Raw genomic sequence first — 137,898 nt, forward strand, 5'->3', positions numbered from 1 at the left:
CTGCTGCTCACCCCTGGCTTGCATTTGTGAGAATTAGGCAACATTGCCACCACTGGGTGGAATAGCTCTCAAGCTGCAAGGTTTAGTGAACAGACAGAGCTGGGGTTTAGCTCCCTAGGGTACAGTCTGTCTGCAGTGACCCTACACTCCCCCCGGGGCCTCCTGTCCTGTTTCTCTCTTGCTTATCAGCACACTATTGCATCCTTGCGTCCTCCAGCACCCCATGCCTGCCTTAGGGCCTTTGCTCTTGCCAATCCCTCTGCTTTGAATTCCTCCTTCCCAAGAATGGTCTGGCTTGCTCCCTCATCTCCTTCAGATCTTCTCTGATGCCGCTATCTTATGAGGCCTTCTCTGATCTTCCTTTTTGAACTAGCACCCCCACATCAACATCCATATCCACCAACCCTGTATTACTTCTCTCCATTGTCCTTAAGGCCATTTGACACACACTATATATTTTACATGTCTCCGAGTGTAGAGTATCCAGGCCACTCACCCCCCGGCACAGGGCATTCAAGCTCAGCTGACAAAGCCAGGAAGGTGTCCCCATGGGAAGAGATAGACCCCATCCCTTTCCTTCCTGAGGTCCCTTTTCCTTGTCTTTGGTTCTACAAAGTCCTTTGCATCCATTTCTACTAAGTGTCCAAGCCCGATACCTCAATTTGTTGTTCACCATGTATTAACTGAGTAATTATCATGTGCAGGGACCATTCTAGGTGTTGGGGATTCAATTATGAACAACACAGACAAAATCCCTGCTTTCCAGGAGTTTCCATTGTATTCAGAGAGATAGCTGTCTACACTCCGAGGCAATTCCAAATTCCTTCGCGTTAGTCCACGATACTTATGAACTGCCTTCTCTATGCTGGGCACTGTGTGTCCATGGGTCTGAGCACCTTGTGTCCACAGGAGAATGAAGCCGACATGGCTCTGCCTTCTTGAGGCTCCCCCCAGGAGCAGACGGATGTGCTCAAACAGCACCAAGTGACAACAAATCACACTAGATGCTCCAGGGCAAGGACCTCGGGCTATGAAGGCAAGATACCAGGGAGATGGTGCCACTTTAGTTGAGATGGAAAAGGGAAATAGGGCTTAGCCAGGCAAAAAAGTTGGGAAGATCTGGGCTGCTGGAGGAGCAGGAGGTCCTGGGGGCTGAAGGGTCATGAGCAAGAGAGAGAGGGGCCGAGGAAGGGTGTGCTTTTCCCAGTAAGGTGAGCTCAGCATGATGCTAAGTTTCATCTGTGCTGATGGGACACAGCCCAGGAGTGTTTGGGGGCCCAGGAAAAAAAATCACAAACAGCTTTCAGTGATTTTTCTAGAGATTAAATCCCATTGAATTTCCCTGGCACTCCCTGCAGCCAGTCTCTGCCTTTGCAGTTTGGGTGGCCTGACAAGAACCAAGGTTTCTTTTGCCGACGTGCTCTGAGGTGCCGTGTGCGTGGGGGGACAGGTGCTCTGGTTAACCTGCCCCTCATTGTTCGACGTGGCAATTCCTCGTGGGCCCATGAGATCTTTTTCCTTCAGTTCCCACAGCAGTGAGCACAGAGCTGAGACCCCGTGTCCATTTGATGTGTCCACCTTCTGGCAGTGTCGCCAGAGCAAAACTCAGCCAGGCGGAAGGGGTTTCCCACGGGAGTGTTCCAAGCTGAGATAACCTGTGAGGGCTGCCGGCCTTAGCTCTTGCTTTGATGAAGTGAACGAAAAATGAGCCATGGGGAATAGTGTTCACCGGGCGCATCTCCCAGCCTAGAGTCAGAATCCCAAGGAGGTTAATAAGGGCTGGCCCCTTGGCAGGGCAGTCCTAGGGCCACGGGTTTGGGGCAACCTCCTTGGTGCCACATTGTAGGGGAATGTCTTCAGGTCTGTTCGGACTGCACAAAGTATTGGGTTTGTCCCCATACACAAGTCCCAGGAGGATCCTGGAGTGTGTGTGTGTGTGTGTGTGTGTCTGCACCTGAGCAAAGCATAGAGGCCTCCTTTATCTTCACCTAAGGCATGGGAAGGGAGGCTCCATCCGAGGGCAACCTGCAGAGGGAAGGTAACGGTTGATCATGATCATGCACTTGGTCTGCACAGCCAGCCAGCCAGCTCTCTGGACCCTGTTCCTGACCTTTGTGCCCAGTTTCAGGAGAAGAGAGAGTGAGGCTATAGGATGATGTCCTCCCTCCATTTTCTGTGTCATTGAATGTTAATGAAGGGAATAGCAACGTGAGTATTTCCCAAACACTGGACATCCCCGAAGTCCTTTCTTTGGGGGCATGGGCAGGCATCATATAACATTTTTAAGAACTGGGAACAGGGGCACCGGGGTGGCTCAGTTGGTTAAGCATCTGACTTCGGCTCAGGTCATGATCTCAGGGTCCTAGGATTGAGCCCCACTTCGGGGTCCTAGCTCAGCAGGGAGTCTGCTTCTCCCGCTCCCTCTGCTTGCTGCTCTGCCTACCTGTGCTCTCTCTCTTTAATAAATAAATAAAATCTCCTCTCCCTTTGCACCCCCATCCTCTCTGTCTCTCAAATGAATAAATAAAATCTTAAAAAATAATAAAAAGTGGGAACATTTATTTTTAAAATGCTGAGTCAGCATTTAAGTGAGGCGGCGGGGGGGGGGGGAACCTTCCTGAAACACACACTGGCAGGCAGCGGAGGTGGTGGCGCCCGCAGGACGGGGCCACCCAGGCTGGTTTGCTCTGAAATCAGTTTAATATTCTAAGTCAAATACCTTCTTCCCTCTTATTTTCTCCTCTCCTCCATCAAATAAAGCATTTCAGCCACAAAGAGAAATAAGCCTTGGATGTGTGAGTGTTTCAGATGCTCTGCATCGCCATTGCCTCACGTTGGCACGGATAAGCTGAGTGTGGGAGAGACAGCTCTGTGGTGTATGTGGCTGTAAATGAAGGAGAGAGGGCACCTCACTGGAGGTGGTTTGCCTTCAAATCCAGAGTTAGCTTAGTAAATTAGGGGTGATTTTAGACAAGTTGACCTTACAGCCCTTGGTCAACCATCAGAAACCACATCGTGTTCTGTGTGTCCTGGTCCCACAGAAAGGGAAGCTCTCTGATCCCCAGAGGGGCCACCTCAATTCTCTGGGCCCAGATATGCTGTGTGGTTGCCCATCTTCCTACCCATGGGGGTGCTTCTGGGATCCACAGCCGGGGGCGAACTTGGAAGTCTCTTGCTTGTAGGTGCGATTCCTGGAGCAGCAGAACCAGGTGCTGCAAACAAAGTGGGAGCTGCTGCAACAAGTAAACACCTCTACTCGGACCAATAACCTGGAGCCCGTCTTGGAGAACTACATCAGTGAGCTGCGGAGGCAGGTGGATTTTCTCAACGCTGAGCAAATGCGCCAGAACACAGACATCAAGAACATGCAGGATGTCGTGGAGGACTACAAGAGCAAGTGAGGCCCCGGGCAGGGCAAAGGGGTCGGGGAGAAGCACGGCAGGGAAACGCTTGAGGGGAAGACGTTCTGCTCCAGTGTTCACTGGGAGGGGTGCCCAGGGTCCCCCGGTGCAACCGCGGGGGGCACCGTCTTGCATGTGGCAGCTCTGCTAGGATGGTGGGGCCAGTCAGCTGTCAACTATAGTAGGTGGAGAAGGGCAGACTGTCCTCACGATGCTGGAGCCAGAGGAGCCAAGTTCCAGAGGGTTTTGCCACTTTCTAGCCGCTTGCAAGCCCGTCTTTCTAAGCCTTTAGTTTTCACCTTAGTAGAGTGGGGATGGCAGGCACCCTCCCTCCCTGTTGGGTTGCTTGACTGGCAGATCCGGGCTTTGAGACTTCGGGGTGCAGCAGGCTAGTCGGGCAGGCCTAGAATCGGACTAGAGTGTTTGCATTCTGGTAGGCTTCCGCGGGATGCTGATGCCGGTGGCCGGGGGACCGCACTTTGAGAACCGCTTGTTTAGATGACATCCCGCTTAATGAGTTTCCAGCCTGTGCCTGCAAATACTAAGCACTAGCTGTTGTTCATCGTAGGGGTGGGGATGGCAAGACTCGTCTAATTCCAGATCGGCTGCTCCTGAACCGTGCCGGCAGCTGAGCGGCTTCTCCCTCCACCGGCTAGGGGTACAGGGCGCTACTCTTGCCATCACTCTGTCGAACCAGAGAGTCAAGAGTGTGTGACTCGAGAAAGGGAAAGATGAAATTCTTTCAATCACCAGAAGGTGTTGGAGGGCGAAATTGTAGGTGACCTTTTTCTTCTCTAAAGCAATTTAGGCGGATGCCTGGCTGGCTCAGAGGTTGAGTGTCAGCCTCCAGCTCAGGGCGTGATCCCGGGGTCCTGGGATCGAGTCCCACATCGGGCTCCCCACAGGGAGCCTACTCCTCCCTCTGCCTGTGTCTCCACCTCTCTCTGTGTGTCTCTCAGAAATAAATAAATACAATCTTAAAAAAAATAAAGCAATTTAGTAGGGGCACCCGGGTGGCTTAGTTGGTTAAGCATCTGCCTTCGGCTCAGGTCAGGATCCCAGGTCCTGGGATGGAGCCCTGCGTGGGGCTCCCTGCCCAATGGGGAGCCTGCTTCTCCCTCTGCCTTTCCCCCTGCTCCTGCTCATTTTCTCTCTCTTAAATTAAAAACAAACAAACCAACAATTTAGTATAAGTGGCTATTTATGTTCTCAATTGTTAAAAATGAGTGCAACGAATTTACAAAGGTAAAACATCAAAAGAGAAATGGACCTTTTGGGAGTGTCCGATGTGGCTCTGCATTTTCCACGTTGGGTTGTTGTACCTCTATTGACCTGGGAGGCCAGCAGCTGGCTCCAGTGGCTGGTTTGTGGGAGTGGCAGGCCCTGGCAGGGGAGAGCCAAAGTCGGGGACATTCCAAGCCTCCTGCTGTGGGGAGAAATCCCAAGGAGCCAAGCTCAGCCTCTGCAGCCCACCTGTGCTTCTTACCTCCCCCCACAGGTACGAGGAAGAAATCAACCGGAGGGCCAACACTGAAAATGACTTTGTCGTCCTGAAGAAGGTGAAGGGTGGGGGTGGTCCCAGGGGGACTGTGGGGCCCAGGGGCTGAGCAGAGTGAGCAACTCCTGGGGGATGCTGTGTGACCAAGGGTGGACAGGTGGCCGCTGGCAGCAGCTTGTGGAGGGTGTGGGCCGAATGCTGGGCCCTTGCCCTGGAGGGGTTAAGGCTGAAAGCGACGTTGAATCTTGAGGCTTCCTTGCGTGCTTCTCTCTCCACAGTCCCGAATATGAAGTTCAATCAACTGATGCCTTTTGAGTGTCAATTATGTGCAGCCTTGGGGGCCCGAGGAGGGATGCGGGGTGCTGTGTGTCACTGATTGGGTTGAGGGGCTTGGTGTCACATTTCCTTCTGGCCAGGAAAGCCAGGATTTTTGCAGGTCCCTCACTTGAGTGAGATGAGGAAATAAACCCAGAGAGGCTTTGCCACTTGCCCAGGTCTCCCAGTGAGCTGGTGGCAGGCGATGCCTAGGCAGTAAATCAGACTGTTTCTGCTTGCTGTTCAGGACGTGGATGCTGCTTACATGAGCAAGGTAGACCTGGAGTCCAAGGTGAATGTTCTGTTCGGGGAGATCAATTTCCTGAAATATTTATTTGAGACGGTGAGTTCAGTCCTCGCGAGAAACATTTCTTTCCTCACGGGTCACAAGGGGTATGGGCGGCTGGAGGGGGAGGCCTGCAACCCAGCATGACCCACTAGGGACTCCGCTCCTCAGTCATCTCAACTCTGTGGGACTGGGGACAGCCTCCCCACCCCCGGTGCTCGGATTCCTGGGTGCGGGTGCTCGAGGTGGGAGGCAGAGAGAGTCCTGAGGGAGGAGAAGAGGGAGCAGCCCTTGATTCTACCTGGAAATGAGGTTAATCCCCGGGACATACAGGGATAAAACCGACCAGAATTCTTCATCAGTGCTGGGAAGGTCTGGGGCTATTGGGGAATCCTCTAGGACAGGACAGTGTGGATCCTAGAGAGAAGGAGGATGAGGCCTGCCGTGGTGAGGGATAATATGCTCCTACCACCCCTGGCCCTGCCCCACTGTCGTTCATGTCCACCCTGGGCCAGATGCTGTGCTAGGAGCTTTGCCACGTCTTGGTTTCCGTTCTGGAGTTGAGAGAGCTGAGAAACTCAGTCACTAGCTCGGTCACTCAGCTAGTCAGTGGTAGAGCTCAGGCTCGAGAGTAAGTGAGCGGCTGCACAAGGAGAGTCCTATCCTTGCCCTGAGAGCTCATGTATTTCTCAAGGAGCAAGTCTGCCTGTCAGAGGGCCCAACCCAAGACGGCGGCCAAGCCAAGTAAGGCCTGGAGAGAGGGCACAGGGGAGGCATAACGGGCAGGTGGTGCCTACAGGGGCTCTGAATTCATGCTCCTTTCTTCTCCCCAGAGACTGGGTCTGGGGGCCTTTACCTTTAGTTAAGGTACTTCTTGGGGTGCAACAACTATTCAAAGGACCCTCCCCAAGACTTGCATCTGGCCCAGGCTTCTGGCTTCCTCAGAGAGACTTGAGGGGACGGTAGGGGGAAACTGAGGCCCCAGGAGAAGAGTGGAGGGAGTCACCCTGTGGTCCACACCTTACAGGAACTGTCCCAGATGCAAACCCACATCAGCGACACCAATGTCATCTTGTCTATGGACAATAACCGCTTCCTGGACCTGGACAGCATCATCGATGCAGTGAGAACCCAGTATGAGCTGATCGCACAGAAGAGCAAGGACGAGGCCGAGGCACTGTACCAGACTAAGGTGAGCACCGCTGCTCCTCCACCTAGACTCGGTACCCCAGACCACACGCCCCCAGAACTTCCATCATCTTTCTCTTACTTTGGAAGATCTATCTATCAATCATCTATCACCTATCTAGCATCACTGTAGTTAAGGGTCAAAGGTCAGTCCCTACATCAGGAACGTCTAGCCTTGAGACGTGCTTTCTCAGCTCCACTCCTGGCTGGCCTCCGTCCCGCTGCCCTGCAGGCAGGCCTTCTGAGTGCGTGGATTTCCGCCTCCGACCGGGGAGGCAGATGGTCAACAGTGAAAGCATCAGAAGGCAGAGCTTCCCTTGAGCCCCCCCCCCCCCGTGCTTCCTCCAGAGCCCTGCCCATGGCTCCTACTGCCGGGCCCGTGTACATACAGAAATGACAGAGACAGGAGAATGGGAGTAATCACGGGGCATGCTGAGGGCCTCTGGGGAAACGAGGTCCTGGCTGCTAGGGAAACCATCCTGGAAAAGGGTGGAAGGGATGTGGTGTGGTGGCAAAAGTGAAGGGGTCCCGGTGTGGGTACGGCCAGGCGTAAGGCTTAGGTGACAGAACAGGCAGGTCGCAAAGGGCGGCCAGGAGCAGCTGCGTCTGTCTGGGATGCGGGTCTGGCCCAGAGGCTGGTGAGAGGAGGGAGGCTTGACCAGGACCATGTGTGTGTGTGTGTGTGTGTGTGTGGTGTCGCAGCTCAGATGAGGCGGGTTCGGTAGGGGAGCGAGGTGTATTCAGGTATCACAGCCCCAGTGGGGGCAGGGGGACCCCTGGGAACCGTCCCCGCGAGGGCCTGGCGGTGAGCAGCGGGCTGACGGCCACGCTGCCTGCGACCACAGTACCAGGAGCTGCAGGTGTCAGCGGGCAGGCACGGAGACGAGCTGAAGAACAGCAAGTTGGAGATCACGGAGCTCAACCGCACCATCCAGAGGCTGCAGGCAGAGATCAGCAGCGTGAGGAAGCAGGTGAGAAGGGCGCCCCGGCTGCGCCCACACGCCGCCCCACGGCCGGGGGATGGGGCTCCCGGACCTCAAGCCCGTCTCCGCGCAGATCGAGCAGATGCACGTGGCCATCTCGGACGCGGAGGAGAGAGGAGAGCAGGCCCTTCAGGATGCGCGGCAGAAGCTTGGGGACCTGGAGGACGCCCTGCACCAGGCCAAGGAGGAGCTGGCCCGGCTGCTGCGCGACTACCAGGCGCTGCTGGGGGCCAAGCTGTCGCTGGACGTGGAGATCGCCACCTACCGCAAGCTGCTGGAGGGCGAGGAGAGCAGGTGGGGGGCGCTCCGGGGGCCCAGCGCGGGCGGCAGCAGGAGCAGCGGGGCTACTCGGAGAGAAAACAATTTTCCTTTTCTGCGACGACTGGTGGCCCAGGCTGAGAATGTCCCTGTGCCCCAACCTAAGCCACGGCAGCCAGTGCCAAAAGGCTTCGGAAAAGTGCTTAAAACCCCGTGTCGCCCCACACTCCCTGACGGCTTGGCCTGTGCCCCCAGCTTTCCCTAAAGGTTGGAGGCAGTTTTCACTTCATGCGAGTATCTCTGCTCCTCGCGTCTCCAGGCTGTTAAGTGCCTTCCCTCTGCCTTTGCGGGTCTGGCTGATGCGTGTGCTTTGGTTTTACAGGATGTCAGGGGAGCTGCAGAGCCACGTGAGCATCTGTAAGTCGCAGGGTCCAGACCCTGGGTTGTGGGGGGCTGGCAGAGGCGGGGCCCGGGAGGCTTGGCCAGAGGGACCGCAGTCAGCATTTTAGGTTCCAGGCCTGCACGATGACCCCCAGTGAGCAAACCGACCACAAAAGCCCAGAGAAATGCACTGAAATCAATTATTATGATTTTAGCTCTTATTTATCTTAATTTTTATGAGACCTGCGAATCAGTAGCAGCTTAGAACTCGTAAGGGTTTATGGATCATGAAAACGGGTCCTGACATTACTTTGTCCTATGGAGACTGCTTGGAAAATGGGAATCCTTTCCTCCACAGTGTCTTTTTGCAAGTCCGATACGATGCTGCGGGGATGGTGAGGTGGTGGGAGGGATGGGGGGTGGGAGGAGGGGGTCTAAGGATGCAGGAGGCAGCGGGACTGAGGCCAATTGCAGGGGGCGCAGGTGGGGCCTTGCTCTCCTACCCAGGCTCGGGCTGCCCTCTCCCCCCAGCGGTGCACAGCAGCCAGACACCAGCCCTCTCTCCCAGCTGTGCACAGCAGCCAGACACCTGCCCTCTCCCCCAGCTGTGCACGGCAGCCAGACACCCGCCCTCTCCCCACAGCTGTGCACGGCAGCCAGACACCGCCCTCTCCCCGCAGCTGTGCATGGCAGCCAGACACCTGCCCTCTCTCCGCAGCTGTGCACAGCAGCCACACCACCTGCCCTCTCCCTCAGCTGTGCACAGCAGCCAGACACCTGCCCTCTCCCCCAGCTGTGCACGGCAGCCAGACACCTGCCCTCTCCCCCAGCTGTGCACGGCAGCCAGACACCTGCCCTCTCCCCGCAGCTGTGCACAGCAGCCAGACACCTGCCCTCTCCCCGCAGCTGTGCACAGCAGCCAGACACCCGCCCTCTCCCCGCAGCTGTGCACAGCAGCCAGACACCTGCCCTCTCCCCCAGCTGTGCACAGCAGCCAGACACCTGCCCTCTCCCCGCAGCTGTGCACAGCAGCCAGACACCTGCCCTCTCCCCCAGCTGTGCACAGCAGCCAGACACCGCCCTCTCCCCGCAGCTGTGCACAGCAGCCAGACACCCGCCCTCTCCCCGCAGCTGTGCACGGCAGCCAGACACCTGCCCTCTCTCCGCAGCTGTGCACAGCAGCCACACCACCTGCCCTCTCCCTCAGCTGTGCACAGCAGCCAGACACCTGCCCTCTCCCCGCAGCTGTGCACAGCAGCCAGACACCTGCCCTCTCCCCCAGCTGTGCACAGCAGCCAGACACCTGCCCTCTCCCCGCAGCTGTGCACAGCAGCCAGACACCTGCCCTCTCCCCCAGCTGTGCACAGCAGCCAGACACCCGCCCTCTCCCCGCAGCTGTGCACAGCAGCCAGACACCCGCCCTCTCCCCGCAGCTGTGCACGGCAGCCAGACACCTGCCCTCTCTCCGCAGCTGTGCACAGCAGCCACACCACCTGCCCTCTCCCTCAGCTGTGCACAGCAGCCAGACACCTGCCCTCTCCCCGCAGCTGTGCACAGCAGCCAGACGACTGTCAGCGGCAGTGGCAGTGGCGGCGGCGGCGGCGGCGGCGGCGGCGGCGGGGGCCGAGGCTCCGGAGGCTACGGGGGCGGCTCCGGAGGCGGTTCAGGCGGCGGCTCCCGCGGGGGCGGCGGAGGAGGTTACGCGGGCGGAGGGGGCTACGGAGGGAGCGGCCGGGGCAGCAGCAAGTACGGCGGCTCCTCCCGCGTGCAGATCGTCCAGACCTCCACCAACACCTCCCACAGGCGAATCCTGGAGTAGAGGGACCCCCCTCCTGTCCCCCCCCCGCGCCCTCCCTGAGCCCCCCTCCCCTTTCCCTCCTGGGTGTCCGCAGCTTTGCCCACACAGTCCAAGCTGGGGGCGGGGGAGCAGGTGCATAACCCCCACCAGCAGCTCTGTCTTCCCAGGGCGCAGGGTCACAGCCAGACCACTCCTCTGGGCCCGCTCCTGCCCCTGGGGACACCCCGGGGCCCAGTTTAGCGATGGAGAGAAAAGCCTGTAGAGTATCTAGAAAGCAGATGGCCGGGAGTAAATGTTAAGGACACCAGATTTCTCACCCCCAGGCTCCCTTTCTTGCACCTGGGCTGCCCTATGGACAACAATCCATCCCGTAGGGAACCAACAGTGAGGCCTTGGGCCCAGTAGCTTGGCGAGAGGAGCCCCTGTGCCGTGGACCCGTTCCTGCTGTTGGTCTGTTAGCCTCACACTTTCTTGCCAATGGATCCTATGGATTTGCTGTCCTCGTCAGACACCTCTAAGTCATGGTCGTGATTCTGATTCTCTGTCTTAAGAAGCATTGTCCTCTGGGTTAGCAGAGTATTTCAGAGTGTGAGCGGCCTTGTCCACCGGGAGGACTAATTATCCGTGAATAGAGGAGTCAGCGGGCAAGCCATCGAGTTCTGGTGTCTCCTGTGCCTCCTCCACTCTTTGGCAGCCTGGCCCTTCCTGGACTCTGCTCCATAATGGCCCTCCTGAGAATTGTCCAGGTGTCTGAGCTCGTGCAGCCCGGCACTGTCGTGTCCAGGTATCGATCGGGCCCTGAAGTGTTGGAGGATCAGGCGTGGGTCTCGGGAGGGCTCAATCCTCACCAGTCCGGAAGCTGCCTGTTATTTGTAAGGAAGCTTAGTGCCCTTTCCTGACTCCCTCTGCCTCGTGTTCTCAGTGACTGAGCACTTCCTGCAAGTCTGACCCTTTGTTTCGGGCCTCACACAAGGCGCTGGAGACGTGCTGGAGGGGACAGGAAGGGGAAGCCGTCTGCCAAGGAGCAGGCCTTGAGAGGGGGAAGGTGGCCTTGCTTCTAAGATGGAGAGTCCCCTTCGCTTGCTTGCTAAATCCTAACACAACCTCTAAGTCCATGATTCTCTTGGGGTACCGGATGGGCTCCACAGTGCTGTGACTTCATCATTTCCTGGTTGAAGGTTGTACCTTGAAAGGCTTGACATTTCTGGTGTTTCTACAATAAAATTTTCTGTGATCTCAGACTGCGGTGTGGTCAGATAAGTGATTTCCTCTTAAATTTCTGCAGGTCTCTGAAATTATTCACATCTGGGAAGTAAAGTTCATTATTTTTATTAATTTGTATGCATAAGCGACACCTGATCTTAAAGGACCTTGCAGACATAATCTTACTAGTGTTGAAAGTGGTGACCATTCCGAGGTCAGTTTACACATTTGTTCAGCAGACATTCAGTTAGCTCCTGCTGTGTGCCAGGCGGTGGCCTCGGCCCTGGGAATACCGTGTTGAATGAACATGTTTTTTTGAATCATAAGGTGCTCACAACACAAATGATAGATTATAGGGGAAGGGAACGTTTAGAGGGAGGACAAACCAGAGCGTGTGCTCCTGTGGACCTTCTAGCCTGAGGATGAAAGCAAGGCCTGCCCTGTGGACACAAGCAGACCTTCCACTGCAGGAGCAGTGGGATCTGCAGTGGGTGCCAAGGTCGGGGAAGGGAAGGTTGGCCCCAAAGCTTGGCCCTCCTAGAGGGCTGGGAAGTGGAACAGGACTGGGGAACAGAGTGGAAGTGGGTGTAGACGGGGGACTAGTCTGCCAGAGACTCAAAGATAAGAGAGAGTGAATGTGTGTGAGTGCGAGGGGACAGCCTCCCGGGAGAAATGAGCTGGGGAGACCAGAGACTGAGCCCATTCACCCAGCGGGGGTCCTGGGCCGGGGCATCTTGAATCCATGCCTCTGGGGGGAAGCATAGATGCGGAAACTCAAGAATGGAGCAAGAGACGCTACCATCTTAGTCTATGTGATATTTCTGAGTCTGCGTAAAGGAGTCACATAAAAGAGGTGACCTACTTTCTCCTTCCCCGAAGGAGTACAGATGGCAGCTGGATATGGGATTCCTTCAAATATGACTGCAGCCCATACTGATAAGACAGCGTGTTCCCACGCGAACCCTTACCTTCTTTCCGAGGAGTGTCTTCTCGCTCACCTGGGCAGCAGACTGGTGGGGGACTAGGCTGGCAAAGGGGAGGTGGGCAGAGGGGCTGCTGGACAGGAGGGAGGGAGGCCGTAGACAGACGCTATGTCACACTTGAAGGAAAAAAAAATGAAAGCACAGGGCAGGGATGGGAAGTGAGAAAACAGCAGTGGGTATAAACATGACTTAGTTCGACAGTGACAGCACATGAGCCGACAGCGGTTGGTGGCCTCTGGGGACGGGCGGGGGACCAGGAGGAGAGCAGTGTGCTGAATCCACTTCGGCTCTTCTGTAATCTGACCACTCCAAGGACGTTACTAAATAGAAGTCCAGGCAGAGGACGGTGGCCGGGACGGCGGTCGTGGGTAATCCAAAACCTGGCTGCAGGCGTACAGGGGAAGGTCCTGCAAGTCTTTGGGGGGGGGAGATGTGACTGTGGACTGCAAAGATTTGAAGAGCTTCCCCTGGCAAAGAGGGGTTGACCCATCTGAGCCAATGGCCCAGATGGGCAGGTGGGAACGGCAGCAGGTTTGGCTCAGTATAAGAAGCAACTTTTTATTAATCCTGAGACGGGAGAGGCGTGAGGAGTTGGCACATTTCCAGCAGAGGTTGGCTAACTATCTGGCAGGAGGTTGAGGGAGGGGGGAAGGATATGTGGGAATACGTGCATGGCAGCCATTCATCTCTTTGCTGCCCTAAGACTTCATGTGAAGAAGCGTGAGAAACAAGGCATTTTACTCTTTATTTTATATTTAGGAAAATTAAGGTCAGATGCCAGGGGAAGGATCAAGTCATGGAGAGGCCAAGGGCACAGGGGCCAAGGATCATAAAACGAATCCAAGCTTCCTTATACCATCAGACCCAGTCCAGGGCGTGGGTTTGATTATCCCTGGGTTCATGCATTTGCTTATGATGTTCTTCGGGGATCGAGGTTGGCTCTGGATACAGACATAGGGCAAGGTGGATTAGAGGTCATCTTGCCCATCCTTCTTCTTCTGGGCGGGAATTGGGATTGTCCCCCCAAAGCCCCAAAGCCCCAAAGGCTTTCTCTTCAGAAGCCTTGACCTTCTCAATCATGGAGGACCGGGGGGCGGGGGGACAGATGCAGGGAACCACGTGCCTGAATCCTAGAATATTGGAACCGAGATTCCACAAGGCAGGGACGTGACAAAGGTAGGGCAAGGGGAGAGGAGTTAGTCAGCCAAGGAGGGTCTGGGACTCCAGGGCCTGAGCAAGGGGGCTGGCGCCACAAGGTCCCGGAGGAGGCTTCCTGGTGTAACCAATACTCCTGTTAGAGACAGTGAGATGCCCCCCACTTCAGCGCACCCCAGTGACAACCAGGAGCAATTCCATAGGCCTCCAAACAGGTACGAAACGCATCCACCTGTAATATCTCGTGATTCCCACGGGCCCTGGGAGAGGCCTGGGGGGACACCTGTGGGCCTTCCAGGGGCAGAGCCACAGTGGGGCGGGGAGGAGGGAGCAGGGAGGAGGGCAGGAGGCAACTCCCAGGGAGCCTGCCAGCTGCTCTTCCCTCTGGGACGCTGGGGCAGGGCAGGGCACTCTGGGAATCTAAATTTATTTCCACCAGCTCCTCATCTACATAGATTTTCATCTAGGAACATGGTGACAGGAGGAGCAACCATCGGCTCAATAAAATTCTAACTCTGTCTGACCTGGGACAAGGTGTGTCTCTGGGCTGGGAAAGTCCTCGATATCAGGAAGCCTGTCAAGGAAGTTGCTTCACCCTCGGTTACTGGACCTCTGGCCCAGGACGCATCTTGCAAGCGTGAGCCGTGAGCTCCCATAGTCCCTCTTCAAGCCGGTGAAGCTCCCATCCTTTGGTTGGACCCGCGGCCCTGGTTTTATCGGCTTCCTGATCAGTCCAGGAGCCTGCGTCTTCTGGTTGGTCAACACTCTGTTGAGGGCTGAGCTGGGAACTTGGGATGCCGGGAGGTACTTGAGCATGGAGGACTGGTTCTGAATGTCCCAGGGCCCGGCCTGCAGGGCTTCGGGGGCTCCGAGGTCGCGTTCCGGCTCCCACACCTGTCCCAGCGTGCTCAGCCATGGGGATCTGTCCTCACCTGCAGAGCAGGTGTTCCCCAGTGGCAGTGATTCCCAGCTAGCCCAGCCCCCCTGGCTGCAGGTGCACTCAGCATCCCCTCCTGTGTGTGTGTGTGTGTGGGGGGAGCTTCCCTGTTCTAGATTCATGTCCCCTTCCACCCTCCACCCTAGGCTTTTGCCCTCATCGTGAGAACGTAAGCTGCCCTCCAAGGTCTTTTCAGTTTCCAGTGAAATAGGGCTTGTTCCCAAGCTTTCCCTGATTGTTGTGTCATCTTCTGGGTCCTTCCAAATGCAATGGTGGGAGAGAACCCTTCCCACTCCCTCTATCTAGCATCTGCTACACTTCAGTTTCCCTGTAGGGTGATGCAGTCCCTCTGAGGAAACTCTGGCTCAGAGAGAGTAAGGCTCCTACCCAGAGTCCCCCAGCCAGAAACTTGCAGTCTAGAGCGGGCGTCTGGATGACTCCGTGGCTCAGACAACCCACCCCCCTCCCTGGCTCTCTCCTTCCTGGCCTCTCTCCTGCTCCAGCACCGCTAGGCAGCCGCCGGGGCCTCCTTCCCTGCTGTCCTGCCCGGGCAGGCTGCCCACTTGGGCACTTCTCCCTCCTGCATAAAAAGCCTCGGCCCCTCCTCTGCTGGCTGCCGGCTTTCCACATCTCACCCCGCCTCCCCATTGTCTGTGACTCTCCTTATGCCCCCCAGGCTTCAGCTTTCCCCACTCCCCTGAAATTTCCTTCTCCCACGTCCCTGGTGGAGTCCCGCAGGGCTGGGTGGCTTGTCATTGCACGTCTCTCTCCAACTTCTTTCTCAGTCCCATCCCGCACACGCAACTCAAAACATCACCACGCCTGCCCCTGCCCTTGGCGACAGCCTGCCTGTGGCAGCTTCATCCCAGTGATCAGTTCTGGGGTGTGCGCGTGGCTCCCTGGGTTTGGAGGTGCACTCTGGCATCCAGTACCGATGGGGGTGCTCTTCAGGTGCAGGGGACTACGTGGGGGAGTGGGGAAAGTGGGGGTGCTAGGAGGGCACCCGAAGACACAGAGGACTTAGTTTTGCTTTCAAAGGGCTCACAGAGCAGTTGAGGGACTAGCAAACACACACACACACACACACACACACACACACACGTGGATTAGCACTTGAAACTGGCAGCAATTGAGTTAAGGAGAAGAAATCAATGGAGCAGCCAAGGGGTTTTAATCAAGGAAAGCTCCCCGGAAGAGTGGGCCTGTGCACTCCCTGGTGGAGCAGGGGAGATGCGGGCATTTGCTGTCAAGGCCTGAGGGGCCAAATCCGGGTTCAGGCCCAGACGCCCAGGAATTGAGATCATGGGCAAAGCACTGGAGTGGAATGGTCACGGCACGAGGCAGGGTGAGTGGCGAGTGGACGGCAGGAAAGCTGTAGGTCATGGGGCCAGGCCCACGACAAGAGGAGGCCTTTGGGCGGGAGGCAGGCGTGTTCTCACGGTTTGACAGCCTTGGCTTGCCAGTTCCCAGCCGGGGGCACATCTTTTACCCGCCAGGGGACTGTGTTGGTTGTCTTTTCTTTAAAACGGGGCTGATTCTAGTCACCGCCGTGTGGACTTTGGGTGACGTTTAGATGAGATGCTGCTCCTAGCACGTAGTGGGGGGATGGGGGGCTGTGGGTGTGAATGCCTCTCTCCTCTTTTTTTTCTTTTTTTTTAATATAAATTTATTTTTTATTGGTGTTCAATTTGCCAACATATAGAATAAAACCCAGTGCTCATCCTCTCTCCTCTTTCAGGCTCCCTTTATTTTACAAATGCAGCGTCCTCAGGGAAGCCAGAAGGAGGGTGTGTGGCCCATGCCCTTGTCCCACATTTGCTTTTTTTTTTTTTTAATAAATTTATTTTTTATTGGAGTTCGATTTGCCAACATATAACACCCAGTGCTCATCCCATCAGGTGCCCCCCTCAGTGCCTGTCACCAAGTCACCCCCACCCCCCGCCCTCCTCCCCTTCCACCACCCCTAGTTCGTTTCCCAGAGTTAGGAGTCTCTCATGTTCTGTCTCCCTTTCTGATATTTCCCACTCATTTGCTTTTTTAATATCACCACGTACTACTACTACGGTCCTGGGGACATTGCAAGAAGGGATGAGCCTGAACGGCGGGCAACATCTCAGCTTCGGGCCCCGCTGGGTGCCGGCCGAGCACTGGGAACAGAATTTGATTCAGAAACTGGAAGGTTCCCAGGAACGGATTGCCTGACTTGGATGGATTTTTCGACTTCCTTGGGTCTGCCTTCTTCCTCGTGTGATCAGTGGATTGCATGGTGTGGTCTCTGAGTCCCGCAGATGGGAATATCCTGTGCTCATCTGACACTCACATCTAGAGCCAGTTCCGCTTGCCTGTCCTTGAGCCTCCTCGCAGGCTTAGAAGGAAGAACCGTTGAGCTGAAACCAGGAAACTCGGGTTCGAGTCCCAGATGTGTGTTTTCCTGACTGGAGTGTCTAAGCAAGTCCCCTCGTCTCCCCGAGCCTCAGTTTTCCACTTTGTAAAACGGGTCGAAACTGTGTGACTGCTTAGTTCTTGGGGCTCCCGTGGGGACAGTGTCCGTGTCCGTGCTCAGTCAGGCGAATCAGGCGAAGGGCACAAACGCCAGCTGATGGCGATTTTTGTGCCTTCTCGTGTCTTGTCTTCCCTGTGACTCCCCCTCTTCGCGGTAGCAGCTGCAGTAAGCCTTGCAGCTCTGGAAGTTGTCTCTCAGCTGTCTGACTGTCCATGTCTTGGCTTTTTCTGTCAGTTTCTCAGTTTGGGGATGGGGAAGGCACACGGGTCTCCGAGAGATCTGAGGTTGGCTGGCAGAGGTAAGAGAACAAACACACACCTGTACGTACACACACACACACACATGTGCACACCCCTCCAAACTGCTAGAAGGAATCAACTGTGCAGAGTGACATGTCTCATGAGGGAGTGTGCTGAACTACAAGAATTTTGATCGCCTGTCAAAGATGGTTAGGCAACAGTCATTACCATGCCAAGACCATCCCAGGTCCCATCATTCCTACTTAGGAACAAGATCTGGATTACTCATTCCCCGTATCAATGGCCGGTTTAGCAGCCCAAGGAGGTTAGCGATAGGAGTTAGGACAGAGTCCCAGACAATAGTGTCACGAAGATGAAGGGCGAGAAGGGGATCAGGAGAGAGGTCAGGGGCACTTTCTGGAGGAGAGTGTGTGCAAAAACCGTGGGAAAAGAGGAGGGATGAGGCTCAGCGGTGACGCCGGGCTGGGGAGGGCTGACACGCAGCTCTGCGGCTTTAGAAGCACGGGACGCCCAGCCCGCAGGGGCTCGCAGGCTCCCCTTCCCCCGTGTGTCTTGTATCCCACGGCCGAGACCTCCCCACAAGCCTGTGATTTAGGACTCAGAGCTGCACAGAGCCAGCTGAACTAGCACTGGCTTTCCACCGAGTCTTCGATTCTATGTTCATGTGCAAGTGTGGGGAGCAGGCCGGGCTTCTACGGAGTCTTGGAACCGAGGACTATGTGGGTTTCAGGTGCTTCCAGATCTCAACACCACTTCTGTGGATTAAGATTGATCAAGGAGGCCCCCCCAACCCCCACCCCGGGAGAGCCCCTGGGGATTCCTGGCCAGTCGCCATGCAGTTCGGCGACTCTTGCACCTGGGGGGAAGCAAAATCTCCCCACTGAACTCTGTGCCCGTAACCTCCCCTTCTTTGAGTGAGTTGAGGCACTTTGCAAGTGCTTGCATGTGCCCGGGACCAAGGATCCATGGGGTCAGAACGGGCCTGGGCCTTCGGAGCTCTCTGCAGGGGAAGCTGCCTGAGTGCCTGGCTTTACATGCAGTGGCCAGCACACCCCAAGTCATTGCCATGATGTCATACAACATGCTGGTTAGCATCCTGGACACTGTCACTCAGCATCCTCAGTTCAACTCCCCACCATGCGCCTTACTATCTTTGTGAACTTGAGCTTAGATACCTCAGTTTCCCTGTTTTAAAAATGGGCAGCATATGGATGTTGGGTGGCTCAGCGGTTGAGCGTCTGCCTTGGGCTCAGGGCATGACCCTGGAGTCCTGGGATTGAGTCCCACGTCGGGCTCCCTGCGTGGAGCCTGCTTCTCTCTCTGCCTCTCTCTCTCTCTCTCCCTGTGTCTCTCATGAATAAATAAATAAAATCTTTTAAAAACATGGGCGGCATAATAGCATCTGTCTCAGAGTTGCTGTGAAAATGAGATAGACACATACACAGCTGCAGAACAGGGCCTGGTACCGAGCCAGTTTTTCACACATCTTAGCTGTTATGCCTGTTCCTATTGCAAACTACTATTACTATTGTCGGGAAAGTTTTAATCTCTCGGATCAGGCTTTCCAGGCTTGCACCATTGTCCTCCCTTCCCAATCTGTTTCTCCACATCATCTGGTGTCAGGCCTGAAGCCCCAGTGAAGCCTCACCTCCACTCCTTTGCTTTACAAAATGTATGGACTAGGTTCGACCTGTTACCTCCCAGCTCTAGGCTTTTCCCACTGGCATTTGCATGCCTTCCATTGAACTAGTTTCCTTTTGCTGGTGTCTCTGTCTCCCGCCCCTGCCTGTCTTTGAGGAGAAGGAACCACTAGCAAACTGAGAAAAGAACATGTCTTTCCCTCTGGCCCTTCCAGAGCACCTGTCAATCCACCATGTTCTCCACCAGTGTTTCTTCCTATAATATTAACGCACACCCTTGTCAAGGTTACATGCAGTAAAAAAAAAAAAAAAAAGTTCTTTTAATTTTTCACTTATTAAAGCTCTTACTCTGGGTCAGGAGATAGGACTTGGTGAGCTCTGGGCTCTAGGGAGCAGTCTCAGAAATGGGCTGGAGAATTCCTCCTCCGATTTGAGCGTGGAGAATGGTCCCTGCCAGGGCCTGAGGGGACAGTAGCAGCTTACTAAGGCAAGGCAAGAATAGGAACACACATATCTCTGTGACAGGAGATTATGAAATCCTACCAAGAAGCACCAGGTGGCAGATGCAGGGTCCTATTTTCCCAAAGTCACAAGCAGTTGAAGAGAGATTTCTGTCTGATAAAATGATTACCACACGAGCGATCTTGCACGCACAGCAATTTTGAGAGCTATCCTGGCAGCTAGGTGTGTAGTGTTTATCGTATTGTTGAGGCTCGTAAAAATCTTGTATGGCTGCCGGCAAGCCAAACCCTTGACAGGCTCTGCGTCCCGCTGACTCGAGGACCAAGCCCAAGAGAGCTCTCTGTATATAAGGGACAGTCTCTGTGCTTGGGGTAGAGGAGTGCGAGCTCCTTTCCTTTCCCGACTTTGCTCCAACTCTCTCCAAGGCAGCATGAGTCGACACTTTAGTTCCAGGTCTGGGTTCCGGAGCGGAGGGGGCTTCAGCTCTGGCTCTGCCGGGCTGGTCAGCTTCCAGCGCAGGACCACTAGCAGCTCTGTGCGCCACAGTGGAGGAGGTGGCGGGAGATTTTCAGGAGGAAGATGCGGAGGCGGTGGCGGAGGGGGTGCTGGTGGCGGTGGGTTTGGAAGTCGAAGTCTTGTCAACCTTGGTGGCAGTAAAAGCATCTCCATAAGTGTGGCCGGAGGAGGAGGGGGACGTGGTGGTTTTGGTGGTGGCTATGGTGGCGGTGGCTTTGGGGGTGGTGGTTTTGGTGGTGGCTCTGGAGGTTTTGGCCTTGGAGGTGGTTTTGGTGGAGGTGGTTTTGGTGGAGGCGGCTTTGGTGGAGGCGGCTTTGGTGGAGGTGGTTTTGGCGGAGGTAGTTTTGGGCCTGTCTGCCCCCCTGGTGGCATACAGGAAGTCACCATCAACCAGAGCCTTCTCCAACCCCTCAATGTGGAGATTGACCCTGAGATCCAAAAAGTGAAGACTCGAGAAAGGGAGCAAATCAAGTCACTCAACAACCAATTCGCCTCCTTCATTGACAAGGTGAGTTTATCTGCTCAGTGTGCCGGGAGGGCTGCTCTTGGTCCATTTGAGATTGCTTAGGTTTCAGCCTCGAGTTTCTACTTGGGTATTTTGTGGAGTTGTCTTTTGGGAGTTGTGTTAGAAGTATTCTTGTGAATGATTTTATTGACTAAACTCTCTTGAACAAAGAGTCTGTCTGTGGTCTACGTAAGCGTGGGTCAATGTGTTATCCTCTTCAAGTGTTTTTGCATTCAGCTCTTGGGACTTACATGTGGTGAACCAAGGCAATAGAAATGGGGCTAACCTAGCTTTCTAGGGTGCGAACGAGAGCTCTGGAAAGGTCTTCCTAACCATAAAAAGGGAGCCGAGGGTGAGCAGAGTGCACTGTGATGTTGTAGCAGAAAGGATGTAGTGAGTCAGCACCAAACATCTTTTGCTTTCAGGAGAGGAGCTCTGCTCTCTGAAAATTTTACAGTGGTACCAGGTTTTTTATACTTATATTCTGAGTATCTGCTCTGTAAAGACATGCAAACCATTTCTTAGTTTTTGCTTAATCCTCAATAATGTCAACTCAAAGTTATCCACAATAGATTTTAAATTCAATTTTGGATTTCCTCAGCATACTCCTGAGTGTGTGCATGCTCAGGGAATGCATACGACTGTTAATGGTAATCTACCTAAAAAAAATTTGAAAGGCAAATCTCTTAAGTATCATGTATCTATTTCAAGTGTAATTGCAGTGATTTTGTATAGGGCTTTGCTGTTTGGTATTTGTTTAGTTACTCCCTTTGAAATTTCCAGCTGCAACAGTACTATCATTACTCTTCTCAGGGAAATGAAAGCTTCTGTGAATTAACAGTGAGTTAAATTTTGTTATTGAAAAGTGATGCTAACTTGTCTTCTTCTTATTTCTCTACCACGGCCAGGAAAACAGGACTTGAAAGAACAAGTTCTTTTCCCAATGAGCATGGGTCTTACCGGGTGGTAGTCTATGGCACTCAGTGGCCAGCGTTCTCCGTCTCTGCACCAGTAGTTAATGGGGGCTTGTGTTCTCAGGTGCGGTTCCTGGAGCAGCAGAACCAGGTGCTGCAAACAAAATGGGAGCTGCTGCAGCAGGTAGACACCTCCACTCGGACCCACAGTTTAGAGCCCTACTTTGAAAACTACATCAGCAATCTTAGAAGGAGAGTGGACCAACTGAAGAGTGACCAGTCTCGGATGGATTCAGAATTGAAGAACATGCAAGACCTGGTGGAAGATTACCGGAACAAGTAAGGAGGACTGGCCAGGCAATCCTTGACTTTTGTTCTAAAATATTTCCAGAAACTGGCAGGCTAAGACTATAAGTCTTAAGCTAAGACAGTAGCTAGCTAGTACTATCTTTTCTTAGGCTAGAGGTCAATCAATTTGGCATTTTCAGAATTCTCCCTCTTCTCAAAAACTAGAAATAGCTTAGCAGTTTTATTGCTTGGAAGGAAGGGGTGGCCAGGCTGTCTTAGACTAGTAACAGGAGGCAATGACAGGTAATGCCAATCTCAGTCTGGGACACTGAACTTCAGGTCTCACCTTCTCTTAATACCCAAATCCTTCTGATTTCCTTGCAGGTATGAGGATGAGATAAACAAGCGGACAAATGCAGAAAATGAATTTGTGACCATCAAGAAGGTGAGCAAATCTGTAGGGGGGACTTCACATCTGAAATAAAGAATGGAAGAAGGTCTCCAATTACTAAGGAGAAGGAAGTCATGATGTGGAGAATCCGGTGGGGGGCCTGATGAACAGCCGAACAGAGCTTTCCCCCTACATTATCATAGACCTGGGTTTATCCAAGCCCTCTGCTTCTCCAGTTCTCTCAGCCCTTCGTGGAGGAGGTGAGGAGACAAATTCTCAGCAACTCAGGCGAGCTGTCCTGTGATTGCGATTCTAAGGGATGGGGCAGTCTAGAGCTTGTGATCCACTTGGGGTAGGAAGGTGTGGAGGAGACTCCAAACACCTTGTTCTACTTGGAGAAACCCCTTATAGCTGGTGAGAGGAACTTGCCCTGGGAAGAACGTGACTTTATGATGTCCATTGTTCCTCTAGGATGTGGATGCTGCTTTTATGAACAAGGTGGACCTTCAGGCCAAGGTTGACAACTTGCAGCAGGAAATTGACTTCCTCACAACACTCTACCAGGCAGTAAGTCTTCTGCTTGCAACCACATTTGCCCAAAAGGACAGCCTTTGAGCCTGCACCCATCCCTACCCAGAAAAACAAAGATACATCTTCCATCTCCTGACTCCTCCTGCTGTCTAAGTTTTGTTTTGTTTTAACACCGTAAGAGTTGCTGACCTATTGTGTGTTGCAGGAACTGTCCCAGATGCAGACTCAGATCAGCGAAACCAATGTCATCCTGTCCATGGACAACAACCGCAGCCTGGACCTGGACAGCATCATCTCTGAGGTCAAAGCCCAGTATGAGGAGATCGCCCAGAAGAGCAAGGCTGAAGCCGAGGCGCTGTACCAGACCAAGGTGAATGAGTTGAATGTCTAGCCAGTTTTCCTGAAATGTCTGGTCTTGCTGTCCAGTGTTTTCTCTTCTATTTGTATGTGTGAGCCATGGTGTGCTGCCATATGTAATTGACTTGATCCACCATCTTTAGTATGAAGAGCTCCAGATAACCGCTGGTAAACATGGGGACAATCTGAAAAGTACAAAGATGGAGATTTCAGAGCTGAATCGGGTGGCCCAGAGACTTCGATCCGAAATTGATAGTGTCAAGAAGCAGGTACTTGTTCTCCCCTTCTACTGCTCAGCTAGCTACATGGCATTGGAGAGGGAGGCTCAGGTAACTGGAGGACACCTTCCTAATGTTGAATCTGGCAAACCCCTCCAAGTCTTGGGTGATTATTCTGGTTTCCACAATTCAGCTGCCATGCTGGGTTCTCTTCGGGGAAACTTGTGAAAATGACCTAGCTGAGAAATGGATGTGATGATCATGAGTGATCAAGGCTATGATGCAAAGACGTGGTAAGGGAGAGGAAAGGCAGCCAGGAGGTTTCAGGGTAGGCATTTAGAAGAATGTCAGGTCTGTAAAGGGTGGAGAACCCTCAAGTCAGGGCCGGGAGAGGCTGCTGCATTCCCTTTAAGGCTTTTAAAGAAAGTCAATGCAATGATGTGCTATCCAGAGGCATGAGCTTGTGATTCTATTGGACTCACTGGGGTAGACAGAAGACTCTGAGATAAGAAGGCCAGGGTGGGATTAGGTGATAGGAGAATGTGTAATGTGTGAGCTTCTTCTCTCTCAGATCTCTGCGCTACAGCAGTCCATCAGTGATGCTGAGCAGCGTGGTGAGAATGCCCTCAAAGACGCCCAGAGCAAGCTGGCCGAGCTGGAAGATGCCCTGCAGAAGGCCAAGGAGGACATGGCCCGCCTGCTGCGTGACTACCAGGAGCTGATGAACACCAAACTGGCCCTGGATATGGAGATTGCCACCTACAGAACCCTTCTGGAAGGAGAGGAAAGCAGGTGAGGACAGAACCCTGGGCGGTTTGGCCACTTCTCTCGGTGCTTCCAGCTGACAAGCATGTAACTGAGGGGCAGCCACTTGTCCTGGGTGTGGGGAAAGTACATAGAGCAGGAGGAAAGACTCCATTTCACTTTGGGACCCTACTTAGTTTGGAGGGCTACAGCGTCTTTACCAAGTGCTTTGAGAAGCAGTAATTTATTCTCCATCTGGGCTGGCTCAGATGTCACCTGGCCTAGAAGTCAATGGCCCTGTTGAGTTAAACTGCACCCCTGCAAGACTCTTGTCTGCTTTCTATGGAGATTTCTCCCTGTTTGCGTCCCCTCTGAGAAGATGGCAGAGGTTTGGGAGGCCCAGTGGACTGGATCAAGTGGGTAGAAGGAGCCCCAAATCTGAGGTGGCTGAGGGGCTTTGTGCTGCTGGAGAGTCAGGAGGGATTTGCTTTTCTTCCTCCTACAGGATGTCTGGAGAGTGTGCCCCGAACGTGAGCGTGTGTAAGTACAAGCCGCTTTCTCAGGGCCGCGTGCAGGTTTTGCTGGGTTGGAAAGGGAGTTGGGTTGACAATAACTGACTGTCCCCTTGCAGCTGTGAACACCAGCCACACCACCATCAGTGGAGGCGGTGGCCGAGGAGGCGGCGGTTTCGGCTCCGGAGGTGGCGGCGGTGGCTACGGTGGTGGCAGTTATGGCTCTGGAGGTGGCAGCTACGGCTCCGGAGGTGGCGGCGGTGGCAGCTACGGCTCGGGAGGTGGCGGCGGCGGCGGCTACGGCTCCAGTAGCAGCAGTGGGGGCCACAGAGGCGGCTCTGGAGGGGGCAGCCGGTCCGGCGGGAGCTCCGGGGGCCGGGGATCCAGCTCTGGGGGCATCAAGACCTCTAGTGGCAGTTCCAGCGTGAAGTTTGTTTCCACCAGCTATTCCAGAGCAGTCAGATAAAGAGGTGTCCCCTATCCTGTTAGCTCTCCCTCTCCATCACTTCCAAATATGCTTGGCAAGACCAAGGTCAGTTGCCCCAAGCCTCACTGGAGAAAAGAGCTATCACCCGAGTTCCCTAGCTCTTTCCTTTCTTCTCTGCTTCCCCAAGAAGTTTTTAGATCAGTGGCAATCTCAGTCTCTCTGGCTACGACCCTGCTTTGTGCTTTGCCTGAGAAACAGTTCACCAATCATGGCTACACACACTACATTTCAAAGCACCTCCTTAAGTCAGCTCGATGAGGGCTGTTTAGAACCACAGCTTCTTTGCTGTGTGCATGGAGTACATGCTCTGGACACTCCCTCGTATCCAGTTTCTTGGAGCAAGCTCTGTGTTGCTTTGGTTTTGTACAGAAGGTGTGAGCAAGTTGATTGTCTTTTGTGGAGAGATCTTAAACTTCTGCTTCCTTGTATTGCTGCAATAAACCGCATTTGAAATTATCTCTAAGTCTCAATCTCCTTTGTTCACAGCCCTGTCTGTCCTGCATGGGTGCTTTGTGGGAGGGAAAGAAGACCTCAGAGCCACATGGCATATGGAGGAGTTGGTACACATGAAGGGCAAGATGGGGAGGCTGGTTAGGCATCATTCGACTTTAAGCATTTGACAAATGAATGGATAAAGAAGATGTGGTTTATGTACACAATGGAATATTACTCAGTCATTAGAAATGACAAATACCCACCATTTGCTTCGACATGGATGGAACTGGAGGGTATGATGCTGAGTGAAATAAGTCAATTGGAGAAGGACAAACATTATATGGTCTCATTCATTTGGGGAATATAAATAATAGTGAAAGGGAATGGAGGGGAAGGGAGTAGAAATGGGTAGGAAATATCAGAAAGGGAGACAGAACATGAAAGACTCCTAACTCTGGGAAACAAACTAGGGGTGATGGAAGGGGAGGAGGGCAAGAGGTGGGGGTGAATGGGTGACCGGCACTGAGGGGGGCACTTGACGGGATGAGCACTGGGTGTTATTCTGTATGTTGGCAAATTGAACACCAATAAAAAATAAATTTATTATTAAAAAAATTAAGCATTTGACAGTTAAATACAACACGCTTTTTCCTAAAGTGTGCAGACACCATGAAGAAATGGAGAGACTTGAATATTCATCTGAGAAACTTTTATTCATCTGAGAAGTCTTTCTTGGAAAGGGCAGAGGGCAAGCAGTTTGGGAAGGAGGAGTTTGGCATTGAGACGAGAGGAAAGTAGGCCATGGAAAAGTAATTGTGTGCAAGAATCAGTGATGGGAGGGGTCTGGGTAACACAGAGTCAGCAGCTGCTACGGCCAGAATGCAGACTTTGGCTGGGGAGCTCAAGAACCCCCAGTGAACAGCTAGATATCCATTTCTCCTCTTTCAGGCTCCTACCCAGAGCTCTGTTTAATCTAAAAAGTTCAGTCATGCGACTATAGCTCATACTTGTGAAGTAGTACAACAGGAAAATAAAGTGATCAAAAGCATGGGCAACTGGACTTAGATATGCTTGGGTTTGGATCTTACCACCACCATTTACTAGCTCTGTGGTAATGTGCAAGTTACAGACCCCTCTGTAGCTTAGTTTTATTATCTCTAAGATGGGGACGATGATGCCTTCCTTGTGGGAAATGTTGTAAGCACTGAATGAGATGATGAATGATTTAGCACATGGTAAGCACCTGGTAAGTGCCATTTTTGATAATGATGCGGCTGTTGCTGCTGATCTGGCTATGGTAACATTGCTTGTTGGCCTCTAGATCAGTAGCTACTTGATCTAAAGACCAATGAACATCAGCTTCCAGGGCGGTCTGTGACCATGAAAAAGTCAACTTTCCTAAAGATCCATTTTCTTAACATCCGATTGGGAAAAGTCTTCCTAGCTCCAGTGTCAACCCAAACTGAGAAGAATAAAGAAAGTATAGATCAACAAGAGTGTTATGTAAAGTTGACAATTTGGTCAACTGTGTCTCTCCTCTCAAACCCTGTCTGGACTGATGTGAAAGTCAGAGAAGCCTTATGGTGGGTAAAAAGAACAAACTTCAATTCAGAGAAACTGGGTTTAAGCCACCACAATATTTAAGAAACTGGGTTTAATCCATAGCCCACTGGATGTGTGGGTCCTTGGACAAATCACTTGGCCATTCTGAGTTTCACTTGTCTTGTAGGTGAAATGGGGGTGAGACTGTTTGCTTCTGGACATCAAAAGGATAAAATACACAACGTGAAATGTTTTGTGAACTGTGAATGTGTTATACAGAAGTAGTTAAATGAAATTAAAAGGCAATGACGAAGAAGTAGAAGTAGACAGCTGGCTGTCAAGGCCACCAAGGAAGGAAGTGCCTTTGCATGGTCACTGTGGCCCAGTGACAGCTCTGTAGTGACATATAATTGATTTTGTTAATGCACCCAATTTGAATCTTCTCCTGGGGACTAATATTTGTGAAGCAAACACGCAAGTGATGGATGTGTAAACCATAGTGCCCATGTATTAGTTTGTGACCTATTTAGTGTCTGAAATACCAGAGTTACCCACCCTGTTATTAAAATATCAAGGAAACTGAGTTAGTCAGAACAGGTGGCTTGGTTCTTGTCACTTTAGAACAACGGGAGTTGAGTGGCCTTGGAGGAGATGGTTTGTTTTCCTCCATGGGAGAGAAGACTTCTGGGGCCACCAGATATAACACCTGGGATACTACTGAGTGAATGGACCCATGAGAATGTTCTAGTACTCTGGCACACACTTTCTAACTCCTTTCTTACGTTACAACTTTCTTTAGTTACATTTTACATGGAAGATACTCTTGTTCATCTTGTTTGGACTTGGGTTTTCTTGGTAAGGTCAGATATGAAACAGAGACCCTACAATTTACAGTGAAACTTATCAATACCTGTCAGGTCACAGGACTAAATGAAAACCACGTGTAGGTCAGTACACAATGAAGAATTGAATAATATGAAGTGCCAAAGTGCATTAGTACTGGAGAGATAGCAGAGGAAAAATCTGGGATTCCATTCAGTTCAGCAAACAGTTCCTGCACACATACTATGTGTCAGGGACAAGGCCACACACCTGGGGATACTATGATGAATGACACATGGCTCTTGCTATCAAAGAGCTCAGAGGCTTGGGTAATGGGGTGTATGCGAATGTGCAGTTACAATGAACCCAACCCATGTGATGATAAAAACACATATAAGGTATAGAAATGGTACATATGAAGGGTGCATGGCAGGGTTTTAGAGGATAAACAAGAGTTTGTTGGGCAAACCAGGCAGGCAAAGACATGACGGCAGAGAAGGATACTCCAGACAGAAGAAATAATATGGGTAAAGACATGGAAGAATGAAATTACATGGAGTGTGTGATCATCTGGAGGAGCATGAAGTTAGTGACAAGAGGTAAGGGTGAAGGCTTTGTCGGATCCACTCAGAAAGGACCTTCCTTGTAGGCATCAAAGGAGTCCGGACTCTAGTCTGTGGGTCAGAAGTTCTCAGATGGGGTTTTGGACCTATGGACTTATTGCAACCTACTATATACTGGGACGATGGGAGAGAGGGAGACGAAGGGGTTGTTTTACTGCTGGTGGAATAAGAGTTGAGCACGGACCATAGTTTGTCTTGTACTTAAGTATTCTGTGAGGAATCTGGTTGGCTTGTGGGAGATCTGCTCATGGAAATGCCATTTTTTCCAGGGACTTAGGGTCTGAAATAGTTATTATAGGTGAGAAGGAGCCAGTGAAGGGATTTAATAGGAGCCTTGTATGGTCAGATGGATATTTTAAAGGAATCACTCAGGCCAGATTGGAGGGGACCATACTGGAGTAGGAAGACTTGACAGGGAATGATTGCAAGGCCTAGGACAAAAGATGATAAAGTTTTATACCTTAACTTCAGGTCCTTAGAGGTGGGTGGGTGGCCAGAAATGAGGGTGAGGATTTGCATTCCACTGGTAGTTAGGATTCAGATCATTAGGACTTGGTGATGGATTGGGGATGGGTGGCGCAAAGGGAAGGGTTGAGGATGGCTCCACATTTCTGGCTTGGGTAATGACAGATAATGTAGCAAGAGGTCTAGTGCAGGAAAATGATGAGTTAGTCCTTTTGAGGTGCCTCCACTCTATCCATGTAATCACTGGAGCTAGAGGCGTAAACTGAACTTCAATGAAATCTGAAAGTTGAACTACGAGATAATTCAGGAAGAAGGGGTGGAGGGAAACTTGCTGAGAACATGGAGTAGGAAAGTAAAACAGATATGGGAGGCGCTTGCTCAAAAGGAGAAAATGTAAAGGCCATGAGAACAGACATAATTCTTCAGGGGCTCTCCAGCCAAGACAGTGGGGTGCCCCAGATCTAGTGATGACCTCTCAAAATCTTACACTCCCATATTTCATCCTTGGGTACATCCAGTGTGGATTTATTGCTTGGTGCTTATACAAGTAATAATATTCATAAGGATGGAAATCTACAAGTAAAACCCAATGATAAAAATTCCCTTAACCCCCACCACTGAGTCCTTTCGTTGTGGCCACCGTAGTTTCTTGGGCACCCTTCCAAAGGTGTGTGCATATGCATATGCAAACAAAAATATACCTATATATTTATCCTCTTATCTCAGAGATCCTGCCACCCTGGCTTCACCCTGACTCCCCACCAGACTTGACTGTCTCCTTTGGGATTTGAACTGCATGTTCTTCAGCAGATAAGCATTTTGGAATCTGGCTGTGGCTTCTGCCTGTGACACAGCTTTTGAGCCAAGTTCAGCCTTTTGCCCTTACCCTGCCTGCATACAGCTCCTCTCCCTGGCTCTCCATCCATGTGTCTCACTCCTAATGTTTCAGCCAGAGGGACAGGATCCTTCCCTTGGCCCCTGGAGCTCCCTTTGGGCCACTCTTCTTCTTTGAATGGTCACAGTGTCACAGCCATCAGTTCAGTGACCAGTCTTCCAAAGTTCTAAACTGGCCAAAGTTTCTTCCCATAACTGTGTGGCTTGAACACAGCCACATCCCCAGTAGAGTTCTGAGACTCATCTAACTCTGAAGAAGAATGGTCTCTCTACCTTCTCCCCTCCCCACACACCAAGTGCCTCTTCCCCTACGATTCCAGGCCTCAGACAACCGTCTAGTGCTCGTGGGAAAACAGCAGAATCCAGGAACTCTGCCTGCAAATTCTCAGGTCCTAGTTCAGTTTAGCTCAATTCTATCTCCATTCTCTCCCTTGAGGGAGGGTCTTCACTAGTCTCAGGGGCTGTTCACTAACCCTTGGGAGAGAAAATTCAAAATATGATCTTCATCCAGAGCGTATGGCTTTATATGGAATTTTAGGAACCACAGCCTCCCCGGACAGTCTTTATCAGAATGGGGACCTTCTATTGGTGCCTTGGAGGGGCTATGAAGAAATCTCATTCAACTACTCTGTTCTATCAAAAACATGCACAGAAATTTTTAAGAGAGGCTTTATGGGCATTGATAAAAGTATACTTTGAAAAGGAATATTCTTTCTTTAGGTCACTTATTCTAAAGATATCAGTCTCACTGCTTTCAGTTTTATAACAAAAATTAAAATAGCACCCCTTTACTGTCAGGAAAAGAGAAGCATAGATGGTAAACTTTGCTATTACATATAATTAAAAGAAATCAGCACAGTGCCCTCACTGCAATATAAAGGAGACAGAAAAAGGAAAAAAACTAGTGATCGTATCATCTATATTTCACTTTAAATTCTCAGACAGGACTCTATTAGAAAACATAATGAGGGATCCCTGGGTGGCGCAGCGGTTTGGCGCCTGCCTTTGGCCCAGGGCGCGATCCTGGAGACCCGGGATCGAATCCCACATCGGGCTCCCGGTGCATGGAGCCTGCTTCTCCCTCTGCCTGTGTCTCTGCCTCTCTCTCTCTCTCTCTGTGACTATCATAAATAAATAAAAAATTAAAAAAAAAACATAATGAAGCATTAGATGTTTGTGCTGACAGTTGGAATCGCCATGTGTCCATCCAGCTACATATACAGGCTTATGCAGGTCTGCCACACTGGCAAGCTAGATAAATACTATGAGCAGCGTTGCCATTGACCAACACAATTTTCTGAAAAGGTGAAAATTCCTGTAAGCTTTCTAATGAAAAGAAAATACAGTTTTCTCTTGATTTACACAGCTGTTGCATTCCTCAAAAACCCAGTTGTTGAGACCAGAAAGCTGAGTAAAACCACTTAGTGTGTGTATGGGATTTGGAGTCCAGTTCTGGGCTGAGTCATTATAAATGGTGGGGCATTCAAAAATTATTCAGGAGGTCTAGCATAATCTCACTGAGGGTCACTAGCAGCCCCCCAAATCACTGTGACAAGCTTAAAAAACAACTCCATAGATTGCCAAAAGATTTCTAGGGCAATACTGTTGCTTTTTTTTTTCCTTTCTCTTTCTTTTTCTTTCTTTCTTTTTCTTTCTTTCTTTCTTTCTTTCTTTCTTTCTTTCTTTCTTTCTTTTCTTTCTTTCTTTCTTTCTTTCTTTCTTTCTTTCTTTCTTTCTTTCTTTCTTTCTTTCTTTCTCTTTCTTTCTTTCTTTCTTTCTTTCTTTCTTTCTTTCTTTCTTTCTTCTTTCTTTCTTTCTTCTTTCTTTTTCTCTCTCTCTCTTTCTTTTTTTTTGGTGTAAAATGGTTTTATTAAATCATGGGGGACAGGACCTGTGGGAAGAAAGAGCTGCTGTCAGTACTGTTGCTTTAGGACACTTTGTGGCTGGGCCATTTTAGAGCATCCAGGGGAGAATATAGGTACATAATTCCAACTGTACTCTGTGTGTGTGTGTGTGCGCACATGTATGCATGTGTGCATGCTCCTGGAGGGGGAGAAGTTGTGGAAAAGCTGTATCTCCATCTCAAACATGGACCCCTGATTTGTGTGACTGTTCCCACTAGTTTCTCTTTCATTTGCAATTAAAGAAACTAACTCCATTAAAAAAAAAAAAAAGGAAACATAGAGGAGAATCAAGAACAGACTCCTGAGACCATTCTTCCTAAGGACGGAAAAGAAAGAGAAATCAGTAGAGCGTACAGGAGCAGCCATGGAGGATGGGAGAAATGATGGAGTATGATGTCCTGGCAACCGAGAGGGAAGGAGCACAGTCCAAGAAATAGCCAGGAAGAGAAGTCAAGTGTGAGCAGAAGGTTCTTGGAGGAGCTACACATTGAGAAGAGCCTGAGATATAGCTAGGATTCAGGCAGGTGGAAGGGATGAAGTGGGCACCACCAGCCCCTTCCCTTGAGAAGAGGACGTGGCTAATAGGCTAGCTACAGTGGGAGGCCAGAGAAGTGGTCTACAGAATTGCTGGAGCTGCAGTTTGCTGGTGTCTTGTGCCAGATGAAAGGGAGGGTAAAGATGCCCACAAGACATTTGGGTGGCGCCAGCAATTTTTGGTGATTGTTGGAAGAATGGATACTCAAGCTGTCCTGGGATGCTCTGTGTCACTGTGTTGTCCCTCCCATATCTGCTGGAGGGAATGTGGCACTCCCTGCCATCCATTATCAGAAAAATGGAGCAGTCTTAGTCAACTTATGACCTTCCCAGATCACTTTGGGTTATTCCCACCCCTCCCTCACGCCCACGCCCAGTTTCCAATCTGTCAATAGGCTCTATTAGCTCTGTCTAAGCAGTATAGAGTGTCCTCTGCTGGTACAAAGGCTTCTTTACACAGTGATGGGACCTGTATTGGTCCCCACAGGGCAGTCAATCATTCCCAGGGGCAGTGAAGGTGAATATCATGTAATTTGAGTATTTCAGAAAGTCTTGGGAGTAATAAAAAGACTTTTTTTTCTCGGTTCTGTTCTGCTATTCATCAAGACATAAGGAATCAGCTAAATCCTTCTTGATACAGAGAGTCTCTGGGAGTGGGGAAAAGGTCTCCCCTCGGGTATGGAGCTCAATTCTGAGTATTCAGAGTGTTTGAGTGACCCCTTGAAAAGTTAGTGTGAACTCAGGGGCAAGAACTAGGGCAAAGGAAGGACTTGAAAGGAGACCAAAGATGACCGAGTGTGGGCATGATGGTCACTTTCACTGAGGATGGACCACACCAGTGTTGTAAGGAAGAGGGTGAGGCTTGTTCTTGCTTGGCAGTGACAAAAGTTCTCTGAAGAAGACCTCTCACCCCTGTCCAGCTGTCTGATGGTGGTAAATTAATCTCCATCAGAGATACATGAGTAGATTGGTCTTTCCCAAGGCCGGGGTCCTTTAGGAGAGAGTCAACAGTCAATGGAACCACTTCCAACCTTAAGACTTCCTTCTTCCTTCCCCCATAATCTTCCCCAATCTTCCATATTCTTCTCCCCCAAGTCTCAGACTCAACTTCCAGAATATTTCATCTCATTATTTAAGAAAGTAGAAAAGTGTGATCTTGGTTTACACTGATTGGATAGGTAATTTGGAGACCATTTTTGCTTGTTCAGTTGAGAAAATGCCAGAAGTCAATCCTTGAGCGTGGGTTGTTCATGGCCAGATGTGCATGAGGCAAGGACTGAGGTGAGGCCATCTTGCTCCTCCTCTAGCTACATGTGAGTGTCCTTAATTAACCTCAGCTATTTGGAAGATGAGAAGGGGTGTAGGGAGGGGCAGGTTTCTGGCTTAGCTTTCTGGATCCAACAGTCTATACATTTTTATTCTCCTCATTCCTATCTGCACCCAACAGGGGAGTTGATTGGTCCCTTTTATTACCAGTCTTCAATTTCTCCTGTTGTCAGCACAGTTGATTCCCTTTTGTGCTACACCTGATAGAACTAGAAGAACATTCCGGGCAAGCGGAAAACAGAGTGTGCTACCTCGGTGTCCCTGAAGAAAGCTTGAGATGCACCTGCGGTTGAAACCATTCCCGATCAACATTCGCAGACTAACATCTGAGAGCCTTCACTCACAGTGTGCTCGCTGCTAGGGTGTGCTCAGGGCTGGAGAAACTCCTCCAGGCTCCAGGGGAAGCGCCCAGTTTTGGCTGCCGTCTCCTCAGTAATCCTCTCCTTTGGCCTGATAATGCATAAACAAGGTTTCCATGGTGAGGACATCGGCATTTGAGGCAAGGCAGTGTGGTAGGAGTCTCATGCCACCTCACTGGCACTTGTCACCTGCCATGTGCCACCACAGGAAGGACTGCACCTGGCAGGACCAGGACAAGAAATGCAGTCCATCCTATGGCCGGACAATCACCAGCCTGTGGTTATTGAAGGTCTGATGGAGCGAGGACTGGACGACCTTGGCCCTGGATCCAACCTATTAGCCTCTTCCTGGACCATCCACAGAGGTGTGGACAGGAAGGCGCACGTGGTTGGATGCCTTCACAGCCTTGGGGCAAGTGTCGCAATGAAAGATTTAACAGCCTGGAAAGGACACAACTCCTGTTTACTTCCTATTTTCCATCCTTGTGGGTAATTGAGCGTTGATTGTGGTATCTATCAAGCCCTCACAGCTGGTTTACTGGTTGGAAGTTCCTTGCTGTCAGGGGTAGGTGGTTCAGTGGCAGGGCTGCTGGGCTGGGCTCTTCTTCTGTCAAGCAAACTTGACAAGTCACCGAACTCCCTTTCGTCTTGCAGATGAAGGCATCAGTTGGAGCGGTCTCTAACATGTTTCGGAACTGTTAATCCAGATACTAGAACGAGCAGGGAGCCTTTCAGAGGGTCAGGGCACTCTCCCCAGATCTCTGCGTGGGGAGCAGGCATTAGGCAAAAAGGGGGTGAGCAGACGTGGAGCTCACGGGGTGGGGGAGCCCGAAGACGTTGGGACAAGTCCTAAGCCTGCCACGTTACTCACCTGGAGACCTCAGGCAAATCTCTTACTACCTTAGAGGCTCAGTTTGCTCGTGTGTGAAGTGGGCATAGTAGCACCTGCCCTACTTACTTCAGAAGGAGATTGTGAAAGGGAAGCGACATCTGTGAGGGCAGAACTGTTACAGGGAGGGCACATCACAGCCACTGTCCTTCTTCCTGGAGAAAGCCCTTGAGTGTGGGGTGGGGACGGTGGGCAGCCACATAGCTAGGGCCCCTGGAAAAGGCTGCTTCCTTGGGGATCAAGATGCATTCCTCTTCCTCATTCTTCCTCATGGCTTCATTCTTGTGGGTTTTGGAACATTCAGGAGTCTTCCTTTTAAAATAAATATTTTGGGACACCTGAGTAGCTCAGTGGTTGAGCATCTGCCTTTGGCTCAGGGCGTGATCCCAGGGTCCTGGGATCGAGTCCCACATCAGGATCCCCGCATGGAGCCTGCTTCTCCCTCTGCCTGTGTCTCTGCCTCTCTCTCTCTGTCTCTCGTGAATGAATACATAAAAATCTTAAAAAAAATAAAATAAATATTTGTCCATGGGGCAGTTCATATCCTAGAACCATTATCATTCATAGTGGCTGGTTCATACCCGACAGCCAGCAGGGACCTGCCTGGGAAAGGGACGGGAGCTGCAGGCAGCAGGGGACTGGGGTGGGCTCGAGAGCCTCCGGCAGAGGTGCAAGGTAGGGTGGGTGGCAACATGCAGCCAAGGAGGTGGTGTTATTTTTATTTTATTTATTTATTTATATTTATTTATTTATTTTATTTTATCGCAACGTTGACATTTCTAGACATTGTCTGCAACTGCTGTGGACAATGGGAAAGCAGACACATGTGCTTCCTGCTGGACACTGCGCTAAGTGCCACATGCCTTGTTTCATTTATTTTCCTATCAACGCTCTGAAGTGAAGAGCAGCATCATGCCCACTTTACAGATGAGGAAATCGAGGCCTCAAAAGCGTAGGTCACCCTTTTAAAGTCATGGAGCTGGTAAGTAGTGGGGCTGGGAGTCACTGCAGGCGTGTGACACACCTCCCTGTCTGTAACCACATGCGACACGGCCTTTGTGTATTACAAGGCGCTCTGTGAGGGTCATTTGTCATCATAGCTTGGTCCCCCCTGAACCCAGAAGCCTTCAGAATCTTTTCTGTTGGGAGACTGTGGTCATTTTTTTTCCCTGGAGACAGAGGGTGAGGAGAAGACCGAAGGGACAAGAAGAGCCCCCAAGGGCCCAGGTCTGGAAGCCTGTTTCTACCACCCAGGGAGAGCAGGGCAGCTTGGCCTTGACTCAGTCTCAGCTCCCTCTCAAGCCGTTTCCCTGCCAAGAGCCCCACAAAGGCTGATAAGGAGCTTGCCTTCCTTGTCCTTTTTTTTTTTTTTTAAGATTTTATTTATTATCAGAGAGAGAGAGAGAGAGAGAAAGAGAGAGAGTGGGTGTGCAGGGGGTGGCTACAGAGGGAGAGGGAGAAGCAGGCTCAATCCCAGGACATTGGGATCATGACTTGAGCCCGAGGCAGATGCTTACCCGACAGACTGAGTCATCCAGGTGTCCCCCTCCCAGTCCTCCGAAGGGCCCTGGTCTGCCCAGGTTGAGGGGAGGCTGCTTTCCCCAACGCCAGGCAGAGAGCCCAGTGCTGTTGCTAAAACCCCAGTGAGGACTCTCCTGCCTCATGGGCAGCACGACCTAAACCCCTCCCCTGCCCTGCCCTGCCCGGCGTTACTCCTCCCAGCTCTCAGGAGAGGCTGGTGGAGATGCTCCCCCTGGCAGGTGGTGGTCTCGGTTTTAGAGCACAGGGAAAGCCTACTTTTCCAGGACTATCTGAGCAAGCTGAGAGCTGGACTACGATGTGCTCCAGGTTGCTTCTGGGAAGCAGTTTGCTTCTAGGGAAGCCAGGACAGCAGCCCCACACCGGGGTGTGTGTGTGTGTGGTGGGGGTGGGGGGAGTGGGGCTGTATGTAGGAACTTTAAGCAGGAGCAAGGGTTAGGAAGGTTCAGTGTAGTCCCGAGGGTCAAGCTAAGCCCAATGTCCCAGCTGCTTTTCTAGGGAAAGAGGGAAGTGGAAAATATGGGAGGAGGGCGGCTGGTGAGTAAGAGATCAAACCCCAAGGGTGTGGGAGCTATTAAAATACTGTGTAGACAGCCTGGCACTTCTTTCAACAGCATTGAGATTAGTAGCAGGACAGGCTCCTCACTCCCTGCTTTCTTGCAGCCCCGCTCGGCGCCTCCCAGGGGAATTCAGCCTTCATGTCAGGGCCACCCCAGTGTCTGTCCCTGGACAGCCCTCCAGTCCCCAGGACGCTCTCTAGCTCCGAGCTTCCCCACAGGTGCTGGGACCCATCCCGCCAGGGCGTTCGGTGGCTCCCATCCAGTGCAGGTGGCACTTCCCCATGTGTATGCTTGATTGACTCTTCATTTCCCACCGCCCCCGAGCACTGCTCCTGGAGCACCGCGGAGACAGCGCCTCTGTGCCCAAAGAGAGCAGCTCGAGGGCCTCTGACAGTTGTCCTCAGCGAGACCCTTGGTCCTTCCCTGCTGTGTCCTGCACTAACACAGCACAGGGGCTCTGAGCTGAACCTCACCCTCTGTGGAGGACGGAGAAGGATGCTGAGATGCGTCCTGAGACACACCCACCTTCTGGGAGGTGGGAGGAGACCACCGCGCTTTCTCACCCTGCATCTGATGATCTATCATGCTGCTGCTCCCCCACACCCACGTCCCCTCCCCCCTTGCTCCTTGCCCAGCATCTCCATCCCGTTGAATGTGAACAGAAGCCCTGATCATCCTGACCCGGCAAAGGCCTCGCCCCGCGGCCCCACGTGCAGCTGGGGAGCAGTGGCCTGAGAGGGACGAGTCAGTCAGCACATTGGAGGCAACATCGTGGGCCAAATCCAGTTCTGGGAGTCAAGGCCTGGGGTAAGTGGCAAGAGACACAAGGAGGTGAGACCAATTCAGGACAGCGGTGCGTCAGCATATTTGGGTCACGGGCCCCGGAGAGACTCTGAAAGAGCTTACTCTGTCTCCCTCAGTGAAGCCGCACAGCCCCGTACAGGTGTTTTGTAAGAACACAGTTTTGCAAGAACTGCCCAGAGCCCAGCCACAGTCTCTACGGACAACTCCACAGACTCACGTTCAAGAACCCAGCTTGGGAGTTCGTGGGCTGAGACTGGCGAACATAGCTTGACCGCTTGAGAGGGGGGTGCAATAAGCAAGTAAGTGGTACAAGGCACAGGTGCCCCCGCGGGAGGGAGCTCGGTGCTGATGGGGGCATGCCTGGGGTCAATCAGAAAAGCTTCCTAGCAAAGGGGGATTTGGAGCAGGTTCTCCCTGGAGGAGGTGGGGGTGTCGGGGCAGCCCTTGGGACGGTGGCTGTTGCAATCCAGTGGCCCGCTAGTGTCTGGAGACACCCTGGGAATCCCTGTGATGAACAACAGCAAATGTCCTGTGCACAAGACCTGTGTCCTTATAGCAAGCACTTCCTGCCTCGGTTTCCTTGTCTCATACCATGTCCTGACCAATAGAAGGAGGAATGGGAAGCGTCCCCCTAGTACAAGTGCTGTGCAGATGGGAGACATTTAGGTCCTGCCAAGGAGGCCAAACAGGGTAGACACGCCACCCCCGTCCTTTCCATGGGTCAGTGTCTCCGGCTGCCGTGTCTACTACTCCCGAGGAAGTCCTGCCTGGTGACTCCTGCCCTCCTTTCTGCTTTCTATGGATGGGAGGACTCGTGCCTGGTGAGCGTTCACATGGTGCAAAGCAACAGAAAATTCATGAACTTGCCCAGACAACCCTACCACAACAGCCCCATCATAAAATTCTGTCATTTTCAGCTTTATTTCTTACCAGAGAAGCCCTATTTCTGCTTAATGGTGAACGGCATGGAGCTAAACCTACAAGGAGAAGTACAGACCTCATCCTGGGCCCCTGGGGACTCCCGTTGGCTCCATGGCTATGGTGAAGGGTCTCCAGAGGTCGGGCCTTGACCAGAGGGTGTGGCTGCCTGGGGTCCTCCCTGAGAGGTGGGGCCCAGGGAACTGTCAGCGTATTGTCCTCTGGTGTCTGGGCCCCGGCGGGGGAGGGAGGTGGGGGTCCATACAGATTCTCCACCCTCACCTCCGCCTCCAAGGATCTTCGTTGAGCCGTCCCGGGACTTTTCCCTCTCTGGCTCTTGCTCCGCGTGGGAGAGCTACAGCACTGACCGTGCACGCCCAGGCCAGTCGGTACCTACACAAATGCCGGAAACGGCACCTGTCCTTCCACCCAGGGGAGGAGAGGGAGCCTGGAGACGTCACGTCCCCAGGGCTCCGAGGCTCAGACAGACGGACTTTCCTTAAAGGTTTTCTGACTGGCTAACGTGGGGTCCCAGAAGACGAGGCAAAGTACTTTGGTGCTCCCAGGGGTGCTGGTGCGCTCCGACACCCAGGACGGGGAGTGGAGGGAGGAGCCGCAGGCCTAGGCCTTAGCTGCTGTGCTCGGGGCCTGGAGGTGGTGAAAGGCTGCTTCAAAGACACAGCTTTACTACCGGCTGCGGCTGCCGGCGTCCTTGGAAAACCCAGATATGAGCTCCGGAGCCGGGCAGGGGAAGGGCGGTGCGGGCCCCGTGCCTGCAGGGGCGCCCGGCGAGGCTCTCCTTGCTCGGCTTCCCGTCCTCCTGCCCTTCCTCCCCCTTCCCTCCGACCTTCCTTCTTTGCGAGGAGCTGACCCACGAGGCGGAGGGGGGGGGGCAGGCCCCTGGTTCTCCAGGCTGCCCTGGGCCTTCCCCCCTCGCGGCCTCAGGGGTGCTGGCTGCCTCGAGCTGGGGGGACCCTTCGGGCCGTTTCTACGCGTCCATCCTGCCGATGAGAAAACCAAGGCTCCGAGGGGTTGAGGGCCGCCCGAGGTTCGAGAGCCAGGGCCAGGGTGTGGCCGCTGAGCCACCCAGGCCCCCTCCCACCCCCACTCCGTGTCCAATGCTGCCCCGCTGTCCTGGTTCCCACCCCTCGAGAGGGTGACGGCCGGCACCGCGCAGCCACTTTGTGGCACAGGGACTCGACCTTCACGACTCCACAGGCTCTTCCCAGTTTGTCACACAGCTTCCCTTATAAAGTGCTGCTGAAGGGAAACAAATCTGCAGCTGCGCCCGCCGACAGGCTCCGAGGGTGCCCGCGGCCCCCACAGCTGCAGTCGGCGTCAGCCACGCAGCACAGCCAGAAACAGCGACTGCCTTCGTCCTGCTGGACGTTTACTGTCTAATTAGCAACGATTTTGTTTGCTTTTTTTCCCTTTTTTTTTTTTTTAAGGTTTAAAAGGTTCTTAAAGAAGAGTTTGGGGACTCCTGGGGGGCTCAGCGCTTAAGCGCCTGCCTTCGGCCCAGGTGGTGACCCCGGGATCCTGGGATCAAGTGCCACATCAGGGTCCCTGCATGGAGCCTGCTTCTCCCTCTGCCTGTGTCTCTGCCTCTCTCTCTACCTGTGTCTCTCATTAATAAATAAATAAAATCTTTTAAAAAAGGAGTTTGAAAGACCCATGGTTTCTGATGTGAAAAAAAAAAAAAAAAACTGGCCGGAGAATTTTGAACAGCTCTCTTTTTTCTTTTTCTTCTTTTTTTATTATGTTTTTTTATTTTTTCTCTTTTTTCTTAATAAAAATTCCTGCAGCAAGCAGGTCATCCAGAAGCAAGCCCCTTGGCCATTCTTTCCAAATGAGGCATCCCAGGGTTTTTGTCCCTACACTGAGGAGCAGGAATCTGTTGAAATAGAGAATCTTACAATAAGAGGTGATTTGTTTGGTCTTCCACAATTCCATTTGTTTTCATGATTTTCTCTCTCCCTTTTTTTTTTTCTTTTAGGGGGTGGGAGATGCTTCTTCACCTGCTGCCTCCTACCATTATCCTCAGCCAGCCCAGCACAGGAAGCCTTGAAAGAAAAAAAAAAAAAAGAGGTCCCATGGGGAGCAGCTTCAGTGATGGGGAAGGGTGAGGCGGGCTGAGGGTGGGAAGACGGGTGAGGGCTGACCGCCTGGCACAGGGGCACCGCTCGAGAGAGGCCAGGTGTCCAGGGAGAGGCAGGGAGAGGGAATGCCTGCAGTGGAATACGGAACCAGCTGGGGGGCACCCAGAGAGTGAGGGGCAGGGGCGGAAGGTGGGAGCGTTAAATTTGGGGGAGTCCAGAGGAATCCCTGAACTGTGAGGGACACCTGATCCAGGATGGGATCGAGCATCTGACGGTTGTCTTTTCCTTCCATGCCGGGGTGGCGATATGGTCAAAGGCCAAGAGTAAGAGCACTGGTGCCGGCGCAGGAGGGGAACTTGGTCTGGGAAACAGGCAGGAACGAGGGCTGGGGCTGGGAATGGCAAGACTTTTCCGTGAAGATCCATTTCTTGGCTCTCTCTGTTGTGGGTGAAGATATGTTGCAGGTGGGAACCCACAGGCAGACGCGACGGAGCGGAGTCATTACCCAGACAGTGTGGAGCACCCAGGCACCCGCGCCGTGGGTTGTACGTGGTCCAGCTGAGTTCATTCAGCCGTGGGCTGACCCCGTGGAGAACGGAGCAGGGGTGGATGACTCCCACAGCCTGGCCCGGTCTCCGGGAATTAGAAAATTCTCCACTAGATAATGAGAACCACATGAGGCGTCCCTGGCCTGCCCTCTGTGTGCGCGGCACTACGCTGAAGGCTTCGTCTCTTGATTTCTGGAGCGCGTCACTGGTTCAATCAGCAGGCATCGCGGCCCTGCCGTGTCCTGGGCAGCGTCCCTGTCCTTATCCTTCTTCCATTTCTGGGGTCTGCGCTGTTTCCCAGCAGTGGGAACACTCCGATTTCCTGATAAGCCTGTTGGGAAGCACGTTCCAGAGACTCTGCATTGCAGAATGGTGGCGTCCACACGGTGGAGGGATGGGCACTTCGTGTTGTGGCTTCTCAGTTACAACCAGTTTGGCCAGGACAGCTTCAAACCAGTAGCCATGGAGTTCGTGGTTAAAAAAAAAAAAGGAAGGGGGAGCACCCGAGTAGCTCAGTAGCTGAGCGTCTGCCTTTGGCTCAGGTCATGATCCCGGAGTCCTGGGATCGAGTCCTGCATCGGGACCCCTGCATGGAGCCTGCTTCTCCCTCTGCCTGTGTCTTTGCCTCTCTCTGTGTCTGTCATGAATAAATAAATAAAATCTTAAAAAAAAAAAAGGATTCAGATTAAAAAAACAATAAAAAAGGACATATCAGGTAAGAAAGGAGGGGCTCAGGCCTGTGATAGATGATCCTGGGACTAGGGGCTGAGTGAGCTGGGTTAAGATCATCACTCACAATGAAGTGACCCCAGGGGAGATCCTGAGCAAGCACCTCCTGCAGGGAGCCTGGGAGTCCCCTGTCCCACCTGCCCTTGGCCCCTGGAGCCACGAGCTCTTTGGAGCAGCGTCTAGGCACTGACGGAGTGCGCCCGCTTAGCATTCAGTGCGGGGACAGGGCAAGACATGTGCTGCCTTTACAGGTCTCCGTTGCAGGCCGGCCTGTGGATGGCTTGTTTCCAGCCGGCGTGCTTCCTGAACTTCTTGATGTTCTTGGGCTCTGCGTGGCTCTTACCCCTAGAGCACCCTGGAGTCGGCAGCAGGGGCTGGGACAGGAGGGTTTGTTGTTTGTTTTGCTTTTGAAATCCAAACACTTAGTTTCAGCCGCTTTGTTCAGCAATGCGTCGAGTCCTTGGAAGGCGAGACTGACCTTGCTGGCCCGTGGAGGGGACCCCCTCCCCGGCAGGGGTGAGTCAGACACCTGGGACAGGGTCCCGGTGGGATCTTTGGGGAACAGGTGCAGGGCAGGCTGCGAAGACGCAAGCGCCGCTTGCGTCACCTTCCCGTGTCTGGGAGGGCTGCCAATTCCCAATCCCAAGCCCTAATCATGTGTTTTGGATCCCGGGCTTATTCTCTGAGCAACTGCTCTGGGCTGAGGGGCTGGAGGTTTGGGGTGAAGCTGAATGTGACCCTGGCTCGCGTCCAGAGCCAAGGCTCCTTGCTGCACAAGGAGGACTGTGACAGGCTGTGAGAGAGATACAAGGGAGTGTGGGCAGGGGGATTCATTCCTGCCAGAAGAGTCTGTGTTTCCCACTGGCTGAACAGTTCACTTCACACTGGGGGCTTGCCTTTCTGCTCCTCTGGCCAAGGTAGATGCTTTTGAAAGCTTGTGAGGGGAAGTGCTTGGGGGCCTGCACCTGCCAGCAGCTGGTTGAAAGAAGGAGTTTGTCCTACAGGATGATCCCTGTTCTGTTATCAGAGGCAGCAAAGTTTAAAACCCATTATACCAACGGGTCAATATCCTTATGGTATAGTGGGGATCCAGGGTAAGTGTCCCCGTTTTATAGGTGAAGACATTGAGCATCACAGTGGAAGTCAGCTGCAAAATCACCGCCAGAGGGGCAGCCTGGGGGGCCCGGTGGTTTAGCACCTGCCTTCAGCCCAGGGCCTGATCCTGGGGTCCCGGGATCGAGTCCCAGGTTGGGCTCTCTGCATGGAGCCTGCTTCTCCCTCTGCCTGTGTCTCTGTCTCTCTCTCCGTGTCACTCATGAATAAATAAATAAATACAATCTTAAAAAAAAAATAACCGCCGGAACTGAGTCTAGTGTTAATTCCCACTTCACTCCTTAAGAGAATGAGGAACATTTTCTCTGGACAAGCACGCTGAGATTATATAAAAGGTAAAGTCTAAGAGTTTGGAAATAAAATGTTATATATAATATCTAAGCACATGGAGATTATGGAAAAGGTAAAGTTAAAAATAATGGAAGTAAAACAGTCTATGACATCTTTTTTTTTTAGATTTTATTTTTTAAATTTTTATTTATTTATGATAGTCACACAGAGAGAGAGAGAGAGAGGCAGAGACACAGAAGGAGGGAGAAGCAGGCTCCATGCACCGGGAGCCCGACGTGGGATTCAATCCTGGGTCTCCAGGATCGCGCCCTGGGCCAAAGGCAGGCACCAAACTGCTGCGCCACCCAGGGATCCCCGGTCTACGACATCTAAGTTGTGTTAATTCCACCCTCCGCATTTCAAGAGAAGAGGAGGGCTCCCCTTCTTCCACTTGACTTTCAGAAGCTGGCAGATGGGTCCAGAAAGGGAGGGTGCCCAGTGGGGAGAACGGGAAGGAGACCTGGAGCAAACGCAGACTCCTAGAGCCGTGGCACGTGCACATTGGGTGCCTGGCACAGGCCTGGGGCAGAGTGGATGCTCCATCGACGTTTAGGCCTTTCCTTCACAGGGGGACAGAGCCGCTCCCGAAGCTGGCGTGGCCTGGGCATAGTCATGGTAGAGTAATGGACAATTAGGGCGTTGTTCAGATATCCACAGATAACGACGCGCTTGACTCTGGATTGAGGTTCTCTCCAAAGCTTTCAGCCTTAGGATTGATTTGCATGATCATGATTATATAAGCCAGAGTGGGAGGGGGGATCCAGGAGACACGTGGGGTTGCTTTCCTCAGCACTGTCTTACTGCAAAGCAAGTCGCACCAACAGCCGGCTCCCTGTTCGTTCTTCACCCTCTTCCCCACTCTGGCCATGTAGTTAGGGCACAGGGTTGGGAGACTGGGTGGAGGGTAGGTGGGAAGCAACACTTCTTGAGTGTCTGCTACTAACTGGGAGCTGTCGGAAGCATGCTCTGTTCTTACAATAGCCATCTTCTTCTTCTTGTTCACTTTTGGAAACGAGGAAATCCAGGCTCAAAAAAAAAAAAAAAAAAAAAAAACCAAAACCAAACCAAAACAAAACAAAAAACATTTTGAACTAATCCAGGGTCGTTTAACTAAAATACAATGAAACTGAGACTTAAACTGGAAACTTAAGTTTTCGATGTCATTTTATGCTCCCTCTGTCCTGGGCCCTGGTTCTATAACTCACGGGGCCTACGTGGAATGCGAGGTCTTAGCGCCAAACGGAGGAGGAGATACTTTTGCTTCACCCGAAAGAGTAGGGATACCGAACGTTTGTATCGTGTCACGGTTTTCAAAATGCTTGGTGTGGATTTCCCATTTTGTAGCCAGGAGTACAGAGTTTAATTCAACGTTTAATTCAACGTCACGGAGCCAGGAAATCACAAACTGGGACTCACGCCTAGACCCTTAAATCCCATTCCAGCGCTCCCGCGCCTGGCCACACAGACAGAGGGAGGACTGCCAAGTGGGTGCTCTGTGCATTTGGTGACTCGATGGGTTCTCTGATACTCGTCTGTCGCTGGTGGTCATCGAGGGGTCAGACTTCCCGGCTGCTTAGTAGAATCACCCAAGAATATGTGATTAATGACTGGCTAAATCAATATACACTTAGACATTGGGGTTCTAGAAAGCCTTTGATTACAACCTCTTGTTGGGTGCCCAGAGTCAGACCCAGGAATAGAGATGCTTTCCTTAAGCCCCTCATCCTCTGGGTTTTCATGTCAAAAAATGACAAGAGTTGAGGACTATGAGGATTTCTCGTTACAAGAAAGAAAATTCTCCTCTCCTCAGTGACTGGCTATCGTGTACTCCTGGTGTGGCACGGGAAGGAGTCAAGATACTTTGAAAAAATGACAACTCTTTGGGAGCATCCTAGGCCAACTTCTTCCTGTAAGAGTATGTATCCTTGCCCACGCTACATCTGCCCTCTGCAGGAGCCCTCGTGGACCCTCTTCCTGGAGCAGCGGGAGAAGCAAGGGCTCTAAAGCTGCCACCGAGGGGCCCCTGTAGTCTCCAGACCTGTCGTCTCTTTCATCAACCTCGCCGGGATGGCAAGCCTGCACAGGCCCGGTGCTAGCTGCCCTCCTTTGGGTTGGTCCAGAGCAGGGAACAGCATTCTGCAGAAGGTCTTTTTCTCAGATTGAGAAACCCACAGCCTGATCTCCTCTTTTGATGATTTCACAAAAATCGAATTGCATGACAGATGCCCAGATAAACAGGAGAGGTTTGCAGTCCAAGCAAGTTTTGGGATGCAGCTGATTAGTAGATTTTTAATGGCTATTAGCTTGATAATCACTAACCAGGCGTAGCTTCTAGGCAGACCAAACCCATGCCTACGTGTGCCCACGCCCATGCGCTCCAACACCTAGTTGGCAGGTATAAAAGGGGACCCTGACGGTCTCCCAACAGCAGAGCGCAGTCTCCAGCCTCAACTCATCTCGGAAACCTCAATTTTCCCCACTGGGCAAAGGCATCATGAGTTGTCAGATCTCATGTAAATCTCGAAGAGGAGGAGGAGGAGGAGGAGGATTCCGGAGCTTCAGCAGTGGCTCAGCCGTGGTCTCCGGTGGGAGCAGGAGATCAACCCGTAGCTTCTCCTGCTTGAGCCGCCACGGCGGTGGCGGAGGGGGCGCCGGCGGTGGCGGCTTTGGCAGTCGAAGTCTTGTTGGCCTCGGAGGCACCAAGAGCATCTCCATTAGTGTGGCTGGAGGAGGCGGAAGCTTTGGCTCTGGTGGTGGATTTGGTGGCAGAGGAGGTGGCTTTGGAGGTGGCAGCGGCTTCGGAGGAGGCAGCGGCTTCGGTGGAGGTGGCTTTGGAGGCGGTGGTTTTGGAGGAGGCAGCGGCTTTGGAGGCGGTGGTTTCGGTGGAGGCGGCTTTGGCGGAGGCCGCTTTGGAGGTGGTGGTGGCCTTGGAGGTTTTGGGGGTCCTGGTGGCTTTGGGCCCGGAGGATTCCCTGGTGGAGGCATCCATGAAGTCTCCATCAATGAGAGTCTCCTGCAGCCTCTCAACGTGAAAGTTGACCCAGAGATCCAGAACGTGAAGTCTCAGGAGCGGGAGCAGATCAAAACGCTCAACAACAAATTTGCTTCTTTCATTGACAAGGTGAGTCCCGAGAAGCTGGCTCCATCTGATGCTCAGGATGCCCTACTTCCAACTCACTGGAAAGCAAGTGGCACAGATTCGTTTCTTGTAGGAGCCCTTGGTGTAGTCAAACCAGCCTGGCTTATATCCCAAATGGGAAAGATGCTAGCTTTGAGGGCTGCGTCTTCTGAAACAGTCCAAAGTTAGGAGTTACGTATGCCTTTGGCTTTATAGTTTGAGCCCAGATAAGTAATATTTATGGAAAGCTCTGAAAATCATGGGAAAACTGATATAGACAAGTAATGGAGTAGTTCAGGCCTAGTGGCAGCAGGTGTTAGACGAAATTGGTAAGACATCTTCTGAGACAGTCTTTCCTTCCCTGGGAGTCACTATTCTCTTCAGTTCTGGGAAGCTGAACTTGCTTGGGAATGAATGAAATTCTTGCCTTCAAGAGAAGCATTCTCGGTTTTGTGACCCGTAAAATCTTTTATTGGTGTCATTTTTGAGCATTACGGAGTCTCAGCCTACTTCAAGGCCGATGAACGTGCCTAAGAAATTTATGAGGCTCTTAAAAATCAGACTGAGGAGCCCTGCCCTGCACTGCTCTCACGCTTGCACCTTTAGGAGCAGTGCCAGTGGACGCCTATTTTTGGTTTGCTCAAGACTTTGTGGGACTTTGGCCGGGAATCCAACTAGGATGGGAGAGGGAAATGGCCTGGAGTCTTGGGAGCAGCTGCAAACGAGATAGTAGGCGGTGAAGTAGAAAAAGAGTTCTCTGTGTGGAAAGTGCCAGATGTAACATTAGAAGTCTATAGAACTTTCCACGTGTGGAGGCAGGGAGCCCGAGCTGGATGCAGTATCCAGCTTGTGAGCACAAAGCCGCGTAGACTTCTTCATGCCCCGAAGCAGGATCAGAGCTGGCTCCGGCCGAGTGTGGCCGGCTGGTGGGAAGGGCAATCCAGAGCTCACGGGCTCGTCCCCTGGTCCCCGTAGGTGCGGTTCCTGGAGCAGCAGAACCAGGTGCTGCAGACCAAGTGGGAGCTGCTGCAGCAGCTAGATGTGAGCACCCGCACTACCAACCTGGAGCCCATCTTTCAAGCGTACATCGCCAAGCTGAAGAAATACGTGGACACGCTTTCTGCGGAACGAACATCGCAAGGTTCAGAGCTGAACAACATGCAGGATCTTGTCGAAGATTTTAAGAAGAAGTAGGTGGCAGAGTAGACGCCGGAAAGATATTGATCGTAGCCATCTGATCGTCCCCCCAGGAGGCCACTTGTGTCCCTGTCGCATTTGTGGTGATAATTTGTGTGGTGATTATTTATGAGGAAGACATCTCAGAGCCTTAGACATGGATGCTTTTTCACCTGCTTGAGACTTAGCTTTTAGAAAAATCTACCTATTTGGGACCTTGTAGTTACAATTTAGATAGCGAAGGAGTGTTTAATACTCTCAGAGAATGGGGAGTTTGGGGGTGAGTCCAGTAGGAAAAGGAAAAGAAAAAAGTGAACAAAGTAGAGCTAATCTAACAGCTGTGTCCCCGGGTCCCCACAGGTATGAGGATGAAATCAACAAGCGCACAGCTGCTGAGAATGATTTTGTGACACTTAAAAAGGTGAGCAGGAGGGTGTCAGGGCTGGGTGGGAAAGAGGGGGCTGCAGAAGCCCACCGGGCGCCAGCAGACAGGCTGGAGAACAGCTCTGAGTGGAAACAGCAGTCACCAGGGGAGGGGGGGGAGCATGTCCAACCAGCCGTATAGGCTGGTTCTGTTGAGAACGGAAGGGTCTCTGCAGTTCAAGCTTCTGGAGCTGGGCTGCAGATTTGCTAGAGCATTTTCATCAATAATCTCCTTAAGGCCTATATTGGGCCGTGCAAGACACAAACACAGGAAGCACTTTAGCGTTCTTCTGAAGAGCTGAGGAAGGGCTGGACCTCCCTTAGAAAGCCGGCTTGAAGATGCTGCTGGTTGTGCTGACAAGTTTGGGCTAGAAGGCTCGAAGTGTGGCTTCTTAGCCTGGTTCCTGCAGAAGCTTTGGTGTAAAATCCAGAGGAAATTCAGGAGAGGTGGGCTGGACGGACAGGATGGGAGAGTTGAGGAACTGCTAACAGCCACAGAGGCCATTGGGTCCCGCAGCGGGAACCACAGTGTCTCAAGCAGGAGGGAGGGAACGGTTGACAGAGCTCATCCCACCAGAGCTCTGCTGGTTTTGGGGGAATGTGAGCAGTGAACAAGGGCATGAGCCCCCTAGTCGAGGCGCATGGTGGACTCTGCGCCAAATGACGCCCAGGGACACATGGCTCACTGAGGTGCCTGAGCTGTTGGAGAGCAGCTAACAGGGACTGAGTGGAAGAGAGGGACAGGGAGAGGGTGGGGCCCTCACATGAGCAGTGCGTGGGTTTCGCTAGAAGCCCCTCACGTTTTCTGCAGGACGTGGACAATACCTACATGACCAAGGTGGAGCTGCAGGCCAAGACGGATGTGCTGACCCAGGAGCTTGAGTTCATTAAATTCCTTTTTGATGCGGTAAGGAGGCTGCTCCTGGGTAGACCCTTGCATCCCACCCTTCCAAACCAGTCTTTTCCCAGCTGGAGAAAAGGTGGGGCGAATGGGGCTTATGGACTGGCTGACTCCAACTTGCCACCATTCCAGGCCTCAAGGGCGTTTCTGCGGCGTAGGTCTTGGAGGAGAGGAACTTATCTCCTCTGATGTCACAAGAAGTGAGGCTCAGGAAACACGGAGACCACTTCCCTTCACTCCATTCCTCAAATGTCCAGCTCCCCTTAGGAAGAGACCGGTCCTTTTCCCCTTCCTATGTCTAATGTACGTCAGAGGTCAAAATGTAACAGACCTCCCCTCCATGCCCATGTGTGCAAATATCTTCTGGAACATTTGTCATCGGCAGGCTTCTTTCTGGGGGCATCAAACACATCAAAACTGCATAAATGGTGAGGGCTATACAGCAGGAGGCTCAGGAATAGACTCTCCTCTCATAATTCTCTAGACATCCTTGGCAGAGGCCTGGGATTGGTGGTTATGTCGCTTGCATCCCGCCCATTGTAGCCCACCCAGCTTGGTCTGAGAGTCTGCTTCCCTAACACTGGGGAGGGGGATGCTCCTCACGGCCTTTGGCTGTGGGCGGGAAAGCCAGGGCCAGACACCTCGTGTGTTGCAGGAACTGTCCCAGATGCAGACTCAGATCAGCGAAACCAATGTCACCCTGTCCATGGACAACAACCGCAGCCTGGACCTGGACAGCATCATCTCTGAGGTCAAAGCCCAGTATGAGGAGATCGCCCAGAAGAGCAAGGCTGAGGCCGAAGCTCTCTACCACAGCAAGGCAAGTAGGAGGAGAGCAGAGAGAGCCACAGCTCTGTCTCACAAGCTGGGGTTCACTTTGGCCAGAAAGTGTCCAGTGAGATGGCTGGTGCTTTTGTCTCATGGAAGTTGGGCCCATTCCCAAGCAAGAGTATCCGCAGCACCACAGCTGCCCTCGACTGAGAATGGTACTGAGTCCTTCTGGGGATGGGAGACAGTCCCCCACGTCTTGCGAAGGCAGCTTGGTTGGCTCCCCCTGTATTAGACTTTCCGTGGCTCAAGCCAGGCTTCCTCCAAGCTGTCACTGTCCTCCTCTTCCCGGGCAGTACGAAGAGCTCCAGGTGACTGCAGGGAAACACGGAGACAGCCTGAAGGAGGTCAAGATGGAGATCAGCGAGCTGAACCGCATGATCCAGAGGCTGCAAGGGGAGATAGCCCACGTGAAGAAGCAGGTGGGCGCACCCTGAGGGCTGCGCGGCTCCAGGGGTCGCCTGGGGCTTGGGTGGGTGGGACGTGGTGTACGGGAGTGTATGGGAGTGTGGGATAATGCCTCAGGCCCTGTGTTGTGAGGATAAAGGTCACTATGGGGAAAGCACGAGGGTCCAGTCAGACGCGACTGGAAGACCATGCCCCAGAGATGGCAGCGAGTCTTGGCATCATTGTTTGCGACTCACATTAACTCCAGAGGGACCCAACACTTCCAGGGCCAGGCTGGCTTCCCATACCCTGAACACATCTGCTCCCACAGAGGACTCCACTCGGAACCCCCCCAGGAACCTTTTCTCCTTCTCTCCCAGTGTAAGAGTGTGCAAGAAGCCATTGCAGAAGCTGAGCAGAAGGGAGAGCACGCAGTCAAAGATGCTCAGGGCAAGCTCTCGGACCTGGAGGAGGCTCTGCAACAGGCCAGGGAGGACCTGGCCCGGCTGCTGCGTGACTACCAGGAGCTCATGAACGTCAAGCTGGCCCTGGACGTGGAGATCGCCACCTACCGCAAGCTGCTGGAGGGCGAGGAGTGCAGGTGGGGGCCACTGGAAAGCATAAGGGTAACGTGGTCCGCCCTCCCCTGTCCCCTAGAACCAGGGCTGGAAGGAAGGCAGGGAAAGCTGGAGGTGAATCAGGGCCTTCTGACACCTGAAAGCTGGTATCACTCTGTGTCTTAGGCAGCCATTCTCGACCCAAAGCATTAGATTTATCAATATGGAATGACTACCAAGCCAGAGTAAATTAAATTAAATTAGGCAATAAGCTAATCTTTGTCTTTTCTGAAAGAGAAAATCAAATGTCGTGAAAACGGGCTAGTCCTAGAGAGCCTGAAACATTGGCTTACTGAACATTGGGTCTGTGGGGTACACAGCTTCTGTTCCATAGCTGAAACATTGGGTCTGTGGGATACACAGCTTCTGTTCCTTCCACCTTGTGACCCAGAACTAGGGGACCACGTGTTGGATCACGCTGACTGGCTGAGGGGTGACTGGCTGGCCCTTCACCTGCGGCAGGTGCCAGACCTGGTTCTTTGCAGATTTCCGGCCTGGCAAGCGGAATCATTTGCTAACCCTCCACAAGGGAACCTGTCCTCCCTCTGTTTGAAGGCCCTGTCTGAGCCCTTTGTGTGCGTTAGCGGCATCCTCGTGATTTCATCAGGCTGAAGCACCTGGAAGGGGCCAAGCTCCCCCAGGTCACCCACCAGCCAGCCAGTGAGACAGAGAAGGAGCTGCTTTGCTTCGGCTGTGGCTCCGTACCTGTCTTGGAGGCCAGGCCCCCGCCCCCCGGCCCGCAGGGAGAAGTGGCAAAGCCTTCAGATGGAGCAGAGGAGGTGGGGGCAGAGGGCTAGGATGGGAAGGCTGTACAGAGCTGCAATTCTTTCGGAGTTGAATGCTGACGGTGTGGCCTTGTTTCAAAATTTCTCGCATGGCTTGGATTTGGGATATCAGACTCCCTCACATAGATTGAAATACAAACGTGGGTTGCCGGTCAGAAGTGAATTTGCTTTTTGATCATTTTCATTTGAGCAAAAAATCGAGATGAATCGGGATGCTACACCATGTGGGAAAATGTGGGGCCTGCCCACGTCTGTGACCTGCCAGTGCAGAGTGAGTGGGCCCTGGAAGGCCCTGGTGGCCGATGGCAGAAGCGCATGTTTGCAGGCCGAAAGCTGTAGAACAACCCGCAGTCAGAGCCCAAGGGCTCAGCCGTGAGCTAGTCTTTCTCTCCCTGACAGGATGTCTGGAGACCTCAGCAGCAACGTGACTGTCTGTAAGTAGTGGGGTTATTCCGGTCCCGCGGGTGGTGTGTCGGGAGGATGCGGGCCAAGGCACCCAGGACTTCCATGGCGATGCCATCTCTCTCTGCAGCTGTGACCAGCAGCTCCATGTCCTCAAGCATGACATCCAGGGGCGGCTTTGGAGGCTATGGTTCTGGAGGTAGAGGATCCAGTTCTGGAGGAGGAGGATTCAGCTCTGGAAGTGGCAGTTACAGCTCTGGAGGCAGAGGATCGAGCTCCAGAGGTGGCGGTGGAGGAGGCTACGGCTCTGGCGGCGGCTCCAGGGGAGGCTCTGGCTCTGGAGGTGGCAGTGGAGGAAAATATAGCTCGGGAGGTGGCTCTAGAGGAGGTTCTGGCTCTGGGGGAGGATATGGCTCCAGCTCTGGAGGAGGCTATGGCTCTGGAGGTGGCTCTAGAGGAGGTTTCAGCTCCCAAAAGGGTGGTTCTGGCTCAGGCTCCAGTGTGACCTTCTCTTTTAGATAAGGATCAGTTCCACCCTTGACTCTTCTGCTTTAGAACGTAGAATCCTGTGTCTACTCATCCAAATCGACAGAAAATCAAACCTTGTCTTCCATCTCTGATGGTGTTTTGGAGGAAAGGGATTCCCACATACTGTGTCTGAAATATCTTCTCTCCAAACCAATTCGTTGGAGCCAGTCACACCCTCTGTGCCCCGGGGAAGCGTCTGCGCTGCCTAGGCTTGCACTTCCAGCCATGCCCCCTCTCCTGGCCCCTCCTGGCGTCACACATTTGGGGTCCCTTCTCCAGACGACTGTTCTGTTGAGGGCCCCATCCCAAAGCCTGCACCTTTCTGGTGGCCCTGCCCCGAGGGAAACACGTTTCTGTGTATATAGCCCACCTTTCTGACTCTGCATCTAAAGCGCTGTGGTCTTGGTGTCTGCACAATAAACTTCATTTGCAATTTATAACCTGTGATGTGTGTTTAATGTCAAGCCTTGGCAGAAATGGGTAGCCAGGAGCCGTCGAATCTGAGATACCAGAAAAGGGAGAGCTTGGGAAATGATAAAAGAGAAGCTTCCTGGAGCAGGGCCATGTTGCCCTGAGGAGAAGCCAAGGGTACTTTTTCTGGAAGTCTTTGAGAACAGAGACAGGAGGGGCTAGCCCTGGAGTCAGGGTGTGGGTGTGATTTGCTCAGAAAGTATTTGCCAGATCTGGGCACTGTGATAATGCCAGGAGGGTGACAGGGGGATTTGTGGAAAATTCTCTTTCCCAGAAAATCAAAGCCACCCTTGTTAAAAAGCTTTTCCCACAGATGTCCCTCCCCCCGCCCCCTCTTCCAACCCTCTTCTGTCACAGGCTCTGATCTGAGGTCCCTTCTCCTCAGGGCAGATCAGCTGATCCCCCCTGAGTTCCATCCAGGCTGCCCGTAGCTCTGAGCTTCCAAGATGGAATTCCCTTAGCTCAACCGAGGTTATGGACACTGTATCCTGGAAGCCCTAGATCCCAGCAGGAGTTCTCAACAAAGGCTGAAGGAGAAGATCTGGGAAAGTCTCTGGAGGACTATAAAGTGATCTCCAAAATAAAAAACCCCACTATTTTCACATTTCCATCAGAGAAGTTCCTTAACCCATTTAGCAGATAATGGATCCTTTTCTTCTCCCACATCCAGCAGCCCTCTGGGACCCCCTAGCCCTGGACATCCCAATCAGGACAGCCTTCCCCTGTGGTTGTGATAATTTCAGCCTCTTCCCCACAAAGGCCTGTCATGTCACTGGAGCTTCCTGGAGCTCAGGAAGGACTGGGCTCTTGGGGTTGGGATTAGACTGCCCAGAGTTGCCCAAATGGGAGTTGATAGATTTGGTTGGGTCAGGTCAAGCTATATGTATGTGGTGTTCAATGCAACAGATGTGGCTTGAAACAACTCAGAGAAGGGCACCCGGGTGGCTCAGTGCTTGAGCTTCTGCCTTTGGCTCAGGTCATGATCCTGGGATCCTGGGGTCGAGTCCCACCTTGGGCTTCCTGCATGGAGCCTGCTTCTCCCTCTGCCTATGTCTCTGCCTCTCTCTCTGTGTCTCTCATGAATAAATTAGAAAAAAACTAAAAAAAAAAAATGTCCTGTGGGATTCTTTTCCCTTTCATTTTACTTTAGCTTCAAAACCTTGGTGAGGCCTTAGTTGAGTCTGGGAGATTCTTCTGCATCACTAGAGGCTGTTGAGATGACTTTGAACAATTCAGAGGAGGCATTAATAAGAAGAGATGGTGTCACCTGATCCTAGACCTGTTGGCTCCAGGTTTGAGGGTGTGGGACAGAAAGAGCTCTGAAGGCTGTGGGCAGCAAGGTGACAGACCGTACATGAGACTGACCAGTCAAGGGTGCTGTGCTGCTCAGAGAAGGGCCCTGAGATGCCCCAGCCTTGGTTGGGTGGGATAGGTCTGCGGAGATGCCAAGGGGAGGGGTGCCAGCTTGGAAGGCGAAGTGTAAGGGGCTGGCTGTCTTAGAATGTATTTACTATGCAGGCATGAACGCGGCCTTAAACACGGTCTAGTATCCCAGGCATTTAGGGCTTGAAGGGAGCTTTAGCATCAGTCATTTTGAATCCCCAATTTAGGTAAGGAAACAGATAAGGTCCAAGGTGGACACAGAAACTGGGCCTCCACTCCCCAATTCACGTAGTGTTTAAAGGCCTCAGGAAGGGTGTGCTCTTCTGATAATGTTCTGAGGGGAAGGGAGGTAAGGAAGGTAAGGTGGCAGTTTTCATCCCCAGCTACCTTCATTGCTGGGACTATGGATGCTGTGAGTCTCCAACCCCTTCTGTGGTTCACACTCCTCACTTCTGCTCTACTTGGGATGAAGCCCTTTAATCCAGATCTACTCAGACACACGTTACTTTTGTGTTAGGTTCCAATAGCAAAATGAGCCTGTACATGAGCTCAGAGGGACACAGGCCTGAAGCCTGAAAGAAGACTGGCTCTAAGCAGGTCAAGGAATGAAGGGCCAGCTTTGGGGGATGGATTCTCCTTTGTTCCTAAGTGTCACAGGAGACTAGTCTAGAGTCTGGGTCAAACCCTTCCTATCTCTGCCTGTTCTTCCACCAAATCTGGTAACTAACTGACTTGTCAGGTCTTGGGCTTCAAAAGGGACATGGGCACAGGGAGAAGGGTTTTGCAAGCTCCATTTTCATAGGGAACTGGGCTAAGTATTTACATCCTGATGATGAGTAGAATATTTGGGACACCCTCCCTTCTGCGGTTCCCTCCCTTTTTCTCTGCCTGTGAGTCCTGGTATGACTTCAAATGAACTTCTCTCCTCCTCTTACCCCTTTACTGTCCTCTTTCTTCCCTGTCAACTCAAATAAGAGTCCTTGGACAGTTCACCCCTTCCAGAAAGCCTGTGTGAATGGGACACTTGTGGTCTTATTTGCTGTGAGGAGAGGAAGGCCTCTCACTAGGGGTTGGGAAACTTAAATCCTGCCCTCCACCTTAGGGGGCATTGCTGTGCAACATCAGACTAGTCCTCTCTCTTCCCGAGGAGATAGAAGGAGATTATCTCTACATAGTTCTCCAGCTCAGGTGATAAGAGCCCCATCTGTGCTGTTGCATTGGCCAGTTAGTGCTCATTGTAGGCCTCCCAGCCTAATGGAGGAAACAAGACTGGAGCTTAGAAGGAAGAGGTCGATTATATTCCCAGGTCCCAGAGGTGAGGTCACCGTGGGCCCTACAGGGTCCCAGGAGAAGGCACCAGTGTCAGTCAGGAGGCAGAAAGGAAGAGGCAAGGCAATGGGATTACAGCTTCCATAGGAGACACAAGTCAGGGCCGATTAAACAGTTTCGGAGAGGCTAGTTTGAGGGATTCCTGTGGCCTTTGGGACATAGTGGTGGTGTGCAGCTGGTACCTGGCCCTGGGATGATTTGGGGCAGAGGAAATATTGGCTTAGGCATGTGAGTGTTTGATAAGAAGGTGGTAGGGCACCTGCACCCCAATGTTCACAGTAGCGAAACTGGAAGGAGCTGAGATGTCCTTCAACAGATGAATGGTTAACGAAGATGTGTTGCATATATACAATGGAATATTACTCAGCCGTCAGAAAGGATGAGCCTACCATTCACATTGATGTGAGTGGAACTGGAAGGGGGGAGGACTGTGATAAGTGAAAGTCAATCTGAGAAAGACAATTATCATATGGCTTCACTCATACCAGGAATATAAGAAATAGTGCAAGGGACCATAACGGAAGGAGGGGAAACTGAATGGGGAAACATCAGTGAGGAAGACAAACCATGAGCAACTCTTAACTCTGGGAAACAAATTGAGGATTGCTGGAAGGGAGGTGGGTGAGGGCACGAGGTAACTGGGTGACGGGCATCAAGGAGGGCACATGGTGTGACGAGCACCGGCTGTAATACGCAACCGATGTGTTATTGAAGACTACATTTGAAACTAATGATGTACTACATGATGGCAAATTGAATTTTAATAAATAAATAAAAAAGAAGGTGGTAGGGGGTGTAGACTCAGGATTGGTTGGTTTGCATATGAAAGACTTGCTCTGGGCCAAGCTCAGGAGGACCAGGCTCTCCTCAGCCTACAGATGTCAAAACACAGAAAATATGACATGTGAGTAATACATCTTCTTTAATTTTTCTTAGCAATGTTTTATAGTTTTCAAGGTATGGATCTTATACGTATTTTGTTACACCTACCCCCAAGTATTTCCCGTTTTTTTACTATAGTAAATGACATGTAAACTTTTAAATTTATTATCTGTTAGTTGCTAGGATACAGAAATACGATAAAAAATATATTGACCCTGACCTTGCTAAATTCATATATTAGTTCCAGTGGCTATTTTGTAGATTCCTTAAGATTTTGTATGTATGCAGTGATGTTGTCTATGAATAAAGATGATTTTGTGTCCTCTTTTTCAGATTGGTATTATTTCTTTTTCTTGCTTCATTGCTATGGCTAGAACCTTCAGCACAACAGTGTAATGTTGACTAGAGCAGCAACGCGGACATTTTTACCTTGTTCCCAATCATACAGGGAAGGATTTATTTGTTCACTGTTATCTATAATATTAAATGTAGTTTTAAAAAATCTGGAATGAGGATTGAATTTTGTCAAGTGCCTTTTTGAAATGTATTCAGGTGATCATATAATTTTTCTTCTTTTTTCTTAATGTGGTGAATTACACGGATTGATCTTCAGACATTAAACCAATCTTGTATTCCTCGAATAAACCTCAGTTGGCCACGCTATATTAGCCTTTTTTATATACTACTGGATTCAGTTTGCTATTTTGCTGAGAATTTGTACAATGCTGTGGAGGAAAGGGGTGTCTAATTTTCACGATGTGATCTAAGGGCTAGCAGTGGCCCTGGGATAGGAGAGAGTGAAAGGGTGTGACAAGGGTTGACTCTTACTCTGTATTTTTTTTTTTTCTTACCCTGTATTTTATATCCTGTTCTGTTGTTTGGGTTTTTGCACAAAGCATACATTTCTTTCATAATTAAAAAAACAAACTAAGAAGATATATATTCCTCCAAATATCCATTGTATTGGAGCTTGAGAACATGGAGGTTTCTGTGCATGGTCTGAAGGGAGATGAAGCCAGTGACCCCATGAAAAGGGCTGGAGCAAGGATTGGGTTTCAGTTTGGGAGGTTCAGAGGAGGCTGCTCCAAGGTGCAGAGGGAGAGGCTGGGAGCAGAAGAGGGTTTGAGAATCTGCTGTAGACACTTTCTTTGCCGATTTTGACTGGAAACTTCCTGAGGACTGGGACAACAATTTCTCTGGCTCATGACCTTCCACAGAGATTGGTCCAGGGTCAAATGCACCTGGGGTACTCAAGAAAATTTTTAAGAAAATGATTTACAAAATAGTGACGACTTTCACCAGAATCCCAGCCTTGCTGAAGAAAGAAGAGGACAACACAGACAGGACTGTGCAAGCACGTCCTGCCTCTACCTGGGAAGTGCAGCCCCTCTGCCTCAGAACCCCTCTCTCCCCATGGGCCTAGGCTGGTCGAGTGGCCAAAGTGCACCACTTCCCAGCAGGGCTCCCAATCCATGCCACCACAGGTTTTACCCATTCAATATCTGATTCAATTCAACATTTACATATTGGGTTCTAGAATCAATCAGCATTGGTCAAATCCTGCCTCTACCTCTTCACTAGTTGCAGTATTTGGCAAAGCCCTTAATCTTTTGAACCTTAGTTTCTACTTCTAAAAACTGAAGATAATGGTGATACCTACCTCGTAGAGCTGCCATGAGGATTAAATGAGATTATCTTTGTAAAGCACGTCACACACGCTGGAGCACAGCAATTAGGCAGTACATGTTAGGGCTGCTGGTGCTATTGCTGCTGCAGAAAGATGTGGACTCCACACTTGTCCTTCTAAAATTCCAATGTGAAAATTAGTAGCTATTTCTGTTTTCTTGAATGGTTTATATAACAACCTAGTTGAGTAGCAAGGACAGATGTCATTTGCCCCATTTGTCACCCTATTTGAAAGATGACAAAACTGAGGCTGAAAAGCCCACAGACATGGAACTAGGAAGTAACGGAGCTGGAACGAAGAATCAAAGGTAGAGATCTTACATCCCATACCATTTCCACTATACCCCACTCTGTTTTCCTCCTTTGCCTGGGTTGGATTAGGGGTGTTTGTACAGTGGGTGGGGCCTCCCATTAGGCCTGGCTGAGCAGGGAGGGTACAGGATTATAGGGTGAGGGAAACATCTCAGCTTCTCAGCTTGGATCTGGAGTAGGAGCCCAACTGGGAGAGATCACCGAGGCCAGCCAGTGCATGTGTGAATGCTCAGGGATGCCAGGGGACTTCTCTCAGGCCTGCAGGTTCAGAGGGAAGAGGAGTGGTGGGGCCACTGGTCAGTGTGGTAACCTTCATTTTCCCCGCCTGAATGATAGGGAGTGAGAGGAGTCTGAGTCTGGAAACTTCCCTCAGGCAGCTGCCCTCATAATTATGGGGTGACCAAAAGAAGGGATCAGTGTCCTTGGCTGGCCTGAGCATTTCCTAAAGGAAGAGGCATTTCATCTCCCTGCAGAGGGGTTTGGAGCATTACAGGACTTGATTGCATGTATTATAAAAATAATATCTCATTATTTCAAGCTTAGAAATAAAGTAAGGTAAAACAATTTTGAAATGGGCTTTATTTTTTTTAATTTTTATTTATTTATGATAGTCACAGAGAGAGAGAGAGACGCAGAGACACAAGCAGAGGGAGAAGCAGGCTCCATGCACTGGGAGCCCAATGTGGGATTCGATCCTGGGTCTCCAGGATCGCGCCCTGGGCCAAAGGCAGGCGCCAAACCGCTGCACCACCCAGGGATCCCAAGGTAAAACAATTTTGAATCAACCACCATTATTTCATTAGTGAAATAATTATTGTTGACACTTGGATATAGATGTATAATATTTTGAACATGTTTTTCTAAAGTATTTAGCTTTAGTCAGTTTTAAAAAATATGTTGCTACACTCAGACTCAATCTCCAATCTTATTCTTTTACTGTGCCTTGGACTTCACGGTTGTACTGATTATTCAGTTTTGATTTCTCCTTTTCTCTGTTAACAATAAAATAGGAAAAAAAGTAATGTTTTTGCAAAACTTCTAACCATCACTTAAATTATCTATATAATATTCCATTTACGGGTACAGTTTATTTAACTATTTTCCATTCTTTATTGAACATCTGTTTTGGAAACACAAGCACACACTCACACACACATATTTGGTTGGGAGGAGTAGAGAAGCAGAAGCAACTTCCACCAACTATAGAAAACTCTATTGAATGGGTCTCTCTGAATCACCATTCTTTCCAGATCAGTTTCTAATCCATCAGTGTCACAGTCTAAAGCCTCTGGAAGATGTACCTCAAGTTTCAATATCACCCTGGTAGAAATTTTAAAATGTTAAAATACCAGTGTCTCAGAAAACATCTTATCTGAGAGCTTTTGGGATATAATTACACACACTTTGTGCTGCCTAGGTCACAGATAGTTGATAGATAAATAATACTATGAAAACCCTGCTAAAAAATGATAATTATTTGACATACCATTCCCAAGTAGATGGTACTGTTTCGTTTTGTCACTTTCACCTTCAAGAGAGTCGAACCAAGAACAATCCTTGGCCATCTGCTGACTGCAGGAGATATATGAGGGGATCCCTCTGCATCTTAGCAGAGAAACATTGAGACAGCCTCCTCCCACCTCTTCAGTGTCACGCATGCCCCTTGTGTCACCATGAGCAGGCGGGTCTATGCCTTAAGGTGTCAGAGCAGGAGCTTTGGTAATGGCTTGGCCATCTTGCTGGGAGGGTGCTGGAGAGGGGCAGAAAGCTCACCGTTGGTCTACAAGAGTGGTGGCTGCTGCCAAGGCCACACCAGGCCGGGAGGTTACAGTAGCCAGAGTGTTGTTAGTTTTGGTGGGAGCAAGAGCTTCTCTGGCAGTATAGCTGGAGGTCTGGGCCAAGGCAACAGTCTGGGGAGCTATGGGGTGGACAGCCTCAGTAGAGTTAGCTTTGGCCTTGGTGGTAGTTTCAGGGGGCTGAGGTTGTATGTCCAGCAGTCTGCTTTGGGAACATCCAAAAAGTTGTAATGAATCAAAGCTTGCTGGAGCCACTAGATGTGAAGATTGGCCCTGAGGTCTAGGAGGTGAAGCAGTTGGAGTGACAGCAGATCAAGGAACTCGATGACAGTTTCACTTCCTTCGCCGACAAGGGGAGTCTTCTTCCAGGATGGAAATGGGCTAGTGGTTACCACATTGGACAGTGCAAGTCTAGATTATCTGAGGTCAACTAGCCTAGTCCCTGCCGCTTAAAATTGGCCCTCGGTATAAGGCGCCCACTTTATTTTTCATGTTCTCCAAGCCTCCCTAGGAGACTGGATCTGACCCTCAGCTATCTCTCACCACCAAGTCAAACTAGAGCTTTACAGTCTCACCCAGAAATAAAAGCGATTTATTCTGCATGTATAGTAAATCAGAACAGGCTGATAGGTTCAGTCTCAAAGAAGTCAAAATGGCCAATGGGTATCTTGTAAGTGGACACATTGACTTTGGCAAATGGTTTCTTCCCCATAAGTTGCCACATGATTCTGGGTCTCAGAGTTTCTCTCCAGCAGACTGGCATTCCCACTCTCAAAGACGGTAAGTAGAGACCACAAAAACCAGATATTGTTCAATTGATGGGCTCTGGAAAAGAAGCATGAGTCCAATGCAGATGATTTGATCAGATGAGCTTCAAATTCTGTTGGCCAGGCTGAGTGGTGAGCAGCCTGGAGACGTCCTGACCTTCAGATCTCATCTAGTCCTAGCACCAAAAGGAGGCTGGATTTATTATACTAGCTGCACCAAACAGTGCGCTGTTGGAGCAGCCTTGGATTGAGGCTTACTCTGAGTAGCCCTGGGGAAGGTGAGGTGGGCAGGAAGGATGCATGTTGAATTTGTGCCAAAGGAATGCTCAAGATTGTCTGGGAGGAATGTTGTAGTTCTGCCCAACCCAACCCTTCTCAGGGTGCTCTTTCTTAGGGAGGGGCAATATGGACTAGCACTATTGCATAGACTCAGAGCTGGGAAAAAAATAAGGAAGCCAGTAAGAAGGAAAGTAGAATTGGTGAATGTGCCCAGAGCTCTGGATTTAGGACAGTCTTACCACTGTAGACGGTGTACTAAGGAGCTATGTTCTTGGGGCACCTGGGTGGCTCAGTCGGTTAAATATCTGCCTTCGGCTCAGGTCATGATCCCAGGGTCCTGGGATGGGCCTCGCAACTGACTCCCTGCTCAGTGGGAAGTCTGCTTCTTCCTCTGCTCCTCCCTACCACTCATGCTCATTCTTTCTCTCCCAAATAAATAAATAAAATCTTTTTTTTTTAAAGTAGCTATGTTCTTTCCTGATGGCTATAGTTGATAACACTATATTGTGTAATTGAAATGTGCTAAGAGAGTAGAAGTTAAGTTTCTGTTTCTCTTTCTCTCTCTCTCTCTCTCTCTCTCTCTCACACACACACACACACACACACGATAACCATATGAGGTATAGATGTGTTCATTAACTCAATTGTGGGAGCTCTTTCACAATATATACATAAATCAAATCATTATGTTGTACACTTTCAATATATTACCATTTATTATACCTCAATTATACCTCTATAAAGCTGAGGAAAATGTGGGAAATTATATGGGGCTCCTGCTTGATTGAAGCTCCAGCTCGAGATAAAATTAAACTCTGCTCTTCCTTCATGGCCTGGCAAGAGCTGCTGGGCTAAGAGGTGGGGGAAGGAGTTGAGGGACGAGTAGGGGCAGAGGTTCACTGTAGGAGGACAGTGTCTCATGAGCTTTAGCAAGAAGATACTCAACAAATTGAAGGTACTGATTATCAGTGAATTCTTCTCTTTTGTTATTTATTGCAACTGTCGCTTGCAATGTCATGAAAACAGAGAGAAGAATGGGAAAAGGGACATTTTGTCCACATAAAGTAGCTGAGCTATTTGATAAAAGAATTATCCTAAGAGTGAGTTATTTGGTGGGCTCATTGATAAATCTCTTCCTGACACCCCCTCCCAAAAGACGCAGGTCAATGGTTCTCAAACTTTGGTGCAAATAAAAATCAAGGAGGGAACTTGGTAAAATGCAAAGGCCCAGACCTTATCCTATGTTAGGAAATCTGGACCTCTGTATAGATATGCCTAAAACCTCTTCAAATAATAAGGCTAACTAATCACTTTAATAGCATGTTGAGAATTGATATTAATTGGAGTTACTTGTCATTCTCGCCAGGCCCAAGCTCACTGTGGCTGTCCCCTGAGGCTGAGCCCTTGGATTTACTGGTTCCAGGTGTGGCTCCTGGAGTAGAAGAACCATGTGCTGGAGACAAGGTGGGAGTTGCTGCGGCTGGGTGTCAGCACCCGCTCTGCCAGCCTGGAGTCCAACTTTGAGAGCTATGTTGGCAACCTCAGGAGGCAGGTGGACAGATTCACAGCAGAAAAGATGAGGCAGGAAGTAGAACTGAAGATCATCCAGGATGGCATGCAGGAATACAAGAAGAAGTGAGTAGTGGGGGAAGGTGGAACAGTTGGTGTTGGGCCAAAATATGTGTGGCTCCCGGGTCTGGTGTGAGAGCAGTGCTAGGGCATAGACTTGGCTTCTCTTTCCAGGAACTTGTGGGATCTTTTTCTGTTTGTTTTTCTTCTTGTGAATCTGTGGATGTACATTCAGAGTGTATGAAAGCAGAGAAAAGGGAATGTCTTGAGACATAACAGTCTCCTTATCCACAAGCTGCCAGCAGATACAAAGTAGAGGTCAACAGCAGAACAAAGGCTGAGACGGACTTTGAGGTGCTGAGGAAGGTCCCCTAGGTCTTGGTTCTGGTGCTGTCTCCAGCCTGCTCTCTACCTGGCTCAGTTTCCAGTTGTGAAGCATCCCTGGCCCCTACTAACTGCCAAGTCATCGCTGGTCTGTGGGCAAGACTGTAAGAAGTAGTAAGAATAAAGGCTACCCTGATTTCTGGCTCCAAATTTCTGTTTTTCAACTTTTTAATGATATCGAATCCACCTGGCATTGTCCCCACTCTGTTAGTCTCCCCCAGGGCCTACCCTATTGATATCACTCTCTCCCTGGAATCTTGAGGCTCCTGGGCCCACTGCCTCCTTTCTTTCAGGATGTGGGCAGTGCCTAATTGGTCAGTGTGGACCTCAATGCCAAAGTGGACACCCTGCAGCAGGAAGGTGAGTTATTTAGGTCTTCTATGCTGCTCTTAGTTTGGAGTCTAAGCTCCCAGGGAGCTCTTGGGATGGTTAGAAAACTGAGAAAGAGAGAGAGGCTTCCTCAGGGCTAACCTTGAGCTTCTGCATGGATGCTGGTGAGGTGGCTCTGGGAACCCCTAAATGTGGGTACTGAGCATTTCCAGAGGACTTATTCCTGTTCTGCTGCACAGGAGCTGACCCAGGGATAGCAGCCAGTCAATGACACCAATGTGCTGCTGTCCATGGACAACAGCTGGCATCTGGACCTGTATAGCATCCTTTCTAGTGTCAAGGAGGTTGCCCAGAAGAGCAAGGTTGAGGCCAAGGCCCTGTACCAGGCCAAGGTGCCCACCTGGAGAACTGTCCTGTGCTGGGCTATGCCCAAAGAGCATACAGGATCCCCACTCCTGCCAACAGGGATTGACATGCTCCCTGGCCTTGTGTTTGATATGGCCACCTGACCTCATATGTCCTATCCTGGAGATTAGCGGGGAAGGAACCTGTGAAAGTCTCTGGCTCAGCCATTACTGGAAGTTACTAGGGCTCTGGCTTCCTGGGGTCTTTTCTATGTTGGGGGAGTTGACCTAATTCTGAAGACCCAGATGAGTTTAGAGATACCACAGTAGCTTTCAAACCTGCACAGCCAGCTCTTCAATCCATGTATCATGGTAGCCAGTGTGTCACCCAGGCTGTCTTCCTTCTATCAGCACCTTCTCCCACTGCCTTCCTTCCTGCATATGTGTGGGGGCACATCTTCAGGGAGCCTGATCTTCCCAATACCCACCTGAGTGGAATATAGTTGAAGGCAGTTCTTAACAGGAATAATGATTCCAGATCCACACATAAAATAGTTGCTGCATTCTTCCTACTGTGGATTGCCTGTTGGCTATCTCTCCTGTCAGAGTCTGGCTGGGAAGAACAGATCAGAAGTGTATTCCTGCCCAAATTTGATTCTGTGATCTTTAGTAGTTGCATACCTATGCTGGGTAGGAATGTTTTCTTTCTTTACCCAGACCCTGCTTTCCCAGCAGATAGGAATGTGTCTCCTCTATGGGTTGGTTTCGACCACAATGACCAGACTAAGTAGGGCACACGAGTCCTGGTTGAGTGAAGCTTAGAAGTCTGGGGCAAGTTGCTCTAGGTTAGGCTTTCCTTGTGGTGCTACCTTTCACTGCTGCCTTTTCCTGGCTCTAGTGGCAGAAGCTCTAGGCTACTGTTGGAAGAAAGAGTGATGACCTCAAAGTGACTAAGATGGAGATCACAGAGCTGAACCGTGCCTTTCAGAGACTTTAAGGGGAAATCACCAATTTTGAAACAGGTAGGGAACCAACTTGGCAGTGGTAGCTTTTGAGGGGATGGAGTTAATAAAGATTATTTTATTTCTTTATTTTTCTATATTAGCATATGTTCTATAATAAATTATGAAGGTGGGAGAAAGAGAAGTACAGCAAGGTGGTAGGTAAATGGTCTTCTGTGCCCCGCTTACTATCTGCTGATGGCTTTTGGCAGCGCACTGCTCCCTGCAAGACACTGTCCTGGGGGCAGAGCAGAAGGGTGAGGAGGCCCTCAAAGATACCCAGAATAAGCTGGCAGAGGTGGAGGCTGCCCTGTAGCAGGCCAAGGAGGATCTGGCCTGGATGCTAGGTGACTACTGGGAGCTGCTGGGAGCCAGGTTGGCCTTGGACATGAAGATCATCACTTACCACAAGTTGCTAGAGGGCGAAGAGAGCAGGGAGGTGACCCAGAGGGCAGAGAATGTGTGAGTGTCCATCAGTGGTGACTCTGTGTCACCTTTCCATCTGTGATAGACAATTAATTAACTCATTTATTCCTGAAACATCACCTGAGCTTTGTCAGTGGTGGCGAAGAGGGGTATCTGGTCAAGGCCCATTTCCAGAGTGCATGTGAGTAGTGCAGGTCCCTGCCCTGTAGGCTGGAGGCCCTAACTCCTCCAAACTTTCCTTCTGAACCTGTGGACCAAAGGGCGAAATGGGGAGATTTCCCTGCCATTGAGAAAGACAGAAGAAAAAGAGTTTTCCTGAGTTTTGTTCAGTCTAGGCATGGCTGGCTTGAGCCTAAGCTGGGGAAAGGGTAGAGAGGGGCTCTAGCAACAAGGGGGTTGGAGAGAGAGGACCAGCTGTGAGATCCCAGGAATAGTGGCAATAAGCCCAACGTAAGTCAAGATTGTGGTCAGGGGAAACTGAGGACAGCTGCCCTTGTTACTCCAGGTGGGAACTGATGCAGCTCTGGAGCCCAGGTATTTTCCAGAGTGAGACTAAATTACATATTTTATGAATCATACCTAGGGTATCCTTCTTTCAGGATATTATCCTCCTCTGAGCCCCTGTTAGAAGATTTACTGATTATTTTGATATCTGATATCTCTAGATACCAGGCTATCTGGAGAAGTCATCGAAAATGTGAGCTGCTGTGAGTAATGAGGGGTTCTCCTTTGCTGGTAAGTCAGGAATCACCCATGACCTTTCCTGAGATAAGGAGGGACGAGCTCTTAGCTGGGAGACTGGGGACCTATGGCCATGACCTCACTATGTGGGCAATGGCTATGCAGTCTTGCACTGGTTGCGTCTTGTCCTGCAGGCCACAAGACCAGGAGGGGCTTTGAGCAGAGGAGGTCAAGGTTCCTTTTGTGTCTAGAATCTCATGCTTGTCTCCAGGTGGGGGAGGCAGAGATCTTGCCATCAGGACCCCCTGAATCTGGTGTGGAGAGATGGTCCAGAAGAATGGGTGGGGTGAGAGCACAACATTGATGGCCATTGTTCCTTGGACCACTTCAGGAAGATGCCCCTCAATGCTATGTGTGAGATGGGTGTGCAGAGATGTAGGAGGTGTATGGGGATGCCCAAAGCTGCCCTGAAGCCTTCCTCTCTGTCTCCCCATAGCTGTAGTGTCAAGATAGTCTCTGCTTCTCGTATGGTTGCATCTGGCTTCAGCCCAGGGTGCAGAGTCTCTGCAAGGGGAGGCAACATCCTCAGAGGATCCAGTGTAGCATCTGTGGGTGCTTCAGGGTTTACAGGGTGCAGTAGGAGCTCCAGCGGGTCCAGACCTCAAGTTGGGAATTCTGGAGATACCAGCTTTGGTGTGGAAAATGAGGAGTCCAGTTCAATGATTAACCAGGGTTCCAGCTCAGGGCACAGAAACTTGTAGGTTTCCCTCTCAGAGGCAAAATAAAATCTGGCCCTGATTTCATGGTGTCCATCAATCCGAGTGTTTCACAGTGTACATGCCCGCTCTGGCTGTACTCCACCTTTTAATTTTTAAATTTTTTGCAATTTGGAGGCAGGCTTCTGGGTCAAAACAAATTCTTCCCCCCCCTCTATACCTCTAAAGGATAGCTACCAAAGGGAGGAGCTGAGAGGAAGATCTCTGTGGGCATGCCAACCTGACCCACTCCTTTGAGACAGTCTGTGTGCATCATCACCTGGAGGTACATATGACAGCAGCTGAGTTCATGTGTTTCCTCTTTCCCAAGGATGAGGATAAAAATATAATAGAAGCAAATATATCTTAGGATCACACTCCAGGTAAAGTCCAGTTAAAAACACATATCTAGTGTGACCTGCTAGGCTAGAAGGGGTGTGGAAGCCCTGGGCCCTACTATCTAAGGAGAAGATCGTGTATCCTATTTTTTCTTTTGAAGAGCTGCCTCCTTCTACCTTCCTACTCTTTGCCCCCCACCCATACTTTCCAATAAACTTCATCAGAAACTTACTTGTTTGGGAACTTTCAAAAATACGCATTACCCAGATGGGTCCTGAGTATTGCTCTTTCTCAGTCACCATCCTGTAACACACACGTAGGTATACATACACATGCTCACCCTCTGTTCTCCCCCATGTTCACTTACCTGGGCTGACTGAAGTGCATGTTATTTTTACTTTGCTTTGGAAAGTGGGCAAAAATGGTCCTTCTTCTCCCACCTTATTGAAAAGCTTCTGCTTTAAAAAAAAATTAACTGCAGGCCCTCCAGCTTTACTTGGCAGCCAAGCTGGTGTCATTACTGCCTAATTAAGGGATAATAGTTTTATTATCATTCTCATTACAAGAATTATTATCAGGTCATGGCCAGCAGGTGTGGAGTGGGAAGCAGCAGCCTGGGGGCTCAGTTCACAAGGGCAACTCCGCTGCTTTGTCTCCTACTTGGCTCAGAAAGTAGTTCCTTGCATAGCACCCCATGAAGTCCAGCGGTGTGGGATTGGGAGGAGAGGTCTCATCAGCTCCCTGTGTCATGAGTGCTGTTGGGAGTGCTGAAAGGAGGGAACATGGCCAACCAGGGGGAGGACAGGCATAGCTTCTCATCTGAGCAAGCCCTAGGTTTCTAAAGAGCCATCCATTCATTCAACAATCATTTATTGAACACCTACTATATGGTAGATTCTGTCCTTGACACTAATACAAAAAGATGGCCAAGACCTATGTCTACTGGGAAGGCAGGAAAGAAAATGTACAGAGTACAGGATATAAGTGCTGTTTAGGGGAAGTGCCTATCAGGAGCAAGGGTTCAGACTAGTAGGATGGGGGAAAACTTCCTTGATGAAGAGCCTTCAAACTGAACCCTAAAACCTAAACATTGAGGAAGAGTTGGCCAGGGGGATGGGATAGAAGGCTATCTCCCGGAGATGGGAGCAGTGCTTGGCACACAGTAGGTCATTAATAAAGATTTGTTGAGGACTGAAAAAAAGAGCTTGACAAAAGCCTGACTCTTTAGTCTCTCTCCCAGAAATATAGTCTGGTGTACCTGAGAGAGAGGTGTAGCAGGAGAGGTTGATGAGGACTTTTCTGGGCAGAGTGACTAGCTTGTTCTGTTTTCCTGGGACATCCCTGGTTTTAAAACTGAGCATCCAAACAAAAACAAAAACAAAAACAAAAAAAAACAAAAACTGAGCATCCTATGTTCTGAGAACCCACTCGGTCCCAGGTTGGTCATCCTGCTGCTTTGTTACCTCAAGCGATTCGGACTCCATCCTATGGTGTTTAACAGTAGAGTGATACAGGGTCAAGAGTGCTCATCTAGCAGACAGAATGTGCCTAAGCCTGCCAGTTGTCCCCCAATATCCTTTCTTCTCTTCTCCTACAGAAATAGAAATTACAGATGAGTTTATGGCCACTCAGTTATGGGCAACATTTTCAAACCCCCTTTATAGATAGCTGTGGCTATGAAACAAAATTCTGGACAATGGGATGTGAGTTGAATCATATTGTGCTCCTGACTGGGCCCTTAAAAGGCAGACCCCCAAGAGTGGGTTCAGTATCTGGAGAAAAAAATCGTGAGGAAGTTTAAGAAACTATAAACTCAGGCCCTATCCCAAACCTTTTGAATAGGAATCATAGGGCTGAGTTGTTTTAAAAAGATTTCAGGCAGTCGTAGTTAAATCATGGGCTCTGCAGTGGGCTGCCTGGCTTCCATTCCCAGTTTCCAGCTGTGTGGTCTTCTTGCCCAGGGAATTTAACCTCTCTGTGTCTCAGTTTCTGTAAAAAGTTATCTGTAATAAGTGTTGGTTGATCTTGCAACATGTATCCAGCACTTAATATGTGCCAGGTACTGTTCTGAGCACATTAACATGAAAAGAATATTTATTCTGCTTTTTGTTGGGAATTCTATAATGCCAATTAGATCCTGTTGTGAGAGCATCAGTGAGATCTTTTATATCCTTGATGATTTTTTTTCTCTAGTGGTTCTATCCATTGTTGAGGGAGGAATATTGCCGTCCCTAACTCTAATTGTAGATTCATCTACTTCTTCTTTTGGTTCTATCAGCTTTTGCTTCACATATTTTGCAGCTCTTTCATTTGGTGTATACACATTAGCATTGCTCTGTCTTCTTGGTGTATCAGGCCTTTTATATTTTATAATGTTTCTCTGTGTTTCATAGGTTTTTTTGCTCTGAAAGGTACTTTATATGATGATTATATAGCCAGTCCTATTTTCTTTTAATTAATATTTGCATGATGCTATCTTTCTCTGTCCTTTTACTTTTAACCTGCATATATTATTATATTTAAAGTGAGTCATTTTTTTTTGTGGATAGCATATAGTTGGCTAATGTTTTTTTATTTTTACTTATTTTATTTTTGGGCTAATACTTTTTATTTTTTAAATCTTTATTATTATTTTTAAATGTTTTTAATAAGCCCTGACAAACTCCGTCTTTTAACAGATGTATTTAGATTGTATTTAATGTAATTCTTAATATGTTAAGGGATAAGTCTGTAATTTAATTCTTGTACCTATTCTGTTTCTCATTTCTCCTTGTTTTCCTGCTTTATTGTGGCTGCTTAAACCTTTTTAAGAGCCTATTTTGATATATATATAGTGTTTTTGAGCATATGTCTTTGTATACCATTTTTAGTGGCTGCCATAGGAACATTAACAGTTTACCGCTATTGCCATTTGACCAGTGCAAGTGAAGAAACCCTTACTCTCTACATCCCTTTACCCTCCTCCTTTATGGTATAATTTCTTAAATACTTCCCCTAAACTCATTTAGAACCACCACAGTGTTATAATTTTTGCTTCAACAATCAAACATCAGTTAGAGAATATTCAAGAGGAGAGGGAACGTCTATTATATTTCCCCTTGTTTTTTATTACCATGTTCTTTCCTTTTTTCCCAAAGTTTCAAGGTTTCTTCTTTTATCATGTCCTTTCTGTTTACAGAACTTCCTCTCACCATTTTAAGGTAGGTCTGCTGACAACAAATGCTGCTTTTAGTTTTCATTCATCTAAGAGTGTTAGGGTTTCCCCTTCATTCCTGAAGGATAATTTTGCTGGGTATAGGAAACCGTGTTGACAGTTTGTTTTGTTTGTTTTTTGTTTTTTGTTTTTGCCTTCAAGCACTTGAACAATACTGTGCCAGTCCCTTTTAACTTCTGTGGCTTCTAATGAGACTTTGGCTACCCTTTGAAATCCTTTCCTTTATAAGTAAGGTGTTGTTCCTCTTTTTTTACTTTCACAATTTTAATTCATCCTTAGTTTTCAGAATTCTGACTGTGATATATCTACACCAGAATTGGTGTGGATGTTTTGGAATTTTTTTCTGTTTGGATTTGTCAGCTTCTTGAATGTTTAGATTTTTGTCCTTTGGGAAATTTTCAGTTCTTATTTCTTTGGGTACTTTTTTCAGCCAGTCCTTTTTCTTCTCTCATGAAACTCCAATAACATGGATGTAAAATATTTTGTTATAGTTGCATGGGTCTCTGATGCTCAGTTCATTTCTTTTTTTCTTTCTTTTCTTTTCTTTTTTTCTTTTCTTTTCTTTTCTTTTTTTCTTTTCTTTCTTTCTCTCATTCATTCTACTTTTCTCTCTATGGTTCAGATTGAGTAATTTCTGTTGTTCTATCGTATAGTTCAGAGTCTTTCCTCTGGCCCCTTTATTCTACTGTTAACCTTATCCTTTGAGGTTTTTACTTTGGTTATTGTATTTATCAATTCTAAAACTTCCATTTGGTTCTTCTTGATATTTTATTTCTTTTTGAGATTTCTATTTTTCCATCTGCTTAGTATGCTCTTCATTGCTACTGAAGTATTTTTATCATGCCTGCTTCAAAATATTCATCAGATAATTCTGACATCTTTGTCACCTCAGTGTTGGTATCTATTGATTGTCTTTTTTCATTCAGTTTGAGATATTCCTTGTTCTTGGTATTATAAGTAATTTTTATCAAAACCTGGAATTTTGGCTATTATAAGACTCTGGATCTTATTTTAGTCTTCTGTTTTATCCATCTTCTTCTGACGTTGCCCTAATAGGGCAAAGGATTGGGTGCCACCCTGTTACTGCTAGGTGGAAGTGGAAGTCAGAGCTCCTCATGTGGTTGGATGGATCTGGGACAATTGGCTGGTGGGGATAAAAGTCCCAGCTTCTGCCTTGGCCTTCTCTGGCATCACCCAGGGTGCCTGATTATAATCTGGTGAGTCTAGGCTTCCTGCTCAACTTTTGCTGGAGTAGGTGGGTAAAGGACCTCAGTGTTTTTTGTAATGTTTGGCTAGAGTAGAGTGGCTATTGTCTATAAGTTTTCTGTTTCTAGGTTTCCCCATTCCTAGATATTTGGCTGGAAAGGTTAGACTTCTGTAGAGCTTCTGAAAAATCTGTACCCTCCAGGCTGTTGCATTTGTCTGCCCTAAGTCTGGGATATATGAAACAAATAGGAAACCCAGGGAACTCACCACCATGTCATTCCTAAGATCCCAATCCAGTGTGACTTTTCCTCTCCACCTTTCAGAGTCTTCTTATGTTTGTTTTATATATAATATCTCGATTCTTAGTTGTAGTAAGTAGAAGAATAGCGTTCATGCTATTTCTTCTGCTAAGCAGTGTCAAAAGAAGGGAAAAGTAGGTTTACTCTAACTTCCTGGATGACAAATACTAAATATTCTTTTACAGCATGATTTTATTGCTTCTGGGTGTGATGGGAGGTTGCTTTCCTGCCTTCTGTGTGCTGAACCCATCATAGATGCCTGCTTAGAGGCCTAAGCAAAGGCTAATGGCAGCACTGGCCTTTGGTGGGAAATGGGGCTGATTTAGCAACTGGGTGAAGATCAGATTTTCCTCTAGCAAAAGCAGTGGCAGGATGTGAAATATAAGGGGCCCACTTAGGGGAATTTTTAAAGACAGATACCAAGGATCTTGTCCTTAGAGGGAATGATTTCAAGGGTCACTAAAAAATCTTTTTGTCCCTCCATGACTTCCTGAGAGTCCCTCCCTCCTGTGGTTCTGGGCAGTGAAGAGGGAAGGTAGTGTGTGGGTCTCGTCTTTAGGAAACTTTCTGCCTGTTGGAGAAGAATGGCACACACTTGAAAACACAGGAAACATTGAATTAGAGAAAAAAATAGGTACATTTTGGGGATGCTGGCCAGAGAGGAGAGTTGGATTGAGATGTGACCAGAGAAGATTCCTGGGGTGCCCATATGGCAGGTTTACAAGGAAGAAAGCCTGGGTTGGGAGAGGGGTAGTGAAGGCCTTGCAGAGTGAGGGCTGGCTGTGCATTAGCACTCATACAACTGTACTGCAGAGTTGGCATTTACAGTGTGACCACTGACTGTCAGCTCTAGGGAGTGATCTCAGGGCCTGTGACAGCAGTCTGTAGTTTTGCTGAGACATGGGTCTGAATCATGTTCACCCTGACGCTGGTGTGCTGAAAGGAGTCAATTAGGGAGTGATTCTGGCTGAAACACTCTGCATTCTCATCACAACACAGCTTTGTTGGTCTTCATTCATCACGCCTGATGAAGAAATTGCAAAGCTAAAAACTTTGTGCCAAGTGTTGTTGCTGGTAGTGAAATTGAGACCATCTAAGAAAATGATTATTCTTAACTAGAAAACAGCTGTTTTGTATAAAAAGAGCAGGGGAGGTTGAATTTGGCAATTGTTTCGTTCTATAGTAGAAGCATAAAATACTGCTGTATTATAATACAGAATACAGAATAGGGCTACAATCTCTGGACAGAAATAGAAAAGTGAGATTGGCAAACTTCATTCAAGCACTCTGGTGAAATAATTGCATCTTTTTGTGAAGGGTATTATGTATGGTGAATATATTTGGGATTTGGAAACTGTGAAACACTTGGGTCACATACTTTGGTGTTGACAAGGCTCTAATGAAATTCAAGTGTCTGCCCTTCCTCTTAGAATTGTGAGCTAGGCTTCTGTCTTTATGACCCCAGAGACTGGCACAGTACCTGGGACAGAGTCAGCCCTTAACAGAAGGCTCTTAAGTGAAAGATGGATGAAAGAATGCACAGGTCAGTGGACAGATGGGCAAATACAGCCTTCATTGCTCTGTATGTGGGGTCAGAAGACCAGCCTAGAGAACCTCAATGTTGAGGCCTTCATTTTATTGGGTGTTTGCATCCTCTGGGACTCATACAAAAAGAGGGCTCGTGAAATATTTGCTCTCCTCAGCTCTCTGAACCTCTGTTTTCCCCTTTGTGAAATGTGGATTATCATACTGCTCCCTAGGCTGACAGAGTGCATTAAGCAAGCTTTGGTGTGCAAGGAGCTCTTGCAATGCTGTAAAGTGCTATACTAGTGTCGGCTATCATGTCTGGTGGTATTTCAAGGTCAAGGGAGAGGTGGTGGGAGAGCACAAGAACAAAGAAGTTGGTGTGTGCTGGGCAGCCCGGGTGCACAGGGGAGCAGAAGAGCTGTCTGGGAGGGCCCAGCAGAGGCCCTGGATTCCTGTCTCCAGGAGCCCTGGGAAGCCAGTCTACAGAGCCTTTTCTTAACCACATAAAAGCAGTTTAGCCCGGGTCCTTGATCTGATGCTGGTAGAGTCCTGAGATCTCTCACAGATGAGGCTGTCAATTAAAGGCCTTCCTCTGCACCCCCTGCAATGCAGCCTCCCCCCTCCCTGCGGAAGGGCAATTGAGGCTGTGACAAATCTCTCAGCCAAGATCTTTCCAGGGATAATTTGGCCAGCCTAATTATCCCATGTTAATTAGATAAGACTCAAATTACATGAGCAAGGCTTGCAAGCCCAGCATTTTGGAGGTTTTCAAGTTATTTACCTGGTGTCTCTGATTTTGCTGGGAGAAAATGATTTCTTGCTCCCAGGCAAACTAAACCCACAAATTAGGGCAGTGGCTCCCTCCTGAACCTATAAAGGGGGAGCCTGTGATTGTAGGCTGGTCAATTGCATCTCAGCTAAGGGTTAGCATCTTATTCCATCTCTCTGGCCTCCCCAGCATGAATCGCCAATTCACCTACAAGTCGGGAGCTGCCTCCAAGGGGGGCTTCAGCGGCTGCTCGGCAGTGCTCTCCGGGGGCAGCTCATCCTCCTACCGAGCAGGGGGCAAAGGGCTCAGCGGAGGCTTTGGAAGCCGGAGCCTCTACAGCCTGGGGGGCACCAGGAGCATCTCCCTCAACATGGCCAGCGGCAGTGGGCGGGTGGGTGGCTATGGGTTAGGTCGAGGCCGGGCCAGTGGCTTTGCTGGGAGCATGTTTGGCAGTGTGGCCCTGGGGCCCGTGTGCCCGTCCGTGTGCCCTCCGGGGGGAATCCATCAGGTCACGGTCAACAAGAACCTCCTGGCCCCCCTCAACGTGGAGCTGGACCCCGAGATCCAGAAAGTGCGCACCCAGGAGCGGGAGCAGATCAAGGCTCTGAACAACAAGTTCGCCTCCTTCATCGACAAGGTGGGACTTTTTGGAGCAAGCCAAACCTAGAGCCTCTTCCTTCCTCTGCCTTTACTGCCCTCAGGGACCTCCCTGTCTGAAGCAGAGGAAAACTGGACACTCCCCAGGCTGCAGACACAGTGAGGACAGAGCAGGAAAGAAACTGGACAAACCTGAAATCAGTGCAGACGGATGGGGGGTGGTCAGAGGGGCAGGAAGAGCCAGGGAGCTTCGTGTGAGAAGGTTTCCAGGAGGCAGAGCAAGTGGTTTCAAGGTAGAAGTAGGAGAGTAAGTCTATGCAACTCGGAAGCTGGACAAAGGAGAGCTCCGTGGCAGCCTAGGATATCTATAAAGCCATGAAACTCAGTTTCTCCTCTCATGGGACCTAGACCAGCTCAAATTCTGGTTGAAAAACAGACTCAAAGCCTATATATAATACCCCCGATGTATAAGGTGAGGCAGATGGGGATCAGTGAGGCACTAGCCCTGTGGTCTTCGAATGTGCTCCTGGAACTAGCAGCATAGGATCACCTGGGCACTCATAGAAATGCACGTTAGGGACCCAGAGTTCCCGGGTGAGGGTGATGTCCCCTTGAGTTTGAGAACCCCTGAGGAAGAAAGGGGTAGCAGAGCCTTGGAAATAGGGACTTGCTGAGCACAGGGGAGCAGGGGAAGCCCACTAGGGTGTCAGTGAGTGGGGTAGCAGAGCATGAATGGGGGCAGATGGGGGTGGGGAAAGGAGGCCTGGGGAGAGGGAGCCGTCCTGTGTAGTGTGGTAGACTTGCTCGGAGAATGGGGAGAACTTGGCTTTGCGCAAATGTCAGGTGAGCGGTGACAGAGGGGAACGAGGGGGTGCGCACATTGCAAGGAGCACCGGAGGAATTTGGGTTCGACCCTGCAGGTGATGTGGAACCCCCAGAGCCTTTTGAGCAAGGGAATGGCTTGGTATTTTCAGGCTGCAACTTGGGAATGCTGGTTGTTCCCCAGGAGAAATGCTCTGAAGTCAGAGAGTCAGACATGAAAGCCACATAGGAAGGCCCAAGAGCCCCGGTCGGCTGAGTGCCTGCCCCTGGCTGGGCTGGTAGATGCCACGACTGAAGCCCAGACACCAGGCCCTGGGCAGAGGCACCCAGGAGTGTGAAGGCCAGGACAGGCCAGCTCAGGTGTCTAAGGACTTGCCTCAGAGAGGTGGCCCAGGCTGCCCATGAGCACTGGCCCAGGCAGACTTAGACCAGTGAGGAGGAGACAGATCTGAGCGGCAGGAAATGAAGATGATGAGGCCTTGCCTGATCTTAGAGGCTGTCCCCAGAAAGAGAGCCTGAGGCAGACAAAGGGCCCTGGGCGGGGGCAGGCGGTATTTTCCAAGGGCTGAGGCTTACCCTGTAAGCTAATGTAGCATAGGACAACACAGCCACTGTCCAGGAAAGGAAAGCACGCAGCCTCCCTATTGACCGAGTACCTGTTGATTTGGGTCCCAGGTGCGGTTCCTGGAGCAGCAGAACCAGGTGCTGGAGACCAAGTGGGAGCTGCTGCAGCAGCTGGATGTGAACAACTGCAAGAACAACCTGGAGCCCATCCTCGAGGGCTACATCAGCAACCTGCGGAAGCAGCTGGAGACGCTGTCCGGGGACAGGGTGCGGCTGGACTCGGAGCTGAGGAGCATGCGGGACGTGGTGGAGGACTACAAGAAGAGGTGGGCAGGACCCCACATCTCGGCTGACTGGCCTGCTAGAGCTGGGCCTTCCCTGCAGGCACTGGGCCACTTGCTGTTGGCTGCAGGGGCACTGAGCTTGGGTGAGAGTAGCCCATCCTGAGTTCCCCTACCTGGGCAAGATGAGGGCCCTCTCTGGGTTGCCGGGCAGTCTGGACAGTGGATAGTCAGTCTCTCAGGCAGCGGCAGGGCTGTTCTGGCAAGTGGCCACCTCCTTGGTGCACTCCCTCCTGCTCTCCACTGGAGAGAGCCTCTCAGCTCCTAAGCTTGCTCAGTGGGTCTCCAAGTTCCAAGGAACCATTCTCCCCCCACCTCAACCCAGCAGGGGAGAGAGTTGGAGTTTCTCTCATCTCCCTCAGGTCATGGCATTGGGGAAATGCCCCCTCTTCCTGTCCTGGGGGGTAGTTCTGGCTTCCTTAAGAGTAATGTGTCGAGATGGGGTATCGTTATTAGCACGAGTGTCAGGCAGCTGGAGTGACACAAGAATCATGGCTGAAAGGGGCAGCAGCATGTTCCTGTGATTTGGACACTTCATGGGAAGAGGAAGAACGAACTTACTCTCCAGGCATTAGGGGAAACCCAAATCCCAAATCATCTGGTCCCCTGGCTTGGGAAGGCGTTGCTTTCAAACCCTGTCTATGGCACTGGCCAAGTAGTCCTAGTGAGTTGGACAGATTTGCAAAGATACAGACTAATACCTGCTAAAAGGTACATAGTGTGGGCATCCATTCTCTGCTTTCACGATGAGGACACACACGCACCCCTTACTCATGTGACGCTTTCCTGCAGGTATGAGGAGGAGATTAACAAGCGCACAACTGCCGAGAATGAATTTGTGGTGCTCAAGAAGGTGAGGAGGTGGGGGGTGCTGGTGCATGGCCCTCCGTCACCCAGGCGGGGGGAGTGTGGAGGGCAGGGTGGGTAACAGAGAGGAGACTGAGGTCTGTGCTCCTTGTAGGAAGACTGGGAGCTCAAGTGCCAGCGGAAGACGGAGGGTTGTGCTGCTTGGGACGTCTTGGGAAACCTTGATGTTTCCCTAGAATATATCACCTTGTCAGCTCTTAGTATTCGGTGTGAATGGGCAGGAGCCCAGATATGGGTAGTCAGTGCCCAGGTTGTGTCCACTTTGGCTTGGGAAACAGGACAGGCTTTGAGTGGGGCTGCAGGTTTACCTTCCAACTCTGCCTGTCTCTGGCAAAGTGCCATGGCTGCCCTGGGCCCTGACTGCAGAATGAGCCCCGTGTGGAAGGTAGAGCTCTCTCCTATACCCCCTTTAAGAAATAGAGGCAATAACACGGTTCCAGTTTGGATGGGGTGCAGACGACTTCTAGAGGCTCGCAGTGAACCTTGGGTGGAAGTTATATTCCTGCCCTCTGGGTCTCTACACCATTCCCTGGAGGCAGCTAGCCAGTCTTAGTGTTGGTGCTCAGATGCCAGTTCCTGGGAGAGGTCTGTCTGGACTTGAAGAATGGCAATGCCAGGGGTCTTTGGATTCCTTTAGGATGTGGATGCAGCTTACATGAGCAAGGTGGAGCTTCAGGCCAAGGTGGATGCCCTGGATGGAGAAATCAAGTTCTTCAAATGCCTGTATGAGGGGGTAAGGCTCCATCCTCAGCTCTGTCTTCTGGAAGGACAGACGTGTGAATGAGTGGTTGGTTACTCATTCCTTTAAGAGCCCAGGAGATCTCCAGCATTTGGATGCTGGGGGCCAAGTTGATCCAAGGCACGCATGACATCTGTCCCGATGCCCCTGAATGATGTGTGCACCATCGGTCCCAGCCTGGCCTCCAGATGTCCTGGTCTTACTTCCATCAGGAAGTCGTGCATCCTTATGAGGTTCCCACTGATCTTCAGCCAAGGACATTTAGCAGGGGTGGGAGGAAAGGAGGCTTTCAAGGTTCAGGCAACAACAAAAGCCAGGATTCTTGATAAAAGTTCCAACCCAAGTTCATACCCAAGTCTCCAGTTCCTACCGCTTGGTTGTCTCCCTGGGTCTTGAGCAGGAATCTCCAGGGGTAGAGGTGAGGAGTCTTCACACCCTTCCTACTGCCTCTGACCATCTAGCTGCAGGTCTGAGCCTATTGGCCAAGCATATGTCAGCTCCCATGTCCTTAGTGTCTCTTATTTGGTGGCCGGGCTGTTTCCCCACTACTTCCTCTACTCCTGGCCTGTCTCAAGGGACAGACAGATGAGCTATTTTCTTCCTTAACTGCTTCAAACTCATTCAACAGTTTCAGATGTGGTATTGAGACATTTGGGCTGGGGGGCTTTGGGGAATACAGCTTGCCTCCATTTGGGAGAATCTGGGGGATATGCTAGGAAAGGGCCATCACTTTGGCCCCTTCCTCTGCCCACAAAAAGCATTTCATGTCTCCTTCTTTTCCATGTAGGAGATCGCTCAGATCCAGTCCCACATCAGTGACACATCTGTCATCCTGTCCATGGACAACAATCGGGACCTGAACTTGGACAGCATCATTGCTGAGGTCCGTGCTCAGTATGAGGAGATCGCCTTGAAGAGCAAGGCTGAGGCTGAGGCGCTGTACCAGACTAAGGTGGGCTGCATACCTCCCTAGAGTCCATGGCCTGCCATGGCCTACACATTTGCTCGGAGCACTGCACTGTCCTGGTCACTGGGGGAAGCCCAAAGGGAGAAGATGAAACTCTTAGACTGACCCACTTAGACTGAGGCAGCCATCGAAGGACACCCACAGCTGAGTGCAAATGAATGTGGCACAGAGTCCTGGATGCTGAGGAGACAGAGGTTAGGGGACCAGGTGGGGCAGGTCAGGACTGACTTCCTGGAGACAGGGTTTTAAACTGAGTCTGAGAGGGAGGAAAACACAGGTAGTTAGCATCTCAACTCCTCATTAATTACAATAAATTAAGGGGTCTCTTGAGTGTGATCTGAGATCAGGTAATTCCTACCTTTCATTCAAGTCCAACTGAATGAATAAAGGGGGAGTATGAGTCCCTTAGATCTTAACTCCTCTAATGGGTCGTGGGTGGGGAAATAATTCTTTAGATAATTCGGTTTCTCAGATCAAGATGACAACTTCCTAATTGTTCCATGCTGTTTATTGGGTTCCTTCTCAGGGGAGATTCACACACTTGAGGACTTATGTTGTCCCTCCCCCTGCCTTCATGCCACCACAGGGACAGAAGGATGTGGCCAGCAGGGGTGGGAGGAAGGGAGGCTTTCAAGGTTCAGGCAACAACAAAAGCCAGGATTCTTGATAAAAGTTCCAACCCAAGTTCATACCCAAGTCTCCAGTTCCCACTTCCCTACATGCGACTGCTGCAAGCTGGGATCAGGGACAGCCATGTGGCCCAGCCACTCTGGATTGTCAGTGGCTAGTGCTTAACCCCGGGCTCCTTCCAGAAGAATTAGGCAGGTCTGCACAGACATAATTTTTGGAACATTTGCTGTTCGGGGTTATCCACACCTGCATGTCTCCATCTGGAGGTAAGCACTTATTGACCAGAGTTTCTAGTTCTAGCAATAGAATTATGAGGTCTTATTATTATTATTCCCCTTTGAAAGGGTGGGGGTGTCAGTAACTTGCCAAGCTCACTTAGCTGGTAAGGGATGGAGCTGGATTGGAATCTAGACGACTGCCAATTTTACGGTGTTTAGACAAAAGATCAGGACACGACTCTGGTAAGAAGCATTTATAGTGAGGGTTTGGGGTGGGCTGGGAGCAGAATAGAGGAGGATGCTTTCCTATTTGCTTCAAAAGGAGACTGTTTGGTGTCAGAACTGGGGAAGTTAGTGCCCCCCTCCCTGTTGGTTGGTAGGGAGGGCCATCCTGCTCACACAGCCTTACAGAGAAGCAGGAAAAGACCACCTGTCCTGCCCCAGTGTTTATCATCCCAAGATTAGCACCAAAGATAGAGCACAGAGGCATAGTGAGAATCCCCCCGTTCTGCCTTCCAGGGGATCTGGTATCTTTAAGAGGAATTCTAAATGTGGGGCCTTGTTAGGGTCAGATATAACAACCTGCAAGGCCAAGCACCAGGGACATAGAGAAGCAGTGCACAGCCATCAGAGTTCTGAATGTCACACTTTTCCAAGTTCCTCTTAAGCCAGATTTTGGGGTAGAACTAAAATACTCTTTGACTATTTGCTGGATGACATCAAAGGCAGGCATGATCCCAAAACCTAGATGACCTCAAACTCATGGCTAGTGGTGTTGGGGAATAGCAGAATCCACCACCACCATCATCACACACACACACACACACACACACACACACACACACACTATTCTTCATGCCCAGAAAGACTTCCTGTAGCCTAGGGCCCAGCTGAGCTATGAAGGGGAGGAAGTCACAGAGAAGACAGATCCCTGCCATCCAGTCATGCTAAGTCTGATAGGAAAGACACAGAAAGGCCTACTTGTAGTACAATGTGGTAAGATCTATGGACTGGGGTGCCAGGAGCTATGGAAATGGAAGTACGCCCAACTGAGAGATCAAGGAAGGCCTCGTGGAGGAAGTAACTCTGCCCTGGCTGAGTTGGAACTAGCTGAGGAAAAAGAAAAAAATGGATGGGGAAGGGTTTTCCAGGTGGAGGTAGCAGTTCATGCAAAGACTCAGAAACTTGAGAGCACAGGGGCATTTGGGGAACATGGAACTGTTTGGCACAGGTGTAGAAAGAAGTAGATGAAGGGCAGGGGCAATGGAAAACAAATCTAGAGAGACTGGTGGATGCCAAGCCTCCAAGCACCTTGCTCCTTTGCTCATGGTTTGAATTTGTCCTTGACTTTGAAGGGCTATGGGTGGAGGAGCATCATCCCTGGAGTTGAGTGTTATAAAGTGGCAACGTGGAGAGTAGAAGGCTTTCGTGTGTCCTTATGACCAAGTCTAACCGTCAGTGAGATAGCTGTGCTTAATGCAAACAAATAAACCCAATGAGCAGAAGGTTGAGTGGGAGGCTGTTGACAGCCTGGTAAGGTAGGGGACCCCCACCCACCTCTGTCACACTCTGAAGACCAAGGCACAGTCTGCCAGGCTGAGCTCAGCCAGGCCCTGAGTCAAGGTCTCTGCTTCGTCCCTGTCCCCCTAGTTCCAGGAGCTCCAGCTAGCGGCCGGTCGGCATGGAGATGACCTCAAACATACCAAGAACGAGATCTCCGAACTGACTCGCCTTATCCAAAGGCTGCGCTCGGAGATTGAGAGTGTGAAGAAGCAGGTGAGGGGGCTTCGGGGCGTCCTGGCTCATTGGCAAGGGAGGAGTGCTCTGCCTAGCCCACGTAACTGCCTTGGGCCCCTCTCTCACTCTTGGTCCTCCGTCTCAGAGCCCACGTTCTCCAATGGAGCCCCTGATCTCATCCCCCACCCTTACCTCCCATCTGAAGTCTGGAACAACTGGAAGAGTCTTTCAGTACCCAAGTAGCTGAGAGTAACAATCCTCCCTGACTCATGTTGACTCATGTGACTCCATCACCGTGGATGTGGCTTTGCTTTAAGAAGTGGGGCCAGACTGAGGAGGGTCCGACCACAGTGAGCATGTTGGGGTGAGGGGTGAAGTGAGGCCCAGAGGGCCCTAGAACTCAGGGGAAAATGCTACCTCTTGCCCCCTCAGTGCTCCAACCTGGAGACGGCCATCGCCGATGCCGAGCAGCGGGGCGACTGTGCCCTGAAGGACGCCCGGGCCAAGCTGGACGAGCTGGAGGCCGCCCTGCACCAGGCCAAGGAGGAGCTGGCCCGGATGCTGCGCGAGTACCAGGAGCTCATGAGCACGAAGCTGTCCCTGGACATCGAGATCGCCACCTACCGCAAGCTGCTGGAGGGCGAGGAGTGCAGGTGGGTCATGGGAGGGGTCTTAGAAGGTTACAGCTGGAAGAACTTTTGGTATCTTCTGACTCAGTTTCCCAGAGTGTGGGAGGGTTGCTGCAGGGCCTGAAGATACTTTTGAGGTCACCCAGAAACATAGCTTTAAACGGCATCCGGTCAGTTAATGAGATAGCAACTCCTTTACGGAAGGCCTGTGACTTTCCAGACCACAGCGAGGAGAAAGCCTCAGTGGGGGGCTGGTGTGTCTTTAACGCCACTGCTCTGACCTTGCAAATACCTCTATTATTGATAAAAGACAGTTGATCCCAGGTTCAGGGCCTCTGGCAGACAACAATATCCAGGCAAAAAAATTTTAAATTGCTTTATTTTCATTATATTTATTTTTATTGCTGTTTGTTCTTTCTTTTTTGTTCAGGTAGTGTTGGCTTTCTATTCACCCTGGTGATATAAAACTTCTTTTTAAGAAAAATGCACTTTTTTTGTTATAAAAGACAGAGTCAATGAGAAGTCCTAAATACATAACAGTGTGAGCCATACATGCTCATAGCAACGATCGGAAGGGTGGTGCACGAAGCATCGGAGTGTGGAAAACCTTATTCTAACAGAGCACCCTTGTATCCCCGAGACATATGGGGAGAAGTTACTGGTCCTAAAACCAGACAGTTCATTCCTTAAGAGCAACTTCCATTGCTGATATTTCCACACGTGTGTTTATTTATTCCGGCGCTAGCCTTGCAGGAATGAAGAAATGGGATAAAGAGAAACCCAGAGGAGGGCCCCCGAGGGGTGTTGTTGTTGGGGGGCCCCAGGTTTGCAAGTTGGCACATCTCGGAAATGGGAGGAGTGGCCTGGGGCGGGAGGGGGGTGAGCAGAGGGCTCTGGCCAGCTGAGGGGCTCGTGGAGGCTGGACTGCTGACGTCAAGCTGTAGTGTGGGGAACTCGGATGCCACGCACCAGAGCTTCACCTGCACTTTCCTCTCTGCACAGGATGTCTGGAGAATACACCAACGCCGTGAGCATCTGTGAGTATTTCACGCCTCTGCGGGGTCTTTGTAGGCCGTCAGTGAACACAAGCGGGCCCCCGGGGAGCAGCCTGGGCTTTGCCCGGGAGATCACCACGGCCACAACTGCCTTGCTTGCTGAGACCCGTTGCATCTTCCCATCACATCCCAGCTTCCCATCACATTCTGATCCTTCACATGGGCCCCTTCCCCAGAAATCTCACCTCTGCTGGGATGGAACTCCCAGGCCACGCTCTCCTGCAGGCCGTGAGCCTCCTGAGTCCACCTCCTGGCCGGGAGCGGGGACCTGCACGCAGCTGGCTGCACACCCCCCTGTTCGTGCTAGCTCCACAGCGCCCAGGCCGGGCTCCTTCCAGACACACCAGCAAATCCTTCCTAAATCGAGCAATCAGGAGATCCTTTGGAAAAAAAAAATTAGGAATGTATTCTAAAGTTAAGTGCAAGAACTGTTGGCTTATGTGATGCTCTGGGAGGAAGCTCTTGCTGCTCCTGTTTGTTCAAAGAATGAGGAGGTGCCCGATCTGGGGACCCCGGGGGATCTGGCCTATTGTTTCCAGAGCTTGAGCTGCTCAGGCACCGAGCACATTAGAGTCCGCAGCTGACGTGAAGGGTTCGCTTGAGACGGAGACGTCTGTGCTGGTTGCGGCTGGGAGGCCGGAGGGCACTTGGGGTCATCCCAGCTGGGGACACGCACACTTACGGCTCCTCCGTCCACCCCCACAGCAGTCATCAGCAGCACCCCGGCGGGCACCGCGGGCACCGGGGCCGGCTTCGGTTTCGGCGGCGCTGGCAGCTACGGTTACCGGCCCAGCTCGGTCTCCGGGGGCTACGGCGTGCTGTCCGGGGGCTGTGTCACCGGCAGTGGCAACTGCAGCCCCCGTGGGGAGTCCAAAACCAGGCTGGGGAGTGCGAGCGAGTTCAAGGACCCCCAGGGGAAGACCTCCGCTCTGAGCTCCCCCGCCAAGAAAACCACGAGATAAAAAAAAAAAAAAAAAAAAAAAAAAAGAAAAAGAAGCCCATTTCCCAGCTGTCCACCTCGCCCTGCTTTTCCTCCGGTCGCCCTTCCCTGGGAAAACTCCTGTCTCACATTTATCCTGCTCTCCTCCTTGCTTCTCTTCGCCACTGACATTTCCTCTCCTCCACCTCCCGCCTTAGCGTTTGTTAATCTAGATTCGGGATTCCAGCCCATCCTTGTGCGTCCATACCCGGAGACCCCCTACCTCAGTCTCCCCTTCCTGCAGCGCTGCCAGCAATGATGGCCTGGACCTCGCCCCAGCCTGCAGGCCTCCCCCAGAGGAAGGTTCCTCTCAGTGGGGACCCCCTTCTCACCCCGGCTTAGGAGGTTATTTGACCATATGCTCCACGGGTGAGACGCCAGGTGATGGGTTATATCTTGCAGGCCCCCTGCGTGTATGGAGGCCTGGGGGTAGCCCTGAGGGTTGGTCCCATTCATGAAGGGTTGTGCCCTCAGTATGTACGTCCTTGTCTTGTTCGGGCTTTATCTCCCTGCTTCCCGTGTCTCACCAATAAACTTAATAAAACTCATGAAGGACCAGGCTGCTTCTCTCTCCTAAGGGGATCCTCACGTCAGGCCACACCTCTTCCATATGTGGAGTCAATGACCTAGAGTCCGGGGCATCGAGCTCCGGGGTGCTCCACAGCACCCCCAAAGCATCTTTTAATCTGAGGGAAAGAGATCCTTGCATGGACTGCAGGATCGCCCTGCATTTTGTGAGACTCGGGATTCGGCTCTGACCCCATCCCCAGCAGGTGCACCCTTGAGGCAGGCCTGTCTCAGTCTCCCGCAGCATGCAGATTATCGGCAGGGAGCAGGAGGCACCACTTCCTGTGGCAGGATGCAAAGCTGGAGCAGAGGCAGCTGGAAGCCAGCTCTGGAAAGCTTGGGGCTCAAGCTACGGCTATTTACTGTTCTCTGGGAAAAGGTCCAAGTAGAGTCTCTTTAAAGTAGCAAGCCACGTCCCCTTGGTCTGTGGTGAAGTGGATGTCTGAGTGTGTGAGTCGTGTTGACGCACGGGGCCATCTCTGGGACCCACGCCACCCAGCTTCCCAAGCACTCTTGCGCTGAAAGACCACTGCCGGTTTCCCAGGCTACGACGATGCCATCAGGATGCAAAGAGCCAGGGAGAGGCTGCATTCAGGGTGGGACTCACGGGTGCATCTGACCAGGGTCACTATGGGTCCAGGGGGTCCTAGAGCTCAAGTCAATGGCTCTGAATTCAGGCTCAGACCCTGCAACTAACCGGGGATCACCAGCAAAGCTCTCAAGACTCTCAAGTCTCGTTTCTTTAGCTATAAAACAGGCAGGCTGATGACCCGGGCATGATTGTGAGGCCCACATGAGGCGACACAAACACGGCCTGTGCAATGGCTGGTGCAAAGTTCATACGTAATAAATGTCAGTGAAAAGAGACTCTTGTCCTCAAATCTTTTTGCTTCGAAAACTTGACTAAATCTGTTCACTTAAAAGAGGTGTCTCGTGCTGGCGAAGCAATTCACAAGCTCCAAACTTTAAAGAGACCATCTCATAAACTATACGTCAGTTTATTTATTGCCCAAAGGAGAACTGGACGGTGGAATGACTCGTCTCAGGGATCACATGCTTGGGGCCAGTAAAAAAAAAAAATTGTGATCAGTTCGATGATGTGAGTACCTTGCACGTATCTGGCACATGTTAGTGTTGGGCATATGGAGACATGCAAACCTGGCTCTCGCCCTGGGTGGTGGCATAGCCGTAACCAATGTAAGTGTAACACAGCGAGGTGCTGACAACCAGAGAGGATACAGAGATAGCACACCAGAGAGTGAGGGGCTCCGGGGAGCTCAGGGGAGGCTGCCGGGGGAGGCAGCAGGTGCAGAGTTGTCAGACGATGGAATTTACTGGGTAGACACGAGGAGGGAGTAGGCATTGTGGCCAGAAGCACTAGCAGGGTGAAAACGGGTCCTGACTGCAGGAGGGTGAAGGCACAGGCTGGAGGAGGCCCAGGAAGTGGAGAGGCTGTCTCTCCAGGGGTGCCTGGGGTGAGGGAGGCAGGTGGCAGCCACATCATGAAGGTCCTTTCAATCTGCTATAGAGGGGACGCAGGTGGCTCAGTTGGTTAAGTGTCTGACTCTTGATCTCAGCTCAAGTCTTTTTATTTTTTTAAGATTTTATTTATTTATTCATGAAAGACACACAGAGAGAGAGAGAGAGGCAGAGACACAGGCAGAGGGAGAAGCAGGCTCCGTGCAGGGAGCCCGATGCAGGGACTCAATCCCGGGACTCCAGGATCACGCCCTGGGCCCAAGGCAGACGCCCAACCGCTGAGCCACCCAGGTGCCCCTCAGCTCAAATTTTGATCTCAAGGTCTTGATCTCAGGGTCGTGAGTTCAAGCCCCATGCTAGGCTCCATGTGGAGTGTGGAGACTACTTAAAAAAAAATCTGCAACGGAGTTGGCATTTTATGCTGTAGTGTTCGTGGGAGAAGCTAACCCTTTGGGTGTCAGATGGACCCAACTTTGAGGCCTCCTCTGTCACTCACTGACTGTGTGACTAAGACAAAATTTTCTGCTCCATGAGCTTCAGATTCTTCATCGGTCAAAACTTAATAATAGAAATCCTTGTATATTTGAGGTAAATCCCCAGCAGTGCAATTGCTGGGTCATAGGGCAGGTCTATTTTTACAATGGACTATTCCTCAGCCATTAGAAATGACAAATACCCACCATTTGCTTCGATGTGGATGGAACTGGAGGGTATGATGCTGAGTGAAGTAAGTCAATCGGAGAAGGACAAACATTATATGTTCTCATTCATTTGGGGAATATAAATAATAGTGAAAGGGAATAGAGGGGAAGGGAGAAGAAATGGGTAAGAAATATCAGAAAGGGAGACAGAACATAAAGACTCCTAACTCTGGGAAACGGACTAGGGGTGGTGGAAGGGGAGGAGGGCGGGGGGTAGGGGTGACTGGGTGACGGGCACTTGACGGGATGAGCACTGGGTGTTATTCTGTATGTTGGCAAACTGAACACCAATAAAACCTAAATTTATTATTTAAAAAAATAAAATAAAATCTGAATGTAAAAAAAAAGAAATCCTTGTATAAAGTTGTCATAAGAATTAAATTTAATGAAAGAAGGCACAAGAATTATTTAATTCATACCTGGCACATAGTATGGGCTCAGCAGATAGTTGCTCTTATATCACAGTTATTATTAACGCTCTTCGTATTACGAGAATAGACTGTTCTTTCAAAAAGCCTAAGTGAGATGTGAAATACGGAAAATCTAAGAGCCATTGGGTTTTTTGATGAACAGAAACTAAAGAGAAAAAGCCTTGGCTATTAAGAGATATTTCTACCACCCACCTTTTACACGTGGATCCAGAATATTAACACTGACTGTCTCAAAGGGCAAGTCCTGAAGTCTCAGTGGAGACGTCACACAACAGAGGCTTATTTTCCATTCACAGGCCAAGGGGGATTTGGGCAGCTCCCCCACATGGCTCTCCCAGCAGGTGTCTCACAGACCTATGTGCTTTGGTCTTCCAGCCCTGCTGCACAGGGCACATGGCCTGCAAGGTTCCTGGGACAGTGGAAAGAGAGATGAAGGAGACACACGGGCTGTTAAGTGCCTCATCCTAGAAGTGACAGATGTCGATGCCAACCCACATGCAACTGGCCAACATGGCCCCAAGCCCCAGTCGATCCCCAAAGGAGGCTGAGAAATGAGGAGGAGTGCGAGGATACTTGGTAAGCTCTGGAAGTCTCTAGCACAACCTTCCACCATGTAGGTACCTGGCATTGGTCACCAGCCGAAGACTTCTTTCCCCCGAGCAGCGCTGGGGTGACGCTGGCTCATACGCTCTGGTCCAAGCCAACGACCTCCCTTTGGCTCTAACAGTGTCACACTGGGCACAGCGCCATAGCCAAATCAGGCCGCACACCATAGTCATTGTTTTTAGTTTTCCTTCATGTTTTTGAGAAGATACCGTAAGTCACATTGGGTTTGGGAATAATGGTGAAATAGAGGTAATTTGTTCCGTGTTTCTCGAAGCACATTCCTTGAAGCCCTGGTTCCCGGAAGGTATTTGGCTAAAAAGGGAGCTGCATGGTCAAACAAAGGTTGGGGCAACAATGGATTTTCTTTTTTTTCTTTTTCTTTTTCTTTTTTTTTAATAAGAACAGTACTTCATGTATGATATGAGAATTAGCCTACCTCTCTCTTTTTCTCTAGTTGTTTTTTTTTTCTTAAATAATCCACCTATAAAGACATTATATGCTCATACAAGAAAGTTTAGAAATATTAAAAAGTAGAAAAGAAATCTTATTTTTAATGATCCCACTTCCCAGTTACTTTCTTTGGAAAACACTGAGTTTTGTGGCCTCTTTTGGTGCAGCTTTCCTAAGCCTGGTGATAGATCTAAAAAGTCCTGCAATACAGTACCCGCTTAATCTTTTTTGTTTTTCTTTAACACAACAGGGAATCCATCCCCACACTTTTTTTTTTTCTACCCGATACCTATTAATCTCCTAAGAACTAGTGTTCCAGGGTAAACGAGAGTCCGTTTAATGGCAACATGTTTGCAAATCCCTGCTTAGAAGATCCATCCATCCATCCATCCATCCATCCAACCATCCTTTGTTGTTGAGCTCTGGTTTCAAAGGGTGATGTTAGTAGCTTAGTCTGCCAATCCCGGGGTTGCTTTCACCCAGAACTAATGGCAGAGGCAGTCACCGGAGCCCAAGATGACACAGTAAGTTGCTGTCAGAGGCAGTTGCCATGAGAAGCCCTCCTCCCAGGCTTCAGCCTCCTTTTGATCTGCCCACATCCTCACACTTCACACATCCAATGCCTCTGAAACCTGGATGTGCCACCTTTGTCTCTCCATAATCTGTAAGGTCAGCCTGGGGGTTCAGGAATTCCTGATTCATCCGAGTCAACCCCTCACAGGACGATAAAAAAAGGTCATCCTGCCTGTTCCCTGACCCTAGGCAGAAGTGGCTTGGTTCCAAAGGCATCGGTGTCTCAAATTCTTAAGAAGTTTCCAGAAAAAAGGAGATTTCAGAAGCTCCCTTTGAGAGCCAACCCTATGTAAGTTTCTCCTGTTTCCATTTATTTATTTATTTTTTTTTAAATTTTTTTATTTATTTATGATAGTCACACATAGAGAGAGAGAGAGAGAGGCAGAGACACAGGCAGAGGGAGAAGCAGGCTCCATGCACCGGGAGCCCGACGTGGGATTCGATCCCGGGTCTCCAGGATCGCGCCCTGGGCCAAAGGCAGGCGCCAAACCGCTGCGCCACCCAGGGATCCCTCCTGTTTCCATTTAAATGCTTTTCCACTTTTCTATTCTCAATGATCAGAGTTAATAAAGCACTGTCTCTGGTGCTTGTGGGGGATTAAAACCTGGCTAAATGTATGGGGCATAGGAAGCAATCTCATGAAATGATGGGGACCATAACCTTGAGGTTCTTGGGGGGTCTGCTGGTCACCCAGCTTCACTGACATTGCCCCTCCCTCTCCAGAGGGAATGGGCTATAGTGTCTCCCCAAAAGCAGCATAGAGAGCCCACCCCCCTTCCCACCCAGGACATTCCAGACTCTATCTGTTCATCTGTGGCTGGCGCCATCTCTCTCCCTCACCGATGCCCCCACAGCCTTGTTCCCTGTGGGGTAAACACCTCGGCTGTTATTACGCTCTGTGATTGGTTCAGTGGAGGCTGTGTCACTCAATTACCTCCCGGTGCCATCTGGTCACCCCACGAGGGCAACAAGGGGAGCCCAGTCCCCAGGGTATAACCGAGGGCACAGCAATGAGCCTCGTCCCAAGCACCAGTCTGTTTCACACTCATCCCGAATGTCCCTGGTGCTGAGGCCGGGGCTGAGCACCGCGTGAGCAGGGAGGGAAGGGTTAATCCAGGTACCTGTTAATCTGATGGTGGAAATGGGACCCACACCCGGTGCTCAGACGGATGAGAAATACCACCCGGGTACCAGGAGAGCAGTATGGGAAAGGGCTCTTTCTGACAGAAGAGGAGAATTAAAGGCAATTTAAGTTGGAAAAAGGAAATTGGGCTAGATCACAAAAGATGCTCCTGAGCTTCTTTGGAATGAAGTTTGCGGATTTAGTTCTTAATTTTTCAGACTGGAGGTGACTTCCTCAGCTCTTCTCGACTTGTTCTTAATAGTCAGTCATATTTTGATCCAGAATCAGAAATGTCAGGGCAGCAGATGTCCTGATCAGGGGTTCTTTGGATGGTATGAATCATCCTCTTCCGCAACTAAAGAAAAACAAAAAAACCCCAAACCTCTTGGAAGACTGTTTTCCCAAAATTCCCTGTGCCATCTCCTTAGGCTTCCTTCTTCCCAGTTCGCATTTCCCTCACTTTTATTCCAGAAATGTTTTTCTGGAGAACCCTTTTAGCCCAAAGGAACAATCCCCTCCTCCCCCAACCGTACCCCAGCTCCTGCAACCACCGCTCTCACTGGCCTTAACTCCTCAACAGACTGAGAATTCCTTGCACGTAGACGATGTCTCTACCCTCTGGGACTTCCTTCCAGAACTCAGGACAGAGCCATCCTCATCCAGAAGCCGCCCCCGCCCCCACAAGCCTCCACTAACAGGCTAAGGATGTTTCTCTGGAATATGCTCCATCCTGTTCGTGTCTTCCTGAAGCAGAACTGACCCGGGCATCTGCTCCCTGGGACCACACCCCTGCACCCCTGCGGATTGCCTGCCCCCACCCCCAGGCAGACCCACTGGAAGCGCCCATCCCAAATCTTGGTGGTGATAACCCCAGTAATTGGAGGGCAGCAAGTGGAGATAAGGTGGCCAAATTATTATAATGCAGGAGGTGAGCAAAGCAAATGCAGGGTTCAGGGCCATTTTATAGGGGATTCGTGAGGAGTTCTGGGTGGGAGAGACAGAAATCTCAGGGGAGGGGTGGTAATTTCCTCAACGGAGAACCCCAGAGGCCCCACGTAGCTAATAGGTGGCCCCGACCTACAAATTAGGCTGCTTGCAGCGGGCTATTTAAGGGACTGGGGGAGCGAGGTGGGCCAGCAGGGCCTGCATCCCGGCCTGCACCCCGGCCTCGCTCAGCCCCGCCCGCCCGCAGCATGAGCCGCCCGCTGCACCTCCGGCCCGCGGGTGAGCGCCCGGCCTTCAGCGGCTGCTCGGCCGTCCTCGCGGGCAGGGGCAGCGCCAGCTCCGTGTCCCTCCGGGCCGGCGCCAAGGGCACGGCCGCCTTTGGCAGCAGGAGCCTCCTGAGCCCGGGGGGCGGCCGGCGCCTGGCCCTGGCCCCCGTGGCCGGCCGGAGGGGCGCGTCCACACTGGGCCACTGCTCGGGCTCGGGGGGCGGCCGGCTGGGTGGCTTCGTGGGCACCGTGTTCGGCAGCGCTGGGCTGGGGCCTGTGTGCCCGTCTGTGTGCCCGCCCGGCGGCATCCCTCAGGTCACCGTCAATAGGAGCCTCCTGGCCCCCCTCAACGTGGAGCTGGACCCCGAGATCCAGAAGGTGCGCGCCCAGGAGCGGGAGCAGATCAAGGCCCTGAACAACAAGTTTGCCTCCTTCATCGACAAGGTGGGTCCTCCCGCATCTGTTTGGCCCCCGGGGACTGGTGTGCACAGGGGTACTCGCTCTGCCCCCGACAGCTGCCGGGAAACTCGGGGGAGCTAGTTATCCCTTCTGAGCCGCCCTTTGCTCATCTGTAAATGGACCCAACAGCGGCTCGCACCCCACATGAGGATGGGAGGATGAATGGGATATCTGCAAAGGGCTTGGAACCGTGCTCCCCACTCCCCCACCCCCATGATCAACAGAAGCTTCAGTTTTCCTTTGGGGATAAGACCCTGGGATGGGAAGGGGTGCGCCGGAGGCCGGAGACATGCGGATTGGCCCTCTGAGAGCTCTCAGTATCACACAAGGAGATGGGGACACGTATCCAAGAGACGAGCACCAAAGGGACACCGGCCAGGGAGTATCCCAGGACATGATGGGTGGTGAAGGGGAGGGACCTCAAAAGTAGGAAGTGGGATGGGGATATAAGCCAGGGAGGGTCTCTAGAGGGGATGAGAAAGATGCACCAGCAAATTGAAGGGTGGAGCTGAGGGGAGAAGATTGAGAAGCAGGGCCTGTCGAGTTCCCATGTGTGCATTTAATGTACATCTGTGGGGCGGAGGACAGGCAGGAATTAAAAGGGAGGATGCCTCTGGTGACTCAGAGGCACTGACCCAAAGAATGGAGAGGACGGAAGGAATAGGCCTCCGTCTCCAAGCCGGGGCAGAGGGCTGGGCCATGAGTCACAGGGGACATAATCCGGACAGCAGCTGACATGACTGCCGGCTGCTGTCCCGAGGAGTTCTCGTATATGGGGACCCATGAGTCTGCTCCCAATCTGCCTTGCAGATGAAGAAACCAGCACAGAGGGAGGCTAAGAAACACGCAGCAGCAGACTGTGTCCCTCCCACTGTGCCGGGAGGAGGAAGTGGGGTGGTTGGAGGGGAGGGGGCAGGAGTGGAAGAAACAGAGCTGCTACCCCAGGGGACAGGGCTCATTTTCCTGTTCAGAGTCTGTTCTTCCCCTCACGTCCCCTTCTCTCCCTCAAGCTAGAGATAGGGAAGACGAGGAAGGCTAGCGAATAGCAGAGACTTGAAGCTCGTGAGTCCAAACGTGTGAGACCTTTAGTCAAGTATGAAGGACCCTTGTAAAGATGTGATGACCCACTTTGAAATGAAAACCAAGGAGCCCAACCAACCAAGAGCAATTTAGGTTGCACATAAGAGAGAATGTGTCAACCAGCCGAGTGACTTTCCAGTGCCGTTCCCCCATCACTGTTTCTCCCTTTCTTCCCATCTCCCTTCACTCTGAAAACACCAGTATTTATGGCAAAAGGAGCTGCCTCCATCACCTGGTAACTCCTGGTGGCAGTTACAGCATTGCTTGAGCCAACTTCCTTGATTTCTTTTAGACTGAATCTTATTTCTTACCTCAGAGACCCAGATGGGCACATCCCTCTGGCTGAGTCCATTCTTTGATGAGTCTCGCTCTTTCCTGCCTCCCACCGTAGGATGACTGTGTCTGATTTCTGGGGCCTTCTCTCCACTGTTGAGAGGCAATGGCATGGGGATTCTGGGCTATGACCACCTTTGGGTCCCAGGTGCGGTTCCTGGAGCAGCAGAACCAGGTGCTGGAGACCAAGTGGAACCTGCTACAGCAGCTGGATCTGAACAACTGCAGGAAGAACCTGGAGCCTATTTATGAGGGCTACATCAGCAACCTGCGGAAGCAGCTGGAGACACAGACGGGCGACAGGGTGCGGCTGGACTCGGAACTGAGGAGCATGCAGGATTTGGTGGAGGACTATAAGAAGAGGTGAGTGGAGAGGCAGAGAATCTGGCCCTGGAGGGTCTTGATTACAGATGAGGTTGATTTGGAGCTCCATTTTTGCCTTCTTCGATCCTTTGCTGATAACATTTGCTATTTCCTTTCCCATGGGAGAAGCAGGGAGATCCAGGTGGGTTGGGACTTAGGAAGAGAAAAGATCTATCCAGAGTGGTGCCCTGAATTGTCTAGGAAATGCCCAACTTTTAACATTGGAAATGGAGAAACGGGGCCAAGAGAGTTGTCTCAAAACCAGATGGACAACCCAAATGGCTTTGTAGCTCCTGCTGCGTGAGGTTTTCCATGGGAGTACCTAGGACGTGAGCCATCACTTCAATCCCAGAACTCTGGGAAACGAACTAGGGGTGATGGAAGGGGAGGAGGGTGGGGGGTGAGGGTGAATGGGTGACGGGCACTGAGAGGGGCACTTGACGGGATGAGTATTGGGTGTTATTCTGTATGTTGGTAAATTGAACACCAATAAAAAATAAATTTATTATTTAAAAAAATCCCAGAACAAATCCTAAAGCTAAGAAAATAGAATTTTTAAAAACGTCTTTCATGTGGAGGCATATCTGTGCTGCTGAATCCCACCATTAAAGAGAATGATTGAAAATCTATTTGGAACCAGAAATAATTTCTCCCAAGTTTAGGCCAGTGAGGAGAGTGTGACACACCCCAGCCCAGTGTGATCTGATATTTTTGGAAGTTTGCTTCCAGGTGCCAGGATTTCTAGGGAAAGAGGACTTCTTCCACAATTCATGGGGATGGAGACAGAGCTGAGCCATTTCTCTTGCTCCATGTTCAATCCGTCTGTCCATCTCTATTCTGAAATATCCCCAAATGGAACTTTGCCCTGAGTCCATGGAGTCCTGAGGGAGAAGATGGCATGGTCTCTGACCTCCTAAAGCACCCAGATTGTGGAGATAGGCTTAAAGATCACTTTCAGAGAGCCTCCAAGAAGTAGAAATGAATACAGTGTGAATTGAGATTGAGTGGAATTAAGGTGGAAATTGCAGCCCAGTGGGGATTTGAGCAGAAATCTGGAAAAAAAAGAGGGGATTTCCAGGCAGAGCCCAGATGTCCAGGTCAGCGGCCTCCAAAGGCCATGCTTCCTCTGGGCTTTTCAAAGTGGGAAGGCCAGGTGTTCTGGAAGTACCACTCAGTTGAGTTGACCATGGGTGAGCCTCTTGACCCTCTGTGGACTTCAATTTTAATATTTATAAAATTCAGATACTGACCCCTGCCTTGCCACCAAAGGAGCTGTTGAGAGGGTAATGCTGATCGTAATGTATTAACGTCTCTTAAAAGAACCAAAGTGCTAGACAAATCTAAGGCATTGCTTCTCTGAGGTGATTGGGATCCTAGCCTTACTATTAACTAGCTCTGTGATCTTGGAAAAGTCTTTGCCTCACTTATAAAATTGAGAGATAATAATGATGGAATCTACTTGGTAGGGTTGCTGTGGGATGAAATGGAATCAGGAAATGAATTGGGAGCTCTTATAAAACCCACCTAGCGGTAAATGAAAGCCATCATGTACAATAGGTTTTTGGAAGCATTCAAGATTAACGTGATGTAGATTTGAGATAATTAATAAATTGTGTCCTAAGGCAAAAAAAAAAAAATCAACATGCACTTTGTTACAGTTTGACTTTTAATTGTGCATCATAATATATGTTGTAAATCATGCTTTTTTTTATAAAGTACTATTTAAAAGTACTATTATAAGGCCAATAGTACTATAAAATGCGTTGTTTTTCTTTATAAATGTATATGTTTGTGTATGCTCTGGTGTTTGGTCTCTAGAGGTAAATAATGAAAAATCATGACCAATGAATGTCAATAATTTGATAGCTATCATGACCAAGCTTCTTCTGCGTCTTTTATGAAATAGAAAGGTAGGCTAAAAACTAGTCTACAGCTAGCAAATGCTCTTATTTGTTGATAGGAGGAATAAAAATGGAATAGTTTCTTAGATAATAGGAGGTGATAATAAATTATAACAGAAACAAGCCTATCATAACAGAATTTAATACAAAGATATGTTCAGTTATCTTTTAAATAACATACTGGAATCTGAGATAAATCATCAGCTGTTTTCGGTGTGGTCTAAGTGTAACCAACAAAATCCGACAGTCTCAGAAAATGTTCCAGTCGCATTTTTAAAATAACCCACTTCGCGACCCCGTCCCGTCGTCCGACAAGGCTTTTTCCCCCTTGGCAGCCAGTGGCATGCCTCAGGAAGGAGGAAGAAGCTGAAAAGCATAGCTCACGTTAAAGGAAATGGAAAGCAGCCACCTGCCAGCACTAATTATTTCTCCCCAGGACTCTATTTAATTTCCTGTAATACAGTCTTTGACGATGGTCAGGGGTAGAAGAACAGTGAGATCTGTAAGCGATCGGTACTCCCGTCTCCCCAGTCTACGATGTATCTGCATGAGGAAGGTCCCAGCCCTTTCCCAAACATCCTATTTCTAAGACCTAGCTTCACCCAGGACAGAAATAGCTATAAAAAATGAGTAGAACATAAAACTGGAAGGTGGGGATAGCATTTGTTTAGTGCCTGGGAGGTTGTGCGCCCTGGGCTAACGCACGTACTAACGTGGGGTTGGCACCGTACTAACGTGTCTTTCTGCTGTCACAAGGGAGGGGTAGTCGTGAAAGGGAGGAGAGATGGAGGACGCATCACAGGTGCACCCCGGGCAGGTGCCTTGTAGGGTAGGTTACGTGTGAACCCAGGGGCTGCGCATGGATTCCTTTGAACATGTTCCTGGCAAGCCTCCTTTTGTGCGTGCCCCGGGGGCACATGAACCCCAGCTGGTAGGCCACCGCCATGCAGCTCTTGGCCCGGAAGTGCACTGACTCCTCAGTGAGCATTTGCACAACTGAATTATCCCAGTGGATAATTATCCCACCTCCTTTCTTTTGCCGACATAGGTATGAGGTGGAGATCAACAGACGCACAGCTGCTGAGAATGAGTTCGTGGTGCTCAAGAAGGTAAGACGGGGAGCAGGGGGCTCTCTGAGTCCGTGACTCAGTGAGGGAGGTAGGCTGAGGAGGGGGATCCCGTGGGTCACTCAGTCCCTTGGGCAGGGTTGACTGGGCTCTAATTTCCTAGCTTTTCTGTCTCAGTCCCCTTGCCTGGGATGCAGGCCGTTCCCGGAATCTGCCTGCTTAGAACCCGGACATTCACCACACTGCTGGTGTGGCCACTGCCCTGCACAGCGCATGGTTTGCAACCTGCCAGCAGGTTACGGTGTCAGCAGGTGTCAGCAACCTGCCACCTCTGTGAGGCACGGGGCGGGGGCAGTGGGGAGAGTAGGGAACCCGAGGCTCCTTGTGGCAGGGTGGGCGGGCAGGCGGGAGAAGGCAGCGGGCTCTTCTCCGTGTCCCCCAGGACGTGGACGCCGCCTACATGAACAAGGTGGAGCTCCAGGCCAAGGTGGACTCCCTGACAGATGAGATCAAGTTCTTCAAGTGCCTCTACGAAGGGGTAAGGATTTCACTGAGCTCTCCTGTGTGGTCTGCTCCTCTCGCGAGAGGCTTCTGGCCCTCGGCCTGCGTGGACGTACAGACCAAAGGTTGGCAGCTCAGTGCAGCTGACGTTTGCTGAGCGAATAAGGTGGGCTTTGAGGAGGCCCTGATAGAGGGGGAATGGTTTCTGTCCCCCAGGAGGCCATGTCGGGCAGGGAAACGACCTATGGATGAGCCCTGGGAGAGCAGAGAGGGGTGTCGTGAGTTGTGCTTGGGCTGCCAGGGAAGGTCCCTGGGGAAGGAAGAGGAAGATCTTAGTAGATCTCCTCCTGAGGCAGCAGGACGAGTGGCCTTAGCCGTGTCACGTGTGGGGGCTGCAGAAGGAAAGGTTGTTGGCAGCTCCCGGAGGGCTCTGCGTGCTGCCCTGGGAGCTCAGGCTTGACTCTCCGGCTGCAGGGTGGCAGCTGCTGCGAGCGTGGCAGGGGTGGGAGCAGTCCTGGTGCATGACGGAGAGGACAGTCCCAGCCCAGTGCCATCACTGCCCCCCGGCATGACAGACGCACCTAGGCTTTGCTGAAGGCGGAATTCAAACACCCAGGAAGGGCTGTGGGGCGTCTGCCAGGGAGGGAAGACGTGCTCCCCTCGCAGAGATCCCTGACTGGCTCCACGTCCCTAACTGTCCTCCAGGAGATCGCTCAGATGCAGTCCCACATCAGCGATATGTCCGTCATCCTGTCCATGGACAACAACCGGGACCTGGACCTGGACAGCATCATCGACGAGGTCCGCGCCCAGTATGAGGAGATCGCCCTGAAGAGCAAGGCCGAGGCCGAGGCGCTGTACCAGACCAAGGTGGGCCGTGTGCCGGGTGTGCCGAGGCCCAGTGGCTGCCCCTGCCATTCTCTCCTCGTGCGTGTGTGCGTGTGCTTGTGTGTGTGTCGGGCTGGGTTAAGACCTCCTTTGTCTTGGAGTTGGGCCTTGTGGAAATGCCTCCTTCTGGTCCAGGGAGGTCAACCACAGTCTTGGCATGTGTTGGGGGCATATATGGGCTTAGCCCTCGCCCCGCGGTAGCCCGTGCTGATAGCAGAGGCCACGCTAGCCACAACCCTGGGAAGACGCGGACACTGTTTCCGTGGATAATCAATGCATCGATCTTGGCTTTTCTTCGTGTTTCCCACTCTGTCAAAATGAGGACAGGAAATTCGAACTCCATCAAGGCTTTCACATTTGTGGGCCTGAGGGTCCTTCTGAACTGGGTCAGGGCTTTCCCGTCCAGAAGGAAAGGGCAGTGTGCATCCTCCCTCCCCTCCCTCTCTCCTCCCTGTGTCTTTGCTGCTCAGGCAGCGAGAAGGGCAGATGGCCCCCTCCCCCGCCCCATGTTCGACACCCGTAAGAGGTGAATGAATTCCCAACTGATCTATGCTCCTCTTCTCTCGTCCCCCAACCACAGATCCAAGAGCTGCAGGTCACAGCGGGCCGGCACGGGGATGACCTCAAACTCACCAAGGCCGAGATCTCAGAGCTCAACCGCCTAATCCAGAGGATCCGCTCCGAGATAGGGAACGTGAAGAAGCAGGTGGGTTCCATGAAATGAGTCGGCTAGCAGGGTTTACTGAGCACCAAAGGTATGAGGCTAAATATGGAACAAGGATGGGACATGGTCCATCCTTAGCGCATTGATAATCCGTGAGGAGAGAATGGCCTGAACCCACAAAGAAGGATGAAGTACCCCACCCACTGTGCAGCATGTCCCCTGAGGGCCATTGGAGTCCCCGATGACCAGAGCGGAATGAAGACCCCAGTGGGGGTCCCTGCAGGAGGTGGGATGGGGTGGGCAGGAAGGAGAGGGGAAGGGGGTCCCAGGAGGACACTGCGTGGCGTGTGTGCAGGGAGCAGAAGCTCCGTGATGGGCGGGGTGGCGGTCAGTAGGACACCCCCCAGTAGGACGGGCTGAGTATAGGTGCCGTCAAAGCCGGGCTGTGGAGTTGAGACTCGATGCAGTGGGTAGAAGCTGCTGTTCGGAGGTTCCCGTCCTGAATCCGTGTGGGAGGAAGGAGAGTGGAGGAGAGAGAGCCTCCCACCCAGGCTTGGCCCAGGGCTCCGCTCCGTGTTTGCCCTCCCCTGTGGCTGTGCTGTGTGGGGTGGCCTGGCACCGAGTGACCCTGTGACCCTGGGTGCGTTATTTGGGCCAAACTCATGTTTCTGAAGCAGGAAAACTGGTGAGTTTCCCAGAGTTTGTGGAGCCTGGCACGAAGGCTCTGCGCTTCCTCAGCAAGTCCAGTGGCCTTCTGGCCCTACAGCCCTGCACGCACACACACACACACACACACACACACACATACACACTCACACATCCTCTCCTCCGGGCACCAGGCTTCTGACAGTGGAAAGAGAAAAGGCCACATCCAATAAGCAGTCATGGAGTTTTTATTTAATCAAGTTCTGCATAAATGAAAGAAAACCACAAGGTGTTTGAGGCTGCCCTCAGGACCTGATTATGATATTTTATCTGATAGAATGCCGCGTGTTCACCGTTGGATGAGTTTATTACTCGAAAGTGACTTCGTGATTACGATGCCACCAGGGAGGTCAGGGAAGCTGTCCTTCCTGGGGAGCCAGCGTGTGCGGGGCCACTCTCGGTGCTTGGTCCCCATCACAGCTCCCCTTGGGGCCTGTCGGCCACGATGCTCTCCTGCCTTCTGGCCTTTCCACCCAAAAGCCCATGGTTTCACCTGCAGACCCTTTGGCATTTGATGACCCCAGGATCCATGTGATAATTGTTTAATCCGGGGACACCCAGATTTCATGCCTTCTCCCCTCATGCCGCATTCACAAGACCCAGGAGTCTCCCCAGCTCACCCTGCAGGACCTCAGTCCCTGAAAAGGAGCAGACGACAGTTTGATAGATCTCAGGTCACGGAGTGTATTTCCACCCCCGAACGATTCGACCTCCACTGTCGTGAGGACAGGACATGGTCTGCAGAGGCCGGGCAGCTGGGTCCTAGGCGTCTCTGCTGACCTGTGAGCCACTCCTCCAGAACACTACGGGTGTTTGCATGACTGGGGGCCTGCCCGGCAGAGGCGGTGGCATCGGCTAACAGCAGCCTAGAATTCTCTCTGGTCTCAGGATCAGCTGCTCTCCTTGGGGGGTGAAGCAGATTTGACTCCAGGGGAAGGGGACACAATGGAAAGGAGAAGCCAGATATTCAGATCCCACTAGCACCTGGGCCAGGTGATGGGAAAGCACACCCACGAGTACAAGACTCAAGAACCCCCGGCAGCTTTCCCGTGGGCGCGGCACAGAGGTGGCTTTGTACTGCACGTGGCCTTCCCACCTGACCGCAGGTGTCTCCGAGCTGGTGAGACCTGCTGTGAACAAAAGTACCTCTTGAGGGCCTTGCCCCGTAGCATGATCCTCTGTGGAACTTTGGAGGCCACACTCGGCCCGGCAGGTTTACTGGACAGAAATTTTATTAATAGGAGCTTTATTGGTTCCCCCTCCGTCTCTATCTCTCTCTCTCTCTTTTTGTTTTGTTTATGATTTAAGGATTTCCCAAGACGACCTCTACACTGTGGGACAGGATTAAGCCAGTTGCCCCAAGACTGCTCGGCGGCGGGTTGGGGGGTGGGGGGGTGGCATTAGAATCTTGCAGCCAGCGTTGCCGACCAGGAGGCAGAGGACCGGGGCCACGTGCCCAGGAGGCTCACCTTCTCGGTGCCCTCCTCGTCCCTCCCAAGGCGGGGAAGGCCACCACCGTCATGCACCAACCAGTACATGACTGGAGGGGAACTGTGCCTGGAGTGAGGAGAAGGACGGGTTCACCTCTAGGGATGTCCAAAGGTGGAGAAAGTAGGAGGACCTCAAAGTATCTAGGACAGGACCAAATAAGAGGACCAAATAAGAGTCAGGACCAAATAAGAGGAGGTCACCTGAGCAGGATCTCGGAACTGCGTTCGGACTCAACGTGCATTTGCCCCTCAGTGCGCCAACCTGGAGACGGCCATCGCCGACGCCGAGCAGCGGGGCGACTGTGCCCTGAAGGACGCCCGGGCCAAGCTGGACGAACTGGAGGCCGCCCTGCACCAGGCCAAGGAGGAGCTGGCCCGGCTCCTGCGCGAGTACCAGGAGCTCCTGAGCACGAAGCTGGCCCTGGACATGGAGATCGCCACCTACCGCAAGCTGCTGGAGGGCGAGGAGTGCAGGTGGGGGGCGCGGCGGGGGTGGAGGGGCAGGTCTCCTCTATCTGGAGCCTTTCTCTCTGTCTCTCTGTGCTTTAGCAGGAAGACTGAAGGCAAACGGTCTGGTCCTGTCAGGTCCTACTGGGTAAAGCCTTAGAGGGGATAGGTTTGATACGGTGCAACAGCAAAGACCAAAGTTAGACGGCAGGAAGGACTGAGTTGTGTAAATCCCACGGAGGAGGTGGGAGAGGAAAGATTAACCTCAGCAGCTTCTGGAAAACAGAGCCTCCCTGGCCCTGGGAGTTGCTTGCTTGATGGTGTTGGCGGGGAGGGGCAAGGTGGTTTCCAGGAGACCAGTCGGCCCAGTGGAGCTCATTCTGGCAAAGCCTGGGGCCCGGCCAGCAGGTGAGCTCGTTCCTCTTAATTGCGTGAGACCACTGGCATAGCAGAGGCCGGCAGGGACACGAGGACCCCACCCAGCAGATGACCCAGGGCCACTCGGATGGATGGAGAAGCGAGCCTTCCCAGCAGGGGTGTGGGAGGAGGGGAGGCTGGGGTTCGGTGCCCAGGGCACGTCCTCAGGGGCACACGTCTGCGACGTTGCTTCATGGGGGCTTACCTGTTCCTCCTCTCTCCCCAGGATGTCTGGTGAACATCCCAGCTCCGTGAGCATCTGTAAGTACCTGCAGGGCCTGGGTCTGCGCTCGGTCTGAGCCTCCGAGGCCATGACACCAGAGAGGGTTCAGGGGAGACTCAGGGGCACCGGGAGGGAGCTGGCTTTAGTTCCCAGGGAGAAGCAGTGATGGAGAAAAATAATATGGTGAAATACAAAAGCACAGCCTACAGGAAGGTGGAAGGAAACCCCACGGTGTGTGGTCCAGAAGCCTCTTGTGGGAATGAGGCTTACTGGCCGTGCTGTGTTTCTCTTGGGGCAGGGCCAAAACAAAGGCGGTCGCTCGCAGTGAGGGGGCCTGGGGTGCGGTGGGGTGGGGGGGCCTGAGGCCCTGACGGTGGAAGCAGATGGAAAAGCTAGAGAAGGGGCGGTCGGGGGGCGCTGCCCCAGGAGAGGCAGGGCTAGGCCCAAGCGCCTTCCGTGGGGGCAGTGCCCGGGCCTCCCTCAAGGACCTTTGTCCCACGGGGGAAGTTCACCGAGAGCTTGCGGAGGCTCAAAGCCTGCGCAGGTGGAGGGACGCAGACTCAGGCAAGGGGTCAGGTGCATGTGGCCAAGTACCTGAGAAAGGCCGGATGCTGCCCGCAGCCTCTTAGCACACTGCAAGTACCCACGGGAGGGAATCGGTCCCCACGGGGAGGGGGCGATCGAGGGAGGGGCCCCGATGCCCCGGGAGGCCCGCAGCCCTGTCCTGTCTTCTCCCTCCGTCACAGCTGTCATCAGCAACACTGGCGCGGGGGCAGGAGGCGCTGGCTTCAGCGTGGGCTTTGGCGCCTCGAGCAGTTTCAGCTTCAAACCTGCGGCCGTGGACGTCAAGACCAAAGGCGGCCGCGGCAGCGAGTTCAAGGATCCCGGGCCCAAGGGCTCAGGCGGCAGCTGCTCAGCCAGGAAGGCCTGGAGGTGAAGCGCGGGGCAGGCCGCAGCGGCCCTGTGTGTGCAAAGCCGCAGAGCCCAGCTGCGCCCCCGCCCCAGCCTGTCGGGGCCCCCACCCTGCCCGCGCCATCCCCCGCCCCGTGGTCCGTGGCGGCGCCCGCTCGACCTGGGAAAGCCAATCACCTCCTCCGTGGCCCCCCGGGGCAGAGAGAACACACCCCCAGGCGTGACCCCCTCTGCCCCCGTCTTTCCTGGGCCTCTGCAGCCAGGGGCGCCCCTCGGGTCATGTCCACTTCTCCGCTTCTCCTGCAATAAACGACCAGTGCCGCGGGATTCCCGGTGTCCAGTGTGCTTCCCGGATGTCGGCAGCCACGGTGCCCCTCTACACCTTCTCCACCTAATCCTTGCTTCCCTCCGGGTCTCTGGCCCCGGTGCGGGTCTCTGCCATCCGGCGCTGGCCTGGTGGGTGCCGGTGAGGGTGGTGGGCAGCTGAGATTTGCTGCTGACGCACCTCTGGGAGGCCCCGTGCTTCCAGTCCGCGCAGTGCGAGGCGGGCATCCTCGTGTGGCAGTGGGCGGGGAGCCCGGTCTGCGAGGACGGCCACGCGTGGGAGCTTCGGTGTGTCTCCTCCCTTTGGGTCCCCGAGGTGCCCACAGTCCCACACTATTTCCAGGGCGGTCGGCTGCCCTTTTTCCTTCCCCACTCTCCTGCCAACCCACCGTCACCCTGCTGCCCCACAAGGGCCCCTACTCTCTTCTTCCAGCCAATTCTTTTCTGCCCCAGAGTTGGAGGCCAGCATGCACATATGCTTAAGGATGCGTCCGTACCTGCTGCGTGTACACAGTAGGAGCGCAGCGAACCAGTCTTCAGTTGTTCAGACACTGGGAATAGCAGAGAAAACAAACAGGCACAGACTCTGCTCTTTTTTTTTTTTTTTTAAAAGATTTTATTTATCGATTCATGAAAGACACAGAGAGAAAGGCAGAGACACAGGCAGAGGGAGAAGCAGGCTCCATGCAGGGAGCCCAATGTGGGGCTCGATCCTGGGTCTCCAGGTTCACGACCTGAGCCGAAGGCTGACACTCAACCACTGAGCCCCCCGGGTGCCCCCAGACTCTGTTCTCATAGAACTTACTGTCCATGGGGAGAATAAAAATAAGCAACTAACAAAGAAATCTAGTCAAGCAGTTAGTCACTGCCAGGAAGAGAAGTTAGGTGGGGAAGAAGGGTGCTCTCTGAGGTGCGCGCGGGTTTCCGCAAGCGTGTTTGTGTTCCCCAGAAACCGTTTGCACAGTTGGCTTGAGCAAGGTGCTAAAGAGGAGCATCCTCAAGGGTGAGACCACCTTCCAAGGATGAGCCTCATTCGAGGGGGGCATTCGAGGCCCCGTGACCCTCCCTCCTCCACTGCGTCCCTAGTCTACCCCTCCAGTCTTTCTTCCAGCGGGCCGGGACTTCCACTCCCAAGGACCTATGCAAATAGGATTTTTCACTTACAGGGGCCCATGCCCTGTTTACTAAAAGCCAGCTCACCCTTCGTGGCCTGGCTGAAATGCCACCTCCCATGTTCATGGTTCTTTGGGTCCCTCCAGGTGGACTCCAGCAAAGTCATCGAGCATTAAGGGAGAGGAAGCCTCAGAGCTGGTGGCCTGACAGTTCTCTCCGTCCTCCCATTTTATGGGCCAGCAAGCAGAGGCCTGGATGGTTCAGCGCTCTGCCCAAGCTCACAGCCCCACAAACCCACAGCCCCGGTCCCGAGTCTGCATTATCGTCGGTGCTGTGTTTTCCTGGTGCCATGGCAGCGGCACACACTCCTGTCCGCTCATCCCCCCTCCCCCCCTCAATCCTCTGTTCCAGGATCCCCAGTCTGGCTCAGAGCTCTCAGTACGCATTTGCTGCAAGAATGCGTGGCTTAGTCCAGCCCATGGCTGGGAAGAAGGAGCTTGGGGTGTATACCTGTGACCCGATGGCTTACGAGTGACGAAACACATTTGTGTTAATAAATTTGAGCTTTATATACATCCGTGTGTGAGCAGTTTCTATAATTTATCAACCAAAGCGGAACGCCGGTTCTGGGCACATGCCAAACTGGATCCTCAGATGACAGGCAAAAGCCAGGACTGTCTCGGGCAAATGGCCCGCCTGCTAGCGTGCTGGCTGAGTGTCACACGCTTGGCCCCCAATCCTGGCTCTTCTAGTGGCTGGCCGTGGCCTAGTGCGAGATCCTGCCCTTGCACAATAGGATCGATGCAAGCTGGTCCAGGCACTGCCCTCAGCACTAAGTCTTCTGCGCCCTTTATGTCTGGCAACTCCGTGAATTCTTCCGACAGTCCGATGGGGAGCGCTGTTAGAAGGTGCAGCTGTAATACTGCAGTCGCCCTAAGGAGACTACGGGGCTCCGAGGGGTAAAACAAACACCGACGCCCCGGGCGCAGGGAAGGATAGACTTGGGAGCTGACCCCAGCCCCACGGCCGAGCCCAGCCTCCAGACAGGACCCCTCGTTGCCCACAAGCTTCTCATCGTGGCGGAGGCCTGAGGATATGGACGGGGTGAAGTACTGGAGCCGCGATTCGGTGTGTAGCCGCGGATGTTTGTTAGTCGGCCTTGTAATGATCACGACTGACGTGTGTTCAGGGGCCTGCGTTGCCCGCTGTGCGCTGGTTCGGGACCCGCTGCTTCTCAGCAGGACTGTGCGCCCGGGGGCCCGCCTGACAGGGGCTGAGGGCGGGATGGAGGGCCCTGGGTCTTCCCACGGAAACACATTCCCCTCGGTGCTCCTCCACCGACCTTTACTGTTGTCTTCCCTGTTTGAGGAAAGCATCCTAGGACCCTGTTTGGAAAATAAGGACTATTACTTTATTTATTACTTTATTTATTTATATTTATTTATTTATATGTATTTATATGTATTTATATTTATTTATATTTATATTCATATTTATTTATTTATTTATATTTATTTATATTTATATTTATTTATTTATTTATATTTATTTATATTTATATTTATATTTATTTATATTTATATTTATTTATATTTATTTATATTTATTTATATATATTTATATTTATATTTATTTATTTATATTTATTTATATTTATTTATTTATTTTTATTTATTTATTTATTTATTTATTAAAATAAGGATTTTTAAAAAATGCACCGACCACTCTGCCTCTGCGGACTGTTTCCAGCCTGCCGTTTCCCTCTGTTGTAGGTCCTGACCTTGCGCTCCAGCCTCCAACTGGGTTGCCGACTTCCAGCCCAGCTGCCCCGCTCAGTGCAGCCTGGCGAGCCCCCACAGCCCTACCTGGTGCGAGCCAGTTCCTTCCTCTGTCACGTTGCTATGGTTTCTTCTGACTGCTGGGGATTTCGTACATTTTGGTGGTTTTTGTATACTGACTCCTTGATTTGAAGCCTGAAGTCAAGGGAAGATTCTTGTCGGCAACCAAGTACCTCTCTCCCTTTAGTCCTGATTAGGTTTTTTTTTTTTTTTTCTGATTGCAACCCAAAGTTTGCATGTCTTCTAGTCCCTATAGCTTATTTGTGTTTGTGCCACTGAATGTGTAAATGTTGTATAGATAGACTTTACCATCCCGTCGATACTATATATTAAATATATATTTAATATATTCTGTATCCTAAGAGCTGTTCATTTTCTTTTTTGTTTCAAAAATCTTGAAGGGGTAGCCTGGGTGGCTTAGTAGTTTAATGCCTGCTTTCAGCCCCAGGTGTGATCCTGGGGTCTCGGGATCGAGTCCCCATCGGGCTCCCTGCATGGAGCCTGCTTCTCCCTCTGCCTGTGTCTCTGCCTCTCTCTCTCTCTCTCTCCCTCTCTCTCTCTCTCTCTCTCGTCTCTCATGAATAAATAAATAAAATCTTAAAAAAAAAAACACAAAAATCTTGACACAAAGCCAGCATATATTTAGGCTCAGTATTAATGGTGAAATATAAATGTGCACAATAAAACATGAAAACTTTTTAGAAAAGGAAACCCGTTCCCAGGCAGTCCCCCCGGCTCATCTCCAAGCAGGAGAGCGACTCGGCGCCCGTACTCCGCGCACGCAGTGCCCTCTGCCAGCCGCCCCGGGTGCTGCAGCTCCGCCGCCGGGCGCTGGAGGCGACACCTGCCTGCGGTGTGAGGGCTTGGGATGATCTGGGACAGGCCTGTGCCCGCCCCCCCCCCCCCCAGGCTGCCAGCTGGAGGAGATGCTGCGGTGCTCCCTAGCGTGCCCAGGCTGGCCGCAGCCGCCGCGCAGCCCGGGACCTGGCTCCTCTCTGGCCTTTCCCCTCACAGGGGTGGGGAACGTGCTGCTGCCACTGCCCGAACCTCCGAACCTCTATTCAGAGAACTGAGGGTCTTCAGACAGCTCTTCTTCAGCGGGCACCGGAGAATCTTGGTGCTGATCCAGAGGCCCAGGGGTGAGGCCCCCATCCCTCAGCAATACCCTCCCCAACAACACCTGCACTGTGTGCAAATCCCTGCCCTGCTGCAAGGGGGCTCCCTCTGAGATCTCTCTCTCTTTCTCTCTCTCTTTCTCTCTCTGTCTCGTAGGTAATATAGTCATGGAGGCACTGGCAAGGCACAGCCACGAGGGTAATAGGAAAGAAGAGATTACAGCCAAACAGACAATCTGGGAAGGCTTCCTGGAGGGGGTGAAAGGGCCTGAACTGTTAGAGACAGGGAGCATCTTAAAGACCTTCTACATCACAGTTGGCAGCTGCTCTGAGATCTCGGCTGCCCTTTGCTGGCTGCCTCCTGCCTTTCTTCCCAGCCCTCACCACTTCTATCAACGTCAGGACAATCACTTTGCTTCCGGCACCGTCCTTCAGTTGTAAACGTTCCCATTCGGCACATGCTGCTGGAACCACCAGAGACAGCAAGAGCCTCTTCTCTCCTGTAAACTGCTTTCCCTGGCCTTGCCTATCCCTGCCCCCCTGGCATGCATCCACACCACACCCCTGCAGAGACTTGGTCCCTCCTAGAGGCTTATGGCTGGGATCCTTCCTTCTTGCTTCCAATCCACCCACCCATCTACCCACCCATTCCTCCAACCACTCACCCATCCACCCACTCACCCAACCACCCAACCACCCACCCATCCACCCATCCCCCCAACCACCCATCCACCCACCCATTGACCCACCCGCCCAACCACCCACCCATCCGTCCACCCAGCCACCCACCCATCCATCCATCCATCCATCCATCCATCCATCCCTCCATCCACCCATCCATCCATCCATCCATCCATCCCTAGGAGGATGATCTGGGACAGGTCTGTGCCCACCCCAGGGCTGCCAGCTGGAGGAGATGCTTTCCGGGGGTCTAAAACCTTCTTGCTGAAACTCCAGGTACAGCACCAAGTTCCAGATTCAAGGACCCGGGTAGCGGGGACCTTCATGCAGGAGGTCGCCCTGTGTGTAAGGACACAGTTTACAGCTGCCACTTGAGAATTTGTTTCTTTTGCCAGTTCTCACTGTAACGTGGGCAACTCAGCCTCCCTGCTCCTTCGTCTTGTCGTTCATAAAGCGGGAAAAATAAAAGCATTTACCTTGCAGGATAAGCGTGAGGATGAAGTGAGAATGTACCAAGCAAGCCCTCAACAAGCGAGCACTCCACGTCCACACCCGAGGCAAGGCTGCCAGGCCAGCTTCCCGCCGGATTCCAACCCCAGGCCAGCAGTTCTTCCCCATCTCAGGCCCCTCAGCCCTCCTAGCACGCATCTGTATCTAGAAGGTTCTCTCCCATGGCTGCCGGTCCCTCTCAACCCCCTTCTTGGCTCTTGGTTATGACACATGGCCTCCCCCCTTGCTCCATGCTGCCCCGTGTTCCTTTCCCCTAACTGGGAGGCAGCGTGCCCCGGTCTCCCGTGTTTCCTGGCTCCCGCTTCCAGACTGCTGGTGCCCTGGCGTGGGCCCCCGTCCCCTCTCTCTGAGCCACGGGCTTATTTCCTAAGCAGGCTCGTGAACTGCAGCTGCGTGTCACACCTGGTAGCCCGGCCGGAGAGTCTCACGTGCCTCCGTGGGGGCCTGGGACACTAGAGAGACCGGGACTTGGCCCCCAGACCTCCTGCCCTAGGAGAGAAGGTTGACCAAATCTTACAAAGGGGCCCCACTTGGGCCTCAGCTGTGGCTAGAGCTCTGACCCCGACCGCAGGGCCAGATGTCACCTAAGCCCCACGGGCCTAAGCCTCTGTCCCTGGCAAGCTGGCTTCCTGGGGAGCAGTGCTCAGGGCAGGCAGCCCGGCGCCTGTGGGAGGTGGTCTCCCAGCAGGGAACTCGCCCCTTCTACCCGGGCTGGGGCTGGATGGAAATGCCCCTCCTGGAACAGCGGAGGGCTCAGTTCAAGCCCTGCCTTCAGCCTCGGGCGCTGGGACCCTTCCTGCACACGGTCTGTGCCTCAGGACCGACCCCCCCCAGCCCTCCCCACTGACCCAATCTCTTCCAGCTTCCTTTTCCCAAAACACCTGCTTCTTATTTCTTGTATTTCTTTCTGGACATCCCACTTTGACACTCTTCCTCCCACTTCCCACCTCGGGTGTGGTCACCTGGGCCCCTCCGTGCTTTGGTCTTGCCAGGGTTCTTCTCCCCTCCTCCTGTCCCTTTCCCAACTCCTTTCCCCAGGACCCCGCAGGCTCAGCTATGATGTGGGCAGGAGGGGATGGCCATTCCCCCCCACCTGAGGCAGGTGCCCCCTCCAGGCCCAGCCCACCACTCCAGGTGGGGGTGGGGAGGGGCTTCCCCCGCCCTGTTTGCACAGGGCCGCGCCGAGCTCTCCGATGGGAGATAGAGAGCATGTCATTAGTGATGACTGGCTTAATTACAGCCCACTGCACAGCCGGCCTGTTTGCTTTGGAAATGGGCACAGGAAGAGGCGGATCAAGTACCAAACTTCACAGTCACGATCAAAAAGATTAAGGCATTTCATTTCCCCCAGCCTCTCAACTGCCTTTTGGAAAAAAAAAAAGAAAAAGAAAAATCAAGGAATGGGGGGACGGGCAGGAAATACTTTCCAAGCTTCTTCCAGGGGGAGCTGGAGTGGAGGGTCTGGGGCAAGGAGAAGGACGAAGTAGTACAGGAACAGGGGCCCGGGGTGTTTTGAGACAAGCAAATGGAGGAAAATGTGTCCTTCCCAGAGCAAGACTGCGCTTGTCTGCACATACCTCTGTGCACTGGAGCTGAGAGGAAAGTTGCCGGGATGACTAGGTAGGCGGTGGGGTGGAGTTGTCGAGAGTTCAGAGCTTTTCTTTTTAAAAAGGGCAGGGGTGGGGGTGGGGGAAGAGCTCCGGAGCCCTTGATGGGCACTAAAGGGCTGGGGGAGGCGGTCTCCCAGCCACAGAAGCCTTAGGGGCCAGAGCTAAGGGAGAAAGCAGGAACAAGATTGGAGAGCTCAGTGGGACAGGGTCCCCCGGGATGGGTTGGAGGCGAAAGGATCCCCAGGCTGTGAGAGTCGCCAACCTGTCTGCGGGTCCCTAAGTCAGAGGGAAGCAGGGCAGGACAGAGTTCCAGGGGCCAGAGCCCAGAGCGGCCAGCGGCGGGAGCTGAGGGACCGCCCCCCTGTCCCTTGGGCTCAGAGAGGAAGAGACCCAAGGCCTGGGAGACAGGCCTCAGCCGGCCCTAGAGACCCAAGGAAGAGCTCGCAGGGAAGCCAGGACGCTCCGATGGCCTCCCCTTGGGAGGAGGGGGAGTCTGGCTCCAACTCACCTGGAGAGCGAGCCCATCCTGCAGATTCCGGCTGCCGGAGGGCCGTGAGGGTGGTGCCCAGGCCGAGGGCCTGGCGAGGGGGCAAGTGGGGCAGGTGGGGCAAGTGGAATCCAGCTGTGCACCTGAGCGGAGGGCTGCACCTGCCCCGAGGAAGGGGTGCTGGCCCACAGCCACCTGGTTCAGCGGCTCTGATGCTTTTCTCTCAAGCCCCTGCTGAGCTACATGCTGGAGGAGTGGACGCGGGGTGGCCCTCGACTCAGAGAGGGCTGCTTGCGGAGGCACACGGAGGAGTGTCTCTAGAAAGTTGTATGAGGGGCCCCCGGGGGTCTCGGCGGTTGAGCACCTGCCTTCGGCCCAGGACGTGATCCCGAGGTCCCAGGATCGAGTCCTGCAGGGAGCCTGCTTCTCCCTCTGCCTGTGTCTCTCTCTTTCTCTGTGTCTCTCATTAATAAATAAATAAAATCATTTTTTAAAAAAACTTTAAAAAAAGTGCTATGAGACTAGCAGCGATAAGAGAACCACCATCGAGTCTCAGGTCATGGAACATCCTCTGTCGAGTTTCAGTGAACAGAGGCTGACACCCGATGTCACGCTCACTAACGTGGCACCAAGAAATGGGAGTTTTGACCACAGCGACGGCCTGTCCGGGGTTGCGCTCTGCGCGGCTCCTTGTAACAGAGCAAGCATTTAATAAGTGAGGCGGAAGAGAAGTTAAATTGGTGTCGTCGGCTGCTTGTGTTCTTACTAATCTGGGGGAATTCATGCCAACACTCGTGGGGGGCCGGGAGGGGGCCTCGAAGAGATGAGAGACACCAGAGAATTCTTGGGGACTGACGTTCTTACAGACTGGGGGAGGTGTAACGTCAGTGACCCCTACCAACGACCGGAGAGCTCGTTGCCCTATGCTGTGCGACATGGAGGGTGTTATGGCGATCACCTGTCCAGGGGTTCCAGAACTGTCCAGGTGGTAGCACCAAAGAAAACCCTCTAGGTCCCAGGCAAATGGGTTAGTTGGTCTCCCTGCAAAATGGTCCTTAGCTACTCCCAGTCCCAGTCCGGGGTGCTCTCCCTCATGTTCTGTGTCCCGTTCTTACTGCCGTGGAACTTTCTGCCTCACCCCGTCCACATCACCTGCCCCCTGCCCCCAGTCCTGCGTCTAGAGCCCCAGATTGCCGCAGCGGGCCGTGTGCCCCCCCTGGCAGGGGCATGTCCCATTTGCTGTCGGCCTCAATACTCCAGGACGCAGAGCATGGGGTGCCAGGGAGGGGAAGAGTTCCGGGAGGGGGTGTGGTGAGCGTGGGACAAAAGCGGATGAACCTCATTGTTTGAGCTAGCTGAATTGGGATGAGGACAGAAAAACAGCCTCCTTTCTAACTGGTTCAGACAGGTCGAGAGTCACCGAGCTCACTTTCAAAGGGAAAATCAGAGAATTCAGTTTCGAGTCCTTCTCGTTTCTAAGGTGCTGCGGTTTGTCCCCCAAGTCACCCCAACGGTAGCTCAAGGATCCCTCAAGTGTCTTCTTCTCTCTGTTAAGGACCTTTATCTACAGGATGGAAGGCCAACGGACTAGAGAAAGACGGCCTTCAGCAGCCATTCAGAAATCAAGCTCACATCACTTTGGTTATGTCCATCTGGGATTATTCCAGGCCCTGCTTTTGATTTACTGCCCGGTGTGGTGTGTCCTGCAGAATGGGCCTCTCACCCTCCCCGAGTATCCGTAGCCAAGATGGCAAGAGGCTGTGGTGCTCACGGGCTCAGCTCCCTTGGGGTTTCCTGGGGGACCCGTCTCCCTGACAGTTCTCGTGCAACACAGAGCCTGGTCATTCACCCAGACTGTGAAGTTTCTCCCCTTTAGCCTCACACGATTCCGCACTGTCTACGCAGAGAAGGCAGGTGTCTCAGCCTGCTCCCCCAACTCTGTCTCATGCCCCTGTGCTCCCTGGCCCACACTCCTGGTGGTAGCACCAAAGATTGGAGAGAAAGCCTCATGTACTTTATTCTGCTTCCCTGGGGGATTCTATCAAGCTTTTTTTTTTTTTTTTTTTTTTTTTTATGATAGTCACAGAGAGAGAGAGAGAGAGAGGCAGAGACACAGGCAGAGGGAGAAGCAGGCTCCATGCACCGGGAGCCTGACGTGGGATTCGATCCCGGGTCTCCAGGATCGCGCCCTGGGCCAAAGGCAGGTGCTAAACCACTGCGCCACCCAGGGATCCCTCTATCAAACGTTTAAAGAGGAAACCATACCTATTCTACTAAAGCTGTTTGGAAAGATAGAAAGAGATGGAGGACTTCCAAATTCGTTCTATGAGGCCAGCATCACCTTAATTCCAAAACCAGACAAAGACCCCACCAAAAAGGAGAATTACAGACCAATATCCCTGATGAACATGGATGCAAAAATTCTCAACAAGATACTAGCCAATAGGATCCAACAGTACATTAAGAAAATTATCCACCATGACCAAGTAGGATTTATCCCCGGGACACAAGGCTGGTTCAACACTCGTAAAACAATCAATGTGATCCATCATATCAGCAAGAGAAAAACCAGGAACCATATGATCCTCTCATTAGATGCAGAGAAAGCATGTGACAAAATACAGCCTCCATTTCTGATCAAAACTCTTCAGAGTGTAGGGATAGAGGGAGATTCCTCAGCATCTTAAAAGCCATCTACGAAAAGCCCACAGCAAATGTCATTCTCAATGGGGAAGCACTGGGAGCCTTTCCCCTAAGATCAGGAACACGACAGGGATGTCCACTCCCACCACTGCTATTCAACGTAGTACTGGAAGTCCTAGCCTCAGCAATCAGACAACAAAAAGACATTAAAGGCATTCAAATTGGCAAAGAGGAAGTCAAACTCTCCCTCTTTGCCGATGACATGATACTCTACATAAAAAACCCAAAGGCCTCCACCCCAAGATTGCTAGAACTCATACAGCAATTTGGCAGTGTGGCGGGATATTCTGTGTTTTTTTTTTTTGATATTATGATTTTTTTTAAAGATTTTATTTATTTATTTTAGAACGAGAGAAAGAGCATGAGCAGGGGGAGAGGGAGAAGCGACTCCCCGATGAGCAAGGAAGCCTGACATGGGGCTCCATCCCAGGACCCCAGGATCATGACCTGAGCCGAAGGTAGACACTTAGCTGATTGAGCCACCCAGGTGCCCCTCTGATTTTTTTTAAAAAAATCAGAATTCCAGTAACTGCTTGCCTGAGTCACTCATGATCCAATGCAAGCATGTGGCGTGAAAACAAGTGCAACAACAAAACAACTTTCACATGCTTATACCTTGTCTCCTCCGCCCCAATGGCAATTTCTTAGAGGATGAGGAGAGTGTCTTGGGCGTTTCTCTCTCACTGTCCGGCACAGCGCAGTACACACAGTAGGTGCTCAATTTTATAGCTCTTGAATGACCGGTCTCTTCAGGCCTTGGGACACCCATTAGTCTAATGAACCCAAAGACTAGGGTGTGGAGCGAGCGTGGTGACTGATTAGAAGGTTGCCAACTCAGCGAAGGTTGGGACAGCTGGAGGTCCCACGGGGTAGGCAGAGGCAATCCCCTAACATCACTAGGAGGGGCACCTGTGCGTGGGCCGCGGTGATGGCACCTGCCGGGAAATCCCCCTCTGCCTCCTCCTCTTCCTCCTGTGTCACACCCACCATCTCAATGGCATCGTCGCCATCACTGCCCCTCTTACAACCCAGTCCCCAGCACGAAAAGTCTGCTTCTTTCTTGGCTTCTAGCTGTCATCCTATCACGTACCGTGCTGGTTAGGAACATGACCTTGAAACCAGATGCCCTCGAATTCCAGTCCCAGCTCCGATGTACTGGCTGAGTGAGCCTGGGCAAGTTCTTTCACATCTCTAAGCCTCCGGTTCTTCACCTGTCAAGCGCACAAACATCAGGGCTAAAACAGAAATCCTCCTAGTCCTCAGCATAATGCCCGGCGCATGCCATGTGAACAACTGATGGGAACTCTTCCTGTTGTCACTGTCACTATTACTCCGGTGGGTGCTGTCACTGCCACCATCACTGCTACTCCGAGTAGTTAGTGCATCAGTCCCCACTGCCTGGAGCAGGTGCTCCGAAGCAGCCCTTGCCATGAGCGCTGGTGGGGGTACAAGCCCAGGTTCTGGGGGGGGTCCTCAAAACCCCAATCAAAATGAGCCTGTATTCCCCAGCATTCCCCCCCAAAACCGTCATTCACAACACTCTTCCGTCAGTCTGGGGCTTTGGCCCCAGATTAAGTTCTTTATGTAGATTCCTCTCGCTGGTGCACAGCCTCCTTGGTGGCTGCGGCCATATGTTGGTCAAGGGACTTACCCCGTTTATTGCCATTCACACACTAGCACTTGCAGCCTGGCTGGGAAAACCATAAGAAACCACTTACGTGATGCCCTCCCGTGCCCTTGCTGGTGCTAGGCGCTGCCAGGGAGCTGAGGACACAGGGTTCCTAGGAGGAGCTCCTGCTGCTGCCTGCCGGGCTTTGGGGAGAACACCACGTGGGGGGAAGACCCTCTTTGGAGCATCCCAGGCTCCATCCCACTGGCCTCCCTCCTTATCTCCACCCACCTTCCCAGCAGTGGGAGCTCTGGTCTACTACTCTCTGGCTGATGCAAATGGGGGGACGCTGCCCAGCTTACTTATAGGAAGCGGTCGGAGTCCACCAGATGGTCTAGGGTAGCCACCAGATGCTTGTTTTTGAAGGAATTTTGGGGCATTTCACCCTGCCAGGACTACCTCAGCTGATAAAGGGCTGCTCTCTCCTGTCCCCGAATTGAGTGGCTTCCTGAAGTGACCTGGAAGCTGGCAAACCAGCCCACCCTGCACCCAGGAGTGAAAGGCAGGGACTCCCGTGGCTTGGGCCGTGGGCATGGAAGGCTTCCCTCAGAAGGCACAAGGCCTGGGGAGACGTTCTCCCCGAGGAGAGAAGAACTAGTGTCTGAGCACCTATTTGGGGCAGACAACGTGGCCTGGGAGCAAAAACACGGCTGCAGGAACTGCCAGCTGCCTGGAAAGGCACCGTCAAGGTCACCCACCACCCAGGCCTTGTCCATGGAAAGGCCTGATTATACCTATGCTGAGGGCCATGCAGACGCTGTGGGGTCATTTCCACTATCGTCCTGGGGTCCGTTCCATTGCTGGACAGCTGGGGTCTTTAGAGACCCAAAGAGGGACCCCTGAGAACTCTGTCTTGGATCTAGATCTTTGAAGGCAAAACCTCCTGTTCTTTCCAAGTCTCCCCTCCTCTTTCGTGAGCACTTCAGCTCCTCCATGAGACCAGATACCGGGAGAAGGGTTCTCTCAGGAGGGAAATTTTGGGTTTTCAATGAGCCCTTTCCAGATAAAACCAGACGTTTCCTCTGCTCCTTGCTGATAGATAAGGAAGAAGGAGGCAGCCCTGGAAAAATAAAGCTAGGAGATCTCTGGCGGGGATAAGTCTCCAGGTCCCTAATTAAGAGCACAGATAATGCCTGATCGGGCCACTCCAGTCTGCAAAGGCAGCATATTCCGCGGCTTCCAGAAATGCTTTGTTGCCGCACCGGCTGGGAGATCTCTGCGGACGCATTGCCAGTGGCCCCGGGGCCTTCAGCACAAGGCACGGCGACAGTGCAGAGACGCCCCTTTCCGGTGTCCTGGGCTCGATCGGATAAAAGGAGGCAGCGGCGGGGCGCTGCGCAGGGCGTTCTCTGTCCGTGGCGCCCGCTTCCTCCAGCTCTTTCTCACCATGAGTCGGCAGCTGCGCATCAAGGTTGCAGGTGACACGGGTGGCTTCAGCGGGCGCTCGGCAGTGGTGCTCGGGCAGGCTGCGGGCCCTGCGGCTTCTTACCGCGCAGCTGGCAAAGGGCCTGGGGCCGGCTTCGGCTCTCAGAGCCTCTACAGTCTCGGAGGGAATCGGCGTAGTTCCCTCAGCGGGGCTGCTGGTGGGGTTCGGACCGCGGGCTCCAGCTTTGGGCCTGGCCCTGGGTATGGACGCGGCCGGGCCACTGGCTTTGCCGGCAGCATGTTTGGCAGCGTGGCCCTGGGGCCCGTGTGCCCGTCCGCGTGCCCGCCTGGGGGCATCCATCAGGTCACCGTCAACAGGAGCCTCCTGGCCCCCCTCAACGTGGAGCTGGACCCCGAGATCCAGAGAGTGCGCACCCAGGAGCGGGAGCAGATCAAAGCTCTGAATAACAAGTTTGCCTCCTTCATCGACAAGGTGGGTCTCAAGGGAGGAGGATGAGATGCTCTGTGGGATGCGAGCTGCTCCCTGCTGCCTGGGAGCGGTCAGGACGCTGTGGCTGGAAAGGTGGCAGCTGGGCCTCAGGAAGGGATCCCCTGATTGGAACATCCTGTAAGCCGGGCAGCACAAAGGGATAAAGGAACATGTCGCTTCCTCGGGGGACTTTGGAAAGGGTGGAAAATTGGGTACAGGGTAGCCCCGTCTTGAGACAGAGGTGCTGGGTTTCTGGAGGACGGCCGGATGACCTCTGGCTCTTTAAAGAAGACGAAGAGCTAGTAGAATCGGCAGTATCGGGAGAGGGGGGCTCAGGGTACAGAAGGAGCCCTTGGCCGAGCCTTCAGGGGGAGCATCTGGGCGCCGAGTCAGGCAACGGAAGAAAGCCTTTCTTCTTCCGTGGGATTTCCTTCTTCCATGAGTTTTCAGGGATTGGTTTTTTTTCCAGAAGGCTAGAGGGTGAGCACTTGTAAAAGCTCCAGTGTGCATGGAAGTCCGGCACTTGAGACAAATGACTTTAGAAAAGTCTATATAACCTGAGAGTCAATAGTCTGTGTCCACGGACACGACCACCTCCATTGTGGTCCCAGGTGCGGTTTCTGGAGCAGCAGAACCAGGTGCTGGAGACCAAGTGGGAGCTGCTGCAGCAGCTGGATCTGAACAACTGCAGGAAGAACCTGGAGCCCATCCTCGAGGGCTACATCGGGAACCTGCGGAAGCAGCTGGAGACGCTGTCGGGGGACAGGGTGCGGCTGGACTCGGAGCTGAGGAGCGTGCGGGACGTGGTGGAGGACTACAAGAAGAGGTGAGCGGGGCCCCCTCAAGCTCGAGAGTCCTGTTCCCAGAGGCTCCCGGGGAAACCCAATCTCTGTGCCAGTTTTTAGGAGGAGGGGAGCAAGCACCAGGGCCAGGGGCTCACACCTCTCCCCTGGTTGTGGGGGAACAGGCTGCCCTGTTTGATGAGAACTTCCTACCTGGTTGGTAGGAAGGCGTTCCATGCTCACTGATCTACTGACTGGTTCACTAGCCAGTCTGGGGAACCTAAGAGGCACCTGGATACTTTCCTAGGATCCAGTGAGTGGAATACAAATGAGGTATTTCAGCGGCATAGGCCTGCCATCCCCCCCACCCCCCCATACAGTGCTCCTTTCTCGGAGATCCTGCGGGGACTGTGCCTCCAAGCACTTACTTGCCTGGCCAGTGGGAACAGGAGGTTCCTTGGCCCCGGGGGACTGAGGCCCCTGCTATCTCCTCTCCTTGCCCACAGGTATGAGGTGGAGATTAATCGTCGCACGGCAGCAGAGAACGAGTTTGTGGTGCTCAAGAAGGTAAGGGAGAGAAGAGCCTATGCTCTCTTTGCTTCCCTATGCTAACTGCCTCCACTCAGGCCTCCAGCCCAGGCACCCTGGGGAGGAGCTGCTGCGTGAGTGGGGATGGAGTCGTTACTCTGGCCTCTTGCAAGCCGAAGAGGCAGGAACACACCCAGGCAAAGGACAGAGACAGACAGGAGACAATTCTGGTCTGGGAAAAGGGAAACTCCGGTCCGGCTTGGCCCTCCTGTGTGGCTCGGGGAAGCTCATTCTACCTTCCTGGGCTTTGTTTTCACCCTTGTAACCAGAGCAACGTTCCCCTTTCTCTATCTTCAAAGAGTCCGCGAGTATAAGACAAAGCAACATTGAGTAATTTAATTCATCCCTATGCTTCCCTTTGCAGGCAAATCAGATGGTTCTGGGACCAGGGACAGGGAAAGCTCATGAGATGAGGGTTGCATTGACTGAATGTTCTGGGTTCCTCTCGGCAGGATGCAGATGCAGCCTATACGGTCAAGGTGGAGCTCCAGGCCAAAGTAGACTCTCTGGACAAAGACCTCAAGTTCCTCAAGTGTTTGTATGATGCGGTGAGGATGCTCCTGCCTTTATCCCACCCCACCTCTTCCCAGCTGAGGGCTTCACTTGGCCCTCCTGGGGAGTTGCCAATAAGAGCGATTTAGGATAAACAGAATGAAGGATTTTTGTTTGTTTGTTTTTGTTTTTGTTTTTAGGATGTTTTGATAGAAAGGTACAAAACTGCACTGGGAGGCCATGGAAATATAGGGTTTTGGTCCCCAGAGGCCATAAACACAAGAGACAATCCCACCTGGGCTATAAAAGCGATCTTGTGTAAAAATGACCCCAGGAAGTCCTACTCAAGCACAGGTTCTTGACTCTGTGAATTATAGAAAATGCCTCCCACTGTCCCCTGCCCATGTGGGGTTCATCCTGATGCTGTGAGCCTTCTCCCTTGGCTCCAGCATTCAGACCTGGAGCTGGCACTTCTTCCCACCATGTCAGCCCAGGAGATGAATAGGCAGCAAAGGGAGGCTGGAGGACCCTGACTCTGTCCTCCCCTCCCAACTCAGGAAATAGCCCAGATTCAGACTCATGCCAGCGAAACCTCCGTCATCCTGTCCATGGATAACAACCGGGACCTGGACCTGGACAGCATCATCACCAAGATCCGAGCTCAGTACGAGGAGATCGCCCTGAAGAGCAAGGCCGAGGCGGAGGCGCTGTACCAGAGCAAGGTAGGCCCCCTGCGGGGGGGGTCTCTGTCCTCCCTCAGCCTCTCCTTCCCTGGGAAGGGACACCTCCACCAGCGAATGCAAGGGCCACCTTTGTAGATGTGCCGAATGAAAGAATGGTTATAACAGGTGCTGTAACGATATCTACTCAAAAAGCATTCTCAGTAGAGACTTATCAACGATAAAACATAAAACTGACCTGGGTGGGCATATTTAAGAGAAAGGGACGGGTAATCCTCTAATGGAGGAAAGAAGAGGGGCGTTGTTGCTGTAGAACAGATGTGTTTCCAGGGACTAGGGCATGTCACCATGGGGCAGAGGGAGAGAGAGTAACAAATCTGCAGGAGAGCAGCAGTGGGAGGCCCAGGGTGGGGGCACGGAGCGAAGAGGAAGCCATGAGCTCCTTTCTGATCAGTGTGGGAAGACTTCCCAGAGGAGGAAGCGGGAGTCTAGGTGCCTTCTGGGGAATGGGAGTTATGTTTGGAGAAGACCCTTTACTTGAGCACCCTCCAGGGCTTTCCACCTGCCCTGCTCGGGCACTCCTTTCCACATCTGTTCAATCCCACCGATAGCAAAGATCACAGGTTCCTCATTCCCTGTCCGTGGATACATCATCCCCTCTTCTCTGGAGGACTGGGCAAGGGAAGAGGGGAAGATACGGGCTGTAAGCCCTGAGCCAATAATCCTACCACCCCCAGGGTACACACTGTCCTCGGCTTCCCAGCCCCCCACTTGTCACTGAGAAAGGGCTGCAGGAGAAGCTGTCTGTGAGGGCAGGGATCTCACCTATCCTGCTCACTCCTGCATACCTAGCACCTGGAGGAGAGCCTGGCCTTTAGCAGAGGGCCCTATAAAGAGGTGCTAAATGAGTGGGGAGCACTTCTTACACTTCAGAGGTGCTTAATAAATGTAACCTGCACCGTTCTTCCATCCAGCTCAGGAAAGACTGCAGGCAGGGCCATGAGAAAGGATGGGCCAGCACACAGGTCCCGCTTAGAGAACTGGGTGGACTTCTTGGTCAGAACCACCACCACACCACCCAGGTCCCGGATCCGCCATGTCCTATTCTGGAGCCACCTCCTCTGGTTGACCCCAGCCATGGACTTGTATGCTCAGGACCCTTCCCCTTCTTTGTATCGGGAGTAGGGGGTGTGGTCCTGTCTCATAACCAACTTTCTATCTCCGGGAAACCAGATCCAAGAGCTGCAGCTGGCAGCAGGCCGGCACGGTGATGACCTCAAACACACCAAGAACGAGATGTCGGAGCTGAACCGGCTCATCCAGAGGATCCGGTGTGAGATTGCGAATGTAAAGAAGCAGGTGGGCAGCAGCCTCACAGCGTCAAGCTCTTTGCGAGGTTCAATTTCATCCTCTGCGGTGGAGAAACTGAAGCCCACCCTTGAGTACAAAGCGTGTCTTCCGATTGGGTTTGGCCGCCCGTCAGCCATCCACTCCCCCTCTTTCCCACCTGCCCCTGTACGCGTGGTCAGAGCTGGCACTCGGCTCGGAGCTGGGAAGTACCTTGAGCTTACTTCATCTGACTCCCAGTCTGCAGATAAGGAAGATGGACAGATAAGGAGAGGGGAAGGGACTTGCCCGGAAGTCCCCAGCTGGTTATTAACAGAGTCGGGATAGAAATCAGGTTTCTTCCTTCTTCTCCCCACTCTTTCTCAGACCTTTTCTGTATGCGGCAAACTGCTCTACATCCCCTTCAGACGCGCCCTCTGATGGCAGGTCCCATGCCTCCTCCTCCTCCCGCTAGACAGGGAACACACATGGGGTACATGGGGAATGTGTCCTGGGCCCCTCCTTGGCCACGCTAAGTTCCTGCTCTCAAGGTGGGACATCATCCTAGTGACCCAGGGAGGACAACAGCAGATGAAGCCCTCTTGAGTGTCCCTGCCCTGTAGCATGGTACCATGTCCACTTCGGCGAGGGGAATAATCCTGCCTTACCTGAAAGCAGTGACACTACGTCATTGGGGAGGAGATGTTAAGGGGCTGGGGAAGCCTTCCTGTGTCCTCCCCAAAGAACCAGGTCAACTCTACCGATGATAGGACACCCGAGTGAAAGATCAGAGCCCACTCTCTTCCCTGTGTGCCTGCGACCTCCACATCGGGTATGTGGGGAGCACGGTGACAGCTTTCCTCTCCATTAGTACAAGGCATCACAGTGCTGCCAGATGCTTGTCAGAGCCCAGTTACTGAGAGTGAGGGATGATGTCAAGCCTTTCCCTCTCGCTCTAAGGGAAGCCTTCCTCACCCAATTCAAGCTGACAAGGGGAGCATTTAGCCAGATCCTCCCTGCAGAATGCTGGAATGATCCAGAAACGCTCACTCTTGGTGCTAACAGGTAGCAAGGGTCCCCACTGGGAGCTGTCCTGACGACAGTGGTGCCTTAGAGGCATCCTGGCTGGGGTCTCAGCATGATTCTCCCGGACGTGGCATCCTTTGAACCTAGAGCTGTTGGTGGCCTCCAACCACAGGGACTAGACAACTTGGCAAACACCAACGTTTCTTCCTATATTCATGAAATGCGACTGCATCAACAGCTTCTCACAGAATATTCATCTGCAATGGAAAATAGAGGAGGCCCAACTCTCCTGCTGCCTCTGCAGCTTTACTCTTGGGCCTCATCTGTGAAGGGAGGGGGTTGTGCCACCCAACTCAGAACATCTAAAAGCTAGTTTGCATTCCGATGATCACCCTGTTCTTTGGCTTTCAGTGCGCCAACCTGGAGACGGCCATCGCCGACGCCGAGCAGCGGGGCGACTGTGCCCTGAAGGACGCCCGGGCCAAGCTGGACGAGCTGGAGGCCGCCCTGCACCAGGCCAAGGAGGAGCTGGCCCGGATGCTGCGCGAGTACCAGGAGCTCCTGAGCCTGAAGCTGGCCCTGGACATGGAGATCGCCACCTACCGCAAGCTGCTGGAGGGCGAGGAGTGCAGGTGGGGGCGGGGGCGGAGGGGACCGCTGGGGAGAAGGGGCTGTGGATGGCTCCCTGCTTGGCTAGGGACATTTGGGAAGTGGAAGACGAAAGACCTGAGCACAAGGAGGTGGTTGGCCTGGGGAGCTCAGCTGCTGCTCCCTGTGAGGGGAGGTCAAACCTGAAGATGGTGCTGCGAAGAGTAAGTGGGGTCGGACAGTCAGGGTTTCATCACTGGCCTTGGCTCGTACTCGCTGGGCTCCCGGCAGGTCCCTGCACCTCTACTCCCTCACCTGCAAAATAGGATTATAATTTCCATCTCACAGAGTGTTTTCAGGATGAGTTAAAATACCATACATGGCAAAGCAGGTGCCCATCAGGGTTTAGCTGAGTGTAGACCCTCCGCTGAGGTTCTATCCTTCTCTAACTTTCTGTCTTCTAGGATGTCTGGTGAGAATCCGTCCTCTGTGAGCATCTGTAAGTACCCCTGAGAGACGCATCAGGTGCGAATTCTGGCTGGTTGGGAAAGGCGGGGCCCCGGGATAGGCCGATGCCACCTCCACTCTTGCTCTCCCCCAATCTGGAAGTTTCTGTTACTGTCTTCTGAGACTTCCCTGGCTTCAACGGAAACCTGTTTCCCTTTGTCCCATGGGAACCGTGGCTGAAGTCATGCCCACCCCATGTCCTCCTTGCCCCTCCCCGGACATTGTCATCGAGAGAGACGGTTGCGAATGTGCACGCGGGGGCCAAGCAGCCCGCGAATCTCCAGGAAGGCAGAGACCGCGTCTGTGCCGTGTGGTCCTCACCTCACTCAGAGCCTGGCTCGTCGCAGGCTGCTCACTCATCTCGGTGGTGTTTCCTGGCCGCCGGGGGCTGCTGGGGACAGGGCGGGGGTGGCTCCTTTGCTGACTGACCCTTGCTGCCCTTCTTCTCTGCTCTTGGCCCTTCCTCCTCAGCCGTCATCAGCAGTGGTGGAAGCAGCTACTACCGCCCCGACCCTTCCACCGGTGCCGACGCCGGGGCTGGCAGCGTGGCAGGCGGCTCCGGCAGCGCTTGGGCCAGGCAGACCAGGGCCAAAGGGGCACGAGTGGGAGACCTCAAGGACCCCCAGGACCTCAAGGGCAAGAGTGCACCTGCCAGCGCCCCAGCCCGGAAAGCCGCCCGATAAGCCCCGAGGACCCACTGCCCCCAGCACCTGGGAGAAGGGATGCCCTTGCTGCCACCCACCCTGGCGTTGTCTGCTGTCCCCCACCCCCACCCCGGAGTCCTGGGACTGTCTATAGTGCACTCAGCCACCGTGCCGTGGCTCACCTCACTGTCCAGCTCGGACTGGCCCCATCGCCTCTCTGTCTCCTCAGGTCCCGTGTGGACCCTGTGACTTCTCGTTTTCCCTACCGCCTTCAGTTGGCAGGAGGCTTTGAGACCCAGGCTATAATGAGTCTCTGGGCCCCGGGAAGCTATGGTCCTCCCCCGAAGGAGAGGAGAAGAGGGAGAGGAGAGGGAGGGGAGGAGGAATAGTCTTGCTCTGCACTTAGGCCAAGCCAGCAGCTCTGTGGGGGTTGGGGGGGTCCCACCTCCGGCTTCAGGGGTCAGCCTTGGAGATGTGCGCCCAGGAGGCAACTGGTCAGCCAGGCTTTGCCTGTCCCCTCAGAAAGGACTTTGCAAAACAACACCCTTATTTAAGCAGAAAAAGGGCATACTCTCAGCTGTACCCATCTTCACAAAGCCAAGTGACAGGGAACTGGGGGCTTTCCTGCCACCTTGTGTCACCTGCCCACTCCTCTATTACTGGTAAGAGCTACCACCGTAGGTTAAGCAGCTGTGACGTGCCAGGCTCCCTGCATGTGTCGTCCCTCCTGCTTACCCAGTCTGCAGGGTGGCTGCAACCAGCATCCTCAGGACACCAGAGAAACCCCAGCCTCTGAAACTCATGCCCACCCCATGTCCTCCTTGCCTCTCCCCAGACATTGTCATGGAGAGAGAGGGTTGCAAATGTGCACTTGGGGGCCAGGCAGCCCAAGAATCTCCAGGAAGTCACCCACCAAGTGCCAGGGCCCAGAGTTGAGCCCAAATCTGGCTGGCTCCAGGGCCTATATTCTTCCCACGGCCTATCACTGCCTCTGTAACAAAGGGAATTTGTTCAAACGCACGATTATTTTGATGAGGGCAGCAGGACTATGTTGCCTTTCTGTCACTTCCTGTGGCTGTGAGCTGTGTTCAGTGAGGGGAGCTTGATCTATCTCTGGCGGTGCTGCTCAGCCCAGAAATCACGGCTCTTGATGTAAATATTCCTAAGAATGGCAACACCCAGTCCCTCCTTTGCTTGTGTTAAGGACTCTGGATTTCTGCTGTATATTCAATAAACTGCCCTTTGGTGACACCAGTGTCAATCTCACCAAATTGCCCACCCCCTCATGATCACGCCCCCCCCCCTCCCCCCCGGACGACACATGTGCACAAGCCTTTAGGGAGTCTGGAGGCAGATCAGAGCAGGCTACTCTGGAGGTGATCTCAAGGCTGATGGGAGGGATGGACACACACGCAAAGCCGTGTCCTCGTACAAATCAGGGAAGGGAAGCCCCGTGCAGCCTTGTTGAGAAGAGATCGGAATGCAGAAGCGACAAAAAGGAAGGCTTCCTGGAAGAGCAGAAGAGTTTAATCGAATAACTAGAAAGATGGACTTCTAGATTCCTGGAGAGAGAACTTAAATCACACCATCACAATAGGTTTGGGGACAGGTTTTGTGTGCTTTTTTTTTTATTTTTTATTTTTATTTTATTTTTTTTGTTTTTTGTTTTTTGTTTTGTGTGCTTATTTTGGTGGGGGTTGGAGGTCTTGGGTTTTCTGAAGTGGGTAGTGGGGCTGGGTGGGGTTCCGAGTCCCTCAGCTTCGGCCTACAGAATCAGCCCTCTGATGGGCCTTCTGATCCATCTAGTAGCACGGGTGTCCTGAGCTCTTTGCCCCTCCAGCCCTCAGGGACACAGGGGCAGGCCCTCTGAGGGCGAGGCCTCTCACCCCAGCTGCCACCCCAGTGCCTTTCACGTATTACAGAGGTCCTCTTCTGCGTGTGCCAAGATGCAATAAACCTTGGGAAGCACAAAAGCCCAAGATTCTGGTGGGCTTTCTGCCCGAATGCTGCCCTTCGATGTCAGTGCTGTCGTCACTGTGGGTACTGGGAATAGTGCCCTGGGAGTTATTGGGGTTCTGTTCTGGCTTGGCCACTAACCTGTTACACTCACACCAACTGATGAAAGCTATGGACATTTTCCCCCTAAGAAAGGTATAGAACTAGGTCTGCATGTCCAGAGGTCTGCAAGCCCCCAAAGGCCATCCATGGACTCCCTGAGTCATGAACCCCAGGACCAGAAAACCCTTAGGCCTTCCCAGCAGTCATGCTCTGCCTTTCCCCAAAGATCAAATTCCCAGTGACCCAGTAAGAGAGGCTCTGAGGAGGGGGTCGGTGGGTGGGATCCACAACCTGAAACAGCCTTTAGAGAAACCCATGAGCCATTCACAGCGTTGCCTCCTCCCGGGCCACGGTGCTGGTGTGCCTCTGACCGCTGGGTTATGAGGCTTGGGTGCTCTTCCCAGTCCTGGGTGCACAGTGAAGGACCCAGAGGCTAGGTAGATGTGATTTGAGGGGACTGAGGCAATATGTCCTGTGCTGGGGTATTGAGGAGGGCAGAGGGGCAGCCCCTCCGGTTGAAACTTAACTGCCTGAGAAATGGAGAGATTCTTTGCCATCTGAGACTTAATCAAGATCCTGAGACGTGCACAAGGATGACTGTACTCTTGCTTTAGGACTCAATTTGGTAATTCCTTTGACGCCCAAGAGAAGAAATCATAGAGATAGGACCACGGTCACCAACTTCAAATTCTGTGGGTCTGACTTCAGCATACAGGGCAAAGAGACCAGGAGGAACAGGTGTACATGGAAATTTGGGTTAGAGAGCAGCCCAGGGGAGTGAGGGAGTGTCCACACTGTCTAGGAGGATAAGTATCTGGTCCACTTGCCCTGTGTAGACCTCCAATGAAGGTTCATTTAGGGGCTGAGTCATCTCTCTGGGTGATGCTTACGCTCACACAGTCACTGTGCATGGATCGTCCTTCACATCTTTCATTACCTAGACAACTCCTACTCTCCTTTGACATTCTGTTCGGGTACCCACTCCTCCTGGGAGCCTTTATGAATCTCAGGGCCCGGCTGAGTGCCTGTTTTCTAGAACCTGGCAGTGCCCAATACGCACCTCCAACATGACATTTCCACATGTGATTGAGATGATCTCTCTGTGTGCGACTGATTTCATCAGTGCCAGACTTGGGGGCCTTAAGGGCAAGGACTGGTCTTATTCTTGGCTGGGTTTTTCTCTTAAGGGAGCTTCACCTAACAGAGACACCCAGGAGTTAATGCTCATAGGATCTTCCTACCTGGCACAAATATGTTTAAAAGATTTGGGGGAGTAAACTCATGTATTTATGGCCATTTTGACAAGGATGCCAACACCATTCCTGGACATGCTGGGACAGTTGGCTATCCAGACGCAAAAGGATGAAGTTGGACTCCCACTTCTCATCATATGAAAAAATTATGTCAAATGGATCATCAATCTAAGCATAGGAGTTAAAACCATAAAGCTCTTAGAAGAAATATAGGGATAAATCTTCATGACCTTGGATTTGGCAAAAGATTCTTAGATATGACACCAAAGTGCAAGCACCAAAAGAAAAAATAGCTTAGGTTGGACTGACTCCATCAAAATTTAAGATTTCTGTACATCAAAGGACACTACCAAGAAAGTGAAAAGAAAACCTGCAGAATGAGAGAAAACATTTGCAGATCATATGTCTGATGAGGGTCTAGTATCCAGAACATGTAAAGAACTCTTGGCGCTCAACAGCAAAAGGAAAAACAACCCCCTTAAAACGTGAGCAAAGGACTTTAACGGACTTTTTCTTTTTAAAGATTTTATTTATTTATTCATGAGAGACAGAGAGAGAGAGAGAGAGAGAGAGGCAGAGACACAGGCAGAGGGAGAAGCAGGCCTGCCATGGGGAGGCCGATGCGGGACTCGATCCCAGATCCCAGGATCACGCCCTGAGCGGAAGGCAGATGCTCAACCGCGTCCTAACAGATATTTTTTCTAAGAAGATATAAAAGTGGTCAAAAAGCACTTGAAAAGATGCTCAACATGATTCATCATCAGGAAGATGCAAATCCAAACCATAATGAGGTACCATTCACACCCACCAGGACGGCTGTAATTAAAAAAAAAAAAAACAATGGAAAATAAAAAGTGCTGGCAAGGATACAGAGACGTTGGAACTTTTATGCATGGCTGGTGGAAATGTAAAATGGTTCAGTCATTGTGAAAAGCAGTTGGGCAGTTGCTCATAGAGTTACACGCAGGACTGTCATATGAGCGAGCGTTTGCACTCCTTGGTCCAAATCCCCAAGAACGGAAACTAGGTGCTTAAGCAGGTTCTTGTACATGCGTGTTCAGAGCAGCCCTGTTTACAATAACCAAAGCTGGAAGCAGATTGCTATGGTCTTAGTGTTTGTGTCTCCCCCAAATTCACAGGTTGAAATCCTGACTCCCAAAGGTGGTGGTATTAGGAGGTGGGGCCTTGGAGAACTACTTGGGTTATTAGGGTTATTAGGTCATGAATGGGACTCCCGCGGAGCTCCCTGGTTCCTTCTACCATATGAGAACGCAGGGAGAAGTTGCTGGCTGTGCACCAGGGAAAGGGCCCCCTCTGCAGTGAGACCGTGCCGGTGCCTTGACCTTGGACTTCCCAGCTCTCTCTCTCTTAAATAAATAATCTTTAAAAAATATGCTGAAAATGGGACAGTCACCTGTGTGCCACTAATGGAGAGGAACGGAGAGCTAATCCAACAGGTGGACTGTGCTCAGAAGCCAGTGCATTCGTGCACAGACACACGCTCACCAGCTCTCAGGCCTATGTTTGCAGAAGATACTCGAAAGAGGTAACAACTGGCACAGCTGGGCACCGGCCGCTCACAGTAAAGTCAGCCACAGATCGCTGGGACAGCCATGCCTCTGCCTACTGGCCGGACACCCATCCTGCTCATGCCCCTGTTCACGACCACCCGCACACGGATGTGCACCCACACACGTCGTCTAACACGCGCTGGAGCACATCTGCCAGCTGGCACAAGCCCGGGAGCCCGGGGCCGCGGGGGCAAGAAGCATTGCCCGGCCTCGGAGGACCTCTTGGGTCATTTTGGAGGGATGCACGCAGCACCTGGGCAACAAGGCTCGGAGGTGCAGCCGGCCCTGACGGGGAGGGTGTGGAGATTGGGAAGGGCTCTGCGGAGGCTTCTTTGCATTGAGTCCCAGCTCCTCTGCTCATGTGACCCCCACTGAGTCACCTAACGCCCTGCTGCCTCGGTATCTCCATCTGTAAAGTGGGGTAATAACAGTACCTGCCTCTCAGGGCTGTTGTGCGGACTAAATGAGTCCATTCACGGGCAGTGCTTGAGCAGCGCCTGGCCGAGCTCCAGTACGCGGTAGCTGTAGGTAGTAGCAGCAGCGCCATCGTCATCATCTCATTTACGTGCTTCTCCCATCCGCCTCCGGGAGGAGGTGCAGCAGCTACGAGCATCCCCCCTTTTAGAGATGTGCAAGTTGGGACCCCTGCCCGCGGTCACCCGGCAGGACCCAGACCCGGGCCCTCATACTCCTGGATCCACACGCTTGGCCAGAAGCGCGTGGTGGGGCTGGGGGAAGGAGAGGGCCAGCAAAGCTCAGAGGAGATGCTCCCGGCCCCAGAGCTGAGTGAGGAGGAAGCCGCTCTGGCAGCCACGCTGCAGCGGGGAGCGGGGCTCAGCGCCAGGCAGGACGGGCCTCCTCCGTCCTTTATATCCCAGCCCCTCTGGGATGAGCTCACCTCCAGCCTTGCCAGCTGCAAACCTGCTGAACAGCTGTCCTGCCCCCAGATGAGTGGCTCTGCTTGCGGCCAAGTCCCCCCAGGGACCGCACTCCATCCAGCTGGCTGGGCGCTCAGTGCCCCACCTGCCTGAAGCTGCAGGGGGGAAGGGGGGGCACAGGGGCGGGAGGAGGAGGGAGACCTGTGGAGGGTCCACCGGCGTCCGCTCCCTTCCTGAGTCCACCCGCCGGGGAGGGCTGGCAGGATCTGAGCTGACGTCATCCAAATAACCCAGCTCATCTTGTCTAATTTTGGAGACAATTATTTGCTCCGAGCACCACCTGCCCCTCTTGGTGCCTCAAGCCCCTCCGCACCCCCCACTCCTACCCACACAGCAGCCACATCCTGCTTTCCCAAGCTGTATCGCTCAGGTTCTATCTGGCTCCAGATCCCTTGAGGGCTCCCTATCACTTGCCCTATAACATCCTAGAACATACACAGCTTGGGCTCCAGGAGCTCCCTTCCCTAGCGCTTGGTCCAGCTAGAGAGTCCTTTCTCACCCGTGCCCTTCCTGGCTGCTTTTGTCTTCCCCATTGCTGGTCCACCCAAGCCTTTTTCCCTGAACAGACTGGAGCCCAGACCTCCTCCTCCAGGCAGCCCTCGTGGATCCAGATTCCCTTCTCCTCTGCGTCTTCTCTTTTTCTCTCACCCAGCAATTACCCTCTTGGGTTGTACTAGGCCGCTCTCCCTCTGAGGCCTTCTCTGGAGATTTATCAGACCCCAAAAGGCTGAGAGTAAGGAGCCAACCGTCTCCACTGGGACCACGGGGTTGCGACAAGCATGTCCAACGGATCATCACAAATGTAGAAGCAAAAACTTCCAAAAAGCTACAAATTACTAGCGTATATTAAATAAGAATATTTTGGCTATAAAACCAAGAGCAATGGGACGCCTGGGGGGCTCAGCGGTTGAGAGTCTGCCTTCGGCTCAGGGCGTGATCCCTGGTCCTAGGATTGAGTCCCGCATCGGGCTCCCTGCATGGAGCCTGCTTCTCCCTCTGCCTGTGTCTCTGCCTCTCTCTCTCTCTGCGTCTCTCGTGAATAAATAAATAAAATCTTAAAAAAAAAAAAAGCAACCAAGAGCCATATAAATGTAATTCATGCAACAAGCAATTTAAACTTTTCCTTGAGTGTGTAAGGAAAGCTAGAGGGTCCTGGTAACTCGGGGGTTTGATTCTCTGATTGATGCACTTCCCCACCACTTCGCAGATGGGTGTAACTAGGGCGAGGAGATGTCCGTGCCTGGCTCACCATCTAATTCCCAGTTAGAAGACCAAGTGATCCCGGGACCTCAAAGGACGTGAGGGGAAGATGAAGCTGGGGCAGAGGATGAGGGCAACTGTCTCCTGTCTCTGCCGCCACCACCAGAGGCGTCCCAAAGCAGGGGGCTGTGCCTCCCCTTGCCCCTGCGTCTCCCCAGAAACTTACTTAAGGCTAGGGCAGGGCCTTCGTAACCTTGCTGAACCCTGGCTCTGTCCTCGTTTCCCTCCGTCCCTCCTTTTTTCCTCCAGCAAAAAACGCAGGCACCCCGGGAGCCCTACCTGGGCCCACCCTTCCTGTGGGTGGCCCCGAACTCTCCTCCTTCTCCTCCTATCATCATCCTCGTCAACAACATTGGGTGTTCCATTCCCGATGGCCAGTATCTGATTAACTAATTCACGCTAAGGTGTTAATGACTTGCTAATGTCTTGATGAGAGGCTTTTCCCAGGGATCCCTGCACTTGGATGGATCCAGAAACTAAGATCTTTGAGGACAGGATAGTGTGAGGCACCCCCCTTCCCAGCACCCAGTAGGTGCTCAGTAACTGATACATGGATCAATAGCAACAGGTCTAATGTTTGAGAAGTGCTTCCTACTGAGCTTTGTACTTGGCAGGCGCCTGTTAGTGGCGATTATTATTATTATTTCTAATGCAAATTTTCCGTGATCAGAAATGGTCTGAGTGGAGAGATTCCCCGAGCCTGGGATCTCTGGGAACATCGGTCCCTCCTTGTCTGACAGCAGGTGACACAGCATGGAGATGTGCCGACCCAGGTGTCCTCTCCCTCACAGAAGGAGGGTGCAGAGGAGGAGAGGACGGGTCGATCCCTAGCTTCTACTTGACGCCCCACTTTTGGTAGTCGATGACATCGGTTGAACATTGAACACGTCGCAGGCACGCGCCAAGCTCTCCACTAGGGTTAGCACACGGAGCTGCCGCAGCTACCCCATGAGGGGTTTATTATCCCATTTACGTCGAGGAAACCGAGCCTTGGAGTGGTGAAGTCCCGCTGGGTGCTGCAGTGGGATTCAGAGCCCTGCAGCCAGCTCCTGGCCTGGGCTCCCACCTGGTGGCATCTAGGCGGACGCGGGCCGTGGGTTCCCTGAAAATGCACCATCCCTGCTGCTTGGTGGCCGCCCCAGCAACCGCCCGTCCTCTGGCACCTGGGGAGCGATGTCCCGAGGCTGGCCGCAGGGCCCTGAAGACAGGTACAGGGGAAGGAGTCGCCTGGGGGCCATGGGACCCTCGCCCGGCCCCACGTCCCAGGGGACGCGGCAGCAGTGGACAGAGCAGTCCAGCACGCGGAGGGGGGACCGCGTTACACGGGGTTCGAGGCAGGATTTTGAAAGAGCAGAGGGTTTGGACCGGAAGGGATGGGGAGGAGGGGTGTATCAGGCTGGGTAGGGATGGCGCGGGGAAATCGCGGGGTGCCTGGAGATGGGGCCTGTGGGGAGGCGTCCCGGCGGAGGCAGGGAACAGCTAGGAAGGCGGCTGTGGGCCGAGGCGCGCAGGTACATGCACATCACACACACAGCGAAGCCCTGGGGCGGGGGGACCTCAGGCTAGGAGGGGTCCCAAGAGCCGGGAGAGCGGTTAGCCTTAGGCCACAAGCCGTGTCCCCTCCACGGGGCACGCGCCTGGCGCACGGTGGCTGTCGGTGGAGGTCTATGGAGGGGAGACGGGCGGCGGAGGGGGGGCGGGAGGATGAGGCCGAGCAAGTAGTCTCCGAGCTGGGGGACCGTCCACCTTCCTGACAAGGGAAAACTGAGACGACACGGCCTGCAGAGGGATCTTCTGGGAGAGGCCTCCACTGTGGAGACACCAGGCCTCCCGGGCTCTCAGCCGGGCCCCCACCCCCGGGCTCACCCTGACGGCAGCTCCTCCACCTGAACCCTAAGCAGATGGTTGCAAACAAACAAACCATTCCTGTCCTCACCTTGCTTGTCAACACGTTCACGTCGGAAGGAAGATGGAAATGAGCCAAGAGCCCCCCCAGGAGGCTTCCTTCGAGGCCTCCAGCCCCCGCGAGCCTCCTCTGCCTCCCTGCCTCCCGTGAGGCGACTTCCTGAGGCTTTAGCCACCCGCCCCCCAATCCCAGCCTCCTGTCCTGGGATCTGTCCCGCACCGGCCGCCCAGCGACCGTGTCTGGTGCAGCCTGCAGCCTGCCTGGCGGGGCTCTGGGAGGGGTGACACGTGCGGGGGCCCAGTTCCCGCGGAACCGTCGGAAGCACGTGGCCGCCCCCGCCGCCGCGCTCCCGCCCCGTGCCAGGGAGAGGGTCACCCTCCACCCCTCACACCCAGGAGGCAGAGCCGCTGTGGGTTAGGGGAAGAGGCCATGGAGCAGGGCGCGGGGTGCCTCGGGAGGCCCGAACAAAGGGGCTCTTTCCGGGAAGGAGGAGGACACAGCTGTGGGTTCGAGCCCCTGGATGCTCTACGCAGCGGCCCCGCCTGTCCAGCGCAGTCCATACCCTTCTAGCTCCCTGCGCCCCCGGGAGGCAGCCTGTGACCCAGAGAAGACTAAGCAGGAGAGGGATGGTGAAGTGCCAGTGACATCCCCCTGGAGAGGCTGGGGCCTGGGGCAAATTACCCGATAACAGCAGGTTAATTAGATAAAACCCAAATTACATGAGCAAGGCTTGCAAGCCCAGCAATTTGAAGGTTTCATGTTGTTTCAGAGGTGGGGAGGGCTTGATCTCTAGCTCAGCATAGAGAAAATGACTTCTTGCTCCCAGGCAAGCCAAACCCATGAATTAAGCTCTTGACTGCCCGTCCACGAGCCCCAATGCCAAGCACATATAAGGAAGGGTGCCTGCCAGTCCTCACTGCAACCTGCAGAGCCCGTGTAGGATTCGGCCTCCGTCCCTCCAGCATCTGAACTCCATCTCCACCACCAGCATGAGCCGCCAATTCACCTGCAAGTCGGGAGCTGCCTCCAAGGGGGGCTTCAGCGGCTGCTCGGCAGTGCTCTCCGGGGGCAGCTCATCCTCCTACCGAGCAGGGGGCAAAGGGCTCAGCGGAGGCTTTGGGAGCCGGAGCCTCTACAGCCTGGGGGGCATCCGGAACATCTCCTTTAACGTGGCCAGCAGCAGCGGGAAGAGCGGAGGTTATGGGTTTGGTCGAGGCCGGGCCAGTGGCTTTGCTGGGAGCATGTTTGGCAGTGTGGCCCTGGGGCCCGTGTGCCCGTCCGTGTGCCCTCCGGGGGGCATCCATCAGGTCACCGTCAACGAGAGCCTCCTGGCCCCCCTCAACGTGGAGCTGGACCCCGAGATCCAGAAAGTGAGAGCCCAGGAGCGGGAGCAGATCAAGGCGCTGAACAACAAGTTCGCCTCCTTCATCGACAAGGTGGGACGACCTTCCCTTCTCTTCTTAGAGCCTGAGCTGTTGTGACAGCAAAAGGGATTCAGGTCAGACATGAGGAGGCACGTAACGTGGACGAAGCAGGTGTCTTCTTTCATCGGGGTGATTTGTGTGAGATTCCCTGCAGACTTTCCCCGGAGAAGACGGAAGGAGGCTGTCTCTACTGGCAGGGGCGTGTGGGGGTGGTGGTGGGGTTCCTGGCAGGAGCTCCAAAGGAAAGGCCCCCGCTTCTTACTGGAGGGTCGGCTTGGTGCCATTGCTGAGCCTCGGGTCCTTGCAGCTCACGTGTGGGAAGAGCCGGTGCGAGGGAACCTGACCCAGAGTCTTCCTCCCACCCGTTGGGAGCGGGTCTCATCCACTGGTCATTTGACTGGATGGATCAGGAGCATCCGTTTGCAGTCATTCCCACATGGGCCCCTCGAGAGGCCGACGAGGGCAGTGGGGGGGGGTCCCCACAGAGCTCTGACGTCAGACCTGGCTTCCGCACTGTCCCCATCACTTACCGGCAATGTCTTGGCTGAGCCAGCCGCAGAGCCGGCTGTGCGGAGGGTTGTTTATCCTGCCTGCGCCTCTCCTTCCTTATCTCTGTAATGCAGATAATAGCCTACCCCTTGGGGTTTTGTCAGGTTTGGGAAAGAAAATGCATGTGAAGATGTTGGCACGGTGCCTCCCGCATACTGAGTGCTCCCAAGTGCTGGCTGTTGTCACTATCATTTTCATCTTCGGACAAGTGGGGGAAGAGTGTCGAGAAGGGGAGGAACCAGAGGTCTGGAAGAGGCCTCGAGGCATCATCCAGTCCAGATAGGCCTCGGACTTTTGGTAGATGAGAAATTATTACTCCCGTTCTGTGAGTCCGCAGAAGCACTGAGGTACATGCCTTGCCAGGAAACGGCATCTGGGGGTGGTGGGTGGAGGGATGGAAGGTGAGGCCCAGTCCCAGGGACCGCGGGGCCATGTGGGCACATGACATTCTCAGTGATCCCGATTGTCCAGCGTGCGGGGTCCTGGTTTACTCTGCGCTTAACGCTCAGTCTCAGGGGTATTCGTGAAAGAGTCAGGATTAGTCAAGCCAAACCAATGCTGGAGGATCTGCTGGGGGGCAGGCAGTTTGGGGGCTGATCCCATCTCAACGCTGAATCCCAGCCAGTTTTCTGAGGCCCTGTGCTTATGACAACAGGGAAGACAACCTTATTTAGACAGTGGCTGTGATCACGTGGATTAAGTCATTTTTAAAAAAAATTTGCGCGCCTCCCCCCGACGCAGCACACAAGAGAAGAGTATGTGGATCCACTGCCTCTGGTCGGTCTCCTGGCCCAGGGAGGCGACAGGGGCCCAGGGAGCATTGTCTATCCACGTTGCCCCACGTGCCATGCTTGCTCCACGGAAGATGGTTTTGAGGAGCAGAGTTAGGGCAGAGGGAGGAGGCCACGGGCAATGATGGAGTTGGAGCCTGATGCAGAAATCTAGAATGCCTGGAAAGTCTTGGCCCATTGAGCCTCGCTGAGCTTGATATGCTATAAAATGAAGAGCAGATTCCCTTCTTCAGAATGGTCAGCTTTTCCAAAAATGGACCCAGCCTGACTCCGTCCTGGTAGTTTTTAGGTACAGCCCTTCCCTGGGCTGGGTTGGCCACAATGGGTTCTGAATGACAGGATACATGAGTTCTGGGGACACATATCTGGGTTCAGCTCCGGGCTCCCTCCCACTTATCAAACCGTTGGACCTTGGAAAGAGGCCGAACTTCTCTATGGCTCAGTTTCCCTTCCATTAAATGGGGTTAATGGCCTGCCCGCCTCATGCAGCCGTTGTGAGGGGCAAAGGAGAAAATGCAGGCAGAGCGCTTTGCACGGAGCCTTTGGATGATGGGTGTGACTGCGTCCCGGGGGCTCAACAGTTTCTGCACTTTGGGTCCCAGGTGCGGTTCCTGGAGCAGCAGAACCAGGTGCTGGAGACCAAGTGGGAGCTGCTGCAGCAGCTGGATCTGAACAACTGCAAGAACAACCTGGAGCCCATCCTCGAGGGCTACATCAGCAACCTGCGGAAGCAGCTGGAGACGCTGTCCGGGGACAGGGTGCGGCTGGACTCGGAGCTGAGGAGCGTGCGGGACGTGGTGGAGGACTACAAGAAGAGGTGAGCGGGGAAGGGGTCTCCCCGCAGCCGGGCAACTGCCCCTTTCCCTCTGAGCTCCTTCTGCAGGGGTGGCAGCTACCTCGGCTTGAGGTTTTTGGAGACGAGCGGCAGTGTCCCTTGTCATACCAAACAGGATTATTCCAACAAAACTCTGGAACTTGCTCTCTGCACCTCCAGCCTCTGGTCTGGCACTTAGGACAAATGCTCAGTTAGCTGGACAGTGGTCAAAGGACTACGTCTGGCTGGATGAGGGAAACCTTGGGTAAGCTGCTCATAATCTCCTAGAGCTTCTGGGTTCTCCTTGGTAAAAGGAGGCTTAAATCCGTCCACCTCCCAGAAGGGCTGTGAGGAGTAACTAAGGAAGGCTCATCTGTAAGGCTGTAGTCAAGTTTCCAAGGAGGAGCTTGGTTCTTGCTACCTATGAGATTTCCCATAGAACGTTGGCTCCACATGCTCCTACTTCATTTTCAATAATCACCTTTTTTTTTTAACCAAACTCAGTCTCCATGTCCCCTGCTCCACAAAGCCTTCCTTGCCTGGTGGCCCCACCAGCCCTGTACCCCGTGGCCCATTAGCATCTGTCCCTCAAACGGGCACACTGCCTCTTGCGTAGAGCCTTCCTTGAGTGAAAGAGGGTCCTCAGCGAGAAGGTTCTAAGTGAGACGTAGTCACCGACCGAGCCCTGGCATTTTGGCAGGTACGAGGAAGAAATCAACAGGAGGACGGCTGCAGAGAATGAGTTTGTGCTGCTCAAGAAGGTGAGGAGGAAGGCAAGGCCTCGAGTCCAGGGCCGCCTGGGACCAGGGGGAGCCGAGCCTACCCGGGGGCTCTGCTCGCGGCGAGAGAGCCAGTTCCAAACTAATGGCGTGAAGGCCGAGGAAAACCGATGGACTTTCCAGAGAGGGAATGAGAAGGCAGAGAGAGTTCGATGGCCTTCCTGAGCGTTTCATGTGGACGGGGTTTGTCCATAGTGAAGAACGGCAGAGGATGACACACAGGGGCTCCCCTGCGGCCACAGGGCCTGACTCAGACGTCAGAGGGACGGCTGGTGGCGGCCTGGCTGGGGCTCCCTTCCTTAGGGGGGTGCCCTATCCCTGCTGAGGGAGTCGATTCTCAGGGCGGGGTGGGGCTGGGCCTTTTGCTCCACACTCTCCTTTCCCATGAGCCTCCCAGAGAGAAAAGGGCAGCTATCTCGGTGTGTAAGGCACCCAGGCTGGGTGGGTGCTTCCTTCTCGGCGGCACGGGCAGTGACTGAGGGACGTCGGGGGCATCTTTCAGGATGTGGACGCGGCTTATGCCAATAAGGTGGAGCTGCAGGCCAAAGTGGACTCCATGGACCAGGAGATCAAATTCTTCAAGTGTCTCTATGAAGCCGTAAGTCTATGTCTACCCCCCGCCCCCAAGGGCAGCCAGTGGGCAAAACTCTGTTCTCGAGGTTGGGAGAGGCTCCCCGCTCTCAGGGCGATCCCCCTGTTAGGCATTCATCTCCCATTTCAGCCCCGAGAGGCTCCCAACCTCCACCCTCTGGGTGGAAAGGAAATGGTCCGGGTCCTGGCTTCACAGTGGTAGGAATCTGTCTGGGGCTGGAGGAAACTCATCTTGCCCGGGGAGCAGCAGCCTTGGTCCAGAGCCTCTAAGTCAACAGCACCCAGATTTGTTTATCTTGCTTGGGGGACGGGTGAAGGGGGGTGTTGGTCTCTGATAGTCAAGTCCTGAGACCAGCCCTGGTCCCCATGTAGGAGATCGCTCAGATCCAGTCCCACATCAGCGATATGTCCGTCATCCTGTCCATGGACAACAACCGGGACCTGAACCTGGACAGCATCATCGACGAGGTCCGCGCCCAGTACGAGGAGATCGCCCTGAAGAGCAAGGCCGAGGCCGAGGCGCTGTACCAGACCAAGGTGAGCTGGGCTGAGGCAGGACCAGAGAGGGCATCCCCAGCAGGCATGAGGGCTAGGTCTGGTCATTCCCAGAACAGAGGCCGTGTCCACTT

General features: G+C 52.3%; 7 protein-coding genes across 7 annotated transcripts in view; all 7 read left to right on the plus strand.

Moving 5' to 3' along the window:
• The window catches only part of KRT77 (keratin 77), a 13,756-nt gene extending 2,409 nt beyond the window's left edge, over positions 1-11,347 (plus strand). Inside the window, exons 2-9 of the mRNA XM_072797819.1 lie at positions 3,183-3,397; positions 4,900-4,960; positions 5,462-5,557; positions 6,528-6,692; positions 7,534-7,659; positions 7,745-7,965; positions 8,312-8,346; positions 9,858-11,347. Of these exons, the coding sequence (XP_072653920.1) occupies positions 3,183-3,397; positions 4,900-4,960; positions 5,462-5,557; positions 6,528-6,692; positions 7,534-7,659; positions 7,745-7,965; positions 8,312-8,346; positions 9,858-10,129 (1,191 nt within the window). The 3' untranslated portion in view covers positions 10,130-11,347. The remainder of the gene's footprint in view (positions 1-3,182; positions 3,398-4,899; positions 4,961-5,461; positions 5,558-6,527; positions 6,693-7,533; positions 7,660-7,744; positions 7,966-8,311; positions 8,347-9,857) is intronic.
• Positions 11,348-19,603: 8,256 nt separating this feature from the next.
• On the plus strand, positions 19,604-25,170 carry KRT1 (keratin 1). Its single transcript, XM_072797821.1, has 9 exons — positions 19,604-20,275; positions 21,311-21,525; positions 21,859-21,919; positions 22,337-22,432; positions 22,602-22,766; positions 22,897-23,022; positions 23,543-23,763; positions 24,221-24,255; positions 24,347-25,170. Exons 1-9 carry the CDS (start codon positions 19,682-19,684, stop codon positions 24,691-24,693), a joined length of 1,860 nt encoding a protein of 619 aa, XP_072653922.1. The 5' UTR covers positions 19,604-19,681; the 3' UTR covers positions 24,694-25,170.
• Positions 25,171-45,589: 20,419 nt separating this feature from the next.
• Positions 45,590-52,736, plus strand: KRT2 (keratin 2). The gene is made up of 9 exons (XM_072797530.1): positions 45,590-46,268; positions 47,241-47,455; positions 47,802-47,862; positions 48,676-48,771; positions 49,421-49,585; positions 49,890-50,015; positions 50,361-50,581; positions 51,782-51,816; positions 51,915-52,736. The coding sequence occupies exons 1-9, from the start codon at positions 45,642-45,644 to the stop codon at positions 52,304-52,306; spliced, it is 1,938 nt and encodes a 645-aa protein (XP_072653631.1). The 5' UTR covers positions 45,590-45,641; the 3' UTR covers positions 52,307-52,736.
• Positions 52,737-73,784: 21,048 nt separating this feature from the next.
• LOC140616780 (keratin, type II cytoskeletal 73) lies at positions 73,785-85,476 on the plus strand. The gene is made up of 9 exons (XM_072797531.1): positions 73,785-74,698; positions 76,156-76,370; positions 77,178-77,238; positions 77,890-77,985; positions 78,779-78,943; positions 81,457-81,582; positions 81,976-82,196; positions 83,175-83,209; positions 83,933-85,476. Exons 1-9 carry the CDS (start codon positions 74,252-74,254, stop codon positions 84,187-84,189), a joined length of 1,623 nt encoding a protein of 540 aa, XP_072653632.1. The 5' UTR covers positions 73,785-74,251; the 3' UTR covers positions 84,190-85,476.
• Positions 85,477-91,329: 5,853 nt separating this feature from the next.
• KRT72 (keratin 72) lies at positions 91,330-103,195 on the plus strand. Its single transcript, XM_072797532.1, has 9 exons — positions 91,330-91,791; positions 93,368-93,582; positions 96,532-96,592; positions 96,993-97,088; positions 97,757-97,921; positions 98,520-98,645; positions 101,052-101,272; positions 101,889-101,923; positions 102,632-103,195. Exons 1-9 carry the CDS (start codon positions 91,330-91,332, stop codon positions 102,820-102,822), a joined length of 1,572 nt encoding a protein of 523 aa, XP_072653633.1. The 3' UTR covers positions 102,823-103,195.
• Positions 103,196-116,216: 13,021 nt separating this feature from the next.
• Positions 116,217-124,584, plus strand: KRT74 (keratin 74). The gene is made up of 9 exons (XM_072797533.1): positions 116,217-116,705; positions 117,314-117,528; positions 117,991-118,051; positions 118,525-118,620; positions 119,122-119,286; positions 120,478-120,603; positions 122,008-122,228; positions 122,649-122,683; positions 123,163-124,584. The coding sequence occupies exons 1-9, from the start codon at positions 116,235-116,237 to the stop codon at positions 123,372-123,374; spliced, it is 1,602 nt and encodes a 533-aa protein (XP_072653634.1). The 5' UTR covers positions 116,217-116,234; the 3' UTR covers positions 123,375-124,584.
• Positions 124,585-133,196: 8,612 nt separating this feature from the next.
• The window catches only part of KRT71 (keratin 71), an 8,952-nt gene continuing 4,250 nt past the window's right edge, over positions 133,197-137,898 (plus strand). Inside the window, exons 1-5 of the mRNA XM_072797535.1 lie at positions 133,197-133,757; positions 135,688-135,902; positions 136,600-136,660; positions 137,181-137,276; positions 137,642-137,806. Coding sequence (XP_072653636.1) covers positions 133,311-133,757; positions 135,688-135,902; positions 136,600-136,660; positions 137,181-137,276; positions 137,642-137,806 — 984 coding nt within the window. The 5' untranslated portion in view covers positions 133,197-133,310. The remainder of the gene's footprint in view (positions 133,758-135,687; positions 135,903-136,599; positions 136,661-137,180; positions 137,277-137,641; positions 137,807-137,898) is intronic.

The sequence above is a fragment of the Canis lupus genome, chromosome 25 (genome assembly GCF_048164855.1).
Source record: "Canis lupus baileyi chromosome 25, mCanLup2.hap1, whole genome shotgun sequence".
NCBI lineage: Eukaryota > Metazoa > Chordata > Mammalia > Carnivora > Canidae > Canis > Canis lupus.

Excerpts from the sequence above, each read along its gene's own strand:
- KRT2 (XM_072797530.1), top strand. The coding sequence starts at position 45,642 with ATGAGTTGTCAGATCTCATGTAAATCTCGAAGAGGAGGAGGAGGAGGA. Across the intron at positions 46,269-47,240 it reads TTGCTTCTTTCATTGACAAG|GTGCGGTTCCTGGAGCAGCA; the intron begins GTGAGTCCCGAG and ends TGGTCCCCGTAG. Across the intron at positions 51,817-51,914 it reads CAGCAGCAACGTGACTGTCT|CTGTGACCAGCAGCTCCATG; the intron begins GTAAGTAGTGGG and ends CTCTCTCTGCAG.
- KRT1 (XM_072797821.1), top strand. The coding sequence starts at position 19,682 with ATGAGTCGACACTTTAGTTCCAGGTCTGGGTTCCGGAGCGGAGGGGGC. Across the intron at positions 21,526-21,858 it reads GTGGAAGATTACCGGAACAA|GTATGAGGATGAGATAAACA; the intron begins GTAAGGAGGACT and ends ATTTCCTTGCAG. Across the intron at positions 23,023-23,542 it reads TTGATAGTGTCAAGAAGCAG|ATCTCTGCGCTACAGCAGTC; the intron begins GTACTTGTTCTC and ends CTTCTCTCTCAG.
- KRT72 (XM_072797532.1), top strand. The coding sequence starts at position 91,330 with ATGAGCCGCCCGCTGCACCTCCGGCCCGCGGGTGAGCGCCCGGCCTTC. Across the intron at positions 91,792-93,367 it reads TTGCCTCCTTCATCGACAAG|GTGCGGTTCCTGGAGCAGCA; the intron begins GTGGGTCCTCCC and ends TTTGGGTCCCAG. Across the intron at positions 96,593-96,992 it reads AGTTCGTGGTGCTCAAGAAG|GACGTGGACGCCGCCTACAT; the intron begins GTAAGACGGGGA and ends CGTGTCCCCCAG.
- KRT74 (XM_072797533.1), top strand. The coding sequence starts at position 116,235 with ATGAGTCGGCAGCTGCGCATCAAGGTTGCAGGTGACACGGGTGGCTTC. Across the intron at positions 116,706-117,313 it reads TTGCCTCCTTCATCGACAAG|GTGCGGTTTCTGGAGCAGCA; the intron begins GTGGGTCTCAAG and ends TTGTGGTCCCAG. Across the intron at positions 117,529-117,990 it reads GTGGAGGACTACAAGAAGAG|GTATGAGGTGGAGATTAATC; the intron begins GTGAGCGGGGCC and ends CCTTGCCCACAG.
- LOC140616780 (XM_072797531.1), top strand. The coding sequence starts at position 74,252 with ATGAATCGCCAATTCACCTACAAGTCGGGAGCTGCCTCCAAGGGGGGC. Across the intron at positions 78,944-81,456 it reads AGGCGCTGTACCAGACTAAG|TTCCAGGAGCTCCAGCTAGC; the intron begins GTGGGCTGCATA and ends CTGTCCCCCTAG. Across the intron at positions 81,583-81,975 it reads TTGAGAGTGTGAAGAAGCAG|TGCTCCAACCTGGAGACGGC; the intron begins GTGAGGGGGCTT and ends TTGCCCCCTCAG.